The sequence below is a fragment of the Lontra canadensis genome, unplaced genomic scaffold (genome assembly GCF_010015895.1).
Source record: "Lontra canadensis isolate GAN:19392208 unplaced genomic scaffold, GSC_riverotter_1.0 scaffold66, whole genome shotgun sequence".
Taxonomy (NCBI): domain Eukaryota; kingdom Metazoa; phylum Chordata; class Mammalia; order Carnivora; family Mustelidae; genus Lontra; species Lontra canadensis.
The window spans coordinates 3,318,007-3,448,658 of NW_022631060.1; the positions used below are offsets into that span (position 1 = coordinate 3,318,007).

At 45.5% G+C, this 130,652-nt stretch overlaps 3 protein-coding genes across 5 annotated transcripts; 1 reads left to right on the forward strand and 2 right to left on the reverse strand.

The window, feature by feature from the left end:
- Positions 1-9,503: 9,503 nt before the first annotated feature.
- Positions 9,504-16,941, reverse strand: SLC22A6 (solute carrier family 22 member 6). 2 transcript variants are annotated; one of them, XM_032879292.1, is made up of 10 exons: positions 16,281-16,941; positions 15,833-15,936; positions 15,419-15,573; positions 14,271-14,439; positions 13,660-13,783; positions 13,393-13,508; positions 12,117-12,331; positions 11,908-12,016; positions 10,350-10,553; positions 9,504-10,145 (listed from the first exon to the last, which is right to left on the reverse strand). In XM_032879292.1, exons 1-10 carry the CDS (start codon positions 16,647-16,649, stop codon positions 9,995-9,997), a joined length of 1,716 nt encoding a protein of 571 aa, XP_032735183.1. In that variant the 5' UTR covers positions 16,650-16,941; the 3' UTR covers positions 9,504-9,994. The 2 variants fall into 2 exon arrangements, with proteins under 2 accessions (XP_032735183.1, XP_032735184.1); XM_032879293.1 differs by having other exon boundaries at positions 9,504-10,082; positions 16,281-16,938.
- Positions 16,942-23,642: 6,701 nt separating this feature from the next.
- SLC22A8 (solute carrier family 22 member 8) lies at positions 23,643-40,106 on the reverse strand. 2 transcript variants are annotated; one of them, XM_032879296.1, is made up of 10 exons: positions 39,753-40,106; positions 30,306-30,409; positions 29,595-29,749; positions 28,764-28,932; positions 26,662-26,785; positions 26,353-26,468; positions 25,207-25,421; positions 24,394-24,502; positions 24,057-24,260; positions 23,643-23,968 (listed from the first exon to the last, which is right to left on the reverse strand). In XM_032879296.1, exons 1-10 carry the CDS (start codon positions 40,086-40,088, stop codon positions 23,869-23,871), a joined length of 1,632 nt encoding a protein of 543 aa, XP_032735187.1. In that variant the 5' UTR covers positions 40,089-40,106; the 3' UTR covers positions 23,643-23,868. The 2 variants fall into 2 exon arrangements, with proteins under 2 accessions (XP_032735187.1, XP_032735185.1); XM_032879294.1 differs by having other exon boundaries at positions 29,595-29,755.
- On the forward strand, positions 40,087-117,044 carry LOC116880596 (solute carrier family 22 member 10-like). The gene is given in 13 exon segments (XM_032879906.1): positions 40,087-40,148; positions 41,738-41,784; positions 45,180-45,306; positions 93,879-94,033; positions 94,136-94,304; positions 95,814-95,937; positions 97,650-97,765; positions 98,997-99,179; positions 99,181-99,209; positions 100,657-100,765; positions 107,674-107,877; positions 109,208-109,226; positions 116,963-117,044. Coding segments are annotated over 13 exon segments (1,410 nt in total). The 3' UTR covers positions 117,029-117,044.
- Positions 117,045-130,652: the final 13,608 nt, after the last annotated feature.

Genomic DNA, 130,652 nt, shown 5'->3' on the forward strand with positions numbered 1-130,652 from the left:
AGAACTTGGGTTGAGGCTGGTAAGTAATGATGAAAATCCCCTCAACTATGCAGGGAGGGAGATGGCATATGATGCCTGCTTCCAACAGAGAGGGAGGACTAGCCATGCTTAGTTACCTTCTGCTTCTTTGTGTTGGGTCTTGAGTGGGAGTATGGCTTAACTTTGATCAATGCAGGCAGATGCTGCATTAGCAAGTTTGGGGACTAAACTTTACCATAGCCTTTTCTTAGGACATCTCTGCAAATTCCTGATCAGTAAGCACTGGGCTACATAATTCCACTACATTGTGCCTTGGCATGAAGAGTAGATGAAGGGTGGACACCTGAGTCAGTTGCAGGGTAAGGGGAGGCGCATCAGTGTGCTTGCACTGAGCCAATCAGAGCCTTTTCTAAGAATTTGAGTTAAGATACACAAAAACATTCTGATCGGTAGTGGGTCCTAAATCTGAGAGAAAATGAAGCAGATTTGGGACTGGTGATCATCTTACAAGATGAACATGTAGACAAAACGGGCTGAGGAGGGACTTAATTGTATAGAGACGCCTCCAGTGCTCCAGTTCCTGGTTCCAGTTTCCACGAGGCCTGGACATACTTTGTTTCCCATCACTGGATTCCCTAAAATCTCTGAATCCTTACAAGAATTCCCCTATTTCCCATGAGCTGATTCAAGAGATCTCCTCTTCCTTGCGACCAAAAGACCATTGACTGAAACAGTTGTTAAGAGCATGATCATTGTGACAGCTATGAAGTGTGGAAGTGTAGAATTCAGCTGGATGAACCACTTTGCCAGGTTGACTCTACAGTTGTGTGTGTGTGTGTGTGTGTGTGTGTGTGTGTGTGTGTGTGTTTGAGGGGCATTAGATCACTAGAGATGAAAGGACACTCCGTAACTCTATTCTCTTTCCCATCTTTAGTTCCTTGGCTGCTCTCCATGTCCTGGTCTCAGCTGCTGAAAGCTCTTTTTAGATGAAGTCAGAAAACTGTTTTTGTCTCTAGGACTCTGAGCCCCGATATTCCCTGCTCAGGAATATTCCCTTTGCCCTCTACCACCCGCACACCTCCTTTCCTGTGAGGGCTTCCATAATCTCCTATACCAGAAAGTTTGCAACTCCAACCACAGTTCTCTTACCACCCATTTTGGGCAAAGGTCCTCATATCTCCAGCACTTTCCCACATTTAGGCAAACTCGGGTTAGGGTCACACAGTCTGTGTCTGTGTGTGGGGATGGTAAGATGGAGATGCAGGGGTTGGAAGGGGGTCAGGGGGCCCAGATACCCTCACCTCAGTCACAATGGTGGAAGGGAAGGTGCAGTTGTTGTAGATCTAGTCACTGATGCAGAGCTCTGTGGCTCCCATGCTGTTGGCCTCTGGGCTGTTGGCCTCTGGGCTATTGGGAAAGGGTGGACCCTACTGGGGAATGGTGAAGAGGAGGCAGGACCTAGGCTGCCCCTGCCTGTCTTGCCCTTGTTGAGATTGGCGTTGGCAGGTGGGCAACAGTGGTGGGTGGGGATGGTGGCAGTGAAATTCTGTATAAAATTGGGCAAATATGTCAAGAGCAGGGGGAGGACCACCATTGTGATCTGAATCTTCTGGAGGCAGCTGACAACCCCCATCTGTTGCAGGAGGTCACTGAAGACCATGGGCAGGACCTAGCAGAAGCAGCTGGGCTGAGGTCTCCTGCTCCTTCAATCTGTTTTCTGTCTCTCCATGAAGAGGGGGGAGGGGGATTGCACTTTGTCTCTTCAGCTCATCAGTTCCTGGGTCTGCTGTAGCCCTAGGCTTCCTGATGACCAGCAGTAGCTTTTATAACTTCTTTTAAGACCCCAGAGACAGAGAGAGAGAGAGAGAGAGCAGGGGGAGGAGCTGAGGGAGCGGGACAAGCAGACTCTGCACTGAGTGTGGAGCCTGACATGAGGCTTGATCTCATGACCCTGAGCCAAAGTCAAAAGTCAGATACTTAACCAACTGAGCCACCCATGTGCCTCTATAATATTATCAAATTTAATCCAATAATATATAAAAAGGATAATGCATCTTGACAAAGTGGGGTTTATCCCAGGAATGCAAAATTGATTTAACTTTATTATTTAAATATTAAATTAAAAAATTAAATTAATATTAAACATTAATATTTAAATATTAAATATTAAGTAAATATTTATTATTTTTTTGTTTCAAGTTTCTATTTAAATTCCAGTTAGTTAGTTAACATATAGTGTAATATTAGTTTCGGGTGTAGAATTTAGTGATTCATCACCTACATACAACACCTAGTGCTCATCACAGTGTCTTCCTTAATACCCATCACCCATTTAGCCCATCCGATAGCCCACCTCCCCTCCAGCAACCCTCAGTTTGCTCTCTATAGTTAAGAGTGTGTTTTATGGTTTACCTCTTTTTCCCCCATGTTTATCTGTTTTGTTCCTTAAATTCCACATATGAGTGGAATCATATGGTATTTGTCTTTCTCTGACTGAATTATTTCACTTAGCATGATACACTCTAGCTCTATTCAGGTCGTTGAAAATGGCAAGATTTCGCTTTTTTGATGGCTGAGTAATAGTCCATTGATTCTATCATATATATATATGTATACCACAACTTCTTTATCCATTCATTAGTCAATGGCCATTTGGGCTCTTTCCATAATTTGGCTATTGTTGATAATGCTGCTATAAACATGGGGGTGCAATGTGCCCCTTCAAATCAGTATTTTTGTATTCTTTGGGTAAATTCCTAGTAGCGCAATTGCTGGGTCATAGGATTTAACTTTAAATAATCAATGTAATTCATCATGTTAGTAGATAAAAAACACTGTATGATCATTTTGATAGATGCAGAAAGAGCATTTAACAAAATTCAATAGCCACAGCACCTATGAAAAATGTCTCAGCAGACTAGGTGTAACAAGGGACTTCTTCAAATTGATAAGGGACATCCATGGAGAGACATCATACTTAATGGGGAAAGACAAAATGCTTTCCTTCCAAGTTCATTCTCACCACTTTGTTCAACATTGTATTGGAACGTAATAATGTAAGTAAAATAAACGAAAGAATTCCAGAAAGGAAAGAAGATGGAAATCTGCATTTATTTGCAGACAATATGATTGTTTGAACAGAAACTCCTAAGGAATCTGCAAAAGAAGTTACCAGAATTAATGAGTGATTTTAGCAAATTTTCAGGATGCAAGGTCAGTATACTAAAATCAAGTGTATTTCTATACAAAAGCAATATACAATTGGCACTTGAAATAAAAATATCATTAATATTTGCATAAAAATATGAAATGTTTAGGGATAAATTTGATAGAATATCTGCAAGACATATAAATTGAAAATTATAAAACATTGCTAAGAGATATCAAAGAATATCTAAATAAATGGAGAAATGTATCATGGATTGGAGCACTTAATATTATTAAGATGTCAGTTATTTCCAATATGTTCTATAGATTTTTTTATAATACAAACTTAAACTGTTCCAGTTTTTTGGGGTCAAAATTTACAAATTCTTTTAAAATGATTTATTTATTTATTTGTGTATTTATTTATGTATGTATTTATTTTTTAGAGAGAGAGCAAGCATGAAGGGGGGAGGTAGCAGAGGAAGAGGGAGAGGTAGAATCTTAAGCAGGCTCCACACCCAGTGGGGAGCCTGATGCAGGGCTTATTCTCACGACCCTGAGATCATGACCTGAGCCGAAATCAAGATTTGGCTTTCTAACCAACTAAGTCACCCAGCTGCCCCTGATTTTAAAATTTACACGGAAATGCAAAGGTTCTAGACTGGCCAACACAACTTTGGAAAAGCTAAACAGTGTTAAAGGATCTACACTGTGTTCAAGACTAATTATGAAGTTACAGTAATCAAGACAGTGTGGTGTTCATGCAAAGATAAATAGATCAGTGCTATGGGATGGAAAGTCCAAAAATAGAGCCACACACAGGGGCATTTGATCTTTGACCAAGCTGTCTAGACAATTAATTGATGAAAAAAAGTCTTTGAGCAAATGGTGTTGGTACAGTTGGATATCCATATGCAACCTCTTTCCTCACGTTATTTACAAAGATAACCTCAAAATAGAACACAGACCTAAATATAAGAGTTAAAACTGTAACATTTATATAAGAAAGCTTAAGAGAAAATTTTTGTGTCCTTTGGTTTGGCAAAGATTTTAAAAATAAGACACACAGTGCCTGGGTGGCTCAGTTGGCTGAACATAGGACTCTTAGTTTCTGCTCAGGTTGCAATCTCATGGGTCTTGGGGTGGAGCCCTGTGTCTGGCTCTCCACTCAGCAAGGAGTCTGCTTGAGATTCTTTCTTTCTCTCTCCCTCTGCCTCTCCCCAACTTGTGTGTGCACGCACACTCTATCTTTAAGAAAAAATAAAATAAGACATAAAAAGCATGAACTATAAAAGAAAAACCCAGTCAGTTGGTCTTCATCAAAATTTTTAAACTTTCCTATTCAATGGCTTTTTTAAAAAAAGATTTTATTTATTTATTTGAGAGACAGATCACAAATAGGCAGAGAGGCAGGCAGAGAAAGAGGGGGAAGCAGGCTCCCTGCTGAACAGAGACCCCAGATGCGGGGCTCGATCCCAGGACCCTGAGATCATGACCTGAGCCAAAGGCAGAGGCTTAACCCCCTGAGCCACCCAGGCGCCCCATTTAATGACTTTTTAAAAAGATTATTTATTTTTATTTTTTATTTGAGAGAGAGAGAGAGAGTGCACAAGCATGGGGCAGGGACAGAGGGAGAAGAAGGAGAAGCAGACTCCATGCTGAGTGGAGAGCCCAATGCAGGCTCCATCCCAGGACCTCAGGATCATGACCTGAGCTGAAGGCAGTCTCTTAACTGCCTGAGTCATCCACATGCCCCTAAACTTTTGCTATGCAAAAGTCACTGTTATAAAAACGCAAAAGCAAGCTATAAACTTGGAGAAAATATTTGCAAAACACATATCTGGCAAAGGATTTGTCTCTAGAATACATTAAAAAAATTTCAACTTAATTATAAGAAATCGAACAATTAAATTAGAAATGTGCAAAATTTTTGACCAGGTATTTTACCAAAGAAGAGATCTAAATGGAAATAAGCACATGAAAAGTTGTTTAACATCATTAGTCATTAGGGAAATGCAAATTAAAACTATAATAATGTACTGCTACACATTCACTACATTGGCTAAAATTTAAAGTATGGATCATACCAAGTGTTGGCAAAGATGCAGAGCAACTGGAACTCTCCTATATACTGCTGGTGGGAATGTGAAATGTTATAACCACTTTGGAAAATTGGCTATTCTTAAAAACTTAAACAAATACCTTACTAAATATACTACCTAACCATTCCATTTCTTGGTATGGAAGCCTATGTCCACAAAGAAGGGGCATGAGGAAACTTTTGGTGGTGATGGATAAGTTCATTTTCTTGATTGTGCTGATAGTTTCATGGATGCGTGCATCTGTTTAAACTTATTAAATTGTACACTGTAAATATGAGCAAATAATTGTCTTTTGCATTTCAATAAAGCTGTAAAAATATAGTAGTTAAGATGTCTTTAACTGCGGATCACAGAAAAATCAACTCACAATGGCTTAAAGAGGAAGGAGAATTTAAGTTTAAATTCCCATGCTTAACAATTAGAGTAGAGGTCGGTGGCTTCAGGATTGGTTAAATCAGAGGCTCAATGATATCATCAAACCTCAGGTTAGTTCCATCTTTCTACTATGTCACTTTCAGTTGTTGTAATCCTTGCTCTTGTTTCCCTGTTGGGTCACAAGATGGCTGCCACAGTTCCGGACATCCATCCAGACTCAATATTGTTTACCACCTAAATCTAAACCCTGACCAATTCAAGTACTATCAGGCTGTTTGTGTTCTTCTGTGGGTGTGGCTCACAGAACTTGCTTCTGGGTGTAGGCTTCTCTCAGGGGAAAAGTTTAGAAGAAGCTGGAACAGACCTCACTAGAGCTGGTCAGGGAGACTGAGGCTCAATTTCATCTGGCTTATAACTCCAGCTTTTTGCAATAGAGTCAGCCACAGTTCTATGACTACAACATGAGCATGTGGAGACAGTCACATCTCAGAGAACATCATTAGATGGTTTTCTTGAGAGAGGAGGAACAATGAGGTAAGTGGGGTCCATCCAGAGCTTTTCTTTTGCTTCTTATCACACAATTTTTAAATACATATGAAGGTAAGTTGGGGGTTTAACAGAGAGTAGTTTAGGACTTCCAAACTTTATGGCTGTAAGCACCATAAGATAACATAGATGTGTGAATCTGATCAGGTATAAGACAATATGGAGTGGTGAGGTCTGTGGCGATCCAGACAGTAAAACCCTATCCCCACCAAAAAATAGAGCATGGAGAAACAAAACCCCTATGGGCCAGTTTGACACCCCTGTAGGAGTTTGAGAATAAGGGGTGTACATTAGTTCCCAACTGCTGTTGCATCAAATTGTCCCAAACTTAGTGGCTTAACACAGCACAAATCAATTTTCTTATAGTTCTAGAGGTCAGAAGTCTAAAATCAATGTGTTGGCAGGAATTTGTTTCTTCTGGAGGCATCAGAGATGAAGCCATTTCCTTGCCTTTTTCAGCTTGTGTTTCTTGGCTTTTTGTCCCTTCTTTTTTTTTTTAATATTTTATTTATTTATTTGACAAAGAGAGATAGATCACAAGTAGGCAGAGAGGCAGGCAGAGAGAGGGGGAAGCAGGCTCCCTGCTGAGCAGGGAGTCCCATGCGGGACTCGATCCCAGGATCCTGAGATCATGACCTGAGCTGAAGGCAGAGGCTTAATCCTGAGATCATGACCTGAGCTGAAGGCAGAGGCTTAACCCACTGAGCCACCCAGGCGCCCTCTTTTTGTCCCTTCTTGTACCACTCCAAACTCTGGTTTCTGTTGTCACATCTCTGATTACCTACTCTGGTCTCCTGCTTCTCTCCTATATTCACAAGAGGCCAACCTAGAATATCCAGGATAAGCTTCCCAGCTCAAGATCCCTAGCTTAATCTCATCTGCAAAGTTCGTTTTACCATGTAAGGTAATATATTCACAGGTTCCAGGTATTAGACTGTGGACTTCTTTGGAGGTACCCATTATTCAGCCTCCATGTGATATGAAAGCTGAACTGATTGGACATCCATTCTCTAAGGGGTGATGAAAACTCTTGGGAAGGGGCTTGGTGTGGACTAAAGCCTGCATTGTGGAGGTGGGTCCTGGGATACAACAGCAGAGCTCAGGAAGGGAGGTGACTTCTGGTGAGCACTCTACCAGGGCCAGGCATTTGAGAAACCTCCTGAGTGTGCCATCCTAGCCAGGATGTGCTCGGAGCCATAGGTAGAGAAACTGAGGGTGGCCACAAATGCCACCTACCAATCCTGGCTAGGGTTGGACTTTGTGGTTAAAACTGGGTAGAGCATCTGAGACCACTGGAGCAAAGCACGACGGTATCAAAACTCAGGCTCAGGGCACCCAGGTGGCTCAGTGGGTTAAGCCTCTCCCTTCGGCTCAGGTCATGATCTCAGGGTCCTGGGATTGAGCCCCACATCAAGCTCTCTTCTCAGCAGGGAGCCTGCTCCCTGCCCCACCCCCCCACCAGCCTCTCTGTCTACTTGTGATCTCTCTCTCTCTGTCAAATAAATAAATAAAATCTTAAAAAAAAAAAAAAACACTTCAGGCTCAGGGCCAGTGTGAAAGGATGGGATGCGAGCCAGTGTTCTGCAGATGGCTTCTTGGGGGAGATAGTCAGAAGTCACTTGCTGGTGACTTCAAAATGGGAGGAAAGTAGGGTTCCCTTTGGTCAAGGGCATGGGGTGAGCATAGGAAGTCCCTGGCCAGGAGCTGGGGAAATGGGTTCTGTGCCGATGGTGTGAGCTATCTGAGTCAACACCAGTAGTGGGCCAGTTGGGGGTGTGTGCAGTAGGGGCAGGCCAGGGACTGTCTCTGGTGGAGGCAGGAGCAGATACCAGGTGATCTAAACACAGAGATGAGAGGGCCCCAGGAGTCACAGCATGCCTGTGTTGCTGGCAGGGTTTTGAGGCAGGGACAGGGCAAATCACTGATCCCCAGGCCTCCAGATCTACAGAAGCAGGGCTAGAAGCAGGTGACCTCCCTCCCAGTCCTGGTCCTGTTTCCCTGCTCAAGGCTGGTGAGGATGTCATTCTAGGTGCCCTTTGTCAGCCATGAGGTCAGTGCTACCAGAGAAACAGCAGCACGGGGAGGCTGGTAGCCCTTGAGCATCTATTGGATCCTACAATGGCCTAAAAATTCTTAGGGAACATGGGGAGTATATGCACAAGGGAAACACTGAGTCCCCAGATGTTCTAGGAGGTGGGGTGGGTCATCATAATTTCAGCTCTGTCCACTTTGCCCTGGAAATCCTGCTGTCTGAGCTGCTGTGAGCTGTCCCAGGGCTTTGTGGCTTTTTCAGGGGAGCCCTGGTCTCCCGATCCTCTCCAGGTTGCCCTGATTCAGCTAGAGCCCTAGGGTCCCACCTGGAAGACAATGTGTATGCCTCAGAGGTGTGGACTTTCCATGAAGGATGAGGGGCTGGGGGGCTGAGTCAGCTGCAGGGGAAAGAGTAATGGGCAGTGTACCAGGAGACAAATGTGACCAAGCAAGCACAGCTACAGCAGGGCATGGCCGGTGCCCTGACTCCTGCCACCTGTGGATGCTAATAGGGCTGTCTTTTCCATCCCCACTGGCTTCCTTGCAATAACCTCCCTTGCTGACCCAGTGATCGGAAGGATATCCTTGTCTCTTCCTGACTGTGACCCCTAAACTGCCTTCCATTCCTCCTCTCACATCGTTCCTACCAGGATTCTTTTTCTCCTCCCCCTTCACCTTCTCTCTTCTCTTTTCAGGCCAGGAGGGAGGAGAAGAAGTCAGGCCTTGGGGGTGCCAGAGGCTCAAGTCTCAGAGCCTTACAACTCGGGGCAGAGGGGTCAGGTCTGTGCATTCCGGAGCCAGATTGTCTGCATTCAAACCCTGACTCCACAATTTACTGAACTTGGTGAATCTGGGCAAGTGACTTAACCACTCTGTGCCTTGATTTTCTGGGCTGCAAGATGGGGATGACAATAGGCCTTATCTCTAGAAGGTTACTGGGAAGATTAAACGAATCAGTGTATGCAAAGTGCTTAGGACAGTGCTTGGCACCAAAGTAGCCCTCAGTGCTGGCGCTCTCTGGTTGGGTTCTACCCTCCCCTTTCCCTCCTCCCTTGTCTCCACTAGCCCGGGGCCCTGGAGGAGGCAGAAGAGCAAAGAATATCCACGGAGGATGGTGGTGGGAAGGATTCCGGGAACGAGTGGGCGGAACATCCAGCAGAGGAGCTGGAAGTAGCAAACTGGTTTTGAGTTTGGACTCTGCTGGAGTCTAGGGGAGCTGGGGCCAGCCTCCTGACGTCACATCCTCTGTGGTGCTTGTTCTCCCGCTTTGCTGCTGGAGTTTCTCATTGGCCCTTGCGGGGGGGAGGAGCCTGAAACAAAGCCTCTGATTGGCTGCTTTCATTCAGACTCTTCTCAGTTTCCAGCCTGATAGGGAGGGGTGGAGCGTAAGATATTTAAAACTCACAGAAATATTTGAATAGGGTAGAGAAGAAAGGAGGGAAGAGGGTGGGAAGTAGGGGTGGGGGAGCGGGTCCAGGTAAAAGATTCTTCTCCAGTTTTCTGTGATGGTTTATAAAGTCCTGGGGGTTGAGGGCAGGGGACTGGACTGTATGAATTTGGGGCCGCTGGCTGATGTGGAGTGGCTATTACATTTGAGACGAGAGAGATAAAAAGAGATGTTGCACACAAACCTTTTAATGACGCGGTCTTGGTGAAGTCTGTTCAGGGCGGGAGACCCCTGGGAGGTGGTTTCCTGAACCACAGCCTTGAACTGCCCTGGGCCGCCATTTCCCCTTTCCCTTCCCGGAGTGGGTGGCTCAGGACCTGCAGGACCCTCACTCCCTTTCGGGCTCTGTGAGGCCCCGTCTCAGTGCTCAGAGTACATTCTCTCGTGCTGAGGCCTGGAGTGGGACCATCTGCTTCTGCTGCTCTTGCTCCTGCCGCCTTGGCTTTCCTCTCCTCCTGGGGGGCAGGAGAGCAGCGTCCTGGGTATGCAGTGTCCAGGCCAGGGCTAGGAGCTGGGGGCTACCAGGGGGCTCTCTACTCAGCCGCGCCCAACTACCATTCTCTCTGCCCCATCTATTGCTCCCTGGGCCAGGACCCCCAGGAAGGACTCAAGGAGACCCCAGCCAACTGGGGAAGTGGACAAAGAGCTCTGGCCTGAATGGGTTTGAGTCTCCGTGCCACCCCTGCCTGGCCGTGTGAACCGGGGTAAGTCCCTGCTCCCACCTGCTCTCCATGTCCTGCACCGTGTCTGGCAGGGGCTGGCCCAGGGTCTCTGGCAGGAGGGCAGTGACAGCGCTGGCGGCCACAGGGACCGCGCCGTAGATGAAGAGAGGCACGGAGGGGTAGAGCTCAGCGGTCATGCTCACCAGTGGGCTCACGATGCTGCCCACACGGGCCATGGTGCTGCCCATTCCCATGCCCGTCTGCCTGTGGGGCCCAAGGTGTGGTGGTGTCAGTCACTGCCCTAGCGTGAATGCTGAGGTCCCAGCTGAATTCAGGGTCAGGGCAGCTCAGGCTGAAGCCTCCCCCCCCACCCCCCACCCCCACCCCTTTGATAGCAAGTGAATTTGGCATTTGTTTCGGAGATTAAAAACAGACAAATAACAAAAACAGGCTGGGAAGGGCTCTGGCCAGAGAATCAGGAGACTGAATTTTGCCTCTGGCCTTAACTGGCTATGCGACCAGAGGAAGAGTCCCTTCTCCTCTCTGGCCCTCAGTTTCCTGAGCTGTCAAATGAGACAGTTAAGTTAGGCCAGTGGTTCTCAGATCTCCTAGGGGATTTTGAGTTAGAATTGTCCCAGCCCACACAGTCCTATTGGATTAGAATCCCCAGGGGACAGGACCCGGAAGCTGCATATTAAGAGTATGTTAAGAACATTCTCTGAGGGAACCGAGGTTAAAAACCTTGACTCAGGAGACAGACTGCTTGGGTTCAAATCCAAGCTTCCTCACTTACAAGCTGTGTGACATGGGGCAAGTCACCTGATCTTTCTGTGGCTCAGTTTTCTCATTGGTAAAATGGGAATGGTCACGGTACCTACCTTATAGGTGTATCATGAAGATTCAATGAGTTGATACTTATAAAAAGTTTAAGACGATGCCTGGTGCGTAGTAAGTATTTTATACTGTTGTTCTTTCCCCTGAAATCCTCTAAGGGCACAGGACAGCAGCCATGACCCTGCTCAGTCCCAGCAGCCTAAGGAAGCCGGGCCATTCTTTGACATCTCATGGGAATTTTGCGACCCATTTTTAACATAGACACGTGTTTCTTGTTTCTCAATGCAAAAATGCACCCCCCCCCTTTTGGCACTCGAAAAGCAATGCTGGGTTTATCTGTACAGCCACCAAGCACAAGCAGTATTAAATGTGGCTTTTGTGATAAGAAATTACTTTCCCGTTTGGTCTTTGGTTTCAGACATACTTTGGTTACAGACACACTTAGCTTATAGATGAAATTTAGGTTTGGTGGCTGCTTCTAACTTGTGATTTAGATCAAGGTGGGTGCGGGGTGGGGGGACCTCAATGAATTGCCTCTGAGATGTGTCTTCTTGGCTCTCTACCTGTCCCAGCTGGTGACTCCTTTTGAGATCTTTTCCTTGGATCAGGTAAGGGCTTAGCGGGCAGGTGTATCTGTGTTAGCCACGAAGTGTGTACTGAGCTTGCACAGATGGGGGCTGAGAGGGGGTCTTGACTATGCATGCTGGGCGGTGTCCTCTGGGGTCTGACCTATGTGTGTGGGGATGTCTTGTCTCAAGGCCCCTCCCACTAGGCTCCTACTCACCGGATCACTGTGGGGTAGAGCTCCCCAGTATAGAGGAAGATGCAGTTGAAGGAGGCAGCCAGGCAGCCTTTTCCCAGCACAGCAAGGGAGGTTCGGACAATGGACTGATCTAGAGAGAAAGGAAGGAGTCAGTGGGAGTTTGGGAGTGGGGCATGAGAATCTGGGGATAGGGGTAAGGATGAAGGACCAAGGTACTTGTGGGTGCTCACCCTGGGGTACCACCCCATTGACCAGGATGCAGATGCCTGCCAGCAGCAGTGAGGCCATCTGGGCAGGCCGGCGGCCCAGAGAGTTGATGACAAGGAAGCCCACCAGCTTGGCAGGCAGGTCCACAGCACCAAAAATCACCTGGATTAGGTAGATGTTCACGCCAAAGCCCTGCAGGTCCATGACCAGCCCGTAGTAGGCAAAACTAGTGGCAAACCTAGTGGGGGAGGGACGTGGGGTATGGAGTTGGTTAGGAAGGGTTAAAGGGGGGGGATTGCTCTTCAACATAGGGGTGAGCTACACTGTGACCCTGCTTCAGAAGCTAGAATTTGCCTTGGCTAATCTGTCTTCAAGCATTTAGTCAAAGTGCAGAGTAGACCTCCAAGACCCCAAATTTCTCAACCTTCTGATAACTAGTATCTCCCAATATATTAGGGGATTTTTCACTTAGTTGAATGTAAAATTCATATAGTCTTAGTCTTTATCTTATCTATTGATGCCAGGCTGAGGGCAGGTGGATTTTCAAGGCACATCTTTAGAGTCAAGGTGTTAGGAAATGCCAAAGCTTTGCAGACCTAGGCCTGGTTCTGGGATGGTTGTGCTTCTTATGTTGTCTGGAGCCCACAGAATGAAGCTCAGGTTATTGGATAGGACCCAGAACCTGGAGTAAATCCCAAATCGGAACCAAAACACTCACTGGTAGAATTGTTGACTGCGCTTTTCCTAACTGTCATGGCGTTATTCTGGTGATGGGCTCAGGAGGGGAGCATATCAGAAGGATTATGGGGAATGTTGCAACCAGAAAGGAACATTTTTGGCTGATACCAGCCTTGGTCAACGTGTCCTTTTGGAGATGAGTTCTAGGAATCTTATTGTCCATGCTTGTGCTTCTGGCAGGCCCTGATCAGGCAAGATCAGGAAAGTCTCCAAATGTTTTGCAAGCCAGACTAGTCTCTGCCTTCAAGATGTAATTCTATTGACTTTGGGGCTGATCCCAATCCTGAGGAGGTGTTTCCATATTGCGACGGAGTGGATTAAAGGAGAAGATGGAGAGACGGAAGCCCAGTGTGGCTACCGGAAGTGAACTGAGGGGAGGTCGTCTGGTTCTTCAAGATCGTCCCTGGTGGAGGATTACGGCCCCTCATGGCAGGTCCGCTGACTTTTCCTCCCTTCTGTCTGGCCTCTTCCACCCACTGCGTCCACTCTCTCCCCAACCAGCCTCCTGTCTCTTGGTCTGTCTCTGTCTATCTTTCTATGGCTCGGTCTGTCTGGGCCTACCACAACATGGAGAGGCAGAGGAAGAGGTGGCGAAGGGCGGGGCAGCGCAGCAACTCCAAGGCGGAAGCTTGGCCTTTGCCCATGGTCAGCTCCTTTTGCAGACTGGCCCGGAGCACCTGCCAGGATGGGCAGGGCTCAGGGCCTGGACTCCTCCAGAAACTCCTCCCAGCCTAACCCCTTACTCAGGGAAGCCCTCTGAGACCTGGGTTCGGGGTTTGAGGGTAGAATCCTCGTGGGGTGTCATGGGAGGCCTTGGGGGGGTCTCACCTCCATACTTAGCTTGGTCCCCTCTTCTCGCTTCCCATTGATCCAGGCCACTCTCTGCAGGGCCCTGAGGGTGAGGTCTAGCCTCCCGGAGGAGGAGTACCAGCGGGCTGACTCGATGAAGAACCTGGGAGCGGGAGGGTGGGGGTAGGTGTCAATATGGCTTCCATTCCCTTTGGCTGGGCTGGGGGCAAAGGGTGGGCTTCCCAGGGGCCTGCAGTGGGATTTCATTTCAGGCTGGGAACCCAGGGGTTTTGCCAAATCCCTCTCTCTAGGACCATAAGACAGCGACCAGCTTCGTGATGACCTATTCCCAAACCCAGAAGCTCAGCTTTGGGGTCTTGGGTAAAGGCAGCAACACAGGCAGGTTGGAGAGCCAGGGGAGAGCTGAAGAACTATATTCCCGGGGTGGAGGGGAGGGGGTAAATCCTTCCTCCCACAGCCTCAGTTCTCCCATCTGTCACACGGAGGCACTGGGCTGGGTTTGACCTTCTGGCCTTGACCTTCTCTGATTCTGTGTGTTGGAGTGTGCTGTGGGATCTGGGGGATGTCTTGTCCCTTGCAGCCCTCTGGGCAGCCCTTGGGTACCCCTGCCCACCCTGGGCCCCACACACCAGGAGTAGATGAAGAAGGCGAAAAAAGGCACGGAGACCAGGAGCTGCAGGTGGCGCCAGTGGGGCACGGCCAAGGCCACACCGGCCAGGAGAAACTGGCCCAGGCTGTAGACATAGCCAGTCAGGGTGCCCACACAAGCCCGCGTGTGGATGGGCATCCATTCCACATCTGGAAAGAAGGTGAGAACAGAGTGGTGCTGTTGACTGGGTTGCCCAGCAGGTCGACACCCCTGGGCTGGGCAAAGACCCCTCTCTCCACCCAAACTTTGATCTGTCCCAGGGCTCAGTGGAAGACACGTCGAATGAGGATGTGTGCCATGATGGGGGAAGTGGGGGACTTTCGGTGGAGGAAGGAAGGGGGAAATGGGTTTGGAATCCCTAAGAATTGTCCCCGCCACTCCCCCACTCTGTCTTGCTGCTCCCCAACCTACTGTCCTGGCGAGCGTCCCTTTTCCCTTCAGAGCCTCTCTGACCACTCAGTGCTGGCTTTCCTCAGCATGGGCCGATTTGGTGGCCAGAGCAGCTCATGAACCATCCTGGTTCATCCCTGACCCCCAATCCATAGATTCCCTTCTGGGCTTGAGGGACGACCTTGGGTAAATCCTTGCCCTTCTCCCTAGTCTCAGGTTCCTCCTTGAAAAATGAACATTGATGGCTCATGGACAGACCATGCTCAGGCCATAAATGTCTTTGGTCTACATGATGCTGGCTTGCCCCATGTTAAAAACATGGAATTAATTTCCAACATTACAAAATTGGGATATTTTACATTAATAAAGAGAAGAGGGTAAGATCTGACAGCCCTGACCCTTCTTGCTTGAGCAGCTGAGTGGTTGTGGCCCCTCTGGATGGGGCTGTGACCCTCCTTTGTCTAAAGTCCTCAGCATTCCCTAATGCCTTTTGTACCCAGTCAGCTTCAGTCATTTATGGGAACAGCCTGGCCCTAAAAATGGAGTTTGCAATCACGCCTAAATGAGAGGTCAGGATGGTATGAGTCCAGGGAAGAAGGCTGTTAGGTTGGCTGCCCAGACGAGGGCAGGTGGGACTCAGGAGGGGTTGGCTGGGAGAGGGAGCCGGAAAGGGGCTGCTGGGTTGGGGGTCAGAGAGGAGTGGGTAGAGGCCCGCCCTGCCCTCCCGGCCTCCCTCACTCAGTGTCATGCAGTTGAGAGCGATGCCAGCCAGCGACATGCCGGAAAGGAGCCGGAAGGCACAGTAGACGGGGAAGTTGGGAGCGAAGGCTGCGCAGGTTCCTGACACGGCCGTCTGCAGATAGTTCAAGATCAGCAACTTCCGGCGGCCCAGCCTGGGGTGGGGGAGGGGAGAACAGCAGCAGGGATCCTGAGGGCTGACCGTGCCAGGACGGGTAGGGAGAGGGGTGCCTGCCCTGGAGGAGGCTCTGGGCTGGGGCGGGGGTCTTTTGAGGGCCTGTGCTGTATCCTGAGGCTGGCCCTGTAGGTCCTCAGACCAGCCCCAGGGGTTCAAGGCCAACTTCCCACCTGGTTCCCATGAGCCCAGCTGAGGCCCAGGCCCAGCCCGGCCCTGTGGCTCTGCCCAGGACTGACCTGTCTGCCAGGCAGCCGAACACCATGGCTCCAAGAAGCACCCCTACCATGTACAAGGACTGGGCCAGCTGGCGTAAGGCCCTGTTAGAGCACACGAGGTCCCACTGTGGGGAGAGGGGGCAAGGGTCAGGCCGAGATGAGCCTGGGCTGCGGGGCTCCCCTTACCCTCCCTTGGGCTGGCCCTCTGAGGCCTATGCCACCCTCTTCCCCTGACATTTCCCTTTGCTGTTTGCTTCCCCGGTCCCGGTAGCCGAGAGACTTTTCTTGACTCTGACATCCCCCTTTTCCGTAAAGGCCCCCATCTTGATTCCCTTTCTTCATCTTCCTATCTTGGCCTTTGGAGAATCTGGGACAATCTGTGTGTGTGTATGTGTGCATCTGTCTGCCTGTCTCAGAGGGGAAGGCAAGTCTGGCTGGCCTCTGGAGCTGGGGGCCCAGGTGTCCTCACCTCGGTCACGATGGTGGATGGGAAGGTGCTGTTGTCATAGATCCAGCCATTGGTGCACGGCTCTGTGGCCCCCGTGCCGTTGGTCTCTGTGCCGTTGGGAAAAGGTGGTCCCTGTCGGGGGACAGTGAGGAGGAGGCAGGACTCGAGCTGCCCCTGCCCATCCCGGGGCAGCCAGGCCTCCAGCTCCCCATCCTGGCTGAGGTTGGCGTTGGCAGGAGGGCGGCAGTGGTGGGGAGGGATGGCCGCGGTGAAGTTCTGCAGGGTGTTGTGGGAGGCCATCAGGAGCAGCGGGAGGACCACCAGCGTGACCTGGATCTGCTGGAAGCGGCCGACACCCCCCACCTGCTGCAGGAGGTCGTTGAAGGCCATGGGGCCGGGCCGGCCAAGCGGCTGGGAGCTGAGGACTTCTGTCTGGGTGTCCCTGAGCCTGCCGTCCTTAGCTGGAGCACAGAAGCAGCTGTTGCCTCTGCAGCTGAGTTGTTCCTAGAGCCGAATTGGAGCTGGCTCTGTGGGGGGACAGGAGCCTGGCTGGCTGCCCCTCCTTCCTTCGCTCTCTCCGTCTTCTGTCCCTCCCTTTCCCTTGAGCCTCCCCTCACTTGGGGGTGGGGTGCTCAGCTTTCAGGGTCTGCCATAGCCCTGACCCCTGCATGGGCAGGATTTAATCCTTGGCCTGGAGGGAATGAGTTAAAGTGTGACTTGGTATCAGAAGGATTAACCCTCTGAGTGTCCTTGTGTCAGTGGAAATTCTCCAAGTGGGTATAAAGGGCAGGAGAGTGGACTGGAATCGGGGTGGTGAGAGGGGAGGTACTGGGAGGGCGTGTCCAGACATCCGGGGGCCAGAGGGGGCCAGGTGGGACCTTACTGTCTTCGTTTTAGTGAGAAGACTGGGCTCTGGGAAGTGTGGTAGCCTCTTGAAAGGATTCTGTCCTTTTTAGTGGACAGGATCCAAGCAGTCTGTCTTTGAGACGGGTTGCCAGAGAAAATACAGAACTCTCAGTGTCGGATCAACAAATACATTTCATTGTAGTGTAAGTATATCCCTAATATTATGCGGGACACACTTATACTAAAAAAAATCATTCACTGGTCTGAAATTCAGATTTAACTGGGCATCCTGTATTCTTATGTGCTAAAATTGGCAACCCCAGTCTCTGGTCTCCTGGGGACAGCTCAAATCTCATGGGACCACAGCTTTGTTCAGATGGAAGTAACTAAAGAGGTTGGAGGCTACTTTTGAAGGAGTGGGACCTAAGACCAACATTCGTACATGATCTAGATCGATTCTTTCAGGGTCTCAGCTTTTACCTTCTGGCTTTTTCTGTTTCCAAAATTTTCCTTTTGTCTTATCTCTGTCCATAATTTGTTTTTGTTTTAATTTTTTCAGTTGAGCATGAACTTATTTTATTTGCAGCCATAACTCAAAGACAATCACTTGTTTTCCTCCAGTGGTTTGGCTGCTGAGCCCCAATCATCCAAGATCAGGGAAGGGCCGAGTTCTGGTTGGGTGGGCTTCTGTGAGTTCTGACTGGCTGGATCCTGGGTTGGGAATGCCAATAGAGCCAGTGGCAACTTCTTGCTTTTACTGAATTGAATTTTTTTTTTTTCTAAAGTAGGCCCCATACCCAGGGCAGAGTCCAGTGAGGGTCTTGAACTCACAACCCTGAGATCAAGACCTGAGCTGAAATCAAGATGCTTAATTGACTGAGCCACACAGACACCTCAACAACTTCTTGCTTTTAATTTGCATAGTGCATGGTATAGGAAACGTGGACTCTGAGTCAGTTTACTTGGGTCTAAATCCAACCAAAAAATGTCTCCAGACATTACCTTAAGAGACGTCTCAGACTTATTTTGAATAATGATCAATCCCATACCTGCTTGGCCAAGGATATTCCAGGCATATAGATGACTTCTACCAAAATACTTCCAAGAATGCACATGCTCTTATTGGAGTAGGGGAAATGTTTGCAAGGTGAGGAGGAGAACTCCTCTTCCTCCACGTTCTGCTAGACTACAGCAGAGTAGTTTGGACCCTGAAGCATGGCAACCCTTGTGCTTCCCAGACATACCTAGCCAGTTTTGCCATTGGAGGAGCCATATCAGGACCCTGACTTTCCTGGGTCCAGGCCAACACTCTTCTCTACCATGTTCTAACTCAATTGTTGATTTGAGGTTTCATGCCAGACTCTTTTTTGTGGGGTATTTCCATTTGGGGTCTCTGGCCGTCCCTCCCTCTTTCCTGCCTTCTATGGGCTGTCTGTCCATCCCACTTTACCAGGTTCTTTGGCATATGTCTGAACAGCATAGATGGTTAGGGTTCTGGAGTTTTGTGGGACATATCCAAGCCCCATAAGAATTAGCTGATGCAAAGGGCTGTGAAGAGAGGGAGTATTTCTCAGTTCTCCCAGGCATAAATCTCCAAGTCTTATTGTTGAGGGGAAGCAGTTTTATTTCTGACTTCTCCTGTAAGGACTCAGGATGCCCTGCCATCGCTGTACAGTTTACGCAAGATACAATCTCGTGTATGAAGTTGGGAGGGTGTTTACTATCTTTTGAGGCGCTGGGATACGTGAAGTCTTAGACTGTTTCAGACCTGTTTTGTCTAACTTCAAAGCCAGGTTGTTTCCTGCAGGTTTAGAGGTGAGAAATGCCCGGCTAAAGACATCTTAGGGCTCATCCAGTCTCATGTACAGAAAAGAATAGGGAGGCCCAGAGAGGGATGTAACTCAGCCCAGCCTCTCTCCCCCCACCCAGTGTTGGTTCTGGGCTGGGACCCAGTGGGTGTCCAGATGCCTGACAACGTTCTCCAGGCCAAGGTATATAAGAACCTTGTGGCCTGGGGATGTGAAGACAGCTGGACAAACAGCTTGGGGGCTCTGGGGCCAATCTCCTGCCAGGACTTGGTGCCCTCGTGGGGGCGTGGGAGGAGTGTTGAGGGCAGTGGGGGAGATGGCGGTCCTACAAGCACCTTCCCTTTTTGAGCATGCGCCCAACCCTGCTTTTGAGAAGAGCCCCCTCCCTAGGGCCTGACCAGCTCCAAGCCAAGCTGATCCCGGAAAAGGCTCTGGAGACTCCAGGGACTCCATTGTGGTTGGCTCCTGGGATCATCTGTCTAGCAAGGAGACTTCCCACCAGCCCCCCAGCTCCTGGAGGGTTTCTGGATGGAAGTGCTCCCGTGGCGCATGATTGGCAGAATGAGAAATATCCTTTAGGGACATTCTGAGTCATTAAACACTCAGAGTTGGACTCCCTGGACTGACTGGAATGTGGACTTCAGTTCTGGCCATGCTCACCCAGAAGGGGTCAAATCTGGGACTTCTGATTGGCCAAGTGCCACAGAACCACATACCATCAGACAAATGCTGTCGCTCACATGAAAACTTCTCATTGTACAGCCCACCAGGGCTCAGAGTAGGCAAGGGATTTGTCCTTGATCACACAGCAGACCCATCTAGATCTCAGCCCTCTTGATTCCATTGCTCTTTCTATCATGTTAACAGCCATCACATATCTCAGATTTTCTGAGACATCCAGGTTTTTTTTTTTTATAATTTTATTCTGTTAAATGGGATTTAAACTGTGTCACTACATGCGATTTTGATTTTGGTTGTTTTGTGAGGTTTTTCAGATAAATGATTTACAGGTCAGAGGAAATGCTTTTGCTCAGATCACAAGTCCTAAGTGTGAGTTTGAAATGAATGGCCTGGGGAGAAGTCAGGCAAACTCCAAGTGCCTACACCAGGCACATGGCAACACTCTGAGCAAGGAGCTAAACTGTGAATTGTATGTCTCATGGCCTGGTTACCCTGGGCAACGAATGGTGCAGAAATTAGAAATTCATCCCAAACTGCTATGGAAAGCCTGGACAGGAGGCGAGTAACCAATGCAGTGGCTCAGCACGACGATTCTGCCCAAGAGAGGTGCTCCATATTGGATGACAAGTCCCTGAGCCAGTTGGAGGCTGAGTTCAGGGACTGAGAGCAGGCAGTAGGGAAAGCAGGAGGAGCCAGAGCTCTAGAGGACCAGCAGAGATGGAAAAGGTGGAATCCAAGCTGGGGACTTGGGAACGGCAAGAAGAATGGGCCGTGTGCATCCTGACCGGCACCCCGGTTCACCAGGTGTCCTGACCACGTGACTGGGAAGCACTTTCACGGGCATCTTCCTTTCACCTTCCTGCGTGTCTTCACAATAAACACCCTGAAACAGCTCAGGAATGGTTACGGCCAGGACATCCTGGGAGCCACCCTGAATTCTGGACAGCTGAAAGTTGGAGGAGGGGGATGGCGGGGCTAGTGTTCCTACCTAGGCCAGTTTTCCTCCCTTCAGGCTGAGCCCCAGCCAAGCCACCCCGTGGCCCACTGAGCCCCAGCCAAGTGCATTGGGGGATGGGTGGGAGCCATCAAGGGCTGGGTGTGTACTAAAGGCAGGGGGTAAGGGGAGGCTGGTGCAGTCTGGGAACTGACAGGAGTGGAATGAGGCTACATTGCAGGTGGGAGGTGGAGGTATTGAAACTGAAGCCAGTGGAGGCAGGTTGGGACCTGAGCGGGTTGGGGTCTGAGTGGGACCGGCCTTGTAACAAGAGTGTAAACTTCATCCCACTGGGAAGTCACTGAAATGTTGAAGCAGGGGGGTGTAACACGCTCTCTCTCCTGTTTAGTAAGCTCTCTTCCAAACATCTAAATACAGATTTGAGAATAGTGGATTCTGCGGCTGGCGGTCGCGGCCCTGGAGTGTTTCTGAGTTGTCTGATTGGTGGCCGTGACCTGCTGCTGAGGGCTTGAGCTCAGCCTGTCCCAACGGAGATGTGCTAATAGGGTAAAACGCACCCCAGACTCTGAAGACTTACTATGGACTGAAAGCTGTAAAATACTTTTATCGATAACTTTTATATTGATTACATGTTGAAATGGTAATATGTGGATATCTGGGGCTAAATAAAATATATTATTATTATCATATATACACACACTTAAAATTAATTTTACCTCTTTTTAAGAACGAGCTACTAGGAACTTCAAATCACGTAAGTGGCTTGCATTCCATTTCCACCGGACATCCCTGGCAAGGGATGGCTGAGGAAGGGGTCTTAGGAAAGAATTCTGGGGAACGTCAGTGTTTAGGAGATGATAGAAGGAGAGGAGCTGCTTTTGGAATTGTTTGGTTTGGAAACATTTGAGTTTAGCTTAAACAAAACAAAAGCTATTCAGAGAATTCAGGATATTTTCTCGAGCTCAGTATATCCAGGGCCGAGGAGGACCTGGGGCCTGGACTCCGTTAGGAATCACTGTGAGGGGCGCCTGGGTGGCTCAGATGGTTAAGTGTCTGCCTTAGGCTCAGGTCATGATCTCCAGGTCCTGGGATTGAGCCCCACGTCCGGCTCCCAGCTCAGTGGGGAGCCTGTTTCTCTCTCTCCCACTCCCCCTTCCTGTGTTCTCTCTGCCTTTCTCTCTCTCATATGAATAAATAAATAAAATCTTAAAAAAAAATCAATGTGAATAGTCTCACCGAGTCTTTTTATCTGGGCCCTCGTGTCTGTGGTTTTCCTTTTCTCGGTGCCCTTTGCTTTGTTCTTTCTCAGCAGCTGGCTTTCTCTGACCCACCAGCGTCTGGGCCTGCCCACCCTCATGCTAACCTGCCTTCCCAGGACAAGGACCACGGCATGGACTAGAACTTCTGTGACTCAGACTCCCAGCCCAGGAGGGAACACGTGATGAATGAGACCTTGTTCAGGAGGGCCGCCTGGTCCAGACAGTCATGACCAGAGGTGGAGGTCATGTAATAGCTCAGTTGGCAGGTTCTGGGGGTGTTGAACTTTGAGGAAGGGGTAGGGGCAGGACGGGTGAAACTACATTTTGTAGCATTTGCTGGAAACCCTCCAGGGGAGTCTGAAGGAGCAGGCACAGTATGGGAGGGAGCCGCACGCCAACTCCCCGCCCCGGCCCTCCCCACCCCCACCGCCTCTCAGAAACCAGGGGATCCAAGTCTGTTGAGAGGCCAGTAACAGGCAGGATGAAAACGCCCTTTGGGTTCAGCTCAGCCCTGGGGGCACTGAGTGACGAAGGCCACAGCTGTCTCAGTGAAGGGAGGAGGCCGGAGAGCAGTTTGAAGATGTACGAGGTTAGAAGGTACAAGCCCGAGAGGCATCCAACTCCTTTATAAAGTTTAGTTGTGAAGGGGAGAAATTTTAAGACGGTGTGGCCCCTGCGGAGAGATACAGTTCCAAGGGGGGCTAGTTGGTTTGGTTCGTTTTTGTTAAGACAGGAGATGTGGGAGCTCATTTGACGTGTGCTGAGAAATGAGCCAGGAGAGAGTGAATGGGTAGAGGAGACCTGAGGGGGAAAACATCCAAAGGCTGCTTTCCTTTGGACTGGGTGCAGAGCCCCAGTGGGAGGACTGACTTCCTGCTGGGATTGGAGGGAACTCAGGGAACATAGAGTGACAATGGTGGCCCTTGGTTATGGCTACGCTTTTTGCATGTACATATGACACAGAGCTGTCCAGGGGCCTGGGTCTGGGCCATGGATCAGAGACCTGGGGCAAGCAGGTGGATTGGATCGGGACTGGAGTAGCGCTGGCTTCTGCCTGCAGTGGCTCTGGGCTTGTCTTGTCCTCTGCTCACACGCGTGCTGGGACATGTACATGCCCACAGGGTACTTCCAAGCACAGGACTTGCTATGGACAATATTGCATCCTTGCCCAAATTTGTATGTTGATGCTCCAGCCTCCAGTGTGATGGTAATTGGAGGTGGGGCCTTTGGAAGGTAACTGGGGATAGATGAGGTCATAGGGGAGGGCATGATGGTGGGACTAGTGTTCTCAGAAGAAGAGACAGCAGAAACCTTGCTTCTCTCTCACTGTCCCCGCCAAGTGAGGACACAATAAGAAGGTGGACATCTGCACAGCAGGAGGAGGGCTCCCACCGGACACTGAGTCTGCTAGCGCCTCGATCTTGAACTTCCCAGTGTCCAGAACTGGGAGAAAGAAATGTTTGTTGTTTACGTGGTCTGCCTGTGGCTTGTTGTCGCAACCCGAGCAGACCTGGTGTATACGCAGCTCTGTGCACTTGTAGACATGCACACGGGTTCCCATCGGCCCAGCCTCTCTGTACCCGTGTGCCCATCCCTGCATGTGACACAGAAGTCCCAGTGGATGGTTATGCATCGCATGTGTCTGCGTGGCGGCCAGCCCCCTTCTCCCTGCTGCCCCCACTCTTGAGCACGGTGGCCTGAGTTCATTGCCATTTATTGAACGTTTCCACCGAAGGAAGGGGTGGGGAGCAAGAAAGGGAAGCTGTCTTTGTTTAAGATTGAGCCAGGGAGCTGAAGGGGACCTCAGGGAAAGGGGTCAATGGGGGAAGGTCAATGGGGGAAGGTGGCCTGTGAGGAAGGGCTGGACAGAAGAATGACATGGCCTCGGCTGAGGGAGGATGAGGACAAGGGTGGGGCATGGGAAGGGTCTGTAGTCAAACCTTTGGGCTGGAGCATGGACCTGCTCAGGGCCTCCCAAGGTGCCCCCAGAGCCCAGAGGCAGGCGAAGACCTGGCTGGGATTCGTTTCTGAAGGGCAGGGAAAGGAGGGCTCTGCTGTCTTCAGCTGAGATCCTGGCCCGGTCCACAAGGCTGCAGAGGGATCTTCTGGGATGCTTTCTCTGCTTCTGGTTCCTGCTTTGGTTTCTTTGCCCGCCAGGACCTAGGGAAAGAGAACTCAGGAAAAGCGCCCGGTCTGGATCTGCTTCCCCAATGAGGAGTTCCAGTGGGACCAGAGGCAAGGGACTGACCAGTTTTCCACGTCTTCGATAGTCTCTGGCAAGGGCCGATTGAGCGTCTCAGGCAGGAAGTAGGCGGCACTGCCTCCAAGGAAGGTGACGGTCCCAAATATAACACTGGGGATGAAGGGCTGCAACTCCCCTGTGATTTTCACCAGTGGGGCCAACATGCTTCCCACACGGGTCCACATGTTGCTTATGCCCATACCTGTTTGCCTTGGGAGAATCCAGGGCACGGATTGGCAGCCTGTGTGGGTCTTATGGGACCCCTGGGCAGGGGCGGGAGGATGCCACAATCCCACCTGACCCCATATCCTTTGGCTGGGTCAGCCCTAAGCCCAGCACCTACCGGATGACCGTGGGGTATAGCTCGGTCGTGTAGAGGAAGAGGCAGCTGAAGGAGCTGGACAGGCAGCCCTTCCCAAACACAGCCAGGACTGTCCTCAGGGTTGGCAAGTCTACAGAGGGAAGAAAAGGCGATGGGTCTTTGCCTCAGAAGCACCTGAGTGTTTTCCCTCCTCAGTGGACTTTGTCTCCCTTTTTGCTTTGGCTTCTGGAAAGCTCAGATCTAATTTAAATTTGAGTAAGAGCCCCTCTGCTGTTTCTAGTGCTTTGCGGGCTGTCCTGCTGCATTGGTGTTTTCCCCTGGCTCTGATTTCCTTCTCCCATATTTTGTTGTATATATGCTGGTCCTAAAATAGCTCACGTTCCTTTGGGAGAATATGGGTGTATCAACACACAAACATCTATATAAATGTGGCTTTTCCAAGGCCGTGGTGGGAGTAGGTTGTGGGGTCTCCCCTGAGCACTGAGCTCCATGGTTTTCCCATGCCAGCTCATCTTCCTCTTAGCGATGTCAGCAGGCCATGCTCCATCCTGGAGCGATCCCTCCCACTGGCCAGACACCACCATACTTTGCCCAGCCTGGGTCAGATCTGGAAAGGAGCTTTGGTATCATCTAGCCCAAATGAGTCATTTTCTAGATGAGAAACGTGAGCCCCAGAGAGTTCAGGGACCTGCTCAAGGTAACACAGAGAATTAGGGGCAGAGCCAGCAGAATTGGGATCCCAGGAACCCCACTTCCCAGTCTGCGGCAGCCTGTGTTGCCCACGGACACGTTGGGCTGCTTTCAGAGGGCTCTGGCTTAGTCCTGGTTTCTCACCTGAGGGCACAAAGATGATAGCCAGAATGGCCCCTCCTGCCAGAAGTAGAGCACCCGCCTGAGTGATGTGTCGGCCCAGATGGTTCATGGAGAGGACGGTGATGAACTTGGCCGGGATGTCGACCCCACCAAAGATGAGCTGGAGGACATAGAGGTTGACTCCAAAATCTTCCACACTCATAGCCAGACTGTAGTAGCCAAAACCAGTGGAAAACCTGAGGGGAAGGGAGTGATTGGTTGGTGCCTGCCGCCAGACTAGGGTCTCTCCCTACACTGGTCATGGGGTCATCGGGAAGATGAATAGTCTCATTTCTTATCCCAACCGCAGCTGATCCGTACAGGCTGCTCCGAGAGCTCTCTGAGATTGTGTCAGGGCTCAGTGCTGGGATGGATTCATTATGTCTGATAAGGGCACGGTCTAGGGTGTGGTGGCAAAGATTTACATAATTGACTCTAGAGAATATCAGGACTGGCGAGACTCTGGGAGACCAAAGGAGCTAGGAAATGGTCTCTCTTGGTTGTGTAATAGTTGAACATCTAGAATGGGAGAGGTGAGTCAAGCTGTGTGCCTGGGTCAGATGCTTCCTCTTTCCCTCTCAGAATCGTGGGATCTCTTTTGAAGTCCCAGGACATATCGACCCTATTCATGTGGAGATAAAGGAGGGTCTCTGAACCAGGTCACGGAGAGGGCTTTGCAGGAGCTGTAGAATGTCAGACAGAAGAGACGACTTGGAGAAGCGTAATTTCTGTCTTCAGGCCGTGAGGGCCAGCCTTGCTCCGTGTGGTCCCAGAGGGCAGAGCTGGGCCAGTGGGGGCGGTGACGGAAAGGCAGAGAATGGGGCAATTGCCATAGTAGGGATGGGAGCTGTGAGTGGGGAAGGGGTTTGGAGTATTTGCCTTGTGGGTGGGGTGTGCATGACCTGACAGGGAAGCAGACGCTGATGGCCAGGACTAGGTATGTGGCTGGGACACAGGAGATTTATTTCCAGGGTTGGGGCTGGGCTGTGGCAGCCCAGGGAGGGGATCTCTTGACTCCTCTTGCAAGTACCCTAGGCCTTCCCCTTTGGAAAACCTGCTGGAAGCCTTGTTCATTGCTTCTGTTTGGCAGAGATGTGCGGGTGTGAGCAACGAAGGGTGGTGCGTTACCAGGCCAGAGAAAGACAGAAGGTCACACGGCACAGGTTGGGTGTCATGAAGAGGTCAGCCATGCTGTACTTGGCCTTGGCCAAGGAGATCTCCTTCTGCATGCTGAATTTGAGATCCTTGGGGCAGAGGAAAGAGAGGGGTGCCATTAGTGATTGGCTGGTGGGCAGGAGGAAGGAGGGAGGGAGGCGCAGGCCTGGTGTCTCTAGAAGACTTTTCCTGGGGCATTGGATGTGATGTTGGCTTGGGATCAGGGAAACAGAGGCAAGAGGAGGGTTCCTGGTCCAGACTATAATCCCTCTTGGTTCCTACCTCCACACTGAGTTTTTCTCCTTCTTCCTTCTTGCCATTGAGGGCAGCCATCCACCGGAGTATTTTCAGGGCCTTTGAGAATTTTCCAGACAGGACCACCCAGCGTACAGACTCTGGTATCCACCTGGGTGCCAGAACCAAGTCACAGTGACTCCCCCCACGCCAGAGCCTTTTTGGTGGGGCCAGAAGAACACCAACATCAACAGGGCCCAGAGCAGGAGGTCCAGAAACCCAAGCTGTTTTACTGCAGATTTCATGGAATTTAAACTTGGCCAAGCTTTGCACCTGGGCTGCCTGCTGCCAGCACAAATTCTAGCATTCTCTTTTTCCCCTTCCAGAAGAGCCTTTCCTCTGCCCCCTACCTGGGCTACTTGTTATCGTTGGGTATCTTCCTTAGCTAGGAGCCTTGGGCCTGGGCCAAGGCAGGTGGGTCCTGGGGAAGGGACGGCATGTTCAAGGCTAGACAGCTGGACGTTCCTGTATATCCTCCTCCCCAGCCCTTCTTGGGCCACCTCCTAGGGCGAAGAAGGGGCAGGGTTTCGGTCCTGGGGCAGCTTGAGAAGGTGGCTCAGGTTAGGGTTATGGCCTAGCGGACGGGTTGGAGGCAGAGGACCAATTCTGCTGGAGTAGGAGCACAGCATGAGGTCCTGGGATCAGTGAGCAGGAAGCCGACCTCACTTTCCCCACCTCTAGGCTGTACTTTTGGGCTTGGTTCGCCCTGAGCAGACCCTGAATGTCACTAGGCAAAGAGAAATAGAGGAGAAGGAGGTGTGGGGAAGAAGGAATGATATTTTAAAAAGCCCTGTCTGAGGGGTGTCAGCTGTGTCTGTGGCCACCATAGGCACCCAGGACCAGACTCCGTCCTCCTCTCCCCAACAAGAGGAACAGTGGCTCCCCAACAGTGAGCCTTCCTGTGGACCAGGCCCCCATGACCCTGGATGATGGGCGTTACTATCTTCATTTTGCCTAGGATAATCTCGGGGCTCAGAGTGGGTGAGGCTTGTCCCAAGTCCCAGGGAGAAGGGGCCTGAGCTCTCGACTGTTCCCCGCTGACGCTCTGCTGCTCTTTGCTCCCTGTCTTCTCCCATCCCAGGCTGTGAACATTTCCGGGCTCTACCCTGGACCCTTGGACCACCTGTCCATCCCCTTCTGTAAGATTCTACTCTCATTTTCAAATGGAGGTCTGTCCCTCTTCTATGTCTTTTTGTGTAACCCTGGGGGATGGCTTCACTTCTCTAAGCCTCTGTTCCCTCATCTGTCAAATGGGACAGAGATGCCTCCTTCACACAGAGATGTCACGAGGATCAGGATGATTTAAGGGGACACCTAGAACGGGGCCTTGTACACAGGACGTGCTCAGTAAAGTGTCATTCTGTGTCAGTTAAGCATCTGACCCTGGATCCCAGCTCATATCTTGATCTCAGGACCCTGAGTTCAAGCTCCACACTGGGTTCCATGGCCAGCATGGAGCCTACTTAAAAAACAGAAAACAAGTTACATTTTGGAGTTTCAGTTCCTGTTTCCAACGTGTCCTTAGCTTTGATGTGATGATAGTGAGCCCTTGACCTATTTGGGGTCTTTGGTCCCAGATACTTTGATTCTCCCAGTTCCCCAGTTTGGGCTTTCCTCTCCTTTCTACCTCAAATCTAGAAGTCCCCAAATCCTGTGGATTTGTCCTTCAAAATGCCTCTCAGACTTGTTCCTGAGGCTCCTCCTACCCACACAGTCATGTGTCTCCTCTCATCTCCACCCACTTGGGTCTGTCCTTGGGTCACAGACAGAAGCTCAGTCAGGCCTTTCGACACCACAGACACGTTCGTTCTCTCTCCCTCCACACGAAGCCGAGGCTCCTTGGCTTTCTATTCTGTCCACAGCCTGGCCCTGTGCCTCTCAACTTGGCCCCTTCCTCCTCTAAGTGCCCTCCTGACACCTGGTCCTGCCGCACACCTTTGTGGATTAATTCCTCCTCCCTGGATTGCCCTTCCCAAATCTGGGACAGAGGTGTCCTGGGAGAGAGTCCGCCAGCCTGGTCAGACACGGTCTCCCCCTGTTTGGCCCCCGCGGGCATTAAGGAGGGAGAGGAAGAGGAGGGGGCCACATACCAGGACAACAGGAAGAAGACGAAGAAGGGAATGGACACGGTTAACTGTAGCCAGCGCCACTGGGGGATGGCATAGGCCAGGCCAGGCAGAATGAACTGGCCACAGGTATAGAAGTAACCCATTAAAGTTGACATGATGGCCCGCATCTGGATGGAGACGCACTCGACATCTGCAGGAGGAGCCCAAGGACCAGATTAAGATTGTGCTGGGCCCTGGGCCACCTCCTGATGGAGGGGCACCAGCATCTGCCCACCATCCCATCAGCTGCTTGACCTGAACTTGATCCTAAGGCTTCATCGCCCCTATTTTACAGATGTTGTGACTAAGGCTCAAGAAGGTAGGACTCAAACTTAGGTCTGTCTGACTTCCAAGCCCACACTCTTTTTTTTTTTTAATTATTTTTAAGTAATCTCTATGCCCAGCATGAGGCTCGAATTCACAACCCTGAGATCGAGTCACATGCTCTATCTGCTGAGCCAGCCAGGCACCCCACCCCCCACCTCGAAGCCCACACTCTTGAGTGTCTCTCTAGAGGCAAATGACTTCCCTCATTTTGCTTCAATGTCCTTATCTGTAAAATCAGGACAACAGTGTGGCCTCCTTGTGTGTGTGGACCGAATGGGATGGTGTCCCCCCAAGACTCTCTGGGTGGGGTGGGGTCCTTTTTGTGGATTGCTGTTGTCCTTATGCTCAGAGGGGGCCTCTGAGATCCTGAGAGGGGCAGCACCTTAGGCAACCAAGGTCACAGGGAACCTGTGTTGAGCTAGGCCCTTGGCTTCAGGCTGGGGTCCGCCGACTCCTGCTCCCCTGCTCCTTCCCCCTATGGCTTACTCAAGATGGTGGTACTCAGAACAATGCCTGAGACACTCCAGCCGCTCAGGAAGCGGAAGACCGTGTAGATGGAGAAGTTGGGGCTGAAGGCTGCGCCGGAACCGCTGGCCGCCAGCAGCAGGTAGCTACAGGTCAGGATGGGCTTCCGGCCAAACCTGGAGCTCAGACGAGAGGAAGGACCGTGTTAGCCACGGCAAGCTAGGTGAGACGGGACTCTGCAGGTCTCAGGGCAAAGGGTCAGACCCCCCCACCTCCCCAAGGGCTGGGCAGGGCATGTAATCCCCTCTTTAGACAGGGCCTGACTGGTAATTGCTATTTTGTTGAAGGTTTGCAGTTACAGTTCCAAGTTAATGAGTGATCGCCTCCCCCGCCCCAGCTCAGTGGCCTGAGCAGAGGTCAAGCGACTTCCCATCTCCAAAGAGTCCATGCACCCGCCTCCACGGCCACACAGCCTCTATACCGTGTCCGAAGACCTCGAGGCTTTCCCCCAGGCTCTGAGGAGGTGTGAAGACTCCGGTTGTGAGGGCTTTGGGGCAGAGGGAAGGCTGCACCCCAGCAGGATTGGGACTTGCCCAAGGCCACAGACCAGGGACGGTACTTCCTTCTTCCCCCAGCTCTTTGCCTCTTTGGGGGAAGTGCATAGTGATCAGAGTGAGGTGGGATGCCCCCGTAGGTTGTGCCGCCTCCCCTCCAGGGGGCCCCGTGTCTCACCTGTCTGACAGGTCTCCCAGCACAATCCCCCCAATCAGAGTCCCCGCCATGAAGACAGACTGGGCCACCTCTTTCAGTCTTCTGGAGTCACACACCAAGTCCCACTGCACAGGAGAAAGGTCGTGCCAGCCTGGCTCGGTCCAGACGGGCCCTCCCAGCCAAGCTCTGCCTGAGCCCCACGGTGCCCGCCTGCTCCTGGCGTCCTCACCAGACTTCCCTGAACCTGGACCCCACTCCCAGGCGCTAGCTCTGCGTTCAGCCCAGCCCGGGGCTCCTTGGGTCTGCCTGTGGCTCTTTGGGTTCCTGACCCCTGGGGTGCAATGACAGTTCCTCTCCAGTGTATGTGGCCCATCAGGGGCTTGTAGAATCTGCTTAGCTGTCACTTCCAGGTATGTTCTCAACTCCTGCCCTCGTCCTCTCCAAGATCGCCTGCACCCCGTGCTGCAAGGTCAGGGCCGGCCTGCAGCCTAGCTCTCTCCCTCTCCTCCATGCGGACACTGCTCTACGGTTGACACCTGGCTCCATCCCACATCTGTCTGTGTCTCTGAGCTCTCTCCTTCAGGTCCACATTCACTTTCGGTTCTCCCCTCCCTTCAAAGCGGAATCTTTTGAAAGAGAAGCTATACTTGCTCTCAGCCTGGCCTCATCTTCTGCTCATTGCTCCAGTCCGCCCCGACCACTCCACTGACACTGTGCTCACCAGAGTCGCCCGCGATGTCTTTTTCACTAAGCGCACTGGAACCTTCTCTCTTAAAGATTCCCTAGGGCTCTTTCTGGATCTTTCTCTCTTTTTATCCACTTTCCTGAGTGGAACATCACCTGCTCCTATGGCTTCAGTTTCTATTTTATGAGGAAGACTCCAACCCGTATCTTCAGCCCAACCTCTCTTCTGGCCTTGAGAACAGTCAATTCAACTGTCTTCTTGAAAATTCTACCTGGATGATGTCTCACGGTCACCTCAGAGTCAATAAGACTTGTCACCCACTGTTCTCAGGCGGGGAGCCTATCCTTTGCCTCATCTTCTCCAGTGCATCCCCACGCCATTCTCCAGTTTCTAACTTTTGAATATTTCTGGAATCTGGATTCTTCTATCTCTACTACTATCTTAGTGAAAGATTAATAATAATGGCCGATTTTTATGGAGGGCTTACTATGCACCAGGCACTGCTGTAAGGAAACACTTCCCAAGCTTTAACTTCTTCAATCCCTGCAACAACCTTATAATGGGGCATGACTACTGTCATCATCCCCATTCTATAGATAAAGAGACTGAGGCCTGCTGATGATCACTGTGGTGATCTTCAGACAGGTCTCCCAGCCTTCGATTTCAGCTCCTCCTGTCCTTGCTTCCCCTGTGAACTTGAATGGTTTCCTAAAACCCCTCTCAGGTCAGGTTCCTGTCTTGCCTAAAGGACTCCCTGGCTTCCTCCTGCCCTTTGGGTAAGGAGAAAGCTCTGTTAACACAGATTCAGAAAGCCCTTATGCTCTCGCCTCTGCCTACCTGTCTGGCCTAATCTCTGCTAATCCCCAACACGCACCCTTTGTCTAGCCATCCTGAACTACTTGTGTAATGAAGTGGAGAATTTTATTCAGTAGAAATGCCTCACAAGAATGTTTTGGAAGTGAAACAGTGTGGGCGAGAAACCATACGTCCCAGGGAGCCCTGTCCACATTCCTCTGCTGGAAGTGAGGGGGATGGGGTGGACGAAGACTCCAGGTCAACTGTCTCCAGGCAGCCCAGCATGGCCAGAAAAACCAATGGGCTCTTCTGGCTGAGAAGGGAGGCTGCAGGGTATGTGTGTGGCATGATGGGAGGGTAAAGGGTGAAGGAGGAAGTGAGGGGCGTGAGGAGGAGTACACCAGAGGGTGTCTGGAGAAACTTTTGGTACATTGTGGCATGCTGTGGAAAACTGCTTTAGGAAAATCTGAAGTAAAGACCTAGCACCCAGCTAGTTTCATTCACACCCCCACCCCTTCCACAGTAAGCACATTTCTCAGGTGACCCAGTCTCTGGGTGGGTCATGCTCTTGACAGTGCAATGGAGTGGAAGAAATGCTTATTACTTCCATCTCATTTGATTAAGGGAGAAGCCTTGGTCTGGACTTGAATGCCTCCTCCATTCCTGTTGATGGGAATGGTGACAACTAGAACGACTCAGGAAGTCATGTGTTGAAGATGGCAAAACTGTTGTTAGTCTGGGTCCCTGAATGACCCTATGGGGCAGAGTCACCCATCGACCTGAAATTCCCACCTTAGAACTCTTGCATGAGAAAGAGAACCACGTCTATGACCTACAAGCCATTGAATTATCATTGACTCTTTTGTTACGGCAACATAGTCTATCCTGATACATCCCACCAGAAGTTGCAGATGGAAACTTGATTCCCTCCCCGCAACCTCCATGTTATTTAGTGTCTCAAGAACAAACTTTCTGCTTGGATCCTGAGAGGGTCAATGTCAGACCCATTTGGATTAGTTTAAGGCTGTTGCCCTTCTCTACGGTCTGAGACCAGATCTGCCACGTCTTGGTTTCTACCATACTACTTGTGGTGAGGTATGCATTAGAATAACGGTAACGAGCCAGTTTCTACTTGAAAGCTGAGCCATGTAAGGAAATACCATTCCTAGAATGGGCTTTGACTCATGTTTAAAACAAGCCCAAATCCTTATAATGGCCCATAAATCGCTGCAGGATGAGCAGACTTATCCCTGTTCCCTCTCTGCTCTCATTGGCTACTACATGTCCTCCACGAACTACACTGGAGTTGGTCTTCCTGCTGTTCCTCAAACATCTCAGGCACCTCAGAATCTTGGCATATGGCATTTTCTCCGCCTGGAAAGTTCTCCCTTCAGAGAGCCACTTGACTTGCTCCTCCACTTCTCACAGATCTTTGCGCAAACATCATCTTCTCAACGAGATCCTCCTTGGCCACCCTATTTATTTATTTATTTATTTTTAAAAAGATTTTGTTTATTTATTTATTTGACAGACAGAGATCACAAGTAGGCAGAGAGGCAGGCAGAGAGAGAGAGGAGGAAGCAGGTTCCCCGCTGAGCAGAGAGCCCGATATGGGGCTCAATCCCAGGACCCCGGGATCATGACCTGAGCCGAAGGCAGAGGCTTTAACCCACTGAGCCACCCAGGCGCCCCTGACCACCCTATTTAAAATCGTAACTCCTAGTCTACATTACTCCACCCCGCTTTATTTTCTCGATAGCATTTGTACCATGAGCTATACCACATAGTTCCTTTTTGTATGTTTGTTTCTCCCTCAAGACCGTCATCTTGTTAAGGGTACAGTGTTTCGTCTGTTTTGGTCACAACTATACTTCCCTTGCTTAGCACGGTGCCTGGCACATAGTAGGCATTCAGTAAATACTGGTGGGATTGAAGGAGTGAGCATTCTACAGGAAGAACAGAGAGAGGGAGAACTTTAGTGGTTAAGATATGCTGATGTCGAAATGAGAGGTCATATGGTCCACACTCCAGATACCACCTGGAGGAGAGTTTTGCTTTGCCACAATGAGCGTATGTCAGGAAGGAGAGTGTCTGGGCTATAAACATAGGATGTATAATGACATGTCAGCAGGAAGGACTGAAAAACTTCGCAATCAGGCTGGAAAAACGTCGATGGCAAACTGTCTACTAGGGAATGGTGAAATGAGGGTTTAAAGCTTAGAACAAGAGCTTTGTGGTTAGACATTAAAAAAATCTTGGGTTTCAAATGCACACTTAGTTCTTCCCAGAGATTTCATGGTTAATAAAACTCATCGGAGTTGATGATAAAACTGTGGCCAGGGTTGCCCTGCAGATCAGCACAAATCCATGCGGCTCGGATATGGAATGTGTAACTGCTATGGGTTGAATCGTGTCCCGCGGAAAGTTAGTCTGGAGTTCTAACCCCTAGTGCCTCAGCATGTGACCTTATTTGAAAATCACATTGTGGCAGATATAATTAGTGAAGATGAGGCCATCTTGAGGTAGATCTGGGCCCTTAACCCTCTGTGACTGGTGTTCTTGTAAGAAGAGAAGTTGCAGACACATAGGGAGGACGTCTTGGACAATGGAAGCAGAGATTGGATAAGCCAAGGGACACCAAGCTTCACGGACAATCATCAGAAATTAGAAGAGGCAAGAAAGGTTCCTCCCTAGAGCCTTGGGAGAGAGCATCCCTACACCTTGATTTTGGACTTCTGGTCTCCAGAGCTGTGAGACAATAGATTTCTGTTATTTTAAGCCACCCTGTTTGTGGTACTTTGATATGGAAATTCTACGAAACAGATACACTGTGTGATTCCTGCATGTTTGAAGTACCTGTGGGCTTGGTAGGTGGTGATGGGAAGGGGATTGGGGATGGAAGAGTCTGGCCATGAGGGAACCAGAAATAGAGAGAACTGGAGAGATTTTTAAAGGCATCCTGGAATTCTGGGGGGAGGGAAGATACCTAGAGACATTTGGGGCATGCTTCTGTGTGGTTAGCTGTATAAGACCCTTGAGAAGGCTGAAGGCTTGGTTAGTCTCAAAGGGGTTGAGGGTGTGTGGTTTATGTTCCTTTGACTTTGACTCCATGCACAGGTTGGGCCACATGTGGTCTGTGGTTTTAGTTGGGTTACACCGTGTGTGTTCCTCTCTGCCTTTGAGCTTGTCATCATGTCTTTGTTCTCGTCGTGTTGCCAGACCTTCAGGCACTGGTGACAGGACAGGAAAACTCAAGGCCCAGAGAGCAATCGGAGGGGCCCACTTGGACCCCCAGACTGAGCTGGGCACCCACAGGACCGAGGTTCAGTAGTGTGGGAGCTGCGGGCCACAGCTCCCCTCCAGGGAACCCAGAGCCCACAATCCATGCTCCCCACACTTGCCAGACTTGAAAGAAAGGCCTTTGTTTTCTCTTAATGTCCTAGTAAAGCTCTTTCTGAAAAATTCCAACCTTATCTCTGCGGAACTCAGAGAAAGGAATGTGTGGTCGCCTCTGCCAGGAAGGCTTAGGGGATCAGCGGGTGAGGGAGACTCCCTCCACTCTGACTGGACCCTGCCCTGTGCTCACTCCCATTCTGGCCAACAGTCCTCCCCACCTGTGCCTCCTCCTCTGGGAGGGAAATTTCTTGTTATCTTGTTATACAGATGCAGGAACTGAGGCAGAGAGGGGGGCTGATGCCCTAAGTCACTGGCTATGAGAGTGGAGTGGGGACCCACAACCAGGCTTGCTGTTTCCATGAGGGGAGGGCTCAGTGAAAGCCGTGGAGTGTGGCTAAGCCGCCCAGGGGAGCTGGGAATTGCTGTGACAGCTGATTCCTCTTTTCCTGGAGGTCCCCCTGCTCTTCTGGTGGGGACAACCTTTCTAATCTCAGGACACCTCTATTAACCATAATAGTGAGGGCAACAGCCACAGAGGCCACAGACATTAGCTGAAGGCTCCACAGGGGCCTTGTGTGGTCTCCTGTCGGGCTCACCCTCGCTCTGTTCTTCCGTTTTACGGATGAGCAAACTGAGACTTCTGGCCTCATGAGATTCCTAGTACAGGGCAGAGTCAGGATGTGAACTCTGTTGCTTGACCCTGGATCACGAGCACACGCTGTTGGTCAGGGGGGTAGCCCCTGGCCTCCACTAACTAGGGTCACTGAGTCAGGTGCCAGGTGCCACACACCCTTATTACCACCTTCCGCGCTGGGGCTGGCACATCCAGACCCTGCCTCCGCTCCAGAGACCCACCTCTAGGTAAGGCCCGGCCACGGTTTTATCCCTGCCCCATGGGGAACTGAACCCTGCTCGCCCCACCGCAGGCAGGTGGAGGACGGATTTGCCCCAGATCGAGCTGCCAACAGAAAAATCACTGTGCTGGTAACCAGCAAATCGCTGGGTCTGGCCACTGACATTTTCCCAGCTGGGCAGGGACCCCTTGCTGAGCCAGGAAGCTAGGCCCACCCAGAAAAGGGTACAGTACCCTGAGGACTGGTGAACCCCTGCATTTGTCGGGATGCAGATCCCCCCCTTCCCCCCAAGGGCTGGAATGGTGTCTGGGCACTTGGCTGGCACAGACGTTAACGGACCCTTGACCAAGGACAAGACCTGCAACCTCTGTTCTTGGCCAGGCTCCTTGGAGGGGAAGCCACTTGCCAGCAGTCAGCAGGATCCAAAACCCCCTGAGGGCCTCTGCCAGGCTCGGCCTTGGCCTTCGTTCAGCATCCGCTGAGCCCTTCCTGTGCTCCTGGCGCAGGGATGCGAAAGATGGGTTGGAGGGGCGCCTAGGTGGCACCGTAGGTTAAGCGTCTGAGTCTTGGTTTCTGTTCAGGTTGTGATCTCAGGGTTGTGAGATCCAGCCCTACGTTGGGCTCTGCACTCAGCCTAGAGTCTGCTTGAGTTTCTCTTTCCTTCTCCCTCTGCCCCTCCCAATCATGTTCTTTCTCAAAATAAATAAATCTTAAGGGGAAAAAAAAAGGTGGGGTGGGGACCTACCTTCCCTGTCCAGGAGGAAGCCACCAGCCAGGGAGGGAGCTCTGTGAACAGCAGCCTCCTGGGGCCACAGGGTGCTCGGTCAGAGGGACCGAATGTGGGTGGGGTTATGCAGCCTGAAGGAGCCCCATTGCCTGCCCTGCTTCATGTCCCAGCTCCACCATTGATGAAACGTGGTGGTGCCGTAGGCCAGGGGGCCTCGACCTGTGCCTTTGTTTCCTCATCTGTACTAATGGGACAATTAAGGTGCCAGCCTCAGGGTTGTTGTGAAGATTGAAGGGGTTAATAAAGGCCAGCCCTGGGGCATGGGGAAAGCCCACAGTCAGGTGTAGCGGTGATGGTTATGTCACTGCTTCCTGCCTGATTGTTGTCTCTCCAGCTAGCTTCCGTGTTTTCAGAGGACAGACAGGGATGGTGGCTTTCACTCCTCCTCTCTGATTTCCCGGGGGCCAGCTATACAGCAAGTCGCCCATACATTTGGAAATTTTATAGTATTGAGGCATCTTTGACGCCCTCCCCGCTCCTCACCTCCACGTCCATTGCGTCCCCAAGTCCCATGGATTCTGACTCCCTAAACTCTCTGGTATTTATTCCCACTGTCCCTTCCACTTGTCCTCATTTCCCTGGATCCTTGTGGTGAACTGCTAACTGGTCTTCCAACCTGTAGACTAGAACTCTCCACCAGACACTCTCCGTCCTACCGTCAGAGGGAGGGTGATCTGAACACACCCCTCTATTGCTCAACAGCCTTCGAGGGCTCTCTGCGGTCTTGGGACAGAGGCTACACCCTCTCCTTAGCATCCAAGCCGGGCGGCCTCTTCTCCAGCCCCATGTCTGGTGGCCTCCACGCTCCACAGCTCGCGCCTCTAGCCTTCCCCTGTCTCTTGCTATCCTGACCGCTTTGTTCTTATCCTGCTCCTGTGACCAAGCGTTTGACCCCCCCACACTGTTGCTTTGGCCTGGGGCACGCTTGCCCACTTCAACCTGCCTGCTTCCTCTCTCCTGGTCACACCCAGGGTGGTTTCGCTAACTCCAACTGGCCCTCCTGGGCCCCCCAGCCCCCTCTGGGCCAGGCTCCGTTCTAGCTGCTGGGGATAGAGGGAAGCAGCTAGAAATCTCTGTCCCAGGAAGCTTGCGTGTTGCATGCACGGCCAGGGTCCTCGAGGGGTGGCTCTGTCTCTTGCCAGAGGTGAGTTCCTGGAGGGCAGGAGGGAGCAGGTGGACTGTGACTCTTTGTCCTCAACAGTAGGCATATAGTTTTTAGTAAGTGTTTGTTTGCTGCATTTCAGGCACTGAGCTTGGCCCAGGGGAGAAAAAGCAACTATAATATGACCCAAGGTTAGGAGAGTCAGCAAGTGTCATAGCTCGGAGCATGGCTCTGGGGCCAGAAGCCCGTGTTAGGATACTGAATCTGCCCCTTTGCTCGTGGCGTGAACTTGAGCTCCTTAACCTCCAGGCTTCGGCTTTCCCATCCCATCTGAGAAATGAGCTTATACCTTAAACTACCTTACAGCGCTGTCAGCAAGGTTAGAAGTGTTAATATCTCTCAAGTGCTTGGAACAGGGCCTGGCATGTAGTAAGCGCTTTCTGTATACATAAATATTCACGGAACACATGAAAACCAGTTATACAGACTAGGAAGTTAGAGAGTCTTGGGTTCAGATCCCACCTCTGCCAGGTCCTAAGCACAGGTATTCCTGGGAAAGTTGTGAACAAGGCTCCCTGTGCTGTCGCCTGGGATTCCGGGAGCCTCACCTATAGCACGCCTAGCAGAGAACCGGCGCAGGGCACACCGTTGGAAATGCAGCTCTCCGATGAAGCAAATGCAACATCCTGACTCTCAAGGGAGGAGAATGAAAACAGTGGCCTCTCTGTTCAGGGCTCAGGTGCCACGCCCCCTCCGGGAAGCCTCCTGGGAATCCCACTAGAATCCCGAAGTTCCTCCCTCCTTCCTCCTTCCTCCTTCCAACCACCGTGAACCCCTATCCCCCTCTGTGCCTCTTAGGGGCGGGCGTTTGCCTTAAATCCCAGTCCCAAAACCGACCAGCTGTGTGATACTGGACCCTCACTTCCCTTCTCTGAGTTTTGGTCTTTTTGATCTGTAAAAGGAGCAAAAATCACGTTCGACAAGATATCACGGTGAGAATCACAACGTCTGCAAAGCACCAAAATGTGCCTGGCGGTTTGCAGATCCTCCCCAAATGCCCGTTCCTGGTTCTTCTCCCCGCCTCCCCGCACCACGGTCTCCTGACTAGCCTGTCAGTTCAGCTGAGGGCGGAGGGCCGGACGTACCTCTGTATCTCTGTCACTCCCGGGTGGGCAGGTCATAGAATCAGGAAAGAAGTTAAGGGTTGAACACATGGGAGGTGAACCCAGGCGTAACTCGTGGCGGGAGGGGGGCGGTTGGGAGGTCTGTTCGGGTAACCCTGCCACCTTGGGCCCTGCTCCCTCCTCCACACACCCTCCCATCTTGGGACCTTCACACAAGATGCAATTTCCTTCCTTTTTCTTGTTGCCTGGTGAACTCTCAAAGGACATTAGCTCAGCTTGAGGGTCACTTCTTCAGGGAACTGTCCCCCTGGGACTGCCCCCCCCCCACATCCTCATGCCACACACACCCCCTCCGGCCCCCATGTCCAGCCCTAGGCAGCCCTAGTCTAAGGTCACAGCCCTAAGTACTCTGAGGTTGTAAATTTACATTTCTTTATGGGGTCCTTTCCTCGGGTGATATCCTGCAGGGCTGAGGACCCTGGGTAGCAGGGACAGTGCATTTCTGTATCCTCAGAGCTTAGCACTGTGTCTGCTCCAGAAATGGGCTGGCGACTCGGAACGTGAAGAAACCAAACTTTCTGGTTCGTTGGCATCTGCACCCAGGTCCTTCCTCTCTGCTTGCCCAGCGCCCCGGCCTCCGGTCCCAGCCCCAGGGAGACTAGAGCCCAGACTCTTCTCCTGTCCCCGAGTGAGTGGAGGAAGAAGGGCCCCCCCTCTGTGCATACCTCGGTCACAATGGAGTCCACGGTGTGGAGGTCATAGACCCAGCCGTCCAGGCATGGCTCGGTGGCCCCCTGGGTGTTGTTGGGCAGGCTGGTGTTGGGTGTATATATGAAACGGAGGCACGTCTCAGGCTTCCCATCCAGGCCCTTGGGGAGCCCCCAGGGCCCGGCGGAGGTGTTGGGGGGCAGGCGACAGTGGTGGGGCGGCGTAGCAGCTGTGAAGATCTGCAGCAGGTAGTGGTTGGCCAGGCCCAGGACTGGAAGGCCCAGCAAGACCATGTTCAGGAACTGGAAGGTGCCCTTGCTGCCCACTCGATCCATGAGCTCGGAGAAGGCCATGGCGGATGAAAAAGAGCTGCAGGATGAAACAGCTGCAGGAAGGCACCTGGCCAGGGAGAGGTGAGTACGCACTTGAGTTTGGTGTGCCTATGTGGGAGCACCGTGGGACAGTGGGCCAGATGCACGTGTGAGCACAGGTGCACGGAACAGCATGCATATAAACATGTACGGATGTGGGGCTCAGGTGTGTGTATCCACACTTGGATACGTGAGGACACACCCAGCGGTGTGTCCAGGCACAGGACCGCAGGTGTGGCATGTGTCCAGGTGTGTGTGTCCATGGGGTGTCTGCTGTGATGTGTGTCTTGAGGCTGGAGTGGAAGGCGCAGCTGTGGGAGCATGGGCGTGTGGCTATGTGTGTGAGTTTGCCTGTGCTCCGCGAGGCTGCTCACACACGCCACATGCACGTGTGGCACAGGACAGCTGGGACCCCAGGGCCCTGGCCATGGACATTGGCAACAGGGGCCAGATGGTGGTGGTGGTGGGAGGTGGGGAGGTCCCTGCTCACCCTGAGCGGACACAGGCTTGGAAGAGCCCAGGTCGCCTGCTGGGAAAGTCTCCCCAAGTCCCAAGCCTTCTGGCTCTCTGCTGTCCTCTGGGCCTGGGTCCACCAGACTGGGGCAGTGGAAGGAGTCCCAGGCAGGTCCCAGAGGGCATAAGGGGCTCGGCCAGTTGCAGAAAGGAAGCAAGACCAGATCCTGGGGTCTTCTCAGGGGCCTATGCGGGCCGGAGCTTGGGCGGGGGTCCCCATTCCTCCTTACCTGGTAGCTGGTAGGGGCCCAGGTCCCTCTGCTGGGGCCGGCGGTAGAATGTGGCCGAAGCCCAGGGTCCAGCAGCAGCTCCTGCAGTTGGGGCAGCTCAGCTCCAAGGAGCTGTTTTTGTGCCTGCCCCCAGGGGGACTTATATAAGGCATAAGTTCCCCAGGCTAATGTTTGACTTTCTTCTGAGTATTAATGGTGCTGGCATGGGAGGGCGCTGTGGACACACCGGGCCCTGCCGTCTTCAAAGGGCTGCCTCAGCAAAGGCTGGCCGCTGGTGTGGCTGAGCCCAGCAGGGGTGCTGGCCAGACTGAGGGGTAGGTGGTTAGGGCAGGCTGGCCTGAGGATAGTCTGGGAGGGGGTCTGGTCTGAGTCCTGAGGGCCCTGGGTCATCTCTGTGCGGAGGGTCTGTGGGATAGCTCTGAGAGGGGTGTTGTGTGTGTGGGCAGAAGACATTCTGCCGGGCATCACTTCCCCTGCCTGCTGCCTCCCTAGAAGGGGCCTAGAGACTTGTCCCCTGGGAAATGGTAGGGCGGGTCCAACAGAAAGTGGCATGGCTGTCTGTCCCTGAGGGCTCCATCTGTGATCCGCTGGGCTCCTTGGCAGCCAGGGCTCCCTTGTCTGAGTCCCAGGCTCAGGGGAACAGCCCCCTTCCTTCTCCACTCTCCACGGACAGGCTCCTCTTCCGATCAGCTGCATCCCTTTGGGGACAAATCATGGTCCCTGGTGTTTTGTTCTTTTCTCTGAATTATTGTAATTCTCTAATAATGTTTTACTCGCATAAAACATGGAGAACACAAATAGGCCAAACAAAACAAAATACCCAGCCTCACCTGAGAGCCAACCCTGTGTGCTTTCTGATGTATGTTCTTCCGGACCTTTCTTCTGCAGGGACTGTGGTCTGACCCTCATGCTTCAGCAGCTGGCAGGAGGCTCAGGTAACCTCATGGCCTCATTACTACTCCAAGCATTATAAATTAGGAGACTAAGAAACAGAGAGGTTAAGTAACTTGCTCACGGTCTCCCAGCCGGGGAGGACAGGGACGGGTGGACCCAACGTCTGCAGAGTCCGTGGGCTCTCTCCCTTAGCAGCGTCACCTTGGCTGGCTTTCAGTGTCCCTCCTGCGTGCTTTTACCTCTCTGGTTCTACCTGCAGGGACTCTGGGGAGCAGCCCCGTCCTATCTGCTCTGGGGGGCTAGGGAGGGGCCCACCTAGGGCTCCCCTTCTTGGCTGGGGAGGAGTCGGTCCCCTTCTCCACCCAGGCAACATCCAGCTCCCTGGCTCAGGCTGGCCTCCGCCCCTGAAGTCTCTCCCAGCCCCTCACCACCACCCCCTCCAGGGTGGGGTCAGCCGCTGGGGCTCTGCTCCCCACCTGGACCCAGCGGTAATTGATGTCTTCAGAGTGGCCTGAGGCAGGGCGAGATCCGGAGTCATCAAAGGAAGATTAAATTATGCTCCGAAGCAGCCAAGGGGTTGTTTTAGGAAGGTTTTCGACTGCGAAGCTTGCAGAGAGCTGAGCCGCCGCTCGAGCCCCCCTGTTCCCGGGGTTCGCCCCCCTGTGAGATTTGCTGGTGCCTAATAGGGCCTGGGTTATCCGTCTGTTCCTGTCCTAGCGGAATGTTGGCTAAAGGAGCCTGGTGACTTCCCGTGGAGGCTGCTGGAGGTGAGCCAGAGTACAGATGTGCAAGCCCAGCTTGGGGGGGGGCGGTCCGAGCCCCCAGGGAATGTGCCTGGATTCACGTATCTGGACTGAGGCCTTCTCTTAGGCCCCCAGGGACTGTGTCATGAACTTGCTGGGTGATCTTGGGCAAGTCACCTCCCTCTGGGCCTCTCATTTCTCCTCATTAGTTAAGTGGCTTACACACACTCTCCAGAAATCTTTTATTCAAATAGTATATTGGGTTTGTAAGATCAATACATAAGGCAGAGGTGAGAGGAGGGAAGGTAGAGAGAAAGCGGCCCCTCCATCCCCTGCGCCCGCCCCGGCTCACCCTTTCCTTTGGCATCTTCTGACCCCGGCCGGCTCTGCTAGAAGCATCTCCGTTACATTACAGGATCCATCACTCACTCTTGCCTTGCTGTGATACTAAATCGAATATGTTGAAATTAACTTTTTTTTTTTTTTAAAGAAACGATGCATCCGGGAAATCTTACATGCTAAATGCATTTTTAGCTTCGGATATGGAAATGCAGTTTTCTTCCTCCCTCCTTCCCTCCCTTCCTTCCCTCTCGCTTCTTTCCTTTTCCCTTTTGTCCCTTCATCTCTTGTCTGAACCCATCCCGCTGTCCTTTGAGCCGCACGGGGCTCAGTCAGTGACACCCTTCCCTGCTGGGCCCCAGCATAGGCATGTGTCTTCAGCTGGAGGGGCCCAAAGAATCATCAAGTTCAAGTCCAATGTCCTTACCTTACACGCACGGAGACCAAGGTTCACCGAAGGTTCAGCGTACTTCTCCGCATGGTGCTGTCTTTCTAAATCTTCAGTTCAGGGAAGCAGAGGACACGCCATGACAAGTGAAAACAGGGACATCTTACTCTGCGGGGAACAGTGGGGAGTCTAGGTGTCCTGGCCAATTACGGGGACCACAGTGAACTTTCTGGGGGCCATCTACTCTTACCCACTCACCTGTTCATTTGTTTGTTCATCTCACCATCCATCCGTCTGTCCATCTGTCCAACCGTCCCTCCAACCTTCCAACGAACTTCATGCCGTGTATGTATGAGGCCCCATGCTAGGCCCCAACCCTCCTGTCTGCTGTCAGAGAAAACAGCAGCCCAGAAACAATGACAGCATGCAGGGGATTGGCCTCAATGCTACAGGAGAGGTCCATGGGGTTCTAGTCCTTTCCAGAGAGGGAAAGAATGATTAGGTTTGATGGATTGGATTACTGTGGATTGTCCGGAGAAGGTGGTGGTTTTTACACTGGGTTTGGACGATGGGGTGGTAGAATCGGGGAGACACCAGCAGACCCAGGGGTGTGAGTGCAGGCATGTTTGGGGAAATGGGAGGTGAGTTGGATAAGCAGTATGGACAGAAACCTTTTTCCCACCTCAGTGGTGGCCTTGGTTCCAGGGGCTGGGAAAGAGCTGTGATAGTCTCAGAGGGGCGGATGATTCTCTGGGCTTCTCTGTCCCTGTGCAGGTGGGGGTGGGGAAGATCTTGAGGCTTGTGGGTCACCAATGGAGTCATGTTCAGTGGTGCCTAAATTCACTGTGTGGAGTCTGGGCCTCTTGGCCCTCATAAAGGTCCCATCCGGTTGGGTGGGTCATTCGAGCCTTTTAGGTGAGGGTGCCTCCTGGCCATCATGGAGGGTGCCTCCTTGAACCCATCATGGGTTCAAGAAGTCAGAAGCTACAGCATGTTTGGGGCCTGTCTTGCTGCTCAGACTGTGGCCCTAGGCGGGGATGGAGAGATGTTCACTAAATTCTCAAAGGCCAAGAGCTATTCCTAAGGCTTCATCACTGGCTTATAGGCCCCAGATTCAGTCCCTGTCCTTGGGTGGCTCTTAACAGATTAGGTGTCCGGTATGGATCTGAACAAAGGATTGTCCTCTGCCCTCAAACCCTAACCAGTCCCTCCTTCCCCTCCATTTATTCTAAAATTTCCTTCACTAGGAGCAAGGCCATCCAGGAAAGAGGGGTCTTACATGCTTGAATTGGAATCTTGCTAGTTCCGTGGCCTTGGGGGGTTGTGTCGCCTGGTTAAACTTTAGTTTTCCCACCTGTAAAATGGGGATTAATTCTTACCTTATAGGATTGTGGGGAATTTAAATAAAATATATAAAACCCTGAACCCAGTGCCAAGCACGCAGTATATAAAACACTGAATTGGAGGGTCAGTCCCAAGGGAAGGGGCTTCGGGAAGCCTAAGTGGTCCCAGAAGAAGAGGAGGGAGAGGAGTGGTTGCTAGGAGAAGGGATCCCGGGAGGGGTGCCCTTTGGCCCTGGGGGTCGCAGGTTGGAAGGGCTTCTAGATGGCAGCGGGGAGGGTGGGGGCTCCTGAGGCTGTCCTTGGGCACCTGGAGTATATCCTGGCCCAGCCAGTCACTGCCGAGCCCGTCATGTTGCCAGGCAGGCTGGGCCTCAGCTGTTACCCCAAGTAGGAAAGGTCAGGGACACAGCTCCTAGGATGGTGGAAGGACTCTGCGCCCGGAGCCCCCAGCCCAGGGCAGGCCAGCAGTGGCGCTCCCTGCTGGTGCATATCAGGAACTGTATCTCTCACCTCCAGGGCATGGCCAAGGAGTTCCGGAGCCCACCTGCCCGCTGAACCCAGCACAGAGCACGGATTTCTGCGGATCTGGAAACCCCCACACTGGCCCACTGCTCTAAGAACCTGAGGGAGGGGAACCCCTGGTTACAGGCTGATTCAGCAGACGTCTCAGTCCCCATGTCCCCGGCACTGCTTTCTGCTCGTGAAATGCCTTAAACCAGAGCTGGCCAACGCAGATGCCCACGGGGCCAGGTGATGTGGATGAGCGGGGTGGGCTAGGTGTGGGCAATGGCGAGTGGCCCCGTGCGCCCGAAGGTGCAGAGCGCATGTCCAGTCTCAAGGGGGCAGCGGTGCTCAGCACCAGCTGGTGTTGCCATGGGAATAGGCAGGCTTGGGGTTGCCAGAGCTTCAGATATTTTAAAAATAGCTTGAAATCTGGACTTTGTGAAATTTTCCAATTGTGTAGGCGACCCCTCCTCCCACCTTCTGGAATCCCTTTGTCTTTTCTGCCTCTACCACCTATCGGAGTCACAGACTCCATCCAGTGATTCCTTGTAGAACAAGGTAGGATTTCCTCGGGGCTGTCCTCACATATGCTCCCTGCCGGACCTCAGGGTTTGGTGAGAAGGGCTGTCAGGTGTTGGTTCATCCGGCAAACACATATCCAGCACCTGCTTGGCGCTGGGTCTGGCGCAGAAACGTGCGGAGGACGGGAGAAGTGAAAAAGACACAGAGCGTGGCCTGGGAGGGCCACGGAGCGCTGGAAGGAGAGTGGAGGGGACAGGTGTCTGTGGAGCCTGTGCCAGGGGCCAGGCACCCTGAGGACACTGTCCCACGTGCTTCCCCACCAAGGCCTCATATCAGAGCGGTGGTTCCCTGTCTGCAGTCAGCCATGACAGGGGTGGGTGGCTTTGGCTCCACGCTGCGTTCATGTTCTTTTATTGTCTTTACACTCACTGTTCCCAAGGCCAGCTCTTCCTCTGCTCTCAGATGTCCCCTCCTCACAGAGGCCTTCCAGGATGGTAGAGAAGGGTCCCCAGCTCTAGGAAGACATTCTCTAACAGGCTCCATGTGTCACTGCCCGGAACTGCGTACTTGCTTGCCTCTACCTCTCCTGCCCCCCAACCAGGAGGCTGTGAGGGCAGGGCCTGGCTCTGACCTGTTCACTGCCAGAGTGGGCTTATGGTAGGAGCTCACTGAGTTCAAGCACAGCAGGTCCTGCTCTGTCCACAAGCACCTTCCCCCGCCATCTCTTTTCAGGAAGCAGTGTCCGCGGGGGCAGTTCTCAGCCCTGGACCCCATCTGCCTGGCCCTAGTGCCTTCACTTGCAAAATGGGCAGAAGGATACTAGTTCTAATGTTATGGGGCTGGGAGGAGGGCAGGTGTGCGTAGGTCTGACCCCTGTGTGTGTGTGTGGGGTGGGTGGCCCTGGGTCCTGGCTGGGAGCTTGGAGCCCATCTCACAACTCCCCCTCCCCCAGCAGCACAGCGCATTTTTCCACTTGCCTTGTTTCCTGCCACAGGCCTGCTCTGCCGTTGACCTCCCTGCACTTGGCAGAGACGCTGAGGGAAAAAGATGGGCTGAGGCTCCCGGAGCAGACTGTGCGGGAGAGAAGAAGCCACAGATGCAAGGAGGGGGGAGGGATGTTCGGAGCCTGAGAAATCCCAAAGCCACTGCCTACTCTTGGTCCCTGGGCTTCCAGTCTCCCCCTGGGGGGATGAATCTTCACCATGGTGTGGGCAAGGGCTCCTGCCCGTAGAGGGAGTGGTCTTGGGGACTGGTTTGTTGGTCAGAGAGGCCAACAAGCAGACATGTAGCCGCCTGGACAGGGGAGGCAGCCTGGAGCTGGAGGCTGCACAGGGGTGCGGGGAGAATGGTCCTGTGATTTCCAGTCAGGTGCCTTGTATCTGATGATTGTACAGGGCATGGGACCATAGACGGCTGTCTTTCTGGGGTACGGGGGCAGTGGTGGCCTCCCCGGGGTCGGGTCAACACCAGTGCTGTTGATGAAATGCAGCTGGTTAAGTTTCTCAGACTCGTAGAGGACTCAAAGCTGAGATTTAAGGTATTTAAGTAGGAGAACGGAATCAGAATCCAAAGGGATTGGAGGGGTGAGTGCTGGGCCTGCCGCTTTCTAGGTATGCCCGAACATCAACTTTCGGAACACTGGCTTCCCCATCTGCAAAATGGGGGCAACGTCACCTCTCTGCTGGTGCCGTGAAGGTCGGTGAGACGACCTGTACGTGGCAGCCAGCTCGTGTTGGGGTACGGGATGGCTGCGGCTTTGTCTAGTGACAGTGGGAGCTCCTTGGGGCCAGGGGACTCGTCTTTCAGTGCTGTGTCCCCAGTGCCTGGTACGGCGTGGGCACCGAACAAATGTTTGTCAGATGAACGAACAAGATGAAATTTGACAGGGATAAATGTCAGTTCCTGGACTCGGATCCAAAGACCCAGCTGCACAGAGATGCGGTGGGGGGCGGGGGGTGGGGAGAAATGGCTCAGCCATCAACAGCACATTCGAGAAAAGTCGAAGGATTTAAGCAGGCAGAGATATTGGTCAGTATGAGGTGGCCTAACAAAAAACCAGGCAGGGTGAACTCGGGTAGCATCACAAGAGGCCCAGGGCTCAGAAGGAGGGAGGCCATTGTGGTCAGACCAGCCTCCAGAGCCCTATACCATTCTGCATTCCCCCTGTGGTGTGCTTGCAGGAATCAGGGCACTGAGCTTGGACAAGGGAAGTGCCCAGAGTCACAGGGTGACGCTCAGAGCTTGCCTGTTCCACCCGCGTGGGCGACCAGCCCGGGACTCCAAGCCTCAGTTTCCTTGTTGGGAAAGTGTGCCCGCCACAGGCTGGAGCTCACTTGGCTGCTGGGGAAGAGCAGGAATGGGGGTCCGAGTCTCGCTGGACTCACTCCCCCACACCTGCCCCGCTGATCTCAGCACCAGGGTTGTTCACACGGGAGGACAACGGGAGGGCAGGTTGCGGGCGTCGGCACCTGTCTCTTGTGCCCTTGGAGAGTATTACAGGGCGGCCCCTCCCACCCTGACCTCCTCACTTTCCTCCTTTTGAGGCTGATCCTGGAGTCCAGCCACTTTACCCGCAGCCAGCTTCCTTCTCGTCAGCATGTTTTGGGTGTAGGACTGTGTGTGCAAAAAGCCTGGGCTCCGCGTTCCTCTTCCGCCCACCAACCGCGCTGTGCACCTGCCGCGAGCCTGCCTGGGGGCCCGGTGCGCCCTCTGGTGGCCTCAGGGGGCACTGCGCGGGGCTCTGCGGGAGGTCTTGGAGCGGAGCCCACCAGAACCACGCTGCAACTCAGACAACCTGGTAAAAATCCTGGACGCTGTCAACAGATGAATGGATAAATACAATGTGGTATATACACGCAACGGAACATTATTCAGCCTTAAAAAGGAATGGAATTCTGATACATGCTGGAACATGAGTGAGCCCTGAAAACATGCTTAGTGAAGATCAGACACAAAACAACAAGTATTGTATGAGTCCACGTATAGAAGATATCTAGAACGGGCAGATTCATAGGTATAAAAAGTAGAGTAGAGGTAACCAGGGACTGGGTGGGGGGAATGGGGAGCTATCGTTAATGTGTCCGGAGCTTCTGTGTGTGATTACGAGAAAATTTTGGAAATGAATGGTGGTGACGGTCACACAACATTGGGAAGGTACTTAATGCCACTGAATTGTACACCTAAAAATGGTTAGAAATTTATGTTATATCTGTTTTATCACAATTTAAAAAGTACCGAGAAAAACCCTGGACCTGCCACTTAAAAGCTGCGTGAACTTGGTTAAGTCACTTCACTTCTTTGAGCCTCCGTGTCCCCATCAATACTACCTATGTCATGGCCACCACCCTGGTGCAAGCCAGCCCTTCCCTCGCCTGGAGGATTGCGAACAGCCTTCGTGATGGTTTCCAGGTTTCCCTCTTGGGCTTCTTACCCAAGTCTTTTTTTTTCTTTTTAAAAAGATTTTATTTATTTATTTGACACAGAGAGAGACACATAGAGAGAGGGATCACAAGCAGGAGGAGTGGGAGAGGGAGAAGCAGGCTTCCCGATAAGCAGGGATCCTGGGATCATGACCCCAGCTGAAGGCAGATGCTTAACAACTGTCACCCAGGTGCCCCATCCTACCCAAATCTTTTCCAACTAAGGTGCAGGATATCTAAAACTATAAACCAGATCAAGTCCCTTGCCCGCTTAAAAATTCTCCCCAGACTCCTCCTGTTGGCTGACAGATCTGGGTGGCGACCCCTCTCCTCTCTCAGCACTTCCTGTCCCCCCTTGTTCCCGAGCTGTCACTCCATGCTCCTTCCTGCCCCCAGGCCTCTGGCCTTGCTGGTTACTTTGCCTCGAACACGGATCTCCAGATTGTCTTGTTTTGCTGACTGCTTGTCACTGGGGTCTCAGCTCATATGTGGCATCGCTCTGTACCACCCACTCCAATGTTGCCTCGCCTCCCAGTCTTATCGCGTGTATCCTGCTTTATTTCCTTTCTCTGTAACAGCAGCCATCATCTGAAATCGTCTTATCTTCTTTATGGAGCTTGTTTATTCAACTGGCTGGATTTCATAGGGTGCAAGCGGGAAACAGTTCAATTTTTCTTACCCCACTGCCCTAGCACATGGTTCGTCTCTTCTCTCTTCCCCCTCCTTGAAAATATTTCAGGGGCGCCTGGCTGGCTTGGTCGGTAGAGTGTAGGACTCCTGATCTTGGGGTTGTGAGTTCGAGCCCTACGTTGGGTGGAGAGATTACTTAAAACTAAAATCTGTAAAAAAAAAAAAAAAGAGAGAGAGAGGAAAAAAACATTTCAACTAAGTGTAGCTTTATCCATTTCCTTCTGATATTAGAACAATTTCAATTTCTGGCATCAAAAATTCTGATTCTTTTAGGAGATGTACGTTGAAGGATTTAGGAGTGTGCTGTGATGGCTGAAGCTTGCTTTCAAATGGTTCAGCCAAACCATGAACGTGTGTGTGCGCACACACACACACACACACATCAACAACTTTTGGGTGAGCATATGAGTGTTTATTGCACTATTCTTTCAACTTCTCTGTGTGTTTGAAAATTCTTGTAAAAAGTTGGGCAAAAAAGAAACTATTTTTGCCAAGTTAAAAAATAAGGCTCGTCCTCTCTCAATAGATATATTTATCCTCCATTCAATATCAGCTTCTCCAATGCAAGCCGACCGGGTTCTCAGCAGCTGGGAAGGTGGGCGGTGGGTGTGTGGTCACAGAGGGTCGGCTCTCTGAGATTCACCTCCTTCCTCCGGGGAAGGCAGCTGCATTCTGGCTCCTGCAGAGGGGTCCAGAAGGGAGGAAGGGGATTCCAGGTAACGGGTAGTGCTCCTTGATGACGCTGTTGTCACACAAGGAATGTGGATTGGTGGGCTTGCCCCTTGGAGGGCTCGGCCCGCGCAGATCCCCATGCAGGGAACGTCTGATCCTGGGGAGTGCTCAGACCCTGCCCAGTGCTCCTGACAAAGCCTCTTTCTATGCCTACAGGCAGCCCTCTTGGGTGAGGTCCCTTTGAGAACACTCCAGTCCAGCTCCCTCCTGGATGTCCACTCTGGCCATGGTAGGGGGCAGGTCTCCCCCTGCAGCCCTCTCTTGCCTCTCTTCTGCCAGGCTGGAGACTGTTCCAGATTTCTGGTCTCTATTTCCTCCCACCTTCTCTCCCTGAACTCTGCACTGGAGACTGCAAGGCTCAGAGGATCAATGGCTCAGCCAGCGCCCTGGATGACAGAGTGGGGATGACATGCCACGGTCCTCTCTGGCAACCTCCGCCCCCCACGGTGGTGCTCCTGAGTCCCTCTCACCTGACCTGAGCAGTGGCGTGTTTTGGGGGGGTGTGCGTCAACACTCTCTCCCTCCTCCTGGGGTGACCACTTCCTTTGGAGAAAGTTCCAGCTCAGAACTGTCTTTCTTGAACTTTTCAACATCTTGGGCGTAGATTGGGGCTGGGGGGTGCGGATAGGACTTGCTTTTGTTACCTCTCAGTGAGCCATCCGAGATGGTCCTTTGGGCTCTGGGGTCTCAGCAGAGAGCCCCGAGGGCAGGAAAGTCCCGACTGGAGGTGCTGTCTGCTCTAGTTACTTCTTGTAGTCTCTGCAGATGACCAGCACAGACCAGAGAGCTTCATCATTACCCACTACCGGCTGACCGGGAAAGCAGACAGAGGCCACACCACGGTAGGTCGGGAGGTAGGATGCGCAGACCAGGAGTTCACAGCAGAGAAGCCCGGTGGACCCAGATCCCCGGTCCGCCCCAGGCTCAACCTCATCCCCACCTCTGCTGAACCAGCCAGACCCAGTCTTTATTATGATTATTATTTAAAGTACTTGTTAGAGGGGAATGCCATGCAATCCTAGTTCATTCCAAGCCCACATCTGAGATGCCAGTGTCAGTTAGCTCCCTGTGACATTAAACTTCACGGGCCAGCCCCTCCTCTCAGCTCCTGCTTTGGAGGACATCCCCGCTGAGATGCCACATTGCTTTCTTCATTGGTTTCCTCGCACTCTTCGCTGGTACAGAGGTGTCCTCTGGCTGGGTGCATGCTCGGCCACTCACTGGCCTTCCTTCTTGCGCAACCCCCCTCCCAGTTTGGTGCCAGTCTGGGTGATGGAGATGTCCATGTTGCTGTTTGCCCTGACCCCATGGGAACCATTTATCTGGCAGCCTCCTGGGGGTGCTGAGATGTCCAAGATGGGGGCTGCATTTGGCGTTGATTTACTGGCAGCCGCCCAGCCTCAGTACCCAGACATTTGGCTTTACACACACACATTTTAAAGATGTATTTATTTTTATTTTATTTTGAAGATTTTATTTGTTTATTTGACAGAAAGAGAGACAATGAGAGAGGGAACGCAAGCAGGGGGAATGGGAGAGGGAGAAGCAGGCTTCCCGCTGAGCAGGGAGCCCAACATGGGGCTCGATCCCAGGACCCCGGTATCCCAGGACCTGAGCTGAAGGCAGACGCTGAATGACTGAGCCACCCAGGTGCCCAAGATTTATTTATTTATTTTTAGAGGGAAAGAGGAGAGGCAGAGGGGGAAGGAGAGAATCTCAAGCAGACTCACCGCTGAGCACAGACCTTGACAGGGGGCTCGATCTCACAACACTAAGATCATGACCTGAGCGGAAATCCAGAGTTAGACTCTGAACCCACTGAACCACCCAGGTGCCCCTGGCTTCTGACTTATAGATGGCAGGAGGCCTTTGGTTACATTATAGTTCTAGACACCTCCTCTACTCCTCACCTTCTTGTCCTGGCCAAGTGCCTACAGTCCCTGCGCCCACGGCCAACAACGTGAGCCAGAGAGGTGCCAGGGTGGTTGAAGGCAGAAGCTGGGTTTGCAAAGCCAACCATGAGTGGTGTCGGGCATGTCATTAGCTGCACCAGCTCTACACAGAGTAGGGACTGAATGGTCAAGCAACTTCTTCTGGCTGTGCTGTGCCTATGCGTGTGTGTGCACACGCGTGTACACATGCAGGTGCACAAATATGTGTGTGCACACACACACACACATCGGGAGGGGTGGATTTCCATGTAGCTGGATCCTGAACTACAAATCAGGTGCTAAAAAAGAACTAAAGGTTTATTATACTGATCAGTTATCTCCTAAAACTCAGCGGCTGACGACAGCAATGATTTGTTTTGGCTTCCGCCTCTGTAGCTTGCCTGGGAGTCAACTAGACCCCGTCTTAACTCTTGCTGGGTTTAGTCAGCTTAACCTGGAAAGGAAAATGGTTCTGATAACGAAGGAGGAGCAGAGAGAGGACATGCGCACGTACTGTTGTGCGCTTGTGCGTGTGTGCGCATGTGTGTGCACGGTGTTGGGGTGCGCACGCGTCTATGTGTGATGGGCATGCGCGCTTGCGCGTGTCCGGTGGCTAAGTTGCAGGGTCTGGGGTGGGGTCAGACAGAAGTGGTGGTGGCTTCGAGGGGGAACTTGTGTTTGCGCGGGGGTGTCAGGGAAAATACAAATTAAAAGTAGCGAAACAAGGAGCACCTGGGTGGCTTGGTTGAGCATCCGTCTGCCTTCAGCTCACGTCATGATCTCAGGGTCCTGGGATCAAGGCCCGAGGAGGGTTTGAGCCTGCTTCTCCCTCTTCCTTTTTTGCTTGCTACTCCCCCTGCTTGTGTTCTCTCTTGCTGTCAAACAAACAATAAATAACATCTTTTTAAAAATCTTCTAAAAAGTAACAAAACAAGTTTAATTCTCCCTACTGGGGGGGAAAAAAAAGGGAAGAGACTTTCTCCCTCTCTCTTCTTAGAGCATTCAGTTTAGAAACCTTGCAATTTTAAGTTCCGCCTCTTTAAAATATATGTAAATCTTTTCATAAGCGAAGACTCTTGCCAGCTCTACATCCCAGGAATGTTTCCTGAAGGACCTGGAATCCATCTCCTTGAAATGGAATCATGGAGGAAGAAAGCGCCGGTCTCCCCCTTTCCGTGGGGGAGTATCGCCCTGACTTCACCGGTGCCTGGTTCCAAGTTGCAAACCTACCTCCTGTCATAGAGATGGGAGGAAGGTATTTTTCTTCTGCGTGAAGGCAATTAGCAAACACAGGTGACTACCGTAATTGCTAGGAATGTTTAGCATGAACTGTGTGCGACTTGCTGTCAAGTCCTCTTGGTGGGGGATAGGTTGTGTCTATGTGTGTCCATGTGTGTACTGGGCCATCTACCTGGCCTTAGAAAAGGAGAGAAGTCTTCCTTTGCCGTCTCTTTGCCGGTCGCCCGTGATGTGCCGCGCATTTCGGCTGAACCCTTATTTAATAATAAACCTGCGTTCCTTCCCTTCTACTTTTGCAGAGAGGTGTTCTGGGTTGGCAGGAGGTTTTGTCTAATTTGTATTTTCGCAGTCAGTGTCTAGGCGCCCTCCAGCGATTTTTTGGTGCACGAACGTGCATCTTTTCCAGAGAGAGAGAGGAAGCAGCATGGAAGTCTCCCAGCCTCCCGGGCCTCCTGCACCACTGGGGCCTTCCTGGAGGCAGCCTCTCCCAGGGAACCGGGGGAGGTGGGGGGCGCCTCCTGAAGGAACGGTCACAGCGGCGGCTGCGCACCTCGGCGTGCCTCGGCCCATCAAGCGGTAGAAGCCAGCCTGACCCGGGCCCAGGACAAGAGCCCGGGGTGGGATCGCGGCTGCTGCGCGGTGGGAGGCGCCCACGCCTCCCCCGCGGAGACCCACAGCCCCGCGGCAGGGTAGCCCCGCCAGCATCCAGATCGGCCCGGGACGGCTCGGCAGCGACGCCGTGTGGCCGCGAGGGGCGCCAGCGGCGGGACTGCCGCTTCTCTCCGTGTCCAGACTGACCCTGTGGGCAGCTTCAGCTGGGGGCAAAGGCCGATAATAAGGCAGCTGGGGCCCTGATCAACCGACTGGGGAAAACAGTCGCTATCATCTAACATTTCCTGACCACCAGCGAGTTATAGCGCGACAGGCATCCCTCATCCCCACCTGGGTCGGGGGATGGGGTAGGGAGGGGCTTGAGTTTGGCATCAAGGTGTCTGTTTCCCACGTTGATATAATGCATCCACTGTTCAGTGACGTGTGTCGTGGGCTGTGTCAGGATGTCCCTGAAACAAAACGGCAGCACCAAAGCAGCCTCAGGAAGGCGTCTCACACCCCAGAGGGTACAGCCCTTAGGTCAGGGACGGGAGGGGTCCCAGGGCCACTGGGCTGCATTCCTGGAGCTTTCCGTGCTGTGCTCCGGGGAACGTCTTTCACACATAAGAGTCGGTGAACTGGTGCCTCCCATTGGCAATGTGCCTGCGAACACAGGCCAGTGAGGGTTGGGCCCTCACTGGTTGTGGGAAGGGTGAGGTTGGCTCTGATGTGTCCCAAGGATCTGGATCTAGAGGGCAGGTGCTCCTAGCACAGGAGTGGTACATGGGTAATTCCTCGTGTACTAATTCCTGCCCATGGGCATACGTTGGGAAGCATTCTGTGCTTGGGTTGGGTGGGAAAGAGTGGTTGATTGGTTACTGTATGAGTTTGGTATGGCTGCTGGAATGAATTTCCATAAACGTAGTGACTTAAAGCAACACAAATTTACTGTTACAGTTCTAGAGGTTAGACGTCCGAGGGAGTCTCACTGGGCTTAAATCAAGGTGTCAGCAGGGCTGTGTTCCTTCTAGAGGCTCTAGAAGAGACTGTTTCCTTGCCTTTTCCAGCTTCTAGAAGCTGCCCACATTCCGTGGCTTGTGCCCCTTCCAGCAACCACATTGCTCCAACTTCTGCTCCCATCATCACATCTTCTCTGACTCAACCATTGATCCCATCCAGATAATCCAGGATGACTTTGATCCTGAAATTTTCTTGCAATCTCAAGACTGGCAAAATCCCTTTTGCCCTGTAAGGTAACATATTCAGAGATTTTGGGGATTAAGATGTGGATACTACTGACATTATTCTGTCTACCACAATTTCTGGTGTCTGTTTCTTACTTTGGGCTCTCTTATAAGCATACTGAGCCTGAGACATGAGCAAGTGGTTTTATTTAGGAGGTGGTCCCAGGACACACAAAAGGGCAGTGGGGAAGTGGGTTGGGGAAGGGAGGGGGACCAATAGAAGATGTATCATCAAGCCAGATACCCCTGTGGGCACCTGGAGCTGAATCCCACTGGGGAACTGCAGGAGACAGCATGGAGCTTATGTCTCTGAGTTATTCCTGCACCCAGGCTGAGGGAGCTGCGGTCTTTTGACATGAACTCTGGGCAGCGATGGGGGAGAGATGTTGTGCAAATAATTAATTCCTCTGCACTTGGAGGCTGTCCTGTTTGCAGAGAGCAGGCTCCAGGGGCCAGAGAAAGCCTGTTGGTAAGGCAATAGGGAGTCAGGCCATCGATGACTAAAATGGCCAAGACCAATGGGCTGTGGTCAGGGTGTCGACAGTCTCTGCCGGTCAGCCGTGGGTAACGGAGGAGGGTGTTGTGGTAGCATAGCAAGGCTCTGTGCACCTCTATATTCACAGGACTCCTAGGAAGGGCATGTGGCCAGGTCCAGGAGTCAGTCCACCTGGTTTGCTCCACGGGTGGGAAGGGAAGCAGGTGTAGTCACCATCCCCTCCCACAGCCTGTTCACAGACACCATCTCATCTGACCTTCCATGAAATAGAGACCCCTGATAGGACCTTTGCTCACTTGGAATCAGGGTGTGAAGTTTCTGGCACCCAGCGGAGAAGGAAGGAGTGGGGGGATATTGTAGGAGAGGTGTGAAGTGGTGGGGGGCAGAGAGGTACTCACCCAGTGCCTCATACCACAACTAAGCCTTGTCTGCACTCACCGACTTTTCCCAGCGACCGTTCTTCCTCATCTTCTCCTTCCCCTCCCCCTCCTTTTCCTCCTTCTCTAGTGTGCATTTTTAGAATTACCATTTTTTGTCATGTTATAATTAGACTACATACCAAACACATGTCCAAACACCAGCTCTGACTTGTACCATCATTTACTATAACCCTTCCTTATGGAATTATTCAAACATATATTAAGATCACTCAGCTTCAACATTTATCAACATTCGGTAAATTTTGTTTCACCTATATCCTCCCCTGCTCCATTTTATTCTCATTATTTAAAAGGACAATTTAGGGATGCCTGGGTGGCTCAGTCAGTGAAGTGTCTGCCTTTGGCTCAGGTTATGATCCTAGGGGTCCTGGGATCGAGTCCTGCATCAGGCTCACTGCCCAGCAAGGTTTGTGATTCTCCCTCTCCCACTCCCCCTGCTTGAGCTCGTGCTCTTTCTTTCTGACAAATAAATTAAAAAAAAATAGAAGTACAATTTAACATTACCATCATAGGGAGGAGATGATCTGAAACTGAACAAGGGTTCTTTAAATGGGAGAATTTTAGATGAAGTAGGAATATTTACTATCTTATTTTTTTCTCATTTTACTGCACGCTGTTGTGAACTTTGTCATAGGTTGGTGTTTGAGAACCACTTATCAAAACCTTTGTCCTAAGTGTATAGATAAAAGGACCAAGACCCAGAGAGAGAGAGAGAGAGAGAGAGAGAGCGAGCGATATGGCCAAGGTCACTCAGAGAGGAATGGCAGGGTAGACCGGAAGTGTTCTTGGAGCAAAGGCTCACCTAAAGCAAGATTGTGCAAACTATTTTTCCCCCCAGGAAATAAGAACGATCAGGAAGTGGCCCACGATATTATCCCCTCCCTGAATGCAGAGTTTGACCCTCTCTGGACATGAACATTTATTACCAGATTGAGGTGACCTTGAGGAGGTATACCAACTGTCTACTGCTGCGTAACAAACCAGTCCAAAATATAGACGTTTAGGGGCGCCTGGGTGGCTCAGTCAGTTAAGCATCTGCCTTCGGTTCAGGTCATGATCCAAGAGTCCTGGGATTGATCCCCGCATCAGGCTCCCTGCTCAGCAGGGAGGCTGCTTCTCCTTCTTCCTGCTGCTCCTCATGCTTGTGCTCTCTCTCTCTCACTCTCATTCTATCTCAAATAAATAAATAAAATCTTTTTTTTTTAAAAGATGGAATCTGTAGCCTTTTAATTATTTATTTATTTATAAATATTTTACTTATCTATTTGAGAGAGAGAGCATGCATGGGGGCAGAAGGAGAGAGAGAGAAACAGACTCCCCATTGAACCTGACACAGGGCTTGATCCAGGACCCCGAGACCATGACCTGAGCCAAAGTCAAACGCTTAACTGACTAAACCACCCAGGCGCCCTCCATAGCCTTTTTTATAATTTAATCTCAGAAATGACAACTTATCACTTTTGCTGCTTTCTGTTTCACCCAAACATTTAAAAACTAACATTTATGCTCCTGAATCATCAGTTACACTGACATCAAAGGCCTCAGCAGGCTCTTGGGTCGGATTGACTTATCCTCTCCTCCCTTTGTATTTGTCAATGAGGAAGGGCTTCGAGAAGTGAAAACTGTTTCTGAAGTAAATGTAGCCTGTAAGCCAGAGTTCAAACCTGATCTGCTCAGTTCCATACCCCAGGTGTGCCCTTTCCATTCCATGATGCTTCTTGAGGGGAGAGTGGATTCTGTGAGGGACCCTCAACAGCCTATTGGTGGTCGGCTTCTTTTCCACTCAGTTGACTGGAATCAGTCTCCTGGGGCTGTTGTAACAAAATACCACAAGTTGTATGGCTTGAAGCAACAGAAATTGTCTTGCCATGCTGGAAGCTACTGGAAGCTACTGGAAGCAAGTCCAGTAGCTTCCAGGAAGCAAGTCCAAAATGGAGGTGTCAGCAGGGTTGGCTCCTTCTGAAGTCTCTTAGAAGAGTCTGCTCCATGGGCCTCTCTTAGCTTGTGGTGGCCCCAGGCATTCCTTGGCTTTCAGATGCGTCACCCCAATCCTTCATCCTCACATGACATCTGCCATGTGTGTGTCTGTGTCTTCCTGTGAGGACGTCTCTGGGGCTGGGTGAGGCACCCTCCCCTCATTCCAGTATGACCTCATCTTCACTAAATACATCCACAATAACCTCTTTCCAAATAAAGTCACATTCTGAGGTAATGGAGGCTGGGACTTCCACATATCTTTTTTGGGGAGACACAATTCAACCCATAACAGACTCTGAACAGAACTGAAAAGAGTAGAATTTAGGACATTTGAACTAGTTGGGAAAAATTACAGGCTGGAGGGGTATTTCCCTCAGCACGTGTTCCTGTCAAGGAATCCCGAGCTGTTGACCAGGGTCGGGAGGAGAAGATGTCCTTAGGACACCGGGAGAGGGCTTATTCCAAGACATATCTTTGTGTGTGTGTGTGTGTGTGTGTGTGTGTGTGTGTGTGTGATTTAAAAAAAATATATTTTATTTAAATTCAACTAATTGACATACAGGGTATTATTAGTTTCAGAGGTAGAGTTCAGGCACTCATCAGTTGCCTATAACACCCAGTGCTCATTCCATCGAGTGCCCTCCTTAATGCCCATCACCCAGTTACCCCATCACCCCATTCACTTGTGATTTTTTAAATTTATTTTTTATTATTAACATATACAATATTATTTGTTTCAAGGGTCTTACATCATCAGTCTTACACAATTCACAGCACTCACCATAGCACATACCCTCCCAATGTCCATCCCCCAGCCACCCTATCCCTCCCACTTCCCTCCATTCCAGCAACCCTTTGTTTGTTTCCTGAAATTAAGAGTCTCTTATGGTTTGTCTCCCTCTCCCGTTTCATCTTGTTTCATTTTTTCCTCTCTCCCCCATGATCTTCTTCTGCCTTGTTTCTCAAATTCCACGTATCATTGAGATCATATGATAATTGTCTTTCTCTGACTGACTTATTTCACTTAGCATAATACCCTCTACTTCCATCCATGTCATTGCAAATGGCAAGATTTCATTTTTTATTGCTGCATAATATTTCTATACATACATACATACAGACAGACATACCACATCTTTATCCATTCATCTGTCAATAGACATCTGGGCTCTTTCCATAGTTTGGCTATTGTGGACATTGCTGCCATAATGTCCAGGAGCCTGTAATGTGCAGGTGCCTGTTGAGATCACTACATTTATATCTTTGGGGTAAATATCCAGTAGTGCAATTGCTGGGTCGTAGGGTAGCTCTATTTCCAACTTTTTGAGGAATCTCCATATTGTTTTCCAGAGTGGCTGCACCCACTTGCATTCCCACCAACAGTGTAGGAGGGTCCCTCCCAGCCATCTCTAAAGCCTCTTGGGCAGTGCCTTTTCAGATGAGGGACAGGCAGCCCCCATAGGAGTGGAGGGTGCTGGAACGCTGTAGAAGTTGGCTCATCTCACTCTGCTCCAGGCAAGGAGCTTGTACAGCAGAGATGAGCGTGTTCTGGAAGAAGGCTTCCTACTTGGCTATACACACTCTTGGATCAACGATCATCTCAATGTTAGGTGGGATCCTTTCATCTAGTCCCGTGGTAAGTTCTTTAAATCTGGAGTTTATTAAGAAAGCGAGAGGCTATATTGAGAGTGATGGAGACTCTGGTCTGAAATGAGAAGTAGGTAAAAATCCTGGATTTCCCTCCCTTTCCCTCAACTCCTCCCCCTCCCATCTAATCCAGCAATGATGTTCGCTTTACCTCCCCAGTGAAGCCCAGTCCTTCCTCTTCTTTTGTCCTTTACTGCTTCTTTCCCAAGTCGAGCCACCTTCCTCCCTCCTTGGGACCACTGCAGGAGTCTTCTGACTGGTTCTCCTCCTTCCATCCTTGATCCCTACAGTCTGTTTTCCACCTAGCCTCCAGAGTGATGTTGTAGAAACCTGAGTCCAAGCATGTGAGCACTGCATTAAAACCTCTCCTCATGCCCCCTGACTTTCAAAGTCCCACACAGTCTGGTCCCTGTTTACCTTCATCTGACACCACTTGTATCAATTTATTTCTTCCTTGTTTCGATGCACAACAACCCAAACTTTTAGAATTTCTTTTAAAAAGGAAGCGAGTTTTCTTTGAGCCCCAGTGAAGACAGTTTCCCGAGGTTACACAATCTTCACAAAGAAGAGACTCCTCTGGAGAAGGAATGTGGGATACAGGGCCACATAGTTTTTTTATTGTTGTTTCCTCAAGAGTTACAAATCATCATGATGAAGGGCATTTCAGACAGTGATGAACTTTATCTTATGCTTTTAGCACATGCTCAGTTGCAGACCTCAGAGATGTGGAATGGGACTTGGGGAGCTTTTTAACCTTATCTTTAGTTTGAAATGTTTCTTTGAGGTCATTTGCTAATGAAACAGATGTACAGTGTGTGCTCAGGGCAGAAAGAGAGCCCATGCTTTGAAGTTCGGTGAAGTCATTCTGACCTGGGTAAAAATATAGCTTCACTGGGAGCCCAGGAGCAGGGCCCACAAATATTAGAAGTTGAAAATTAACTTTGTCACTTGATAGGATCTGTTCCTTCTTCCGTCCCTGTCCCCTCTTCCTCCCATTAGAATGTAAATCTTCAAAAGTGAACATCTTATCTGTGTGCTCATCATGAGATACAGAACCTTGCCCGGTGCCCTGTGAGTGCTCAGCCAACCTGTTTACCATGCAGGTGACATAAATGAATTTAGGCAAGGAACCATGGTAATTCTGTACTTAGTTCTGACATCGACTTTTGGTTCTTTCCACTGACAAGGTGGTGAGAGTCCTGAGCCAGTGGTAGAAGGCATGATCAGGATTCTTCTAGGATCTGCTGATACTCTTTTAGGCATCCAGACAATGCTCATGTTTCCCACTGACCTCTGGTGCCCCAGGACCTTTTCCCACGTTGCCTTCCTGCTGGCCAGAGCCTGGCCTCAACCCTTACGTCAAGTACCAGATCTTTCCACTAGAGGGCATGCGAGCACAGTGTTAAGAGTTGGGGATCTGAAGGCGGCTCTTGTTTGCATCTCTTCCCTTCTGGGTGTGTTTCTGGAATGCAGACAGTGGGATGAATCCTTTGGGAAGATGATGATGAAGGAAGGCAACAGCCTAGCGATGGCAGAAGTGCAAAATGAGCCAGTGACAATATAACAATACAACACACGCAACGTGATGGTTCAGAATTAGTGGTTTTCCTGGTTTTTTTCCTTTGTTTTGTTTTGTTCTGGAAGTGGGTTGCCTAGTTCCAAAGTGAAAAGGAGAGGAGGGAGCATATCTCTTCTCTTTGAAGACAGTCTAGAGGTTATGCACATTATTTATGCTCACATCCCATTGTCCAGCAAACACTGCTGCTAAGGATACATCTGCAAGATAGGCTGTGAGATGTAGCCATATTTTCTGAGTGGCCAAAATTCTGTAGTATGGAAGGAAGGGAAAATAGATATTGGAGGCTTCCTGGAAGTTTTGACCACAGATCCTCAAACCAGCTGAGGTTAAAGAAGCAATCTGGGTTGCAAATGAACTGATTTGTAGTTAGAGGAGGGGATTCCTGAGGTGATTCAGATCCAACCCACTAGGGGCGCCTGGGTGGCTCAGTGGGTTAAACATCCACCTTTGGCTCAGGTTGTGATCCCAGGGTCCTGGGATTGAGTCCCGCTTGGGGTTCCTTGCTCAGCGGGAACCCAGCTTCTGCCTCTCTTGCTCCCCCTGCTTTTGCTCACTCACTCTCTCTGATGAATAAATAAAATAAAAATCTTAAAAAAAGAAAAGATCCAAGCCACTAGTTTTTAGGCTTAGCTTTCGTCTTTGTTTGTAGTTTACTTTGTTACATCAGGTAGATTTTTGGATTTCACAAACTGGATCCTCCCCCCCACCCCCCTTGATGTTCTTTTAGAATCTTTAGGATTATGCAGAACTGGTCAGTTAGCATTATTTAAATCTTCTGTTTGCCCTCTGAGTATCTTACTATATGTTAATGGAGACAGGTGGAATTTTTATCTCCTAGGGCAAGAGGGATGAAGCCTGATGGGTCAGCTCTCTCCTTTTAACGTTTGGCTGATTCATCAATTTGGAACACACCCTTGACCCCTGCCCCTTGTAGTTGGCTGTTTTAAGGAACTGCTAGCTGCTGGAGCTCCAATTTACTTGATTTATCATTGATGCCGTCCTGTTCTTCATACACTCCATACTCTTTCCAGATTATTTGATTTCTTTCTTTCTCTACTTAGACAAGTGAAAAAATGCATATTAATTATGGAAAGGAATACACCTACACTGGAAGAAACAAAAGGCTCAAGTATGTAGATTCTCCTTGTTAACAACAATCAAGTCCTTTTTTTCTGTTATTTTATTCCATGCACCTCTCCCCCTCTTCGTATTAACCTTTCCTTTTTGAATGTTATTTATTTATTTATTTGAATGTTATTTTAATTCTTGGAATTTTACACACATACATTCAAAAGTTGAACTTTTTTCAACTAACCATCCTTCCCCTTTATTCTTTTCATCCCATCCCTCCTCCTTCTCTTCCTCATTGTACTTCTTGAGCCAAAATTATTTCAACATTGCAAAAGGGAGCCCCTATAAACTGGTTTGTTGATTCTTTAAACATTGCCGTAGGAATGCCTGAGAGCTCAGTCAGTTAAGCGTCTGAATCTTGATTTTGTCTCAGGTCATGATCTCATGGTTGTGAGATCTAGCCGGTGTCAGGCTCTGTGCTGTGTGTGGATCCTGGTTGGGATTCTCTCTCCCACTCCCTCTGTGCCTCACCCCTCCCCTTCTCCAAACAAAAGAAAAGAAAAGAAAAGAAAAGAAAAAAGAAAAGAAAAGAAAAAATAAAATGTTGCCCTAGTATTTTCACAGCATCATTGCTTTCTGGAAACTGGCGTGTTCATCCTGTATTTTTCCTGTTTCCAAACTTCATGTGAACTTTTTTCAATAAGCCCTAGTTTCTTTCAGTGGAGGACAGCATTTGTGATTAAAATCTGGGGTTTTGGGGCACCTGGGTGGCTCAGTGGATTAAAGCCTCTGCCTTCGGCTCAGGTCATGATCCCAGGGCCCTGGGATCGAGCCCCACATCGGGCTCTCTGCGCAGCGGGGAGCCTATTTCCCTTTCTCTCTCTCTGCCTGCCTCTCTGCCTACCTATGATCTCCATCTGTCAAATAAATAAATTTTAAAAAATCTTAAAAAAAAATCTGGGGTTTTGCATGAGTGTTGGTGGTAGGTAAAAGCACCATTACTGTGGGGCTAATTTTAGTGATAAAGCTGGAAAAGATACTCCTTTTTTAAGTTTAGGAACTCATGCAGTGTTTATGTTTTGTGATATGCTTATAAAAGAGGTCAGTTGTTCAAAAATACTCGATTGGACTCTTAGGGTTGCTTCCATATCTTGCTATTCTAAATAACACTACAATGAATGTGAGAGTCTGTAAATCTCTTCAACATCTGAGAGTGATTTCGTTTCCTTTGTGATTGCTGGATTGTATGGCAGTTTCGCTTTAAATTTTTTTAAAAACCTTTACTCTGTCTTTTATAGTGGCTGTGCCAAGGTACATTCTTGCCAAGAGCACACAAGGGTTACCTTTGCTCCACATCCTTGCCAACAATAACTTCTTGCTTTCTGATTAGAGCCCTTCTAACAGGGGTGAAGTGTTACCTCATTGTGGTTTTGAATTGCATTTCCATGCTGATGAATGATGTTGAGCTCCTTTTCATGTCACCCTTAGCCATCTGGATGTCTTCTTTGGCAAAATGTCTATTTATTCTTCTGCCCATTTTTTAATTGGATTTTTTTCTTTTTGCTATCAAATTGTATGAGTTCCTTGTAAATTTTGGAAATCAACCCTATATCAGACATACAACCTGCAAATATTTTCTCTCAGTCTGCAGGTTGCCTTTTCATCTTGTTAACTGTTTCTTTTGCTTCACAGAAGCGTTTTAAGTTGATATAGTCTCACTACATAGAGATGATGGTCACACAACTTGTAAATGTACTTCGTGCCACTGAAGGTACACTTTTAAATGATTAACATGGTTAATTTTATGTCATACATATTTCATTACAATTAAAAATAATTACTACACACACAGACATGTATTAATAAATCACATTATAAGAGCCTCGTAACAGTGAGTTTGGCTTAAGAAATTTATCTTCCTTCAACAAAGTGAGATCTGCAAAAATATTGAAATGTTGGAGTTTATCAGACACATGAGAACAATTATCCTTACTATAGCTAAAAAGGAAAAACAAGATTGAAAATATTTGCTGGGATAAGAAAATTTATAAAATAACATGATTGTGAAAAAAGTAGGGCTTTAAGAAATGAAAAATACAAATGATGTATTTGGCAGCAGAATGGATTCCGTTTTCCCTGAGATCCTACAGAAAAATGAGCCAACTGAAGGATACAAGAAGAAAACTGTATTAGTTTAGTTGACTCCAGCAGTTCTAGGAAAAAAAACTTTCACATCCAAGAGATTTAATATTATAAAAAAATTTCTTGCTCACTCAAAAAGTAAGTACTGTAAGTTAGGCAGATTTCCTTGGCTGTTCTCCTCAAGTAAAGATCTGTATGTCTTTCTATGAATGATTTGGACATCTTTGAGTCTTTTTCTTTCTTCCAGACCAGGGTGTGTGTGTATGTGTGTGTGTGCACATGTGCATGTGCACAAATGCAGTTTTTCAATAAGTAAAAACTAAAAAATAGTCTGGGGTTGTAATAGATATTATTAATTTAATTTATAATTAATTTCATTTACTACATTTATTTAAATAGGTTTTGGGGCATCCAAACTAGACATAAAGCTTTCAAAGATTATGTCAGGCATTTTGCTTCATAACACTAGAAAAACCACTGAGCTGATATTAATAGTAAAAAAAATCATCTCTAGATGATGAAAATAGGCAAAGTTTCAAGATGCCATTTTCTCTTCATTGCAGGTGTGGGTAGAATTAATTCTCAGCCAATGAAAAGACAAATTGGATGTAATCATTTTAGATTTTTCTTTCTTAGCATTGGTTTTCAAAATACTTGGGACATCTGGCTATGTGCTATGTAAGAATTTTGTTTAGAGAATTTCCATGAAGATCTAGTTAAAATCTTGAAATGAATTTGCAGAATTACTATCATTATCATGCTACTTATTAACTTGTGTTTCAACATCAGTTTCTCCAACGCTTTCTGTACTTGACCCTCAGTCAGTTGTGTGTATAAATGAGACAACAAACAAATTAAAATTCCAAACAGTCCAAACCATCACCAAGAATGGCAGTTCAGCTGAGCGGGAAATTCTCTAAGTCGTGAGCATTTCATCTGCTCTTGACCAACTGTTCCACTTTGTCACACAGAATTCTTTTGGTTCCATTAAAAAAAGACTAATACGTTAAAGCTAGTGTGTTAATGGAGACAGAGGAAAAATTAAGACAGGCTTCCAGTTTTAGATAAGATTTGAAACAGCCATGACCTGTTGGTATCGTTCCTCAAGCCCAGACCTAGAGGTGCCAGAGAAGTAAGAGAGAGAAGTTCATGGATAAACTCCAGTAAAACCTGGGAGAAAACCGCGAGGAGGCAGAGGAGGTTGGATCACAGAGTGTGGGTGTATACACTAGCAGGCAGGTGCATAAATAGGCTCTCTGCGAGAAGAAGACTTTTCAGATATATTATTCCTCACCCCATATAACTTAGGGTGGATCATTTCCCTATCTCTGCTCTCTTATCCTCCCTACCAGCTTTATTCAGATATAATTGACATATGACATTGTGTAAGTTTAAGGTGTACAATGTGATGACTAGCTATATGTACACATTGTTGAATGTTTTCCACAATAAGGTTAATTAACATATTCTTCTCATAATTACTATTGTGCAATTACTATTATTCTGATGGAACATTAAAACTGTTCTCTCACAGCAATTTCCAAGTATATAACACAGAACTGTTAACTATAGTCACTGCGGTGTACCTTAGATCCATGGAATTTATTTTGTAACTGGAAGCTTGTACCCTTTGACCAACGTCTCCTCATTGTATCCACCACCCCCCGACCCTGCTACTGGCAATCACCTCTGCTCTCTATTTCTATGAGTTCAATGTTTTTGGATTCCATACACAAGTTATACAGTATTTATCTTTCTCTGTGACTTATTTCACTAGGCATAATGCTCTCAAGGTCCATCCAGTTGTCATAAATGGCAGGATTTCTCTATTTTTGATTAGCTAAATAATATATAATATATCATAATAACAGTACATAAATACTATATATTTTTTTATCCATTCGCCCATCAGTGGACACTTAGGTTGTTCCATGTGTTGGCACTTGTGAGTAAGGTTGCAATAAACATGAGAATACAGGGGCACCTGGGTGGCTCAGATGTTAAGCATCTGCCTTTGGCTCAGGTCCTGATCCCAGGGTCCTGGGATCGAGCCCCCGCATCGGGCTCTCTGCTCACCGGGAAGCCTGCTTCTCCCTCTGTCTGCCTCTCCTACTTGTGATCTCTCTCTGTCAAATAAATAAATACATCTTTAAAAAAAAAACATGAGAATACATATATCTCTTAAAGATAGTAATTCGATCTCCTTTGGTTATATACCCAGAAGTGGGATTGCTGGATCATATAGTACTTCTGTTTTACATTTCTTGAGGAATGTTTATAGTGTTTTCTACAGTGGCTGCACCAATTTACCTTCCCACCAATAGTGCCTAAATGTTTCCTTTTCTCCACATCCTGACCAGCATTTATTATGTCCTGTTTTTTTTTGGAAAATAGCCATCCCAGCAGGTGTGAGTGATATCTCATTGTGGCTTTGATTTGAGTTTCCCTGAGGATGGGTGATGTTGAGCATTTTTTTCAATACTTGTTGGCCACATTTATGTTTTCTTTGGAAAAAGGTCTATTCAGGTCCTCTGCCCATTTTTTAATTGTTTAATTGTTGTGGTTGTTTGCTGCATGAATTGTATGAGTTCCTTATGTATTTTGGATACTCACCCCTTGGATGTACGGTTTTCAAATATCTTCTTCCAGCCTATAGGTTGCCTTTTCATTTTGTTAATTGTTTCTTCTGTGGTTCAGAAGCTTTATAGTTTGATAGAATCCCACTTGTTGATTTTTTTCTTTTGTTGCTTGTGCTTTTGGTATCATATCCAAAGGCCATTGTCAAGGAGATTTTCTCCTGTTTTCCTCTACTAGTGTAATCAAATAGAGATAGGTCATATGGAACAGGATAGACACTAATCCAATGACTGGTGTCCTTAAGAGAAGAGAGAAATCTGGAACACAGAAGCACATAGGAAAATGCCCTGTGATGATGGTGGTAGAAATTGATGGGTCTACAAGCCAAAGAAGTCCAGGAATTGCCAGCAACAATCAGAGGCAATGGACGATTCTCCCTTAGAGCCTTCAGAGGGAGTACGGCGCTGCTGTTACCTTGACTTGGACTTCCAATCTCTAAAATTATAAGAGAATAAATGTCTATGGTTTTTAAGGCACCAAGTTTGTAGTACTTTATTATGGCAGTTGTAGGCAGTCATTCTCTTGGCATCCCACACTCTAAGCATACTGACCTCTGCCAGCTTTTCAAATATTCAGGCTGTCTCCCACCTATGAACCTTCAAACAACCTGCTTCTCTTAGCTGAGTAACATTTCCATTAATTATTACCCTACCAACTCTCCCTACTTCAGTAACTGACAAATATCTTTCAAGGGTGAGCTTAAGCACATGTCTTTGCAGGAAGCCATCCCAGTCTCTGGAGATTTTATTAGGAAACCTGCTACATTATCATTTTACATTCTATTTGTCATGTAGCACAATGATTCTTAACTTTGGCATATTTCAATGTCCTAGGTAGATCTTGGAAGTTCGAATCCTCACAGCCATGCCCAGTTTCTTATTTAACTGATCTCACTTGTTGATGTTTGTGAAGATACCATTCAGTTGAGGGAGCTACCACTGGAAGTGGAGGAAATGGTGACACTCTTCCGAGGCAAGGGAAACAAAAGCAAACATGAACTATTGAAACTTCATCAAGATAAAAAAAAAAACAAACACCCTTCTACACAGCAAAGGAAACAGTCAACAAAACTGAAAGGTGGCTTACCAAATAGGAGAAAATATTTGCAAATGACATATCGGGTAAAGGGTTGGATCCAAGATATATAAATAACTTATCAAACTCAACACCCCAAAAAACAAATAATCCAACTAAGAAATGGGTAGAAGAGGGACACCTGGGTGGCTCAGTTGGTTAAGCATCTGCCTTTGGCTCAGGTCATGATCTCAGGGTCCTGGGATTGAGCCCTACATTAGGCTCCTTGCTCAACGGGTAGTTTCTCCCTCTCCTTCTGCCTGCTGCTCCTACTGCTTGTGCTCTCTCTGTCTGTCTCTGTCAAGTAAATAAATAAAATCTTTTAAAAAAGACAGGGGTTTAAAAAAATCAGTAAAAGAATTGAACTTTATCATGCTGATCAGAGGCTGTCATTCCTTTGTTTCATAATAGTCACTTGTGGAACAAGGTATAATAAAGATTCTGTTCAATAAATTATCCTGAAGTAGGAGTTTCAAAGCCCAAAGTTGAAGTGTCACTTGAAGATATTATATAGGTACTTATATACCAAAAGATAAAACAAATTTCCAAATTTTTTGATTGAAAGAGTTCAATCTTGCAAACAAGTCTACCAATGAGAAGAATAGGAGTCTCTCTTTTTTTGAGATAACATTTGATTTAATAAGAGTTCAAAGTTAGTTTAGCTATCATCAAAATCAGTTGTGAATATTATTTATTACTCATGAGATGTAAGGAGATTTTGCATATTTCATCTTGAAATACACTGCTAAATACTGACATTAATCCACGAGCATATGATTTTAGTTTAATGTAAATTGCTTGAAAGACATTTGCAGAATTCTATCAAGTGTTCTCTCTCTCTTTTTTTTAAAGATTTTATTTATTTATTTGACAGACAGAGATCACAAGTAGGCAGAGAAGCAGGCAGAGAGAGAGGAGGAAGCAGGCTCCCTGCTGAGCAGAGAGCCCGATGCGGGGGCTCGATCACAGGATCATGACTTAAGCCTAAGGCAGAGGCTTTAACCCACTGAGCCACCCAGGCGCCCCCAAGTGTTCTCTTTTTAAAATTTAATTATTTTTATTAACATATAATGTATTATATGTCCCAGGGGTACAGGTCTGTGAATCATCAGGTTTACACATTTCACAGCACTCGCCATAGCACATACCCACTCCAGTGTCCGTAACCCAACCACCCTATCCCTATCCTCTACCCCCAGCAACCCTCAGTTTGTTTCCTGAGATTAAGAGTCTCTTATGGTTTGTCTCCCTCCCCTCCCATCTTGTTTCATTTTTTCCTTCCCTACCCCCACAATCCCTCGCCCTGCCTCTCAAATTCCTCATATCAGAGAGATCATATGATAATCATCTTTCTCTGATTGACTTATTTTGCTCAGCATAATGCCCTCTAGTTCAATCCACGTCATTGCAAATGGCACGATTTCATTTCTTTTGATGGCTGCATAGTATTCCATTGTATATATATATACCACATCTTCTTTATCCATTCATCTGTGGATGGACATCTAGGCTCTTTCCATAGTTTGGCTATTGTAGACATTGCTGCTATAAACATCCAGGTGCACATGCCCTTTCGGATCACTACATTTGTATCTTTAGGGTAAATACCCAGCAGTGTAATTGCAGTGTCATAGGATAGCTCTATTTTCAACTTTTTGAGGAACCTCCATGCTGTTTTCCAGAGTGGTTGCACCAGCTTGCATTCCCACCAACAATGTAGGAGGGTTCCCCTTTCTCTGCATTCTTGCCAACATCTGTCATTTCCTGACTTGTTAATTTTAGCCATTCTGACTGGTGTGAGGTGGTATCTCATTGTGGTTTTGATTTGTATTTCCCTGATGCCAAGAGATGTTAAGCACTTTTTCATGTGTCTGTTGGCCATCTGGATGTCTTCTTTGCTGAAATGTCTGTTCATGTCCTGTGCCCATTCTCAATTGGATTATTTGTTCTTTGAGTGTTGAGTTTGATAAGTTCTTTATAGATTTTGGATATTAACACTTTACCTGATATGTCATTTGCAAATATCTTCTCCCATTCTGTCAGTTGTCTTTTAGTTTTGTTGACTATTTCCTTAGCTGTGCAAAAGCTTTTTATCGTGATAAAGTCCCAATACTTCATTTTTGCCCTGTTTCCCCTAGCTTTTGGTGATGTTCCTAGGAAGAAGTTGCTGCAACTGAGGTAAAAGAGGTTGCTGCCTGTGTTCTCCTCAAGGATTTTGATTGATTCCTGTCTCACATTGAGTTCTTTCATCCATTTTGAGTCTATTTTTTGTGTGTAGTGTAAGGAAATGGTCGAGTTTCATTCTTCTGTGTGTGGCTGTCCAATTTTCCCAACATCATTTGTTGAAGAGAATGTCTTTTTTTTCCATTGGACATTCTTTCCTGCTTTGTCAAAGATTAGTTGACCATAGAGTTGAGGGTCTACTTCTGGGCTCTTTATTCTTTTCCTTCAATCTACGTGTCTGTTTTTGTGCCAGTACCATACTATCTTGATGATTACAGCTTTGAAATAGAGCTCGAAGTCTGGAATTGTGATGCCACCAAATTTGGCTTTCTTTTTCAACATTCCTCTGACTTTGGGGTCCTTTCTGGTTCCATATAAATTTTAGGATTATTTGTTCCATTTCTTTGAAAAAATGGATGGTATTTTGATAGGGATTGCATTAAATGTGTAGATTGCTTTAGGTAGTATGGACATTTTCACAGTAGTTATTCTTCCAATCCATGAGCATGGAATGTTTTTCCATTTCTTTGTGTCTTCCTCAATTTCTTTCATGAATACTTTATAGTTTTCTGAGTACAGATTCTTTGCCTCTTTTTGGTTAGGTTTATTCCTGGGTATCTTAGGGTTTTGGGTGCAATTGTAAATGGGATCGACTCCTTAATCTCTCTTTCTGCTGTTGGTGTATAGAAATGCAACTGATTTCTGTGCCTTGGTTTTATATCCTGACACTTTACTGAATTCCTGTGTGAGTTATAGCAGTTGTGGAGTGGAGTCTTTTGGGTTTTCCACGTAAAGTATCATATCTGCAAAGAGTGAGAGTTTGACTTTTTCTTTGCCGATTCAGATGCCTTTTATTTCATTTTGGTTTTCTGATTGCTGAGGCTAGGACTTCTAGTGCTATGTTGAAAAGCAGTAGTGATAGTGGATATCCCTGCTGTGTTCCTGACCTTAGGGGAAAAGCTCTCAGTTTTCCCCATTGAGAATGATATTCACTGTGGGTTTTTCATAGTTGGCTTTGATGATATTGAGGTACATACCCTCTATCCCTACACTTTGAAGAGTTTTGATCAATAAAGGATGCTGTACTTTGTCAAATGCTTTTTCAGCATCTTCTGAGAGTATCATATGGTTCTTGTTTTTTCTTTTATTAATGTATTGTATCACAATGATTGATTTGTGGATGCTGAACCAACCTTGCAGCCCAGGAAAAATCCCACCTGGTTGTGGTGAATAATCCTTTTAATGTATTGTTGGATCCTACTGGCTAGTATTTTGGTGAGAATTTTCACATTCATGTTCATCAAGGATATTGGTCTGTAATTCTCCTTTTTGAAGGGGTCTTTGTCTGGTTTTGGGATCAAGGTAATGCTGGCCTCATGAAATGAGTTTGGAAGTTTTCCTTCCATTTCTATTTTCTAGAACAGTTTCAGGAGAATAGGTATTAATTCTTCTATAAATGTTTGGTAGAATTCCCCTGGGAAGCCATCTGGCCCTGGGCTCTTGTATTTTGGGAGATTTTTAAAAAAGATCTTATTTATTTACTTGACAGAGAGAGATCACAAGTAGGCAGAGAGGCAGGTAGAGAGAGAGAGAGGGGAAGCAGGTTCCCTACTGAGCAGAGAGCCCTATGTGGGGCTCCATCCCAGGATCCTGGGATCTTGACCTGAGCTGAAGGCAGAGGCTTTAACCCACTGAGCCACCCAGGCGCCCCTATTGGGAGATTTTTGATGACTGCTTCAATCTCCTTACTGGTTGTTGGTCTGTTCAGATTTTCTATTTCTTCCTCATTCAGATTTGGTAGTTTATATGTCTCTTGGAAGGCATCCATTTCTTCAAGATTGTCAAATTTGCTTACGTATAGTTGCTCATAATATGTTCTTATAATTGTCTGTATTTACCTGGTGTTGGTTGTGATCTCTCCTTTTTCACTCATTATTTTATTTATTTGGGTCCTTTCTCTTTTCTTTTTGAAAGTCTGGCCAGGGGTTTTTCAATCTTATTAATTACTTCAAAGAACCAGCTCCTACTTTTGTTGACTTGTTCTACTGTTCTTTTGGTTTCTATATTATTGATCTCTGCTCTGATCTTTATTATTTCTCTTCTCCTGCTGGGTTTAGGTTTTCTTTGCTATTCTGTTAAGGAGGTAAAAGTTAAAAAAAATTTAAAAAGTAAAGTAAAGTGACTGTTATTGTATACTGTCTCTGTTCCTTTCTGGTCTATATTACTTTTGGGCTCTCTCTTCACTTCAAGTATCCCTTTTAATATTTCTTGTAGGGCTGGTTTGATGATCACAAATTCTTTGAGTTTCTGTTTGTCCTGGAAACTTTTTATCTCTCCTTTTATTTTGAATGACATTCTAGCTGGATATAGTATTCTTGGCTGCATATTTTTCTCCTTTAGCCAGTCCTTTCCAGCCTGCCAGGTCTCTGTGAATAGGTCTGCTACCATCAAATATTTCTACCCTTGTAGGTTACAGAACTCTTGTTCCTAGCTGCTTTCAGGATTTTCTCTTTGTCTCTGAGATTTGTAAGTTTCACAACTATATATTGGGGTATTGACCCATTTTTATTGATTTTGAGGGGGGTTTTCTATGCCTTCTGGATTTTGATGCCTGTTTCCTTCCCCAGATTAAGGAAGTTCCCAGTACAATTTGCTGCAATATAGCTTTTGTCCCCCTCTCTCTTTCCTCTTCTACTGAGATCCCAGTTATTCTAATATTGTTCTGCTTTATGTTATCACATCTCTTTAATTCTTCCCTTGTGATCCAATAGTTGCTTATCTCTCTTTTTCTCAGCTTCTTTATTATTCATCATTTGGTCTTCTAGATCATTAATTCTCTCTTTTGCCTCATTTATTTCAGCAGTTAGAGCCTCCTTTTTTTATTGCATCTCATTACTAGTATTTTTTATTTTGACTTGGTTAGGTTTTAGTTCTTTTATTTCTCCAAAAAGGGATTCTCAAGTGTCTTCTATGCTTTTTCTTTTTAAAGCCCAACTAGTATCTTTATAGTCATTATTCTGAACTCTAGTTCCAACATTTTACTTATGTCCATACTGATTAGGTACCTGGAAGTCACTACTGCCTCTGGTTCTCTTTTTTGAGGTGAGTTTTTCTGTTTTGTCATTCTGTACAGAGAAGAATAGATGAATGAGAGAACAAAATACTAAAATGGCAACATCAACTCCAGAGAAATATACACTAAACAAACTAGAAGAGATCCAAGGCTTGGGGGTGGGGGGTGGAGAGGAAAAAAAAAAAGGAAAAAAATAAGAAAGAGAAAAAAGAAATAGAAAAGAAAGAGAATATAATCAGATAGGTAAGCAGAATAGAGCAATACACTGGATTCTGTGTGTATTTTGGTCTGTTTTTTTAGAAAACTAGATCCCAAAATTTTAAAGAAAGAAAAACTTATATATGTACAAAAATAAAATTAAATACAGTAAAAGGATAGACTGTAACTGTAAAAATGAAAATTAAAAGAAAAAAAAGAACAAGAGAAAGAGAAAGAAACAACAACAGCAAAAAGGAAGGGATATAAACAGACAGGTGAATAGAACAGGAGGAATATACTATCTCCTGAGTGTATTTTGGTCAGTTTGTTAGGGAAGCTATATCTCAAAATTATAAAGAAAAAAAACCATACAAAAATAAAATTAAATACATTGGAAGGATAGAATGTAACTGTAAAGATGAAAACTTTAAAAAAAAAAGGACTTAACAAAGTAAAACAAAAAACAAAAAAACAAAAAAAGAAGAAGAAGAAAAAAAGAGAGAATATGATCAGGTGGGTGAATAGAACAGAACCATACACTAGATTTTGGATGTATTTTGGTCTGTTAGAAGAAACTGCATCCCAAAACGTTAAAGAAAGAAAACCATATATAAAAATAAGATTAAATACAATGAACAGATAGAATGTAATGTAAAAATGAAAAATTAAAAAAGATTTGTTAAAAGGAGTTGATAAAATGAGAAGTTGGTTGAAAAAGAAGGAAAATAATAAAAAAGAAAAAGAAAGAAAATTAAAAAAATTGAAGTCGAAAGACCAAGGAATCACGGGGAAAAAGCTGTGAGTTCTATGTGCTGTATCCCCCTAGTGCTGGAGTTCTGCAGCTCTCATTGATCAGTACACTTAGTCTTGGCTGGATGTTCTTGCTGATCTTTTGGGGGAGTGGCCTGTTGTGTTGATTCTCAAGTGTGTTTGCCCCAGGTGGAATTACACTGCTCTTGCCAGGGGCCAGGTTAAGTAATCTGCTCAGGTTTTCTCTCTGTGGCTTTTGTTCCCTGAAGGCTTTCTGTGTGCCTTTATAGGATGAGAATGAAAATGGCTGCCTCCCAATCTCTGGTCCTAGAGGAGCCAAAAGCTCAGGGCCCCACTCTTCAATGAGCCCTCAGAGAAAAGCTCACTTGGCCTGTGACCGAGTGTTTCTACCTCAGACACATGACCCCGTTTGGAGTCTCCAAACTCCCTGTTTGGAGACTCCTGGGGCATGCTTCCCAGCCACTCCTCCCAGAGGAAGAAGGGAGGTCTTCCCGATTCTGCTGCTGATGGGCCCCTGCTCAGAAAGCAGTCCCTGACTGTGCTGCAGTTCATCATTTATGACAACCCCAACCCAACTCCTGGGCTCACTCTTTGCAGCCGGCTTCCCTGCTCCAATACCTGGGAGTTCTGTTGCACTCAGGCACCCCTGACTTCCTGTGACCCCAAGGATCCTGAGATCACACTGCCCCAGCTAGTGTTCCATCCCTACCTAGCAACTTGAGTGCTGTCACTCACTGGAAAAGACTTCTAAAAGTTCCATTTTTGTGCTGTGCTGCTACATCACTTGGTGGTAGCTGGCTGATAGAGGCTCCCTCCCCCCACAGTCTATCTTCCCATATATTTCCTTGGATTCACTTCTCTGTACCTCTTATCTAGCAGAAAGTGGTCTCTTCTCTATTTGTAGAGTTGCTATTCTTTTCTTAGACCTCTGATTGAGTTTGTAGATGTTCAGAATGATTAGATAGCTATCTAGCTGAATTCCTAGGACCAGATGAAATTAAGGTCTTTTATTCTTCTGCCATCTTGGACTCTCTCTGCCCTCAAATCTTTTGAGGCAGGTGGATATTTTCAGTAAAGTCACAGATATAATTATTTAGCAAAATACTTAGTAGCTGACAACTGAACTTGCTTAAAAGACTACTCAGTGAATGATACTGACCTTACAGGCTCCTGAGATACTGAGATGGCTGACCTTACAGGCTCCACCTAAAGTAGACTTTAGGTGGAAATACACCTGTTCAAGGATCTGCTGCTATTTTCAGAAAAGGGATGTGTGAATATTCAAAGGTAAACTACTTTGTGATGTTTCTGTGCAAAGAGCACAAAGAAGGGATTTTTCTTCATTAAGACTGAATTTTGGTTAAAGGTTGATGAAAGCCATCCTTAGTTAAAGCAAACTGGAATACTTTTGTAACTGAAGTTCGACTTCAGTTTAGATCATACCATAACAGTGATTTTAAGATTTTCAAAATGAGGAAATTTAAAATGGAGGAAGGAAATATTATTCTGTAATAGTTTATTTTACCAGATTTATTGAGTCATCCAAATATCATTTGGGACTCACTTTCCCTACTATTGCTATAAATAAAACAGTGTTGTGTGTTTATATGTATTGTATGTTATATATTAATTTATGTTTATAAGTGAAACATGATGTCAGTGTTTCAAGGTCTCATAATCTAGTTAATAAGAGACAGGCACATAAATAACTACACTGCAATGTGATAAGATAATTGTAAGGAAGATAAACAATGTGGTCTGGAAAAATTTAAAAGGCAATGTTTAATGAGTCCAGAGGAGGGGCTGGACCATGGACCACGGTAATGATCTTTATAGAAGTGAACTTTTAACTACTCTTGAAGGAAGATATTGAGACAATAAAGCAGTGGTTGAATGTTTGGGGGAAAAAATTTCTAACCAAGAGAATAATAAGCACACAATTATAGTAAAAGTTAAGTAATATTTATGCACTTACAAGACATTCAAAATCTAGAAGCTAAAGAATATACAGGACAATAATGGGAGAAGATAGTTTTATTTACTTATTTATTTATTTCAGTAGGCTCCACACTGGGTGTGGAGCTTGAACTCATGACCCTGAGATCAAGTTCAAAATTCAATGTATTTGTATAAATTCATGTAGTAGTCCTATCAACATACAGATAAATTGTATCATCCCAGAATTATTTTGTGCTCAATCTTCAGTCAAAGTATCCCTTTACCCTCACCTCTCCAGTACAAATTTTATTAGGAACTAATTTTGCTTTTTGTTTTGTTTTTGCTCAGTGTAGTATATATGAGATTCATGCATATTTTTGTTTGTATCAGTATTTTATTTCTTTTTATTGCTGAATAGTTTTATATAGTATGGATGGAAAAATATTTGCAAAACATATATCTGATAAGGGCTTAATATCCAAAATATATAAGGAACTCATACAACTCAAGAGCAAACCCCTCAAATAACCCAATTTAAAAATAAGCAAAAGACCTGAATAAACATTTATCCAAAGATGACTTAGAAATGGATAACAGTTATATGAAAAGTTGCTCACGTCACTAATTGTCAGGAAAATACAAATCAAAACCACAATGAGATATCATTTCACACTGTTAGAATGGTTAAAAAAAAACAAAACAAGAAATAACAAGTGTTGATGAGGATGTGGAAAAAAGGGAGCCCTCATGCACTGTTGGTAGGAAGGCAAACTGGTGCAGACAGTCTGGAAAACACAATGGAGGATCTTAAAAAAATTAAAATAGAACTACCATGTGATCCAGTAATTCCACTGCTAGGTATTTGCTCAAATTACTCAGCCACCAGAAAGGATGAATACTTATCATTTACAATGACATGGATGGAACTGGAGGGTATTATGCCAAGTAAAATAAGTCAGTCAAAGAAAGGCAATTATCATATGGTTTCACTCATATGTGGAATGTAAGAAACAGCACAGAGGATCACAGAGGAAGGGAGAGAAAACAGAATGGAAAGAAATCAGAGAGGGAGACAAACCATGAGAGAGCCTTACTTATAGGAAACAAACTGAGGGTTGTTGGAGGGAAGATGGATGGAGGGCTAGGATAATTGGGTGGTGGGCATTAATGGAAGGCATGTGATGAGCACTGGGTGTTATATGCAGCTGATGAATTATTGAACTCTACGTCTGAAAATAATGATGTACTATATGCTGGCTGATTGAATTTAAATTAAAAAAAAAGTAAACAAAAACACCAATTCAAAAAGTTGTATGCATTCCTACACTTACTGCAGCATTTACAGTAGCTAAGATACAAACTATACATACAAACTATAGGTACAAACTATAGGTACAAAAAAACTTGGAATGGCTATATTAGTATGAGAAAACACGTGTTGTAGACTAGGAACACTATCAGAGGTAAAGAGGCCTCATTCATAAGGACAAAATCACCATGGGGCGCCTGCGTGGCTCAGTCGGTTAAGCGTCTGCCTTCGGCTCAGGTCATGATCCCAGGGTCCTGGGATTGACCCCTGCATTGGGCTCCCTGCTCAGCAGGAAGCCTGCTTCTCCCTCTCCTCCTCCTCCTGCTTGTGTTCCCTCTCTCTGTGTGTCTCTCTCTGTCAAATAAATAAATAAAATCTTTTAAAAAAGAAAAAAGGATGAAATCACCAATTAAGAATTCTAAACACAAGCACAGAACAGATCCTCAAATATATTACATAACCAAATAAATAAAACCTTGCATGGACTTACCACGTCCTTCCTCCTGTATTTACATTGTAAGGAATCTAGTAACATGAGTTCTTGGTGTAATTTAAACAGAAGTTCAAGATCAGTCACCGAAAGGTAATTGCACCACATGCCACTTTGTTCTAATTAAAAACAAAGGATTGGGGCACCTGGGTGGCTCAGTGGGTTAAGCCGGTTAAGCATTTGGCTCAGGTCATGATCCCAGGACCCTGGGATTGAGCCCCTGCATTGGACTCTCTGCTCAGCGGGGAGCCTGCTTTCTCCTCTCTCTCTCTGCCTGCCTCTCCGCCTACCTGTGATCACGGTCTGTCAAATAAATAAATAAAATCTATAAAAACAAAGGATTGTAGGGCACCTGGGTTGCTCAGTCATTAAGCGTCTGCCTTCAACTTGGTTCATGATCCCAGGGTCCTAGGATCGAGCCCCAGATTGGGCTTCCTGCTTGGAAGGAGGCCTGCTTCTCTCACTCCCACTCCCTCTGCTTCTGTTTCCTCTCTCACTGTCTCTCTCTCTCTCTCTCTCTCTGTGTCAAATAAATAAAGAAAATCTTAAAAAAAAAAAAAAAACAAAAAAACCTCAAAAAAACAAAGGATTGTATATCTTAACTATTTTAATTTAAATTCAGTACCAAGCAAGAAAAACACTTGCTTTTTGTTCTTTCCACAGAAAAATTACACAGCCATTCACTTTTTGTCTTTCAAACTCTGTATTTTGGAAATGGCTGAGGACTGCATTGACAAGCTTATTTTAGCTTATTTAGAGAGTTGTGTACATGCCAAAGTCCAATTCTCACTCAGAAGATCACTGAGGACAAGCACATTTAGAGATTAAAATTTTAAACAGATATCTTTGCCAACAGAAATGCCTCTGGTAAATAATTTTCTCTGTGACTTTACTAAAAAATTAACATCTCCTGATTCCAGAAGGACTGGGGATACTCCTTCCACGTCTCTGTTGTAGGAATGATTGATAAGAAACTGACACTGGCTTAGTGTGAATTAATAAAAGGAAACAGTTTTCTCCCTTTGAATTTATCTCTTTAAAGTCTTCTCTTGAGGATCAACTGTTCACACTCAATGGCCTTTCAGGAGCTCCTGGATCAAGTTGGTGGCCTGGGGAAATTCCAGATCCTTCAGATGGTTTTAATTGTTCCCTTTTTGATGATGACAATATGTCAAATGTTTTTGGAGAGCTTCACTGCAGCCATTCCTGGTCATCGCTGCTGGGTGTGCACCCTTGACAATGACACAGTTTCTGATAATGATACTGGGATCCTTAGCCCTGATACCCTCCTCAGAATCTCCATCCCACTGGACTCAGACTTGAGGCCAGAGAAATGTCACCGCTTTATCCATCCCCAGTGGCAGCTTCTTCATCTGAATGGAAATGTCACCAACATGACTGAGCCAGACAAAGAGACGTGTCTAGATGGCTGGGTGTATGACCAAAGCTCCTTCCTCTCCACCATCGTGACTGAGGTAAGAGGCCCCATTTACCTCTTTTAAGTATACAGTCTGGGTTTTAATTTATTTGTTTGTTTATTTTTTTTTGTTATTTTTTTCTTTTATTTATTTTCAGCATAACAGTATTCATTGTTTTTGTAACACACCCAGTGCTCCATGCAGTCCATGCCCTCTCTAATACCCACACCTGGTTCCCCCAACCTCCCACCCCCCCACCTCTTTAAACCCTTCAGATTGTTTTTCAAAGTCCATAGTCTCATTGTTCACCTCCCCTTCCAATTTCACCCAACTCCCTTCTCCTAACTCCCCATGTCCTCCATGCTATTTGTTATGCTCCACAAATAAGTGAAACCATATGATAATTGACTCTCTCTGCTTGACTTATTTCACTCAGCATAATCTCTTCCAGTCCCGTCCATGTTGCTACAAAAGTTGGGTATTCATCCTTTTTGATGGAGGCATAATACTCCATAGTGTATATGGACCACATCTTCCTTATCCATTCGTCCGTTGAAGGGCATCTTGGTTCTTTCCACAGCTTGGCGACCGTGGCCATTGCTGCTATAAACACTGGGGTACAGATGGCCCTTCTTTTCACTACATATGTATCTTTGGGGTAAATACCCAGTACTGCAATTGCAGGGTAATAGGGAAGCTCTATTTTTAATTTCTTGAGGAATCTCCGCACTGTTCTCCAAAGTGGCTGCACCAACTTGCATTCCCACTAACAGTGTAAGAGGGTTCCCCTTTCTCCACATCCCCTCCAACAGATGTTGTTTCCTGTCTTGCTAATTTTGGCTATTCTAACTGGTGTAAGGTGATATCTCAATGTGGTTTTAATTTGAATCTCCCTGATGGCTAGTGATGATGAACATTTTTTCATGTGTCTGATAGCCATTTGTATGTCTTCATTGGAGAAGTATCTGTTCATATCTTCTGCCTATTTTTTGATATGATTATCTGTTTTGTGTGTGTTGAGTTTGAGGAGTTCTTTATAGATCCTGGATATCAATCTTTCGTCTATACTGTCATTTGCAAATATCTTCTCCCATTCCGTGGGTTGCCTCTTTGTTTTGTTGACTGTTTCCTTTGCTGTGCAGAAGCTTTTGATTTTGATGAAGTCCCAAGAGTTTATTTTGGCTTTTGTTTCCTTTGCCTTTGGAGACATATCTTGAAAGAAGTTGCTGTGGCTGATATCAAAGAGGTTACTGCCTATATTCTCCTCTAGGATTCTGATGGATTCCTGTCTCACGTTGAGGTCTTTTATCCATTTTAAGCTTCCAGACTCTTTCTATGAAGCCAGCATTACCCTGATCCCCAAACCAGGCAAAGACCCTACCAAAAAGGAGAATTTCAGACCAATATCACTGATGAATATGGATGCTAAGATTCTCAACAAGATCCTAGCAAACAGGATCCAACAGCACATTAAAAAGATTATCCACCATGACCAGGTGGGATTCATTCCTGGGCTACAAGGATGGTTCAACATTCGCAAATCAATCAATGTGATAGAACAAATTAATAAGAAAAGAGAGAAGAACCACATGGTCCTCTCAATTGATGCAGAAAAAGCATTTGACAAAATCCAGCATCCGTTCCTGATTAAAACGCTTCAAAGTATAGGGATAGAGGGAACATTCCTGAACTTCATCAAATCTATCTATGAAAAACCCACAGCAAATATCATCCTCAATGGGAAAAAGCTTGCAGCCTTCCCGTTGAGATCAGGAACACGACAAGGATGCCCACTCTCACCACTCTTGTTCAACATAGTATTAGAAGTCGTAGCAACAACAATCAGACAACAAAGAGAAATAAAAGGTATCCAAATTGGCAATGAAGAAGTCAAACTCTCTCTCTTCGCAGATGACATGATTCTTTATATGGAAAACCCAAAAGACTCCACCCCCAAACTACTAGACTCACACAGCAATTCAGTAACGTGGCAGGATACAAAGTCAATGCACAGAAATCAGTGGCTTTCTTATACACTAACAATGAAAATACAGAAAGAGAAATTAGAGAATCGATTCCATTTACTATAGCACCAAGAACCATAAGATACCTGGGAATAAACCTAACCAAAGAGGTAAAGGATCTGTACTCGAGGAACTACAGAACACTCATGAAAGAAATTGAAGAAGACACAAAAAGATGGAAGACCATTCCATGCTCTTGGATAGGAAGAATAAACATTGTTAAAATGTCTATACTGCCTAGAGCAATCTATACTTTTAATGCCATTCCGATCAAAATACCACCGGTATTTTTCAAGGAGTTGGAGCAAATAATCCAGAAATTTGTATGGAATCAGAAGAGACCCCGAATCGCTAAGGAAATGTTGAAAAACAAAAATAAAACTGGGGGCATCACATTACCTGATTTCAAGCTTTACTACAAAGCTGTGATCACCAAGACAGCATGGTACTGGCATAAAAACAGACACATAGACCAGTGGAACAGAGTAGAGAGCCCAGATATGGACCCTCAAATCTATGGTCAGTTAATCTTCAACAAAACAGGAAAAAATATACAGTGGAAAAAAGTCTCTTCAATAAATGGTGCTGGGAAAACTGGGCACCTATATGTAGAAGAATGAAACTAGACCATTCTCTTAAACCATACACAAAGATAAACTCATTATGTTTTATATCAATGTCTATTAATTACAGTGGGACAACCATGCCATGATGATCAGTCTGAAAACTTATAAGCACTTAACTCACTGGGTCCAGTAGGGACTTAACAGAGAAGCCCTGCTTAAGGCTTCCAATGCTGTTCTCCATATCCATGTTTTTAGACAAGCTGAACCCCCTATCTTAGAGTACTTTCTCTCCCTGCCCATAGGTAACTCCTTCTCATCTTTGTAAATGAAGTATTATGGTATCTTCTGATAAATACTGTTCTGAAATGCCCATAGGTTTTATGGAGATTTCATTGTGTCCTGTACAAAGATATGTGTGACAACAAAATGGCATTTATCATACAGACTCTAATTCTCCACTTCCATCTCTAGCTCCTAAGGAGCTAAGGCAACCCACAACAGTGTAAATTGCATTTTGGAACCCAATAAAGACTTCTTTATGAAAGAGTTAATCATAAGCTGGTGAAAACACCATAGAATAAGGGCAGTATGATCTGGAGACACTCACCTGTCTGAGAGGGGACCACCTATGAGGCCTCCCACCAGCATTCCAGCCATGAATAGGGATTGAACAACAGATTTCTGTGACTGATAATTACATACTAGGTCCCACTGGAAGAGAAGGAAGTCAGCACAGAGTAGTTTCACAGCAGCTTACAATCTCCCAGTGTTCACTTGCTGCAACAGTCATCAGTGGACATGCTCTCCAGCCTTCCTTTCCTACATTTACTTACATGTATCACCCAAGTATCAATTTAAGCATGACTTTCTCCAGAAATCCTCAACTAAATCTTCTGGGTTATATTGAGGCCTATCTCTATATGTGCTTGGCATTCCATACCTCAGTGGTTCTCAATCTTTGCCACACACTGAAAACACTGAGGAGATTTTCTAAAATACTGTTGCTTGCATTTCCTACCTTAAGTGAAACACTCTGATTTTTTTCTCTGAGAAGTAGCCAGGGCATGGTGATTTTTTTTTTTTTTAATTAATACAGTTACTTCCAATTTGCGGCTAGGCTGAGAACAAGTGACCAAAAAATAACTTTTCACACACTATATCAAGTACTTACTTGTCTAATCATTAGTATTCAGACTGTATTTAGTGGAATCCATGTCTAGTTGGTTGATTTCACTGACCTCAAATTCAACGTGTTTGGCAGTTAAGAAAGCAAATATCATATGATCTCAGTAATATGTGGAATTTAAGAAACAAAACAGGTGAACATAGGGGAAAGGAGAAAAGAAAAAATGAGAGAGGGAAACAAGGCATAAGTGTTACTTAACTATAAAGAACAAACTGAGTGTTGACGGAGGGAGGTGGGTGGGAGGTGGGCTTGATGGATGATGGGTATTAAGGAGGGCACTTGTGATGAACACTGTGTTGTATGTAAGTGAGGAATCAATGAATTCTACCCCAGAAACCAATATTGCACTCTATGTTAAGTAAAATTTGCTAGAAGAATGAAAGAGAGTTGGCTACAGTACCTACACAGTAACTCAAGACTTGAACCATGTTCATCCTGTTATTCTAAACACCCAGGGCACCTGGGTGGCTCAGGTGGCTAAGTGTCTGCCCTTGGCTCAGGTTATGATTCCAAAGTCCTGGGATCGAGCCCTGCTTCAAGTTCCATGCTCAGCAGGGAGCCTGCTTCACCCTCTCTCTCTCTGCTTATTCTCTTAATATCTTATTCTCTTATTATTCTCTTATTATCTCTCTCCCGCTTATTCTCTCTCTCTCTGTGTCAAATAAATACAATCTTTAAAAAGAGAAGACATTCAATGAATTAATAAATAAACAAACACTACAAGGTATTTACCCCAAGGATACATATGTAGTGAAAAGAAGGGCCATCTGTACCCCAATGTTTATAGCAGCAATGGCCACGGTCGCCAAGCTGTGGAAAGAACCAAGATGCCCTTCAACGGACGAATGGATAAGGAAGATGTGGTCCATATACACTATGGAGTATTATGCCTCCATCAAAAAGGATGAATACCCAACTTTTGTAGCAACATGGACGGGACTGGAAGAGATTATGCTGAGTGAAATAAGTCAAGCAGAGAGAGTCAATTATCATATGGTTTCACTTATTTGTGGAGCATAACAAATAGCATGGAGGACATGGGGAGTTAGGAGAAGGGAGTTGGGAGAAGGGAGTTTGAGGTGATAAGGTAGCTCTATTTTCAATGTTTTGAGGAACCTCCATACTGTTTTCCATAGTCAATGCCTCAGTTTTAATAATGGAGTAACATCTAGACAGAAGAACAGTGAGGAGTTAGAGGACTTGAGCAGAAACTAGCATGGCTGACAGACATGCAGAACTCTCTACCTGACAATAGCGGAATATACACACTTTTCAAGGGTACATGGAACATTATTTGGACTAGACTGCATTATAAGGTGCAAAACCAGGAATCAATAGACTTCAAAAGATCAAAATTATATAGAATATTTTCTCTGATTATAAGAAAATGAAACTAGAAGTCAATAGCAGAAGCAAAACTGGAAAATTCAAAATCATAGAAATTAAACAGCACACTTAAAGACAACTAATGTGTCAAAGAAGAAATCACAAAGGGGTTTAGAAAATACTCAGATCAATTTAATAAAAATTTCAACATACCAAAATTTATGGGATGTAGTGAAGACAATGCTCAGTGGGACATTCATAGCTATAAATACCTACATTAAAAGAGGGAAAAGAAGTGTAATGATGTCAGCAAGAGGACAGAATAGGAGGTCCCCAGCTTTATCCCCATATTGAAACAATGATTTAGCCATCATCCACAGACAAAAATGCCTTTGTTGGAACCTTGGGATTCAGGTAAGATTTTCAAAAGCTCAGTAGAGGTTAAGATTGAGAAGAGCAGCCTTGAGAAGCTCTCTAGTAACAGGCCCACTGATTGTGGTCTTAGCTGTGGACTGGAAAGGACCCTGACCACTGCAGATCCAGTTCCAACCCAATTTTTCTGTGACTTTGCCACAAGCCACATCCACTAAGTGATCCAGGAAGTGCCATGCTCATTGGTGATCTTGATTACAGACCTACTGGACTCAGACCTTACCGCAGATCTTGAAGTGGCCCTGTGACACTGCACACCAAGGATCAGGGCAGTCTTGCCAGTCCAGGGGCCTGGCAGGAGCCACACCAACTTATACCACCAGTAAAAGGCCCACTAACTGGGTATCATCATGGACCCCACAGCAGCCACACCACCCAGCTCCAGCCTCACCCAACCATGATCTCAGAGGCAGTCCCAACAGTCTGGGGACTCAGGAGGAGAAGTCTTTACCTACCAAAACCAATCTATAAAGTCAAGAAGTGTCTGCTCCTTCAATGAAGAGACACCAATGCAAGGCTATACAATCATGAAGAATCAGGGATACATGATACCACCAAAAGAAACTAATAAAGCCCCAATAACTGTCCCTAAAGAAATGGAAATCCTTCAACTTCTTGAGAAAGAATTCAAAATAATTATCTTAGAGAAGCTCAGAGAAATACAAGAAAGCACTGATGGACAACTAAATGAAATTAGGAAAACAGTACATGGACAAAATGAGAAGTGTAATAAAGAAACAAAGGAAAAAACATAAAAAAAGAACCAAAGAGAAATCCTGGAACTGAAGAATCCATTGACTGAAGTGAAAAATTCAACAGAGAGCTTCAACATCAGACTCGATCACGCAGAAGAAAAAATAAGTGAACTCTAGGAGAGGTCTTTTGAAATTATCCAGTTAAAGGAACAGAAAGAAAAAAGTTGAAAAAGAGTTCAGAAAGCATATGAGACTTATGGGACAAAATCCAGTGAGACAATGTATGCCTTATGGTTGTCCTGGAAGGAGAAGAGAGAGAGAGAAAAGACAGAAGAAAGTTTATTTAAAGAAATAATGGCTAAGAACTCCTCAAATCTAGAGGGAGAAATGGACATCTTGATTTTTGAAGCCCCAAAGTTCCCAAATAGGTAGAACCCAAAAAGGGTCAGTGCCAAGTCCAGTAGAATTAAATAATCAAATAATCAAGTTAAAGAGAGATTTTGTAAAGCAGCAAGAAGAAAGTGATTTGTCAAAGACAAGGGAATTGCCAGAGGACAATCAGTAGATTTCTCAGAAACCCTGCAGTTCAAAAGAGAGTGGAATGATATATTCAAAATATTGAAAGAAAAACCTGCCAACCAGGGCACCTGAGTGGCTCAGTGGGTTAAAGCCTCTGTCTTCGGCTCAGGTGTCATGATCCCGGGGTCCTGGGATCGAATCCCACATCGGGCTCTCTGCTCAGCATGGAGCCTGCTTCCTTCTCTCTCTGCTTGTCCCTCTGCCTACTTGTGATCTCTGTCTGTCAAATAAATAAATAAAATCTTTAAAAAAAACCTGCCAACCAAGAACTCTTTATCTGGCAAAACTGTCTCTTTGTACCATATGATTTCATTCATATGTGGAATTTAGGACACAAAACAAAGGAACAAAGGGAAAAAAGAGATATACCAAGGAAACAGACACTTATCTACAGAGAACAAACTGATGGTTACCAGAGTGGAGGTGGGCAGGGGCTTGGGAGAAATTGGTTATGGGGATCAAGGAGTACACTTGTCATGATGAGCCCAGACTAATGTATAGAATTGGTGAATCACTATATTGTATACCTGAAACTCATGTAACAGGTATAAGTAACATTTAAGTATACTGGAATTTAAAAGGCTAAAAATGAATGAATGAATGAATGAATGAGATGAAAAACAAATAAAACCTGAAAAAAAAGAATGAAAGAGAAATAAAGACTTTCCTAGATAAACAATCACTGAGGGAATGCGTTACCACTAGAACTGCCTAACAAAAAGTGCTGAAGGGATTTCTTCAAGTTGAAACAAAGTGGCACTAAACAACAACATGAAAGTTTATAAAAGTGTGTGTGTGTGAGGAGTGGGGCGGGTTCTGGTGCATGACAGTGACATAGGAAGACCCGGAGTCAACCCCCATGGAACACACCAAAGAGCACCTATATGTAGAACAGTCCTCCTGCGGATGAACTGGACTGAAGGCCACTGAACACCTTCCGCACAACAGAAGACGAAACAGCAAAGAGAACAGCCAGAGAGATAGCAACATGGTGACCAAGGGAACCTCCACCCCCACGCTATGAGGGATAGGTTGCTGAAGGACTTGGCACAGCTTTCTCTGTCCTTAGGCACAGAAAAAAAAAAAAAGCAACTAATATCACACTGTATGGTAACAAACTGGAATTAAAAAAAAAAAAAAAAAAAAAAAAAAAAGGCAGCTAGCATAAAAAAAGACAGCACTAGAATTTCACCAGCCAGATGGAGGAGGAACTGCAGGAACACTCTCTAGGTCAGAGGGACTGGTTGATGCTCCCTGTCTATTTTAAAAGCCCAGACCAGCGCAGGGCCTGAATGTCATAACTGGCTTGGTGCCTCAGAGAGTCCTGGGTCCACAACCTCACACCAGCCCTGGTCGAGCTGGGACACAGAAAAAAAGCTGCAGATTTTTGGTTTTTGGTCTTTTCCCTTCTTTTTTTTTTCTTTTATCCCCCCCTTCTCCTTCTTCTTTAAAGCCATGGTTTGAAAAAGCAAATATGCTGAGTGAAACAAGCAGAGAAAGTCAATTATCATATGGTTTCACTTACTTGTGGAGCATAAGGAATAACACGGAGAACATTAGGAGATGGAGAGGAAAAGTGAATTGGGGGAAATCGGAGGGGGAGACGAAGCATGAGAGATTGTGGACTATGAAAACCGAGGGTTTTGGAGGGGAGGGGGATGGGGATGGGTGAGCCTGGTTGTGGGTATTAAGGAGGGCACGTTTGCGTGGAGCACTGGGTGTGGTGCTTAAAAAATGAATCTTTGAACACTGAAAAAATAAAATAAAATTTAAAAATTTAATAAAGAATTTTAATAAAATCACATATTTTTCTAATTAAAAAAAGCAACTAGCATATCAAAGAGCTAGCCTAGAATTTTGCCAAACAGGGTGGAGGGGAGCTGCTAGAGTGCTCTCCAGGTGTGTGGAGCTAATGGATCTGTCCACGCTTCCCCTCTTACATGAAAGCCCAGATCAGAGCACAGCCTGGGTGCCCTAACTGGCATGCCACCTCAGTGAAACCTGGGTCCATAGCCCACACCAGCCCCAGGCATCCCACCAAGGCAGTCACAGGGCAGTATACACTGGGACACTCCTGGTTAATGTTCACTACAACCCTAGTCTTTATGCCAAGGGGATACGGGGGCAAAGTGCCCCAGTACACTCCAGAACCACACTAATTTGTTTTAATTGGCTTGCATCTGCTTTAGTTTTAGCTATTTTGACAAGGTGCCTGCTACATGGAAAGCCCCAGGATCCCCAGCCCACATCAGCCACAGGTCCAGGAAGCCAGCAAAAGTCACCAGGCGCACACACAATCTACACTGGGGACAATCATACACAAGGTTGTTCCTTCAAGTTTAGGAGAAGTCACTCTTCTGCCAGATTCATAAAAACAAACACAGAAAGTCAAGCAAAATAGGGAGACAGAAAAATATGCTCTAAAAGAAAAAAAAAACTCAGAAAAAGAGCAAAATTAAATGGAGATAAGCAATATGCCTGATAAAGAATTTAAAGTAATGATAGTAAAGATACAGACTGGAGAGAAGAGTGGAAGAACTCAGTGACACTTTCAATAAAGAGATAGAAAACACAAAAAAGGACCAGTGTGGAGGGTATTATGCTGAGCAAAATAAGTCAACCAGAGAAAGACAATTATCATACAGTTTCATGTATATGTGGAATATAAGAAACAGGGTAGAGGACAATAGGGGAAGGGAGGGAAAACAGAATGGGAAGTCATCAGGGAGGGAGAAAAACCATGAGAGACTCTTAACTATTGGAAACAAACTGGGGGTTGCTGGAGGGGAGGTGGGTGGGGGGACGGGGTAATTGGGTGATGGGCATTAAGGAGGGCACCTGATGTGATGAGCACTAGGTGTTACACAAAACTGATAAATTATTGAACACTACATCTAAAACTAATGATGTACTATAAGCTGGTTAACTGAATTTAAATTTAAAAAAGAATCAGAGTTGAAGAATATAACAACTGAAATAAAAAACACATGAGAGGAAATCAATAGTAGATTAGGGGATGCAGAAGAACATATCAGTGATCTGGAAGACAGGGTAATGGAAAGCCCCCAAGCTGAACAGCAAAAGGGGAAAATAATTTTTTAAAAATGAGGATAGGTCAGGTCACCTGGGTGGCTCAGTCAGTTAGGCATCTGACTCGATTTTGGCTTAGGTCATGATCTCAGTGTAGTAAGGTTGAGCCCTGCATTGGGTTCTGTGCTTAAGCAGGGTGGAGCATGCTTAAGATTCTCCCTCTAAAAAGAAAAGAAAAAGAAAAAAAAAAGAAATTAGGGAAGAACTAAATAAATGGAAACTATCCCATGTTAGTGAGGTAGGAAGATGTAATATTAGGAATAAGTCAGTAGTACTTAATGCAATCTATAGTTTTTTTGAAATCCCTATCAAAATCCGGCATTGTTTTTTGCAAAAATGAAAAAGCTGAACTTCAGATTCAGATGAGATTGCATGGGGATCCAAATAGTCAAACAGTTTTGAAAAAGAAGAATAAATTCAGAGAACTTATGTTTCCTGGCTTCAGAATTACTACCGAGTTACAGTAAATGATTACTATGGTTTTGGCATATGGATAGACATATAAATCACTGTAGTAGAACTGAGAGTCCAGAAGTAAACTCATACATTTATAGCCAACTGACTTTTGAACAAGGGTGCCAAGGGCATTCAATGTGGAAAGAACATGTTCTTCAGCAAATGGCATTGAACTGAATTTTCACATAAAATAGAATGAAGTTTACAGAGGGATACCAGCTCACACCAGTCAAATTGGCTAAAATTAAAAAGTCGGGAAACAATAGGTGTTGGTGAGGATGTGGAGAAAGGGGAGCCCTCCTACACTGTTGGTGGGAATGCAAGTTGGTCCGACCACTCTGGAAAACAGTATGGAGTTCCTTAAAAAGTTGATAATGGAGCTAACCTATGACCCAGCTATTGCACTAGTAGGTATTTACCACAAAGATATAAATGCAGTGATCCAAAGGGACATATGCACCTCAATGTTTATAGCAGGAATGTTCACGATAGCCAAACTATGGAAAGGGCTCAGATGTCCATCAACAGATGAATGGATGAAGAAGATGTGGTATATATATACAAGGAAATATTATGCAGCCATCAAAACCCATGAAATCTTGCCATTTGCAATGCCGTGGATGGAACTAGAGGGTACTATGCTAAGCGAAATAAGTCGATCAGAGAAAGACAATTATCATATGGTCTCACTGATTTGAGGAATCTGAAAACAAGACAGAGGCTATTAGGGGAAGGGAAGGAAAAATGAAACAAGATGAAACCAGAGAGGGAGACAAAACATAAGAGACTCTTAATCTCAGGAAACAAACTGAGGGTTGCTGGAGTGGAGAAGGGAGGGATGGGGTAGCTGGGTGATGGACACTGGAGAGGGTATGTGCTATGGTGAGCGCTGTGAGTTGTGTAATATTGATGAATCACAGACCTCTACCTCCAAAACAAATAATACATTATATGTCAATAAAAAAATAGAATCAGGGGCGCTTGGGTGGCTCAGTGGGTTAAGCCGCTGCCTTCAGCTCAGGTCATGATCTCAGGGTCCTGGGATCGAGTCCTGCATCGGGCTCTCTGCTCGGCGGGGAGCCTGCTTCCCTCTCTCTCTCTGCCTGCCTCTCTGTCTACTTGTGATCTTGGTCTGTCAAATAAATAAATAAAATCTTGAAAAAAAAAAAAAAAGAATCAGATTTATCCCTACCTGATGTTCTATGCAAAAATTAGCTCTAAATGAATCAATGATCTATAAAATTCTTAAAATAAAGCATAGAAATAAATGTTTACAACCTTGTATTTGGCAATGACTCTTAGACCCCCCAAGAGCACAAACAACAAAAGAAAAATAGGTAGATTGGATTTCATAAAAATTAACATTGTCATTATCAAGAGAGTTAGAAGACAACCTACAAATCAGTGAAAATATTTGCAAATCATATATCTGAAAAGGGCTTAATATCCAGAATACATAAAGAACACCTACAACTCAACAACAAGATGATAAATCATAAAAAATAAAAAATAAAAATATAAAATAAAAAAATAAAAAATAAAAAATCAGTGAAGATCTTGAATAGATATGTGGAGAAATTGAAACCCTTGTGCATTGATGTTGAGAACAGAAAGTGGTCAAGCCACTGTGGAAGACAGTTCAAAAATCTAAACAGAATTGCCATATGAACCAGCAATTCCCTTCCTAGGTGTATACTATAAAAAATTGAAAACAGGGACTTCAACAGGTAGTTGTACACTGATGTTCAGGACAGCATTACTTATATAGCCAAAGGTTAAACAATTCAAGTATCCATCAACAGATTAATGGATAAACAAATATTATATATATATACATATATATATAATATATATTATTATATATACACATATATATGTATATATAATATATAATATATAATATATACACACACACATATATATGTATATATATATAAATGCTATATTATTCATCCAGAAAAAAGAATGGCATAGGTACAACACAAACAAACGTCAAAACAGTCATGCTAACTGAACTAAGACAGGCACAGAAGGACAAATGTAAGCATTGCCTTCTGTGAAATAGCTAGACTAGGCAAATTAGTGGAGACAGAAGGTAGTTTAGAGATTACTAGAAGGAAGAGAGGGAAGGGAAGAATGAGTAGTTGTTGCTTAATGTTTATAAAGATTTTTGTCTAGGGTGATGAAAATGGAAATAGTCATGATCGTGAAATATGATGAATGTAATTAACCACTGAATTGTACATCTGCAAAAGATTAAAATGGCAACTTTTGTATTATATATATCTTACCACAATACATATATTGAAAACTGTCTCCAACTATCATTGTGAATTATATTTCAGATTTTGTCAATTTTGATTCATGTGCTTTGTAATTTTTTGAGTGTATATACATTTGACATTTTCAGTATTATTTCTGCAAATGTATTCTGTTTTGAAATTCATTTTATTTGATATTAATATAAAGACTGCGGTGTTCTTCTTTTTGCTATATAAATTGTATATCTTTTTCTATCACTGTACTTTCACCCTACAGTATTTTAAGTACGATTATTGACAGTGTATATATATATTTTTTAACCTATTCTGGTAATCTCTATTATTTGATAGACTGGGCTATTAGCAATACATTTGGTTGTGATTGTTGTTATGGGTTTGTTTCAGTCTACCATTTTATTTATTTATTTTTTGTTTTCTGTCTTATTTCTTGGGTGATGATAATGATTATGATGTGGGATCACTTGTTGTTTTCATTCCTATGTTTCACACCTTTTGCCTTTTTGGGGGAATTATTTGAATATTTTTGGAATTCTTTTTCAAATATTGCAGAGGAATTCCTAATCCTCAACTTTGTCCATATATTTTTCTTACTGAGCATGTAGACGAGCATATTTTATTTAGTCCCACTTGTTCCCACTAAGACTCCATTTTCTTGATGCCTAATGATTCACAGAGTTTCCTTTTCTTTGTCCTTCATGTTTCTCCCTTCAGTCTACATCTCATGTAATTCTTTCCTCTGAGAAATTTCTATAATTTTCTTTCTATGAGCTGTGGCACTCTTACATTCTGTTCTAGATAAAGCATGTTGCTTGAGGCCTATATATCCAGATTTAACAGAGAGTCACTCTTACACAACCGTTAAGCAACTTTGATTGTTCCACTGATTTGACAATCAGTTCCGTATCAGTTTAACCTTAACCTGTATGGTCCTAGAGACCCAAGTACACAGTTAGCTCTCCTGTGTTCTAGACAATTGACAGACTCTCTACTATGCTAAATACGTATGACAGTACAATGGATGCTCATAGTATATTACAATTTCCAGTATTTTTTCTTTTTTATATGTTATCACTTGGTATGAAAGGCCTCCTGGTGATTGAATAATGAAGTTTTGTTACTGTTTGTCTACATTATGAACACAGATATTATTTTTGAGATTTCTGTTGTTTTAGCTCTTCATTTGTCAAACTCTCAGGTACAAAGAATCACTTGTTAAAATATTCTCTAAATTTCAGAATATGCTTTTGGTTTTCTTAATTTTTGTTTTTGGTTTTTTTTTTTCTGCACAAATTCTCATTGCTCCCATAATCTAATCTGACTCTGTTTCTTAGGTTTGGGAGAAAGTTGATTCACAGGTGGTGTCTCCTACAGCTTACCATCGTTGGGACCAGTGCAGCTTTTGTTTCCAACTTCCACATTTACTGCTTACTACGCTTCTTGTCTGGCTGTTCTTCCATCATCATCCTGGCAAATGACGGTATGCTCAGTAAGTCAACAATTTTGTTCTTCTCCCTTATCCAAGCCTTGAATTTGACCTTGAACTTTCACCTTTATCTGACATTAATATCCCAATTGGGTTTTCTTTCAGTCACAGAGTGGGTAAGGCCTCCATCTAAAGTAATGGCAATAACAGTGATATCTTGTGCCCTCAGTGTGGGACACATACTCTTGGGAGGACTGGCATTTGTCTTTCGAGAGTGGCGCACTCTGCAGCTGGTGGTGTCTGTATCTTTCCTTTTCTTCTTTTTCTCCTCCAGGTATGAGCCTTCTTTCTCATTTTGCCTTATGGGAACCTGGGACAAAAATGAGGAGAGATTATGCTGAGTGAAATAAGTCAAGCAGAGAGAGTCAATTATCATATGGTTTCACTTATTTGTGGAGCATAACAAATAGCATGGAGGACATGGGGAGTTAGGAGAAGGGGAGGTGAACAATGAGAGACTATGGACTCTGAAAAACAATCTGAAGGGTTTGAAGAGGTGGGGGGGTGGGAGGTTGGGGGAACCAGGTGGTGGGTATTAGAGAGGGCACAGATTGCATGGAGCACTGGGTGTGGTACAGAAACAATGAATACTGTTATGCTGAAAATAAATTAAAAAAATGATTATAAAAAAATGAGGACTGAATTGCAATATATTGATTTTCTTATTTCCTGGACCCTTTCTTATTGTCTGGACCTAAAATCCATGCCTTTCATCTGTTCAGTCTGTGCAGTTTCATAAGCAGAACAGGAAGTAATAAGGACCTTTCTGTCTGGGAGTCCTAGGTATTTTTGGTTTTGTTTTGCTTTCAGTCCTACCCAGTATAGTGGTCATAGAGTTATTCCAGTATTATTTTTCTTAATATAAAATATAGACTCAAATATTTCAAAAATAAATTCTTTTAATTCTTTTTTTTTTTTGGCTTTTGAGTAAATCAAGTTATGGTAGTTTTCAGATTTTCATTTTTGTAGGTGAAGTTGAATAAAAGGAAGAGGCAGCAAATTTATTCATAAAAGATCAGCAAGGTTTCTTTAGTACTAAAGTTTGGCATGCAGATTGGCTGATTGACATCAAATGTTCAGCACTCCCTTCTCCCTTAAATAATTTTAACAAACATTTATTTATGGGTAACTTCATTCCTGTACTTAAAACCATCTAAAGGAGAGTCAGGTTTAGTTCATCATGGAGACACACTATAGATTTCATACAATGAGAGGAGTTCAGAGACAGAGGAGAATGTAATCCATGCCAGACTCATCCATTATACCATTATATCCTCATAATAATCCTACAAGGAAGATGGTACTACTGCCCCCATTTTATTGATGAAAAAACTGAGGCAGATGTAAATAAGTGACTGACTTACATAGTAAGTTACCAACATAGCTGGTAGTGGCAGGAGTACTTTTTTGTTGGGTTTTACATTTACATTATTTAGGGACTTATTTTTTTTAAAGACTGTATATTATGAGCACAAATTTGGTAGAACCAAATTATGCATGAGGAACTCTCAAGCTTAAGCTTCCTATGCTTCTTTGAAAATCTGCTGAGTAAGTAGACAGGCGAGTTGCCTCCAGAGTCTATGTTTCTGACCATAAAGATATACTGCAATGGACTGGTCTTTCTTATATTTTCCTAGTATTTGTGAATTAAAACTTGAGTTTCTATTCCTAACCCAAGAAGTGGTGGATATTAGATGGAAGGCAAAAAGCATCCATAGTCAATAATCATATGACAAGTAAGCAAGAGAGACTTGACTGCACTTGTGTGCTCTTCTTCCTTCAGGTGGCTGGTGGAATCTGCTTGGTGGCTGATTGTCAACAATAAACCAGAGGAGGGTTTGGAGGCACTAAGAAAAGTTGCATACACAAATGGAATGCAGAATGCTGGAGATGCCCTGACCATGGAGGTGAGTAGGAAACAGAAGGTGGTTACCGGGTTAGGAGGAAGACTAAGCAGACTCCACCTTCTTCCTCTTCCTCTTCCTCTTCCTCTTCCTCTTCCTCTTCCTCTTCTTCTTCTTCTTCTTCTTCTTCTTCTTCTTCTTCTTCTTCTTCTTCTTCTTCTTCTCCTTCTCCTTCTCCTTCTCCTTCTTCTTCTTCTCCTTCTTCTCCTTCTTCTTCTCCTTCTTCCTCTTCTTCTTCCTCTTCTTCCTCTTCTCCTTCTTCTCCTTCTCCTCCTCCTCTTCCTCCTCCTTCTTCTTCTTCCTTTCTTTTTTTAAAAGATTTTATTTATTTATTTGACAGAGATCACAAGTAGGCAGAGAGGCAGGCAGAGAGAGAGGAAGGGAAGCATGTTCCCCGCTGAGCAGAGAGCCTGATGCAGGGCTCCATCCCAGGACCCTGAGATCATGACCTGAGCTGAAGGCAGAGGCTTAACCCACTGAGCCACCCAGGTGCCCCTCCACCTACTTCTTATTGAGATAGACAAACTGTTTTCCTATAAGGGACAGCCAAGAAGGCGAGCTCGGTTCCCTAGTCTTTCATGGCCACCTTACACAGAAGCTGCTTTGAGCACTGTGCAACCCATCTCTTCCTTTAGTTCACTTCTTGATCTAAATCTATAACCTATAACTCTTGTGGATGACCTGCACCTCTCCGTGGCCTCCTTTCCTTTCCTTTTTTTCTCTTTCTTTTTTCCAATTTTTATTTAAATTTTGGTTAGTTAAAATATAGTGTAATTTTGGTTTCAGGAGTGCAATTTACTGATTCATATGACACCCAGTGCTCAACACAACAAATGCCCTCCTTTAATATCATTTTTGCTGCCAAGGTCAAAGAGATTGCTGCCTGTGTTCTCCTCTAGGATTTTGATGGATTCCTGTCTCACATTCAGGTCTTTCATCCATTTTAAGTTTATTTTTGTGTAGGATATAAGAGAATGGTCCAGTTTCATTCTTCTGCATGTGGCTGTTTAATGTTCCCAGCACCATTTATTGAAGAGACTGTCTTTTTTCCATTGGATATTCTTTCCTGTTTTGTTAAAGGTTGTTTGACCTCAGAGTTGAGGTTCCATTTCTGGGCTCTCTCTTCTGTTTCATTGATCTGTGTATTTGTTTTTATTGAAATTTCCTATTTACAAGGATGTGGATGGACCTAGAAGGTATTATGCTAAGTGAAATAAGTCCATCAGAGAAAGACAAAGACCATATGATTTCACTCATATGTGGAATTTAAGAAACAAAACAGATGAACATAGGGGAAGGGAAGGGAAACTAAAATGAGATGAAGATTGAGAGGGAGGCAAACCATAAGAGACTCTGAACCCTAGGAAACAAACTGAGGGCTGCTGGAGGGAGGTGGGTAGGGGGTAGGGATAACTGGATGAAAGGCATTAAGGAGGGCAGTTGATGTAATGAGCATTGGGTGTTCTATGCAACTGATGAATCACTAAATTCTATGTATGAAATTAATACAAAATATCACTTTGGTGTTTAATATCCTTGAGTCTTCTTTAACTCTTTACATCTTCTTTCATAGCCCGTTCACACCTGTGATTGCATGTACAATAAGTTATGCTGGAAAGAAAGGGAGTGTATCTCTCCTGTCCTGTTGGGTGCTGGTGCTCACCACAATGCCTGACACCATGTTGACAAATGAAACATGTCTGTTGCTATTAAAGGGTTTGAGATCCAGCATGCAGGACGAGCTGGAGGCAGCACAGACCAAAGTTACCATTTGGGATTTGTTCCACACCTCCATCCTGTGTAAGAGAACCTGTATCCTACTATTTGTGAGGTGGGTTTCACAGAGTGCATGACAACCTCAAAAAGGGGGAGACACGAATCTATTTATTTCAAAGGTTCTAGCAGTGTTGTGGGTGCAGGGTGTGCTGATTTGAAGATAAAAGTTGAGGAAAACAGACTAGATACTGCTGCGCTGGGAGATGGGCAAAAGGTTATAAAGAGACTCACCATATGATGAGGAATTAATTGCATCATATTGCTCCATTCTCATCCCTGGAGACTGATGCTGGGGCTTCCACGACAATACAGATTTTGACATTTAGTTTCCTTCACTTTTTCTTACAATTTTCCCAAATTTTTATTTAAATTATAGTTAGTTGACATGCAGTGTAATAAAATCTTACTAGCAGTAATATGAAGAGATTGTGAATATATACAGCTTGATAAACATATCAATGGGGAAAAATATAAGCAGCCCCTAGATCAAGATAGAAATTCTAATTCCCCAGAGAGTCCCCTCATAGATCCCCTGCAGTGAGAACCACCAGGACACTGGGTCAGCTCTCATTCCCTCCTCACTGTCTGCTTGCATGCCACATAAAACTTACCAACAGTCCTGCTCCCCATTACCACAGAGGTGTGTTGCCTAGTCTTGACTTTCACATGATAATTTGTAGATCCCCGGTGGGAACCTGTGATTATATTTCCTATGGTACAGCTGGTACATGTTTTCTTGAATTCTGACATTTTCTCTTAGTCCTAGAAAATCATATATGAGCCTTAAATTCCCTAAAACTGTGCCAGACCTCAGGACAAGGTGCCCCCCAGATAAAGGGGGACACAGGTAATCTCTTCGCAGCTTCCGTCATTAGTTGACCAATTTGAGCAAGAACTAGTTGAGTTCTTCACAGTATTGGGGTTGAAGGAGAGGGAGGACTCACAGCATCCTGACGACACTCAAAAAAGAAATTCTTCTCCCTAGATTTTAATCTTTGTATCATCCAGTTTGGTGATTGGGACAGGTTAAGTTTCCCAGTCATTGCCAACTCTTCGCTTAGGGACTCAGACGAAATAACAACAAAAGGAGTATTGTCTATATATATTGCCAGACAATTATTTATGGTAACTTTAAAATTATCCTTAAAATAATGAATTATACAAATCAGACTAGGTCTTTATTCTTTAACACCAATCACTAGCTGTCTGGGTTAATGTAGACATCAACTGCAACACGTAGGCTTTAAATCTTATGGCATGTGTCTTTCCTCCTTTGTTCATTACAGATGTGCAATCACAATACCCTTTTATGGCATTATGATCAATCTACAGCACCTTGGGAACAATATTTTCCTGTTCCAGGCGGTCTTTGGGGTCCTCACTGCCATTGTCCGATGTCTTTCTCTTTTAGAACAGAATCATATGGGCCATCGAACAACTCAGACACTTTTCATGTTCCTGGTGGGACTTTGTTTTGGTCAACACGTTTGTGCCCCAAGGTGAGAGAAGGCTGGACTGTAGGGGAAAGAGGTGTCTTTTCCCCCATCCTCTAGGGATTGTACTGGTCACACTTGTCTGAAGCAAGGAGTAAAAAGTGCCAATTAAGAGCTAAGCATTCCCCCAAACTGATCTGAGGGTTTAAGGTAAATCCTGCTAAGAATTTGTTGGGAAAAGAGTCAAAGGTCCATAAGGGGCAGCTCAGACATTTCTTTTCGTGACATCCTGGAAGTATCTAGAAACTGGTCTTTATTCCTGACAGTTTCTTCAGGATAGCAATTGATCACTTGCCTTTTGGCCTTTCACATTTTTAGTAACAAGCATGAAGGGCCTAGGTTTTGCAATTATATCTCAGGTGAGGACACAATGTGGTCACTTGTTCTGGTTGGGCTCTTGTCACCAGCTTTGAAGACTAGTCAATTTCCTGATTGCTCTGTATCCACATGTGTGTGTATGGTCTTAGGTCACCACAACAATAGCCCTTGCTTTTGGGAGTCTTCTTGACTTCCAGGAAATGAAAAATTTCCCTTTTTTCAAGTAGTGAAGGAGTGTACAATAGGAACAGGGAATTAAATTAAGCAGATTAGAAGTCTAGTCCATTCCAGTTAGATGACTTTGTATGTTAATAGAATGATGGTATGTAATGACCAGGAGATCCTTACTGGGCATTATGGTTCAGCTATATCCCAGTGCAGGAATGTACCCTACAGCATTACAGATTGTGGACTCTACTCCTCAGAATATCATTAATGATACAGGCTTAATCCCTTACGATAGAGTCTTTTCTAACAGTATAAAGCTATAATTAGATTTCTTTTCATATTATTTGAAACTTTTCTTTATTGGTTCCCAAATTCTGACATTTTTTTTCCCAAATAGAAGTTTCCATTCTTGGTTTCATAAGAACCTGGGATCTTCCTGGTTTTATCAATGAAAATCCCTATTGCTAAAATCCCCTAATTCCCAGGAAAACCAGGATGACTTGTCACTTTAAATTCTGCACCTTTATTTTAAAGTTTAGACAACTGTAAAGTTGTCAAGTTTAGAGCTAAATCTTAGACCCAGTAATTGTCCACAGGACTGTCCCACCTTCTGCAATAGGGCTGTAATACTGGGAAGAATTAGTAAAAGCAAATTTCTGCCAGATTCAACTCTTCATCTCCTTCTTTAGAAAATCTAAAGATTTTCAGGTGTGTAGAGAGATTCGCTGCAATTAACCCAGGTAATTTTATGTGCTTTTTAGCACCTACATTGACAACTCTACATTTCTCAGTTTATCAACCTCCCCACTCTCTCTGGCACTATAAAATTTTCTATAGTATAGCTTAAACAAACCCACACCATACAAGGTGGGTTTATTTGTTTTTTTGTTTTTTTCCTGGCTAAATTTGGTGGATGCTGATTCCTTCAGCCCAGATTTCTTAGTCTCACTGGCCTTTCTGTCTCCAGAAATGCAGACCCTGTGTGTGGCTTTGGCAAGCATGGGAATCAGCTGTGCTGCTGCTTCTGTCACTAGTTTTTCTGTCCACATTTTTGAGCTCATCCCCACAGTCCTCAGGTATGATTTTTTGGACATTCTGCCAAGGCATGAAAGAGGACATTCTCAGTTAATAGGCATTTATTGCAAGAATAAACACAATAAAGCTTATTTTTAAAATTAAATTTATTTTTTTTCTTTCTTGCTCACTTTATTTATTTATTTATTTATTTATTTATTTATTTATTTATTATAAACATATAATATATTTTTATCCCCAGGGGTACAGGTCTGTGAATTGCCAGGTTCACACACTTCACAGCACTCACCTTAGCACATACACTCCCCAATGTCCATAACCACACCCCTCTTCTCCCAACGCCCCTCCCCCCAGCAACCCTCAGTCTGTTTTTTGAGATTGAGTTTTTTACGGTTTGTCTCCCTCCCAATCCCACCTTCTTTCATTTTTTCTTTTCCTACCCCCCAATCCCCCCACATTGCATCTCCACTTCTTCATATCAGGGAGATCATATGATAGTTATCTTTCTGTGATTGATACTCTCTAGTTCATCCACGTCATCGCAAATGGCAAGATTTCATTTCTTTTGATGGCTGCATAGTATTCCATTGTGTATATATACCATATCTTCTTTATCCATTCATCTATTGATGGACATCTAGGTTCTTTCCATAGTTTGGCTATTGTGGACATTGCTGCTATAAACATTCAGGTGCACGTGCCCCTTCCGAGCACCACGTTTGTATCTTTAGTATATATACCCAGTAGTGCAATCACTGGGTCATAGGGTAGTTCTATTTTCAACATTTTGAGGTACCTCCATGCTGTTTTTCAGAGTGGCTGCACCGGCTTGCATTCCCACCAACAGTGTAGGAGGGTTCCCCTCTCTCCGCATCCTCGCCAGCATCTGTCATTTCTTGACTTGTTAATTTTAGCCATTCTGATTGGTGTGAGGTGGTATATCATTGTGGTTTTGATTTGTATTTCCCTGATGTCGAATGATGTGGAGCATTTTTTAATGTGTCTGTTGGCCATCTGGATATCTTCTTTGCAGAAATGTCTGTTCACGTCCTCTGACCCTTTCTTGATTGGATTATTTGTTCTTTGGTGTTGAGTTTGCTAAGCTCTTTATAGATTTTGGATACTAGCCCTTTATCTGATATGTCATTTGCAAATATCTTCTCCCATTCTGTCAGTTGACTTTTGGTTTTGTTAACTGTTTCCTTTGTTGTGCAAAAGCTTTTGATCTTGATGAGATCCCAATAGTTCACTTTTGCCCTTGCTTCTGTTGTCTTTGGCGATGTTCCTAGGAAGAAGTTGCTGCAGTTGAGGTCAGAGAGGTTGCTGCCTGTGTTCTTCTCAAGGATTTTGATGGATTCCTTTCTCACATTGAGGTTCTTCATCCATTTTGAGTCTATTTTCATGTGTGGTGTAAGGAAATAGTCCAATTTCATTTTTCTGCATGTGGCTGTCCAATTTTCCCAGCACCATTTGTTGAAGAGGCTGTCTTTTTTTCCATTGGACATTCCTTCCTGCTTTGTTGAAGATTAGTTGACCATAGAGTTGAGGGTCTATTTCTGGGCTCTCTATTCTGTTCCATTGATCTATGTGTCTGTTTTTGTGCCAGTACCATACTGTCTTGATGATGACAGCTTTAATATAGAGCTTGAAGTCTGGAATTGTGATGCCACTAACTTTTGCTTTCTTTTTCAATATTCCTTTGGTTATTCTAGGTCTTTTCTGGTTCTATATAAATTTTAGGATTGTTTGTTCTATTTCTTTGAAAAAAAATGGATGGGATTTTGATAGGGGTTGCATTAAATGTGTAGATTGCTTTAGGTAGAATAGACATTTTCACAATATTTATTCTTCCAATCCATGAGCATGGAACATTTTTCCATTTCTTTGTGTCTTCCTCAATTTCTTTCAAGAGTACTTTATAGTTTTCTGAGTTTAGATTCTTTGCCTCTTTGGTTAGGTTTATTCCTAGGTATCTTAGGGTTTTGGGTGCAATTGTAAATGGGACTGACTCCTTAATTTCTCTTTCTTCTGTCTTGTTGTTAGTGTAAAGAAATGCAACTGATTTCTGTGCATTGACTTTATATCCTGACACTTTACTGAATTCCTGTACAAGCTCTAGCAGATTTGGAGTGGAGTCTTTTGGGTTTTCCACATGTAGTATCATATCATCTGCAAAGAGTGATAGTTTGACTTCTTCTTTGCCGATTTGGACGCCTTTAATTTCTTTTTGTTGTCTGATTGCTGAGGCTAGGACTTCTAGTACTATGTTGAACAGCAGTGGTGATAACGGACATCCTTGCCGTGTTCCTGACCTTAGCGGAAAAGCTTTCAGTTTTTCTCCATTGAGAATGATATTTGCAGTGGGTTTTTCATAGATGGCTTTGATAATATTGAGGTATGTGCCCTCTATCCCTACACTTTGAAGAGTTTTAATCAGGAAGGGATGCTGCACTTTGTCAAATGCTTTTTCAGCATCTATTGAGAGTATCATATGGTTCTTGTTCTTTCTTTTATTAATGTATCTCATTGATTGATTTGCAGATGTTGAACCAACCTTGCAGCCCTGGAATAAATCCCACTTGGTCGTGGTGAATAATCCTTTTAATGTACTGTTGGATTCTATTGGCCAGTATTTTGGTGAGAATTTTCGCATCTGTGTTCATCAAGGATATTGGTCTGTAATTCTCTTTTTTGATGGGATCCTTGTCTGGTTTTGGGATCAAGGTGATGCTGGCCTCATAAAATGAGTTTGGAAGTTTTCCTTCCATTTCTATTTTTTGGAACAGTTTCAGGAGAATAGGAATTAATTCTTCTTTAAATGTTTGGTAGAATTCCCCTGGGAAGCCGTCTGGCCCTGGGCTTTTGTTTGTTTGGAGATTTTTGATGACTGTTTCAATCTCCTTACTGGTTATGGGTCTGTTCAGGTTTTCTATTTCTTCCTGTTTCAGTTGTGGTAGTTTATATGTCTCTAGAAATGTATCTATTTCTTCCAGATTGTCAAATTTGTTGGCATAGAGTTGCTCATAGTATGTTCTTATAATTGTTTGTATTACTTTGGTGTTGGTTGTGATCTCTCCTCCTTCATTCATGATATGATTTATTTGGGTCCTTTCTCTTTTCTTTTTGATAAGTCTGGCTAGGGGTTTGTCAATCTTATTAATTCTTTCAAAGAACCAGCTCCTAGTTTCGTTGATTTGTTCTATTGTTGTTGTTGTTTTGTTTGTTTGTTTGTTTGTTTTTAGTTTCTATTTCATTGATTTCTGCTCTGATCTTTATGATTTCTCTTCTCCTGCTGGGTTTAGGCTTTCTTTGTTGTTCTTTCTCCAGCTCCTTTAAGTGTAGGGTTAGGTTGTGTATTTGAGACCTTTCTTGTTTCTTGAGAAAGGCTTGTACTGCTATATATTTTCCTCTGAGGACTGCCTTTGTTGTGTCCCACAGATTTTGAACCGTTGTGTTTTCATTATCATTTGTTTCCATGAATTTTTTCAATTCTTCTTTAATCTCCTGGTTGACCCATTCATTCTTTAGAAGGATGCTGTTTAGTCTCCATGTATTTGGGTTCTTTCCAAATTTCCTCTTGTGATTGAGTTCTAGCATTGTGGTCTGAAAATGTGCAGGGAATGATCCCAATCTTTTGATACCAGTTGAGACCTGATTTATGTCCTAGGATGTGATCTATTCTGGAGAATGTTCCATGTGCACTAGAGAAGAATGTATATTCTGTTGCTTTGGGATGGAATGTTCTGAATATATCTGTGATGTCCATCTGGCCCAGTGTGTTATTTAAGGCCTTTATTTCCTTGTTGATCTTTTGCTTAGATGATCTGTCCATTTCAGTGAGGGGAGTGTTAAAGTCCCCTACTATTATTGTACTATTGTTGATGTATTTCTTTGATTTTGTTATTAATTGGTTTATATAGTTGGCTGCTCCCATGTTAGGGGCATAGATATTTAAAATTGTTAGGTCTTCTTGTTGGACAGAACCTTTGAGTATGATATAGTGTCCTTCCTCATCTCTTATTATAGTCTTTGGCTTAAAATCTAATTGATCTGATATAAGGATTGCCACCGCAGCTTTCTTCTGATGTCCATTAGCATGGTACATTGTTTTCCACCCCTTCACTTTAAATCTGGAGGTGTCTTCAGGTCTAAAATGAGTTTCTTATAGGCAACATATTGATGGGTTTTGTTTTTTTTAATCCATTCTGATACCCTGTGTCTTTTGATTGGGGCATTTAGCCCATTAACATTCAGGGTAACTATTGAGAGATATGAATTTAGTGCCATTGTATTGCTGTAAGGTGACTGTTACTGTATGTTGTCTCTGTTTCTTTCCGATCTACTACTTTAGGGTCTCTCTTTGCTTAGAGGATCCCTTTCAATATTTCCTGTAGAGCTGGTTTGGTGTTTGCAAATTCTTTCAGTTTTTATTTGTCCTGGAAGCTTTTTATCTCTCCTTCTATTTTCAGTGATAGCCTAGCTGGGTATAGTATTCTTGGCTGCATGTTTTTCTCGTTTAGTACTCTGAATATATCATGCCAGTTCTTTCTGGCCTGCCAGGTCTCTGTGGATAGGTCCGCTGCCAATCTAATGTTTTTACCCTTGTATGTTATAGACTTCTTTTCCTGGGCTGCTTTCAGGATTTTCTCTTTGTTGCTAAGACTTGTAAATTTTACTATCAGGTAATGAGATGTGGACCTATTTTTATTGATTTTGAGGGGCGTTCTTAGCATCTCCTGGAGTTTGATGTTTGTTCCTTTGCCATATTAAGGAAATTCTCTACAATAATTCTCTCCAATATACCTGCTGCTCCCCTCTCTTCTTCTTCTTCTTCTGGAATCCCAATTATTCTAATGTTGTGTCGTGTCGTCTTATGGTGTCACTTATCTCTCGAATTCTCTCCTCATGGTCCAGTATTTGTTTGTCTCTCTTTTGCTCACCTTCTTTATTCTCTGTCATTTGGTCTTCTATGTCACTAATTCTTTCTTCTGTCTCATTTATCCTAGCAGTAAGAGCCTCCATTTTTGATCGCACCTCATTAATAGCTTTTTTGATTTCAACTTGGTTAGATTTTAGTTCTTTTATTTCTCCAGAAAGGGCTTTTATCTCTGTGGAGAGGGTTTCTCTAATATCTTCTATGCCTTTTTTGAGCCCGGCTAGAACCTTGAAAATCGTCATTCTGAACTCTAGGTCTGTCGTATTAGCAACATCTGTATTGATTAGGTCCCCAGCCTTTGGTACTGCCTCTTGTTCTTTTTTTTTGTGGTGAGTTTTTCCGCCTTGTCATTTTGTCCAGATAAGATTTGCTTTCTCCTCCTCTGGAATTCCGTTGTCCTCCTTGGTGAGTGAAGTTGGTCTTGGCTGGGTTTCTTGTTGATCTTCTGGGGGAGGGGCCTGTTGTAGTGATTCTCAAGTGTCTTTGCCCCAGGCGGAATTGCACCACCCTTACCAGGGGCCAGGCTAAGTAATCCGCTTGGGTTTGCTTTCAGGAGCTTTTGTTCCCTGAGCGCTTTCCGTAGAGTTCTGGAGGACGGGAATGAAGATGGCGGCCTCCCAGTCTCCGGCCCAGAGGAGCCGAGAGCTCAGGGTCCCGCTCCTCAGTGTGCCCTCAGAGAAAAGCGCCCAACTGCGCCCGTCTCCCTGGCCTCTGGTCGCGCTTGTAGGAAAGCGCTCAATCAGTCGCACTTGGAGAAAAGCGCCCAGTCGCTTCCGTCTCCATGGCCTCCAGCCTCACTCTGAGCTCACCCAGCCTGTGACCTGTTAAAGGTAACCCCGAGCTGAGAGCTCACTCCTTGGCTTTGTCACTGTAGCCGGCTTCCCTGCTCTAATACCTGCGAGCTCTGCAACACTCAGACACCCCCGGTCCTTCTGTGACCCCGCGGGATGTGGGGTTATGCTGACCCCGCGTGGGCTTCTCCCCGGTTTAGCCTCTGGAGCGATGTCCCTCAATGGAACAGACTTTTAAAAGTCCTGATTTTGTGCTCCATTGCTCTGCTGCTTGCCGGCAGCCGGCCCCTCCCCCCGCGGTCTATCTTCCCGTCACTTTGGATTCACTTCTCCGCAGATGCTACCTTTCAGAAAGTGATCAATTTTCTGTTTCTAGAATTGTTGCTCGTCTTCTCTTCAATTTCCCGTGGATTTGTAGGTGTTTGCAATGGTTAGATAAGCTATCTAGCTGATCTCCTGCTACCTGATGTCATCTCAGCCTGCTACTTCTCCGCCATCTTACTCCTCTCTCAAGGCCTATTTATTATAGGGGCATCTGGGTGGCTCATTTGGTTGAGTGTCCAACTCTTGATATTGGCTCAGGTCATGATCTCAATGTCGTGAGATAGAGCCCTGCATAGGGCTCCATGCTAAGCATGGAGACTGCTTGAGATTCTCTCCCTTCCTCCTTCTGCTCATCCCCTTCCACACTCTCTCTCTCTCTCAAAAAAGACCTGTTTATTATAAAAGCAATCATTTGTAATTTTAACAGTAATATGATAACAACATTTTAGCCAAAGTTTATTGAGAACTGACTTTGTGTCATGCATTGTGCTGAGTAGTGTTTTATTATTTATTTAGTTAGTTATTTTTATTATGTTAGTCACCATACAGTAGTTTTTGATGTTGTGTTCCTTGATTCATTGTTTGCGTGTAACACCCAGTGCTGGTGATGAGCAGTACTTTAGTGCATCGTCTCATTAATCTTCCAGAGAACTCATCAGGGTAGGTGCAATATATAACGTTTGTGTAAAATTATGAAATCAAATTATGAATTTGAGCCTAACAAAGACAGGTAGGAAATCATAGAGCAAATCTAAAAAACAAGTGTTTGTCACCAAACCCCATATATTTAACAATTGTGTTCTAGCATCTTCCATCTTTTACAAAGTCAGAATAATATATCTCAGGTTGCATGTGCAGATTTTTATCAGATTATTATGTATTGTTGTTTAACCCGTAGGGCACGAGCTTTAGGATTAGAAACAGTGGCTAGTAGGTGTGGGGCAATGCTGGCTCCCCTCTTGATGACGCTAATGGCGTATCTTTCCATTTTGCCCTGGATCATCTACGGAGTCTCACCCATTATTGCTGGTCTTGCTGTCCTCTTCCTACCTGAAACAAGAAATCTGCCTCTGCTTGACACCATCCGCGATGTGAAAAATAAGTGAGTAAATCTTCTAGCCACCTCCTGGGAGGAACTGTATGCCTTAGGTCTTTGGGTGAGGAAGGCAAAACACCACATGAGTCCTTCAGATCACTGAGAAGTTTCAGCTTTGCCTGGGATACTTCTGTCTCAGGCCACTGCCTTTCATTAGTGGCAGGGTCGCCTCTAACCCCTGTGAATTCCAATCTAGATTGCAGAAATCCCCTCTGCCCAGATCTCATCAGTAGTTTCAGTGGTGAAGAGATGAAAATTAGCTCTGTTGTGATGGCACATACTACCTACCTTCATAAGAGACACACATTCATGATGGTATTTCGTGATTCTGAGATCCACAGGACACTTGGATATGAAGGGGAAAGAAATACCATTGCCAATAAAGGAATAATGTTAGGAAGATCACATAGAGTTAAAAAAAATTTTGGAAGGATAATAGAGGAAAGAAATCTTGTTTAGGCATCTTGGTATTCAGACAATTTTGCTGCCATGAGTAATGGAAAGATTAAGGATAGAGAAAATAAAAAAATGGAAAATATTTTAAATGAGAAAAAGGGTATATTAGTTTCCTGGGGTCTCCATACTCAAGTTCCACAAACTGAGTGACTTAACAGCAGAAATTTATTTCCTCAAAGTTCTGGAGGCTGGGAGTCTGAGCTCAAGTGTCAGCAGGGCCACATTCCCTCTGAAGTCCTTAGGGAAGGGTCTGTTCCAAGCCCCTATTCCAGCTTCTGGTATCTTTGGCTTGTGGCAACATAACTCCAATATTCACATAGCATTCTTGCAGGCAGGTCTCTGTGTTGAAATTTTCCCTTTTGTGATACCAGTCATAGTGATCAGGGGCCCAACCTACTCCAGTATGACCTCCTCTTAACTAATTATATCTTCAACAACTATATCTGAATGTGATAATTTCACATTCTGAGATACTGAGAGTTAAAACTTCAATGTATGAATTTGGGGATGGGGGAACACAATTCAATCCAAACAAATGAGGGAGTTCTCTTAAGATTATCAATCTACTTCTTGACTTTCCAAAGGTGTCACTGGCGGGAAATCTGAAAAGACCAAGTGAGAGTAGCAACTTTTAAAACTGTTTTCTTGGGTCTTACTGCAGGAATTTCTTGGATCTGCACAGGCAGCAGATACTTTTCCAACATTAATATCAATATGCCATGAATTTTGTTGGGTTTTAAAAAGCCGATAGTTGGAGGATTAGTTTGTACTTGTGCACAGAAAGCACACAAACTTATTTTTATCTTTGTTTTTTTAATATTTGTTTTTGCTTGTTGAATGGTTGATTGGTTGACTGATTGTTTCTGTTTTGTTTTTCTAGCAAAGAATTCTCAAGAAAGGTAAATGAAATAAATTCCTTCGTAAAAGTGACAAAATTTTAAGGTGTTTCCATGAGCTAACTGGTGAGGAAAAGAAATACTATGAAATAAAAATAAAACACAAGAATGTTCTTTTATATCTACAAACTACCAAGAAAAATATACTGGAAAACAAATCTCACTTACATTTATTACATTAATTTGCAGTTAAATAATTTTTGGGAACATGTAATTCTATGAATAATCTAATATTTTTGGAAAGTGGTTGAAAATTTCAAATTTATTGGTAAATTATTAATACACATTCAGAAACAAAGGAAAACCATGGAATTAAGATGTAGCTGGCTGAGAGAAAAGGGATCACATGGGTGATGGGGATTAAGGAGAGCACTTGCTGTGATGAGCACTGTGTATTGTATGTAAGTGTTGAATCACTATATTGTACACCCAAAATCAGAAATTAATATCACACTGTATGTTAACTAACTGGAATTTAAATAAAAACATGGGGGGAAAAAGAAAAGGGGACAGAAAATTTATTGGAAAAAAATTAGCTAAAAACTTCTCAGATCTGAAGGAAACAGATATCCAGATCTAGGAGGCACAGAAAGTCCTACCCCCCAACCCCAAATTCAACCCAGGAGGTCCACACCAACACACATAGTAATTGAAATGGCAAAAAGTAGTGATAAAAAAAATTAAAGCAGCTAAACAAAAAGATAGTTATCTACAAGGGAAACCCCATCAGACTATCAGCAGATTTTTTATCAGAACCTTTGCAGATCAGAAGAAGAGTGGCATGATATATTCAAAGCACTAAAAGGGAAAAATATGCAGCCAAGACTACTGTATCCAGCAAGGCTATCAATCAGAATAGAGGGAGTGATAAAAAGTGTCCCAGACAAACAAAAACTAAAGGAGCTCATGACCACTAAACCAGCCTGGCAAGAAATATTAAATGGGATTCTTTGAGAGGAAAGGAAAGACCATAAGCGAGATTATGAAAAGTAAAAAACACAAAAGCAGTAAAAACATTTTCAAAAATGCTTTTACTTCTTGACTTTACTTCTTTTACTTTTCTTGACTGCAAAAATCAGTCAAGAGATTTATAAAATAGAAGGTTGTAAAATAGGACCTGACATATTTAAAACATGGGTTGGGGGAGGGGAGTAAATAATGGGTTCAAATTTAAGTAAAGAATGCATTCAAGCCAGCAACTTAATGTAGATTGCTAAATGCAGAAGATGTTATATACAAACCTAATGAGAACCACTATTTGAAAACCAGTAATAGATATGCAAAGAATAAAGAGAAAGGAATTCAAGTATTTCACTATAGAAAGCCAACAAACCATGAAAGAGAGCAAGAGAAGAAACCATCAGAGAAAATCTATAGAAACAACCACAAAACAAGTAACAAAATGGCAATAAATACACACCTATCAATAATTACTCTGAATATAAATGGAATAAATGCTCCTGTCAAAAGACATAGGGTTACAGAGTGGAAAAAAAAATGTGATCCATCTATATGCTGTCTACAAGAGACTCATTTCCGACTGAAAGACACCTGCAGATTGAAAGTGATGCCAATGGACATCAGAAGAAAACCAGGGTAGCGATACTTATATTGGACAAAATAGACTTAAAAACAAAGACTCTAACAAGAGACAAAGAAGGGTACTATATAATAATAATGGGGACAAGCCACAAGAGGATATAAAAATTGTAAATATGCACCCAATATGGGAGCATCCAAATACATAAAACAGCTAATGACAAACATAAAGGAAATAATTGATAATGGTACAATAACGGTAGGGGACTTTAATACCCCACTTATGTTGATGGATAGATCATCTAAGTAGAAAATCAAGGAAGCAGTGGTTTTGAATGATACACTGGACCAGGGGGCTTTAACAGACGTATTCAGAACATTCCATCCTAAAAAAGCAGAATACACATTCTTTTTCAAGTGCACATGGAACAAGTTTCAACAAATTAAAAAAAATTGAAGTCGTACCATGCATCGTTTCTGATCACCATGTTCTTAAACTAGAAATCAATCACAAGAAAACACCTGGAAAAAGCACAAGTACATGGAGGTTAAATAACATACTACTAAAAAATGAGTGGGTTGACCAAGAAGTTGAAGAAGAAATAAAAAATTACATGAAAAAGAAAATGAAAACACAGTGGTCCAAAATCTTTGAGATGCACAAAAGTGCTTCCAAGAAAGAGGTTTATAGCAACACAAGCCTACCTCAAGAAGCAAGAAAAATCTCAAACAGAAAACCTAACCTTGCACCTAAAAGAACTAGAAAAAGAACAAACAAAAACCAAACCCAGCAAAAAAAGTAAAAAAATAATAAAGATCAGAGCAGAGATCAATGACATAGAAATGAAACAAATGAACAAAACAAAACAAAACAAAATAAAAAACAACCCAGTAGAACAGATCAAGGGAACCAGGAGCTGGTTGTTTGAAAAGATCAACAAAATTGATAAACCTCTAGCCAGAGAAAAAAGGGAGAGAGGGCCCAAATAAACAAAACCACTAATGAAAGAGGACAGATACTCAACACCACAGAAATACAAATAATTGGAACAGAATATTATGAAAACCTACATGCCAACAAATTCAACAACCTAGAAGAAATGGATAAATTCCTAGAAGCATATTATCTACAAAAACTAAAGCAGGAAGAAATAGAAAATTTTAACAGATGGATTACCAGCAATGAAATTGAATCAGTAACCATAAAACTCCTCAAAAAACCCGAGTCCAGGACCAGATTGCTTCACAGGTAAATTGTACCAAACATTTAAAGACTTAATACCATTCTCAACCTGTTGCAAAAAATAGAAGAGGGAAGAAAACTTCACTTCCAAATTCATTCTATGAACCCAGTATCACTTGGTACCAAAATCAGATAAAAGAAAGAAATACAAACAAGCCAATATCTCTGATGAATATAGGTTTGGGTTTCAAGTTCAGATGGCAGAGTAGTATGGAGATCCTACACTTGCCTCATCCCTCAAACACATTCTGAGCACCCCGAAAAACTGATGTGAATACTGTTAGGGTCCGTGATCAAAGGAACGAGACTGATATAAAGCAAAAATCAAACAAAGCTTTCTTTCACGCCAAGCATCAAAAGTCAAACTGACCGGTCAGGGCTATCTCTTACGAAAAGACCACGATGATGATTCTGACAAGGTTACTCCCAAGAAGGCCGCTCTGGACGAGGCTGCTCCCCAGATGAGGCCGCTCCCCGGGCAGGGCCGCTCCCAAAAAGAGGCGATGACGACAGCAACGATGACAGGGAGGACAACACCGATGACACAGATTCTGCTCCCCATGACGCCACTCTGACAAGGCTGCTCTGGCTAGGCTGCTCCCCAGACAAGGCTGCTCCAGCGAGGCCGCTCTGGAGGAAGCCTCTTCCCTGACGGATGCTGCTTTCCCAGGGCCGTTCACCAAGGAGACCTCTTCTCAGACGAAGCCGCTCCCCGGAATGACACAGGTCTGGGGAGGCAGCGGCTCAGGGTTCCCGGCGAGGTTGCTGCCATCTAGGCCGTTCCCCATGGCGCCGCTGCCGAGGGTCGCAATGTGTGGGCGGGGCCGCTGGCATCTGGGCCGCTGGCATCTGGACTGCTGGTGGCTCGGGGCCGCGGGCAGCACTTATAGCTCTTACAAGAGCTATTACAGCTCTTCTTCTCCCGCTGACTCTCCTGCTGCTTCTTCTTCCTTCTTCTTCTTCTGACAGCTCTCCTTCTTCTCTTCTTTACCAGCCTCGCAGACCAACCTTTATGGGGGCGGTTGAGCCCCGCCCCTACACAGGTAGCCAATTGAATCCTAATTCACCCAGTGGATATACCCACGCCACACCGATTGGACGTCTTCACCCGGCCTGCCCCGCCCCTACTTCCGGGGTCCACAAGCTAGTTCCTCTGGGAGGGGCAGGCCCTTATAATACTGAGAGAACAAACTGCGCAGCTAGAGGGGGAAAAAACAGCCACATCAGAAGGTAGGAACTGCTGAGAGTTGATTTGGGGGAAAAAAGAAGTGTGCTTTTCTGCATAGGGGAGGGAGCCCTCATCATGGAGAGGAGTGTGAGAGGAGAGAGAGAGAGAGCGCGAGAGCGAGCAGGCAGGGGATTGCACAAGAAAAACTCTTCCCCAAAACCACTGACTGGGAAAAGGAGAGGGGCTGACTACCACAAGTCTTTAGAAGCAGAGGAACTCAAAATCCGAAGTTCAAGAATTTGCTGGGGTCCTGCCTGGCCGCACAGCTGTGCTCCAGTGAGGAAGGACGGTAGAGACCAGGGAGTGGACAGCGTGCTCTGAGGATCCTCCGGGTCCCCAGGGTAGGAACAGTTTCCCTCCTTGGAGTGCATTTGGGAGAGGTAGCACTGCCTCTCGGGGGGGGGGGGGGGGACAGGAGCCCTGGAGGGGCCCCGTAATTAGAATAGCAGCAGAGGCACCTGCTGAAGGCAGCTAACCTAGAAACCAGCTTTTGGCTGCCCTTTACCATAAACCCCTAGCCCCACATTGTTGTGCGACCACTTTTCTGGGACAAGCTGGCACCGGCCACAGTGTGGGGAGACCCTCTCCCAGAGGATCAGTGCCAGTCTGCACCACACCGGGGCCCAGCGTGACACCTGACATAAAACACAGGAGAACTGTGCCACCTAGTGGGCCGACAGCTCAGACACAGACGCGATGGAGGCAGGGATCTGATGGAAGCTGGGGACACAAGAGGGGAGACTGTTGGTTCTTCTGTGAGGACTTCCTGAACAGCAGCAAGTGGGAATTCCCTGCTCCTGGGATGAGATTTGGGTGAGGCCAATCTCCCCGCACCCCACCATCAACACCGCCAGACTTCAGTGAGCAGCACAGCGCCCCTAGTGGAGACCGTAGCTGCTTACACCAAGCCCTGAGCCCCGCAGGTCCATCTTTACTAGGGCAAGTCAGGCTAAGAACCATCGCAGGAGCCCACTCCCCTAGAAGACCAGCATATGCACACACCAAGTCTACTGATCATAGAGTGCTGCTGCCAAGCTTCAGCTTTAGGGGAGTTAGGATCTAGCTTCCTTTAACAAGCAGACCAAAACACACCTAGTTAGAATTTGCCATGCAGAGGACAAGTTTTAAACACTCCCTACCACAGGCAAAGAGAAACTCTGCAGGGGACTGACTCAAAGGAAGAAGCAGGCAAAACGCAACAGCAGATTGCATACTCTGAAACACTTCCTGAAGCATGAGGCCCAAGATAGTATCGGACCTCTTCTTAATGCAACCATCACTCTCAGGAGCGGGAATATAATAGGCTTTCCTAACACACACAGTGACCCAGACAGAATGACAAGATGGAGGAATTCACCCGCAAAAGAAAGAAGAGGAAGAAATGACTGCCAGGGATTTAATCTGATGAATATAGAGATAAAATATTAGCAAATAAAATTCAACAATACATTAAAAAAATCATACATCACAATCAAGTGGGGTTTATTCCCAGGATTCAAGGGTGGCTCAATATTTGCAAATCAATAAAAGAAAGAATAAAAACCATATGAACATTTCAATAGATGCAGAAAAAGTGTTTGACAAAGTACAACAGCCACTCATATAAAAACCCTCTGCAAAGCAGGTCTAGAGAGAACATACCTCAACCTAATAAAATCCTTATATGAAAAACATACAGCCAACATCACACTCAATGGTGTGGCTTTTCTCCTAAGGTCAGGAACAAGACAAGGATGTCCACTCTCACAACTTTTATTCAACATTGTCCTAGAAGTTCTAGCCACATCAATTAGACAACAAAAAGAAATAAAAGGCATTTGAATTGTCCAGGAAGAAGTAAAAATGTCACTATTTGTGGATGGTATGATATGATATATAGAAAACCCGAAAGATTGCCAAAAAAACTACTAGAACTGATAAATGAATTCAATAAAGTCACAGGATACGAAATTGATGTACAGAAATCTGTTCAATTCCTATACACTAATAATGAAACAGAGTAAAATTAAGAAAGCCATCACATTTACAAATGTACCAAAAACAATAAAATACTGAGGAATAAACTTAACTAAAGAGGTGACAGATCTGTACTCTGAAAACTATAAAACACTGATGAAAGAAATTCAAGATGACACAAAGAAGTGGAAAGACATTTCATGTTCATGGATTGGAAAAATACATATTAAAATGTCCATACTATTCAGGGGCGCCTGGGTGGCTAAGTGGGTTAAAGCCTCTGCCTTCGGCTCAGGTCATGATCCCAGGGTTCTGGGATGGAGTGCCCCATTGGGCTCTCTGCTCAGCAGGGAGCCTGCTTCCTCCTCTCTCTCTGCCTGCCTCTCTGCCTATTTGTGATCTCTGTCTGTCAAATAAATAAATAAAATCTTAAAAAAAAAGTCCATATGACTCAAAGCACTCTACAGACACACTGCAATCCCTAGCAAAATACCAATAGTATTCCTCACCAAATTAGGACAATCATAAAATTTGTATGGCACCACAAAAGGCCCTGACTAGCCAAAACATTCTTGAAAAAGAAAAACAAAACTGGAGGCATCATAATTCCAGACATCAAGTTATATTACAAAGTGATAGTAATTAAAACAGTACGGTATTGGCACTAAAACGAGACACATACATCAAAAACTAATAATGTACTATATGTTGGCTAATCGAACTTAACAAAAAAAAAAATACAAGTGTGTGTGATTTTAACGTGGAGGCTCTTTCTCTCGAAGTTGGCAGGATTCCAGGATTATTTGGGGGACATATTCTTCACAACCTCTCCATCTGAGTTATCAAGATTCTAGCAGCTCTGTAGAACTCCAAAATTATAGGCTGGAGGACAAAGAGGGGGTGCCAGTAATTTTCATTTTCTTGTTCAGAAAGATTCCTGGATCTCCAGAAAAGCACCCTTTGTCCAGCTTCACTTTGCACTTCTATAAATCCTCACCTTTCCCAGTAGATTTTGAGATATTGAGATGAACATATGGTTTTTCTTGCTTAGTCTCATGAAATGGTGAATTACACGGATACATTTTTAAATGCTAAGCTAACCACTGAAATAAACCTACTTGGTGAGGATGTAGGAAACTTGAAAAAATACTATTTTATTTGATTTGCTAAGATGTTAGTGAGAAGTTTTGCATTTAAGTTAATGGGAATTATTGGTCTGTACCTTACTCTTGTATCTTCACCTACTTTGGGTATCAGAGTAGTGCTGGCTACACAGAATGTTGGGGAACATTCTCTCCTTTCCTACTCCCAAAGGAGTTTGTGTACAAGTAGAATTATGTCTTCTTTAAATATTTGCTAAAAGTTTTCAGTGAAGATATCTGTAGTTTTCTTTGTAGGAAGATGTTAAACTGTAAACTTATTTTATGTACTATATATACAGGACTATTCAATTTATCTACTTCTTGAGTGATGTTTTCTTTACCATGGATCAAATTTTCTTTTCTTTCTTTCATTTGTTCATTCATGGTTGGTTTGTTTGTTTTTTTTAATATTTTATTTATTTATTTATTTGACAGAGAGAGAGAGAGAGACAGCGAGAGCAGGAACGCAAGCAGGGGGAGTGGAAGAGGGAGAAGCAGGCTTCCCACTGAGCAGAGAGCCCGATGCGGGGCTTGATCCCAGGACCCTGGGATCATGACCTGAGCCTAAGGCAGATGCTTAGTGCCTGAGCTACCCAGGCACCCCGGATCCTAGTTTCTTATTTCTTTGCAGGCACTGCTCACTGCACTCCTCAAGGTCTCCTCACTTCAACTTGTGGAAGCCCGACAGCATCCCTAACCCTGACCCCTTGTGCCTCTGACCCTCCTCTCCTTAGACCCTTCCTTCAAGCAAGCTGTCATGCCCGCTGAGGTATCCTTTTGGGGACACCAGAGCTAAGGACAGGGATCACCCAAAGGCTCCCCAAATTTCACCCCCCACTGTGAAAAAAATTCTGACTAGACTGGCCTCACCCACACGAGGCTCTGCTCTGTGAGACTGGAAACTCCACAGAGTCAGGGGCAGGAAGGGTAGGATACCGAGCAGGATGCTGATCCCATTCCATCTGTGCCTTTTGAAACTGCCACGTGACCCCTAGAATAACCCTGTGGACTTGGCCATGTTGTGTGAAGTAACTTGTCTTCATGTTGTGCTTGGGACTCAAGTCAATGAATGTGGTTGCTCACTTTCTCAGGAAATGTGAAAGTGGAAATGCCAAGTGAACCCTTGTGACTCACTGGCCATCTTGCTATCTTTCCAGGTAAGTGTACAGTCTGGCTTTAGAGGATGCCCAGGTTCCATATCCAGTCCTCTCTCCTCCAACTTAGAACACTGCCTCTCATTGTGTGTACTCGCTGCTGAGAACCCAGCTACTTACGTCAATGAGGGGAAAGTGGCAGAGGAGAACCTCACTTCTTACTCTGATCTTTACCCCCAAACCCTGCCTTTCTCCTGTTGCTCAGCATGACCTTCTCCTGCCCAAAGCCAACCCCTTCATTTTCACAAGGGGTCTTGCTTCCTCATATCTACTCAACGACTTGACTCCCATCAACTTTCTTTTGTTACAAAACTCTCATGAGTCACTCTGCTTCCTGTTCTCCCTCTTGTCCCATTCTTTGTATTTAAAACTCCTTAACTATGGAACTTATTTATGGACAGAAGATAGTTTTAAAGAGGCATCCATATGTACACCACCAAAATGAAACAGATATTGCATGTTTGCTGGGCGGTGTTGGTACCTAGCTTTCCTTAAGAAAGGAGGAGGGTTCTGATCCTGGGGAAGATGGACTGCATCTGGTCTCTTTAACTGAATGCATCTTAAAAATAAGAAAGAGGGCAAGGGGTGACTATTTTAGACCGTGAAAAGTATATTCTATTAACATATTAGTATGGGTGGCTCACTCAGTTAGGTGTCCAACTCTTGATTTTGGTGCAGGTCATAATCTCATGGTTGTGAGATAGAGCCCTGCTCTGGGCTCTGTGCTGGGCGTGGAGCCTGCTTGAGATTCTCTCTCTCCCTCCACTGCCCCTCCCCCCATAAATACATAAATAAAATCTTACAAAAACACATTAGTGTGGGGTGCCTGGGTCGCTCAGTGGGCTAAGCCTCTGCCTTCGGCTCAGGTCGTGATCCCGGGGTCCTGGGATCGAGCCCTGCATCGGGCTCTCTGCTCAGCAGGGAGCCTGCTTCCCCCTCTCTCTCTGCCTGCCTCTCTGCCTACTTGTGATCCCTCTCTCTGTCAAATAAATAAATAAAATCTTTAAAAAAAACCACATTAGTGTGCCTAATAATAATAGCACAAATATGGTTAAGGGAAGAAATAGAGCTACAACAGAGTGAAGTTTCTATGTCATATTGGAATCCAGTGAGTAGAAACATAAAATTGTTTCTGATAGGTTATGACATGCACTCTCAGCTCTAGAGCGACCGCTGAGGGAAAAAAAAAAAAAACAGTTAAAAATCCTTAAATGAACTTAATGATACCCTAGAAATAGTCACTTGAAACAAAAGGTGATTTTGAAAGAGGACCAGAGGAACAAAAGAGTTAGGAGGCATAAGGAAAAAAAAAAAAGGCAAAATAATCGATGTGATGCCAACCATATCAATAGCATTTACAATCCAATCAAAGTGTATAAAAGCAATACCCAGCTGCATGCTGTCTTCAGAAAATATACTTTTGATTCAATGATACAGATTAATGGGAATTAACAGGATATAAAAAAGACATACCATTCAAACAGCAGCCACAAGACAGCTAGTGTGGTTGTACAAATATCACAAAAATAGACTTTAAGATAACTAAGGCAGGACGCCTCTGTGGCTTGGTCGTTAAGTGTCTGCCTTTGGCTCAGGTCACAATCCTAGGGTTCTACGATCGAGCCCCGCATCAGGCTCCTTGCTCAGTGGGGAGTCTACTCCTCCCTCTCCTGCTCTTCCTCTTGTGTTCCCTCTCTCACTGTGTCTCTCCCGTCAAATAAATAAAATCTTAAAAAAAGAAAAAGATAACTACAAAGGAAAAAGAGGGACATTTCAGGATGATAAACAGGTCAATTCATTAGGAAGATATAATAAGCATGAATATTAATCAGCATGAACCCTAAAACACATGAAGTAAAAATCGACAGAATTGAAGGCAGATGTGGAAAATGCAACAATAATAATTGGAACTTTCCATAACCCACTTTATGAAACAGGGAGAACACTAAGGCTGACTATCAGCAGGGACATAGAAGACTTAATACCATAAACCCACCAGACCTAACAAATACAGAACACTTTCCCCGACGACACATCACAGTTTTCTTCTCGTCAAAATGCTTCTCACACAAAGCATTCTCCAGAATGGATGACAGATTGGCCCATTAAAGAAGCCCTTAGACACCGTCAAGGATTGAAATAACACAAAGTAATGCTGTGGAGAGAGAATTGGGTCAGTTTCCTTCCAGTTTGATGGGGAGCAGTAGAATTATCCTGAAGACTCCCCACCATGTTTTCCCACGATGCTCCTTTTGCAATAGGGTTACCAGTGAACACATTTCATTTACTTTGTGTTTTGTAGTCATTCTTTTTTTTTTTTTAAGATTTTATTTATTTATTTATTTGAGACAGACAGAGCATAAACAGGGGGAGCAGCAGAGGCAGAGGGAGATGCAGACTCCCCACTGAGTAGGGAGCCCGACTCGGGACTCAATCCAGGACTCTATGATCATGACCTTAGTCGAAAGCAGACGCTTCACCAACTGAGACACCCAGGCGCCCCTTGTCGTAATTCTTGAAAGGATTCTTATAAAAAGAAAAACAAGTTGGGGAATGGATGGTGACATCAGAAAACAATGAAGAGATGCTAGAAATTATGGTAAATTCTCTGTCTTAATTGTAGTTTTAGAGATTCTTCCTGGATACGGCCACAGACAGCCCCTTAAAGAAGGTTCTGTCAGCCCTCTCTTTCTGAGCCACATTCTTATTCCTTTCAGGATTCCCAAAGTCCTCATTTTTATGGTAGCAACCGTTCAAAGAAGTCAATCTTATCATGTACATGAGGCGCAGACACAGATGGGGCCATCGGGCGTAGCTCCTTAACTACACTTCTGTAGTTCTGTAAGTCTTGTCTAATGCTACGTAACAAGGCTCCTCTTCACCCAATTCCCATTAACACGCTCTGCATTTTCCTGTAGCCCTCTTACGATTTTGTTAAATTAGCATTTGGTAAGTGGAGCACAGGACACTGGGTGGTACCCTGTGGTTCAGTAAAAGACCACAGGAGAAACTGACATAGAGAAGTTTACAACTCGAGGTCATACCTTGAAGGGCAACATGGGGAGAGCAAGGCAGGTGCAGACAGAAAGAGCAACAAGACTTGGGGCCCATGCCTTTATTAGGGGGTGTGGGTGGCATGCTTTGAGGTTCTCCGAGCTAGGGCTACATTGGTCAATGCAGACCAAAACAGTAGGGTTTTGGTAATAAGGCCCATGGGGGGTCTAATTTCGAGGAGACTTGGTAGTTACTCTGGGGTGGGTGTTTGGATACTCTAGGGCCAGGAATTAGCATTAGAGAGTGGGGTAAAAGTTCTGCCGATTTGGAGAAACCACTTATTGTTTAAAAGCTTGAGGTTAAGTGTCTGACTTAACCGATGCTTGAGTCAGTTAAGTGTCTGACTGGCTCAGGTCCTGATCTCAGGGTCCTGGGATTGAGTCCTGCATCAGGCTCCCTGATCAGTGGGGAGTCTGCTTCTCCCTCTCCCTCTGCCCTCCCGCTGCTCATGTTCTCTCTCTCTATCTCAAATAAATAAACAAAATCTTTTAAAAAGTAAAATACAATAAAAGCTTGAGGAGCATGTCTCTGAGTAGGCCATTATGTCTCTCTCTGTCTGGCCATGGGGAGCCCATAAACTAGGTAGAAATTCCATGAGATCCCATGTTCTGCAGCTCATGATTGAACACTTGGGAGGTGAAATGAGCACCTCAATCTGAATCCATAATGTCTGGTGGGTCGAAGGGGATGAACACACATCTGGTTAAGAGGGAGATCCTGTGATGGGAGGCAGCCGGGTGGAGAGAGCTACCGGCCTGAGTCCAGGTAAGCTATCCGAGATGGTGGGTGCAACCTAATAGCTCCAGCAGGGGGCAGCAGGGGCCCAATGAAACACATTTGCCAGCCCTAGAGGGGTCTGTCACCCTGGGGCCCAAGTCTCCCCCTGGGAGACTTTCAGGGTTTTGTTTGGGAACAAAGGAGGTAGTTATCTACCACCAATTTGGCTAGAGCCTGGGTGAGGGCTCCCTACGGCCGTGTCTGCACACCCAGTCAGTGAGGGCTGTCACTCCCCAGTGGCCTGATGTATATGGGCCCACTCAGCACTAGTGGGTATGGCATCTTGGAAGGAATAGTCGTGTCTGGGGCAACGTCTGGTACTCTGGGAAGTCATTCGTGTGGGGTCTTGCGCCATACATGTCTTTTGGATAAGGATCTGCAGTGTAGTTATAATGTTTCTGGTGTCTGCCAATGTGTGTGCATGTGTGTGCAGACACGAATGACCATAACCAGCATGTGTAAGTTGGCTATTTCTCTCCAAGTGGAGGCACCCCAGGTCGGCTTTCTCTGAATCATGAAAGTACCCTTTTGCCATTGTCTAGGCCAGACGATGAGCCCTTCGGCTACCTCCCAGAAGTCAGTAAAAATGAGTGTCCTGGGAAGTCTCATTTGTGTGGCCAGGCACATCGTTACCGACTCTGCTTGTGGGACGGAGCCAGGAGAGCCCTCCTGACCAGGGATAGGCCAGTAGCAGGATGATAAGCTGCAGTGTCCCAGCAGGCTGCCTTGAATACAAGGATGCTGTTGTTATCAGTGAGAAATACAATTCCCTTTCCACTTTTTTTTTTTTTTAAGATTTCATTTATTTACTTGAGAGATAGAGGGAAAGCACTGAGGGAGAGTGACAGGCAGAAGCAGACTCCCCGATGAATAAAGAGCCCGACCTGGGGCTCGATCCCAAGACCCTGAGATCATGACCTGAGTGGAAGGCAGATGCTTAACCGACTGAGCCACCCAGGCACCCCTCCCTTTCCATTTTAGACAGTTGGCTCCAGTGGGCTCCCCAGACCACCAGAGAGGCTAGCATTGGGGGTGCTGCTAGCTGCACCTCAGTACCAGTGGGCAAGGGGCTCAGCATGGGGGAAGCCACATCCTCTTGTAATTTGGAAAGGCCCTTAACATGAGGTTTAGCCCTTCCTGAAGGGCCCAGAGGGGCCTCCGGGGTGGTGCCAAGCCTCTGCTGGATTGAATCTCTGACCCAAAGCAGGATAGCACTTTTATGGGAAGCAGTAGACACTGTGAGCTCATTATTGCCTTTTTAAAAGGGCCCCGTAGTCTGCCAAGATTTAGTGCTCACATTGTGTGTACCAGGCTGCTGTCTAGGGCAGACGGTTGGTCCGGAACCCATGAGCAACCAGATAGAGCCATGCTTAGACCAGGAATACCACCGGGCATAATCAGGTGTTGACAGTAATTAAAACCAAAAGTCTGAGCTCAGACGAACTAAAGGCAGGGCCTGCTGTAAGTCACCTGAGGAAGGTTCTTCCCGATGGAAAGAGGCTGATTTGTTTGCAACAGCATCAGTGGGGCTTAGTAGAATGGATATGCATGAGATGTGTTGCCCCCAAGGGTGAGGAGACCTCACACGTATTGTGCCTGCTGAAGCAGGAGGCTGGATGGTTCGGGGTCGGTGTGTTCCAGAAAGAGGGACTCTGTGGCTCTCAGCGGGCCACCCTCTGCCCAGAAACCCAACAGGAGTAGCCAGGCCTTGGCTCTTACACTGGGCATTGATGCGTCCTCTCTGCTATAAATGTTGTGTCACCAGAAGTAAGTCTCCCTGTGTGGCATCCTCAGAGCCCCCCATGATGGAATGTTATCCATATGACGGTGAAGGGGGCAGTGGGTTAGTTTGAGTGGATTTGGATGTTGTCTGCAGAAGCTATGTGCAATGGGGGGCTACTCAGATCCCCGTGGGCAGCCGAGGAAAGGTATACTGGGCAGCCTCAAAGTGAATGCAAATTGAGGCCAAGAGTCTTTGGTCAGTGGAACCCGATAAGACATGTTGGCTTCAGCTAAGAAGCAGAGAGAGGCCCTGAGTCTTTGCACACCATCTGTTATCTCTACAATAGTGGGAATGGGGCCTCAAGGGCAGGAGCCTGTGCATTTAAGTTCGTATAGTCTATTGTTAGTCTCCATTCATTGGTGGTCGGTTTTAACAGTGTCCAGAACTCTTAAAGGGTGAGATGGTAGGCCTGATGATCCCAGGTTTCTAATGAAGGGCCAAAGGCCTTTTGTACTTTGTTTCGGCCAACATTTTGGTGTGTTTCACATTTTCACTAGAGGAGGCAACTGGATGGGTTCTCATGGGCAGCTTCCAAGAGAAAGACCAGGAATTTGGATTTATTCCCAGACATGTCACTGAGTGAGGGGCTTCATACCTCTCATAGGAAGAAAGAGAGCTAGGTGGCCACCACCACCGGCAACTGTTCTAGAAATACGGTGCCAGTAGACACGGCAAGATTAATATTCACTCCCTTTACAGTTTTACCTGCCACACCTTGTAGACTGTGGGAAGTTTCCTTGGGGAATTGAGAAGGGTTATTTGGAATTATCATGACTTGAGCTTCTATGTCTAATAGGACCACGAGGGCTGTAAATGGATGTTTATCCCTAGAAGGTGGGACAAGCTCCAGGGAGCCACTGAGTCCCTCGGGGTAATGCTCTAGGGGACACTGCTAAGCTGCAGTTGGGGAAGGGAAGTTTTGGGGGACAGAGGGGACCTTGAGACCTCTGGGCTCTGTAGCGAGGTAACTGCTTGTTTTAGGGAGAGGAGTTTGCACCAGGGCCATCCAGATATAAGGTCATTAGAAACCCTAACTGGTAGAGCTGCTCATATAAGGCACTCTCCTGTTTAGACTGATCTTAAGTGTTGCTTCCCAGTAGGGTTAGCATGGGGCTCTGGGACCAGGAAGTGGGAAGGGTATTCTGCAAGGAGCGTTGCAAGGCCTGGAACCCAAGGGCTAGCATTGGGGTTGTGGGCTGTCTGTGTGTGCCCTGTAAACTCTGGGAGTCTGTGTGTCTCCTTCCTGGCAGACCACCATGTATGTTCCCTCCAGGACTCCTGAATAGCATAGGAGGCCTCATGAAGTAAAGAAGTCCAGACTTGTAATTGGGGGGAGTCCCTGTAAGAAGGGGATTACAGGGGTCCCTATAAGAAGAATTCTCTGGATTTGAGGTCAATTTGGGGCCTCTTTAGAATTAGATATATAATCCAGATCATCTGGGTTGCTATGTTCAAAAAAATGAGAAACCCATTGGACCATACCAATCTTAGGGAGAAGGAGTTGGGCCTCATCTAGTGTCTTCTGTTGATGTGGAGCCTTTGCAGTGACAACCATGACAAAGGGGTGTGAGGTTTACATTTAGTGGGCAGCACGATAACTTCCTTAGGTGTTTTAGATACCAGCACCAAGTGTTCAAGCCATGCACAGCTCGGGACATTAGATCTTGTGCCACCATGTGCCAGAATTGGGACCCATGATACCCCATAGAGCTGGGGTGGGGAGTGAGGTGTGAGGGCAGCCAGGTATACAGCAATAGAGGGACCGCAGACCCAGTCTTCACTTGCCTTTGTGAGGAGCCATGCCTTCCCCAACGCTAAGGGCCCTGCCTGGTACCTTTATACAGCAGGCCCACACTTGGATGCCAGTCGCTACTCCCATGTCCCAGCCATGAACTAATGCAACAAGGCGTTGAGAAAAATCATAGCTAATTTACCTCACAGTTGGCTCTACTTAGAGTTGTGAAATACACTTAAAGTCTATTCCCTACCGGGGTAATTCACCCTCTGTGGGCATTAGCAAGCAGAAGACACACCCACCACTGAGGTCTGAACTGAGTTCAGGGCATTCTTCCCTTTCCTTTAAGGATAATGCATGTTCACAACCAGGTAGTTTCATTGACCTATCCTGTAGAATCCCAAAAGTGTAACCACTTTCCTTTTTTTCTCTCCCTCTTTCTCTTGTCTTCAGTCCCAGCTGGCAGTGTTTCTGCTGGCATAAAACTCTCTAGAAATGTGGGCCTCCCATGAAATCCACAGGAGTGTGAGTCATGAGACCACCCGTCCCACCCAGATCTTTCCTTGTTAACCACATCTCCCAACTGACTTCTGGACTGATGGTGATTGATTTTCCAGGTCACACCTGAAATCACTTTAGCAAGTGATGGCCCAGGCACATTTCAGATGTTTTCTCCAGAACATTCTTTCTCATTTTTTGCAATATGTTTACGCTAAGAATTTTCAAAATATTCAAGTTCTGGTTACTGTTTGCTTACTACTTCTTCTATGTATCTCTCTCCTCTTCCATCTTACTATGAGAAGCAAGGAGAAGCCAGGTCATACCTTCAACGCTTTGCTTAGAAACCTCCTCAGTTTGGGGCACCTGGGTGGCTCAGTGGGTTGGGCCTCTCCCTTCAGCTTGGGTCATGATTCCAGGGCCCTGGGATCGAGCCCTGCATCAGGTTCTCTGCTCAGAGGGGAGCCTGCTCCCCCCTCTCTCTCTGCCTGCCTCTCTGCCTACTTGTGATCTCTCTCTGTCAAATAAATAAATAAAATCTTAAAAAAAAGAAACCTCTTCAGTTAAATATTCAAGTTCATCACTTACTAATTCTACTTTTCACAAAACACTATAACACAATGCAACCAAATTCATTTGAAAAAACAAGAGTTTTTTTTCCTCCTCCAATTTCCAGTAACATGTTCTGTCCATCTGAAACCTCACTAGAGCCATCTTTAATAGTCATGTGTCTACAGATATTCTATTCAAGATGGTGTACACCTTCTCTAAGATAAAAAAAACAAAAAACTTTCTCTAAAGCTCTCTCTTTTTTTCTTCCTGATCTTTCAAAAGAATTACCTTTAACATGCATATTTCTACCAACAGTTTCTTCAGGGCAATCTAGGCATTTTCTAGCATGTACTTTATTATTATTATTATTATTATTATTATTATCATTTTGCCCACTCTCACCACTCTTGTCCAACATAGTATTAGAAGTCATAGCAACAGCAATCAGACAACAAAGAGAAATAAAAGGTACCAAATTGGCAATGAAGAAGTCAAACTCTCTCTCTTCGCAGATGACATGATTCTTTATATGGAAAACCCAAAAGACTCCACCCCCAAACTACTAGAACTCATACAGCAATTCAGTAACGTGGCAGGATACAAAGTCAATGCACAGAAATCAGTGGCTTTCTTATACACTAACAATGAAAATACAGAAAGGGAAATTAGAGAATCGATTCCATTTACTTTAGCACCAAGAACCATAAGATACCTGGGAATAAACCTAACCAAAGAGGTAAAGGATCTGTACTCGAGGAACTACAGAACACTCATGAAAGAAATTGAAGAAGACACAAAAAGATGGAAGACCATTCCATGCTCTTGGATAGGAAGAATAAACATTGTTAAAATGTCTATACTGCCTAGAGCAATCTATACTTTTAATGCCATTCCGATCAAAATACCACCGGTATTTTTCAAGGAGCTGGAGCAAATAATCCAGAAATTTGTATGGAATCAGAAGAGACCCCGAATCACTAAGGAAATGTTGAAAAACAAAAATAAAACTGAAGCATCACATTACTTGATTTCAAGCTTTACTACAAAGCTATGATCACCAAGACAGCATGGTACTGGCATAAAAACGGACACATAGACCAGTGGAACAGAGTAGAGAGCCCAGATATGGACCCTCAACTCTATGGCCAAATAATCTTCAACAAAACAGGAAAAAATATACAGTGGAAAAAAGACAGTCTCTTCAATAAATGGTTCTGGGAAAACTGGACAGCTATATGTAGAAGAATGAAACTCAACCATTCTCTTACACCGTACACAAAAACAAACTCAAAATGGATAAAAGACCTCAACGTGAGACAAGAATCCATCAGAATCCTAGAGGAGAGCATGTACTTTAAAACACTTCTAGCTTCTACGCATTACCAAATTTTAAGGCCACTTACATCTATGTTTTTAGGTATTTTTTACCAAGAGGTAGAACTCCATATGACAGTACCAAAATCTGTACCAATACCCAGGACAAGGAACAGTAGGGATAGAAGCTATACATTAAGCCAACAAGACAGGCTCCCAATCACATGTCTGAATTAGCTACTGCCACTGCTGAGTGTCAAAATGTTGGGTCAATTAATATGTCAATGTTGGATCAACAACACCATGTCATTTCTCCAGAAGACCAACTAGAACATGGACACCGAATTGGTCATATTAGATCTCTCTCAAGACCAAAGGGGAGTGATTTGTCTTAACTGGAATCAACCCAGACCAGCATTTCTCTTTCTTGCCTTTATGACTCAGCTAGAGTAACTGTTCAAAGGCACAGAGGAGCAGTGATTCACCAACATAAACGTATTCATTACACTTCATTGAGCCGAAGAAGACATGGGGTGTGAATAAAAGGCCTGAATGGGTTCATGACCACCACATCCCTGATCCTCTGGTTGAAATTCACACTCTACCACATGGAAGCTGCCAGGATCATAGAGTGATGGGATGGCTTTGTTAAATTTAAAGGGTACTGGGGAGCCAGCTAGGAGACGATAGTATGCAAAAACTGGAAATTATTTCCAAATTATATTACATACTCTAAATCAATGGCCACTCTATAGTTCTTCATTCCCCATTGGTAGAATGGTTTTTTTCCAAGAGGAAAAAAAAAAAAACAAAGGAAACATTTTGAAATATACCCAGAGCCAGAGTAACTGCCCTTGGCTTTGCTCTCTGTAAAGAAGGAGGCTCCTGAAGAGAAACTAGGTTACCAAAACTTTATCTGATGTGGAGAAAGGCAATCAACTGGCTGCAGCCCATCTAGCTTTTCTATCTCATATAAAAGGAGAGAAAAGAAAAAAAAACCCAATAATGAAACTCATCTGAAGATCACAGCACAGGGACTCTTACCCGCATCTCCCAAAGAAAAAGAAATAAAGAAATATATTCATATTACATAATGTTCTCCCTCTCCAGTATTCAACCATCACATCGACAGGGCTCTGGGACAAAAAACAGTGGATTACCAGGGAAAGAGCTACACGACCCAGATTCTATATAAGGGATTTCTAGGAGATTCCATATAAGAAAACCAAAGGCAATAAGAGAGAAGAACAAAGCTAAATAAAACCAAGTACGCTAAAGGAGATTGAAGCCTCTGGCATATACAGATACAGAAGACATTAAAGTAAATTAAATACAGCCTGTCATCTAGCCAGATTGACTTTAAACCTCACACTAAAAGCCTGTTTGTCTCCATCTGACCACCCGATGCATCAGACACAAAGCGAACATCAGATGGTCTCAGATAGGGCATAGATTTTTGGAATTATCAGACCAGGAACTTAAAACGACTGAGACAAAGCATGAGAGACTGTGGACTCTGAGAAACAAACTGAGGGTTTTGGAGGGGAGAGGCGTAGGGGTATGGGTGAGCCTGGTGGTGTGTATTAAGGAGGGCACGTATTGCATGGAGCACTGGGTGTGGTGCATAAACAATTAATTCTGGAACACTGAAAAAATAAAATAAAATAAAGTAAAATAAAATAACTGAGATTAACATGCTAAGGGCTCTAATGGGAAAAGCAGGCAATATGTTAGAACAGTTAGATAATACCAGCAGAGAACTAGAACTCTAAGAAGCAGTGGAATGGAAATGCTGGAAATCAGAAACTCTGTAATGGAAAAGATGGATGCCTTTGATGGGCTCAACAGCAGCCTCATGGCGAAGAGAAGAATAAAATAAGATGAAATCAGAGAGGAAGGTAAACCATAAGAGACTCTTAACTCCAGGAAACAAACTAGGGGTTGCTGGAGGAGAAGTAGGTGGGGGGGAGGGGGTAACTGGGGGATGGGCATTAAGGAGGGCATGTGATGGAATGAGCATTGGGTGTTATATGCAACTGATGAGTCACTGACCTCTATCCCTGAAAGTAATAATGTGTTTAATTAATTGGATAAAAAAAAGTATCCGTAAGCTTGACGGCTGGTTGTTGGAAAACTTCCGAACTTAAATGCAAAGTGAAAATAGAATTTTAAAATTTAACAGAATCGGTAATTGTGAGATAGCAGCAAACTGTAATAATCTTGTAATCGGAATATCAGGAGAGAATTAGGAGAGAAAGGACCAGTGGAAACTTGAAAGTAACCATGGCTGAGCATCTTCCCAAATTAAGGACAAACACCACATCGAAATCAGTGGCCCAAAGGAGATTGATTTATTTCAAAAAGAGACACACACATCCAGGTAGAAATTGTATCATTGTTGCCAGAGTTCAGGGGCAGGTAACCAGGATTGCATGTTAAGTCAATAGAACGGTTTCTTTTGGGAGTTGATGAAAATGTTCTAAAATGAAGTAATCGTTATAGTTTCTGAGTTTTCCCAGATTTTAGACTTAGCAGAAAAAAATACTCCAAAGCAGCTATTAAATATGTTCACAAAATACGTTTGAGAACGAAAGACAGACATGGGAACAATGACCTCAGGGGATACGTCAGTAAAGAGAACGCATGACTTGGAAGGTACAGTTGCTGAAGTGTTAAACCCACCAATTGTCTCAACGGTTGATCAAAATGGTAGCAAAACAGAATCATCGAACGTGAGGCTGGGGCAAGAGGGTAGCGTTATGTCCCACGAAGAGCAGAAAGAAAACACACTGGTGAATTCTCCAAGACAGAGTAATGGCCTTTGAGGAACAGAATGTAGCCTTTTCAGATTGGATTCTTTGATTTAATAATTTACATTGGCGGCTCATCCATGTCTTTTCCTGACTTGATAGCTCATTTTTTTTCTTTTCTTCTTTTTTAGGGTGATAACCCCTTGTCTGGGTAGACCACAGTTTATTTACCCCCTTCACCCCCTGGAAAGGACATCACAGTTGCGGCCAGATTTTGGCAGTGATGGAGAAAGCTGCTGCACACATCCCTGTGCAGGGTTTTTGAGTGGACGTAAGTTTCCATTTTATTTGGGTAAACACCAAGAAGCATGACTGTTCCCGTATTTTCTGTTCAGTTCCTCCATAGCCTATTGTGTGTTAGCCACGTGAATGTTTTGTAATATCGGAGGGTCATTATTTCTGTTCGTCTGTCACCGACTACAGGAAGAGACCCTTAGAGACCGTGTCTTATCCACTGCTGTGTTCCCAGCATAGAAAAGGTCCTCACAAAAGTTATCTGAAGGAATCAATAAGCCTGTGGAAGTCAACCTCTTTAGGAACTTACCACTGCCTTAACTTCTGCCCTCTGTCACTCTCCACTCTGCCCACCTTTCGAGTTAACTTATTTTTATGTGAATTTGTGGTCCGATTTAAAGTGAACATAG

What these genes read in the sequence shown, in the direction of transcription:
- SLC22A8 (XM_032879294.1), bottom strand. Translation starts at nt 40,088, where the DNA reads ATGGCCTTCTCCGAGCTCATGGATCGAGTGGGCAGCAAGGGCACCTTC. An exon ending in GAGAAAAACTCAGTGTGGAG is followed by an intron (nt 26,469 to 26,661) that starts GTAGGAACCAAG and finishes CTCTGCCCCAAG; the next exon opens with GATCTCAAATTCAGCATGCA. An exon ending in TATCATCTTTGTGCCCTCAG is followed by an intron (nt 24,503 to 25,206) that starts GTGAGAAACCAG and finishes TTCCCTCTGTAG; the next exon opens with ACTTGCCAACCCTGAGGACA.
- SLC22A6 (XM_032879292.1), bottom strand. Translation starts at nt 16,649, where the DNA reads ATGGCCTTCAACGACCTCCTGCAGCAGGTGGGGGGTGTCGGCCGCTTC. An exon ending in GGACCAAGCTAAGTATGGAG is followed by an intron (nt 13,509 to 13,659) that starts GTGAGACCCCCC and finishes CCATCCTGGCAG; the next exon opens with GTGCTCCGGGCCAGTCTGCA. An exon ending in GTGCAGGACATGGAGAGCAG is followed by an intron (nt 10,146 to 10,349) that starts GTGGGAGCAGGG and finishes GCCCCCTGGTAG; the next exon opens with CCCCCAGCTCCTAGCCCTGG.